General features: G+C 39.2%; 1 protein-coding gene across 1 annotated transcript; it reads left to right on the top strand.

The window, feature by feature from the left end:
• The first annotated feature begins 37,158 nt into the window (after window positions 1–37,158).
• SLC36A4 (solute carrier family 36 member 4) lies at window positions 37,159–124,807 on the top strand. Its single transcript, XM_009102748.4, is given in 12 exon segments — window positions 37,159–37,180; window positions 37,183–37,266; window positions 45,587–45,710; window positions 46,226–46,316; window positions 47,148–47,236; window positions 48,494–48,589; window positions 49,784–49,868; window positions 58,366–58,593; window positions 59,271–59,369; window positions 73,354–73,523; window positions 79,144–79,313; window positions 121,832–124,807. Coding segments are annotated over 12 exon segments (1,566 nt in total). The 3' UTR covers window positions 122,140–124,807.
• The last annotated feature ends 19,372 nt before the right edge of the window (window positions 124,808–144,179 follow it).

Here is a 144,179-nt window from a genome sequence, read left to right as displayed (position 1 = left end):
CACAAGGTGAAGAGTGACTCCTCTGATCAGGCTGTGGCACAGGGTCATAAAATCTCCTCTGATCTTCCAGGGAAGCAGATGATTGCTGCAGCCAGGGAGAGACATGCAGTGCTTTCCATAAAACCAAAGCTTAAGCACCAAGAGAGGATTCCCAAACAGCCCCCTCTCTGCCTGTCACCCTTCCCATCCATCTGACTTTTGGAAAAACATTCATTCTCCCTAAGTCTCCCTAAGTCCCTAAGAGGCACTAATATTTTCTTCCCTGGCTCATGGAAGATCTTTCAAAACTTTATGGCTCAGGAATTGTTCCACTCAAAGATGCCTTTGTCTCCTTCTGTATCTTGTGGTAGGACTAGACCAGAGGTCACAGTCTGAAGTCACTGTTGCTGTTTATGTCCTGGCAGTGTTGGGAGAGCTATGGGATTTATGGGAAATCCATAGTCTTGAATGAAGAATTTGGTAAAACTAAAAGAACCAGGGACTAGTTGTATTCTCACTTTTATCACGTGCTGGTGGCAGCACAGCTGTGATTCTGTGCATGTATCCCAAGTTCACAGCTTCCAAGCAGGTTACACAGAGGGCAGCAACAAGTCAGAGTCTTTGGTATATGATTGCAAACTCTTTTAAGATGTGCAAGTAGGCAGTTAGAGAAGAAGAACATTGTCCTTTTAATACTTGAGGAAACAAAGCAGATCATGGTGTGAATGATAAGCAGTTGGCTTTGCACAGGTGTCATCTGGTATTCATAGATTCATGGAATTTCAGGCCAGAAAGAAGTCTTAAATCATTTTTATTGACTCACTACCTTTTAGAGGTTAATACATTTCACCCAGTGAAGTGAGCAATTTATTTTTTCAGGCTGCAATGAATGCCATTGAAATTCCTCTGCCCACTGTAGTTTCAGGTGCTGCTGTAGCTATTTTTCTTGCTTAAGTTTCTCAAAGATCCTTCTGTTTATAATTCCTGCAGGAAGCTACAAACAATGGTGAAATATGTTTGACCTTTTGATCCTTCAGCCAGCTGGGCTTTTTTTCAGCTCTCACAAGTGTTCCATCTTCTCTTGTTAGAACAATGTTTTGCACTAACGCAGTGTTCATTACATTTCTGTAATTGTTTTGAATTAGACCACAGAAATATGTTACTGGCTCTTCACATACCATGGGATTCTGTGTAACATTTGAATCTCAGTGGCATCCCATTAGCCATCAACATTTTGGCTCAGCTTAATTGTGGTCAGCTTCAGAGACAGAATATAAAAGCGATCGTCAGATATTCTTCTGCCTTCAGTCAAGCTGAGTAATGCGGCACTCCTTTGCTGTCCATTCATTTTACAGTTACTGCTGACCCCAAATGGCTCTTTCACTGTTGCACAGCAATGCACAAAGTGCCTGACTTTGGAAAGAGTCCAGTTTCCCTGAAATAATGACAAGCAGCAGAGAATTAGCATTCAGTGCCTTTTTCCTAAGGCATCTTCTTTTTTTCAACCTCTCTACTAATGACTGTTGTCTTCTTGTGTTCCTGCACCATGTGAACCTGGAGTTTTGTCTGTCTTGCAGCATTTTCACAATCATTGCATTAATAAGACTTCTTAGTGTTATTGTAAGGATGTTTATTAGGATGCAACTTCCTTTGTCTCCCCGGAGAACACAAATTCCTTTATACACCTTATCAACGTTTGTACCACCAGGGGTTGTGGACAGGAAAATGGACAAAAAAAACATTATTCAAGTTAGGGCACTGTGAGCTGCAGGGGGGTAAAACAAAATCAGAAAACCTGGTGGCATGATTGGGCTTAAAGGGTCACTTTTAATGGGTCACACTCTACCTTGGAGGCCTTTAACAGCTGGGATACTGCATGGGTCTGTCCTGGGACCTGTCCCATTTAGCATCTTTACCAACAGTCCGGCGAATCTGCCCTCTTGACAGATTTGCAAAGGCCACCAAACCAGGAGGAAATGGCAAACACTGGAAAACATTTTTGAAGAAAAATACAGTGCAGGAGAACAAAACTGAAGTTGTTTTGACACTCAGACAAAGGGAAAGTCAAAATGAGAGAGGTAGGGGTGTGCATGTGTGTGTCTATTTGTAGATGTATGACTGCATATCAGAAAAGTTTATATGGATTCATCAACCCTACCATTGTGCTTGTGAGCAAACTCATGCACAAAGCTCCAATGAAGCAAATAGTAATTTCAGCTCCTTATGTGCTTTCCAAGATTCTAATCTCTGAAGTATTTGATAGCACCTTAGAAAAAAGATACTTTAAAAAAAGTGCATTTTACTACATGCAAAGACCTACTGCATATTTTAGAGCAATAAAGGAGTGAATGCTCTATCATTTGGTGGTCTGAGATATCTCTGATGTGATGTGTTACCCAGTCAGGAGTAAATGAATGTTATTAAAATTGCAAGATTAGAACTGCACAATTCTATGTCAGACTTCTTGTCCAGCTGCATTATTGCATGGTTTTTAATTATCACATGCATTATCAGATACTTTTTCTTTATCTGCAGGCTGTCTTTTATCATCAACTTTTCCCTCATTCAGTGAATGGCCAATATTCTTTATTGCTTTAAAACTTAAAAGCCTACTCTGAAAACAAAAAGATATTAATTTCCTTTTGCAACTTTCCATGTGTTTTTTTTTTTTTTTTTTTTTTTTTTTTATAACCAGGATATCCAGGCATGTATTTACTGTCACAAAATCCTTCAGGTTGGAGGGGAGATAATCTCATTTTACAGAATGAGAATTGAGAATCAGAAATGATTTCCCTGCTGAAAGAAAGAGCCCAGGTGGGACTTCCTGAACATCCACCTAGCAGCCACAGCTGCATCAGTACAACACCCCACACTTCAGAGAAGATCCTCAGGATCAGCTTCCCAGTTGAAATTTCAACAGCTAACTTAGTTTACAACTCTTCTTTAGGCTGAGATCAAATCCTGGCCTCACTAAGGGATGTCCAGTTTGAGTGGCTGGCACGGCATTGGGAGCACTGTGGTAGAGGCAAGTGTAGACTACTGCAGTGCAGGGCAGGGGTGGGCTTCCTTCATCCTGAGCCCACCATTTCTCTTGGCACCTTCCCTAATAACAGTGGCCTCCCCTCTTCTTTCCCTACACCTACCTGCCTCTCACTGTTCCTCTTCCAGCAGCATCTTTCTGTGGTACAAATGTTTATGGCTGTACTGTTTTTCTCCAACCTCATTTTTCTTCCTCATTTTCTCTCCCTTCGTACAATAGCATGCACAACTTGAAGAGCTGTGCCCAAGTACTTCAGCAGTGTGTTTTGTGTCTCACTGGGCTCATTTCCAACTGTTTGTAGCTGTAACTGGGGCCACAAATTGAAGTGAGCTCTCAATGTGACACTTCAGGCCCTGACTAATATTTAATTAACATAGTCCTTAAGCAGTGAGTCATTGCATAATGTTTCTTTTGCAACCTTACCCTGATTTTTGGTGTGTGATTCATGTAGCCCTTTGTGACATTTGTCACCCCTTTCACCATCATGGATAATAAACTCCCAGCTTCAGAATTACACTATTCCAGTAATGGAATCAGGAGCTGTTGACAGACAAAATACTATTTTGACAATACTGAGCATTTGCATTTTTTAATGCAGCTGTGAATCAGAAGGTACCAACTGAATTTTTAAAATGTGTACAAACTTATGACGTGATCCATGAAACAAGGCTTTGAGAACTTATTTAACTTTTAAACATAGTGGGGCATTGCCATCTTTTTCTTTCAGAAGACACTTCCTATGTCTCTAAAAGTGGCAAAAACAATTATTCTTTTGAGTTGTAATTAATGGAAAAGCTATTACAGGTGTTACAAAACCAGGAATTTCCTCTCTGTAGCCTGACTCTTCTTGCAGTGATCCACACACTGGCTCTTCAACTCCACTGACAGTGATTCCAGCATGCTGTTTATGAATCACAGAGCAGATTTTCAAGTAGTTTTTCAAGGCTACACATTCAAGTGAGACCAACAGCTGTCACCGTGATGCTTAAGAACCCAGCTAAAGGACTGAGGCTTCAAAAATAACTTCATCAGTTTAATTTTCTCTCTGCTCATTTCAGAAGAGAAAACAGAGTTATGCTGCCAGTGCTTTCTTTAAAGAATGCAATGAAATCAACATTGAGTGGAGAGAGCTGGGTGTGAGGAGCTGCTTCCCCCCCACCCCCCGTGCTGTGCTAAATGTTTATGCAAAGTGAAGGGAACTATAAAGTATTGGTGTTTGATGGGCTTAAAGCTATTGAGTAAGTGTCTAAATTAAATTATGTTGGTTTCCCCGCTCTCCTTTTCTTGGCAGAAGACATTAGCAGATGCCTTCTGCTCATTTATTGACACTGCTGTTTTCAATATATCTGAATCTCTTCGTAAGACAAAAAGAAATAAAGTAGACTGGTATGGCACAGTACACAGTTTGATAGGTCAAGCTCTCATAAGCTTACCAATAGGGAAATAAAACTGATAATATCCGGGTTGTTAAAGCTTCCCAGATGGGCAGCTGCTCACTTTTCAGTAGGAACTCAGAAGAGCATTGCAGACATCAAATGTGACATTTTTAATAAGGTTTGTACTGTTGAAACACAGCTGTGCTCAACGGGCAGAGCGGCCGAGCTTGGTTCTTTCATTAATTCCGTTCCTTTGCGTTATTTGCACGAACGCACTTCAGCCCAGATGAGAGGGTCAGATCAAGGGTTTGTCTAGCTCAGTATCCTTCCTCAGAAAATGTCCAGAGGGACATCCACAGGGAACAGAGGAGGTGTGCAACAATAATTTGCCAAAATGTTATTCCAGCCTTCAACATTTTTGCAGCTTGGCGTCTTTTGGAGCCACAGGTGATGTCTGTGTTTTCGGCCATCCTCTTATGCTTTCTTTTCCATAAATTCATCTCTCTCCACCACGTAAACTTCTTGGTCTTCATAATATTTTGTATAAAGAAACTCTGTGGTAAAAATACTTTTTTTTTTCTTAAACCTGCCATCTGCCACTACATTTGGTATTTCTTAGCTTTTCTATTTGGAGAAGCGGATAATAACTGAAACCTGTTCACCCTCTACATTTCACCTGTCATTTTGCTGATATGGCTGCAAACCACCTTTTTTGACAGGACGAAGAGTAAGATGAGGCAGATCCAGTAGGTAGATAGGGACCATTTTCTGTTCTGAGCATCAATAACTTTGCAAAAAATTGACATTTTAGTTAAGCAAACTGTGGGGTCATACAAAATCTGATAAATAGTTAAGACTTCAGAAGAGGAGGATAAATTAGGGAAATGTCAAAACATTTCATTTTAACATTTTCAGAATGAAATATTTGGTATTGCTAAATTGTTTTTTTTGACATTATCTACCTGAAGCCTACAGAGTTCTTTTCTAAAAAAGAAAGTGGAATGCAAGGCCTGCAAAAAGACCAAATAATTAAAAAGACGAATAAATGAAACACTTAATTTAGGACTGAATAAGAGACTTCCATGTAAACCAAAACTATTTGTCTCAGTTTTCTTTGTAGAACATTTGAATATAAATGCTTTTATATTTCCATTCAGACCAAATCCCTGGTGTGGTTTTTCAGAATGGCTGTAGAACAGAGACATCTACCACATTCCCACCTCTGTTTACAAGGTTTTGAGTCGCTTCCCCCATTTCTCTTCTATTTTTGGTTCTTACTTTCAATTGCCATTCTTTTACTCTGTCATACACATTTGTGCAAGGGAAGGCAAGTACAAGCCTATTTGATATTACTAATGCAGAAAAATCTGGCAAGACTTCAGCTTGTTTATCCTTCCAAACCAAACTTAGCAAGTAATACAGCTGCTCCTTATAAATGCATCAAGATTGACAAGTCAGGGAAAGGAGAAAATATTCACTGAGTGAAGACAATTTAAAATGCAACATTGGTGAAAACGCTCAAACCACCCCATGAAAGAATTGATTTAGGAAAACTTATAACTCACTGGAAAACAAACTTAAGGAGACTAAAGAGAATAGAAGAGTATGTTTAGGATGGAACCTGATTGGTTTATAAAAAGTATAAGAAGTATATAGAAGTTCTCTCATTAGCTACAAATCCAGCATTAAATGTGTCAAGGGATCACAGTACTACTGCCCCATACACCACATAAATACTGATATGGATGAATATTTTGCTAAAATAGATCTGTATGATTAACTGAATTCTTGAATTTTTGAATCCTGGGCAAATGTGAACCAGAAAAACTAAACTGAAAACGAACTACCTCTCAGTGGGCAACATTCATTCTAAACATTTGGAATTATAGTTTGGTCTGCAGATGAGGTTAAATTGGCTTAGGGAAAGCGTCTTTGGCTCCCAGGTGAAACCTGTTGTATCCTCAGAAATTATCATTATGAGAGATAACAGCTGAACATTGATTTAACATTTTAGGGTGCTTGGATGGCTGCTGTGGCTGGAGATGAGATTTGTGCTGGAGAGTTGGCCAACCTTGTGCCTGGTGCTGGAAGGGAAATGGTGCTGCTCCTGTGTGAAGAGTTAAATGCTTGCTGTTTGCTGCTCTCCTTGCACTCTTCACTCACTGATTGATACCTAGAAAGGATTTCTGCATTTGCAGTATGCACTAGCACAAAACATACAAGGCAGAAATTATTTTGCTATTTTCTTTCTTAGCATATTTTCTTACATCTCTGGGTTAAATATGACTCTAAATTATGTTGTAGCACATAGAAGCCAGCCATGTCAGTCTGTCAGTGCTACAGACAGAGAAGTCACTCTCTTCTCACCAAGAAGGTGATTGTGAGACATATGTATACCCAGAGGGAGGGGAAGCAAAGGGGATCGTGGTGCTGGTCTAAATGCTTATGCTGCAAAGCAGCTCAGCTTCAGCAGCAGTGATGGGAAGGCATCACTGGGACCAGCCCATACTTGTGCTGTTTGCTCAGACTTGACAGACTGAGACCTGCCTGTCACCAGTGACTGGGCTGGCCATCCCTGGGCTACAGCTGACACCAGCCCCTGTCCCTTTACCTGCTGTGCTTTTCTGACTGGGTGCTGGGAGACATGAGAAGTTGTGGCTGTCCCATCCCTGGAAGTCTTCAAGGCCAGGCTGGGCACCCTGGTCTAGTGGAAGGCATCCCTGTCCTCAGCAGGGTTTTGGAATGAGGTGATCTTTAAGGTCCATTCCAACCCAAACCATTCTGTGATTCTATGATTCTGTGGACAGGAATGGCACTTCCCTTGCCCTCACTCTCACTCTGAGACCCCATCTCTCCTGCCCTTGCTGCACCCCTGCCTGACACTCTGAGGGACATCTCAGTCTATGCAAGACTTTGGGTATTAGAAATTGCCCTGCTGACTCGAACACTTCAGTGAGGATGAGCAGGTGCTCCTTTGTCACAGAGCAGACTTGCATGACTACTCACTGGTTGCCCTATGGCACAGTCTCCAGCAGAATATTTTGGAGGAGCCAAATTTGCTATCAGCCACGCTCTGTTGTGGGTCATCCATCCATCCATCCATCCATCCATCCATCCATCCATCCATCCATCCATCCATCCATCCATCCATCCATCCATCCATCCATCCATCCATCCATCCATCCATCCATCCATCCATCCATCCATCCATCCATCCATCCATCCATCCATCCATCCATCCATCCATCCATCCATCCATCCATCCCTGCAGCCTCAGGGTGACTCCTGAGGCATTAATACACCAGCCCTCCCCGGTTTTTAAGGGGAGGTCCTTAGAGTTCATGCTGGTTTCCACTTGATGGCAGCAGAGGCCACAGCAACTGCAGCGGGCAGGTCTGAGAGCAGGTCTGGTTATTACTGATGCCGAATGGCAGACACTGAGCCCTCACAGCAAAAAGGTGGCTCCTGAAAAGAATATTCAGCATATTTGGATAATATGGATTTGGACTATTTGGATATATAGATAATAATATGGATTGTGAATGTAGAGTGCCAGTGAGACCAGCTCTGACAAGAACTGGTGTCCTCCTGCCTGTTTCCCAAGCTGGGAGGCACAAACACAGGGTCTTTTGCAAGAGGTGAAATCTCCCCCACTGTAACTATGTAACTAGGAGACCAGGTGTCATCAAAATTTCATAGAAAATTCAGTGAAAATATTTCGTATTTCAGGTTAGTTTTGTCTACTTTCAGTATAAAAGGTTTGTTCTGAATTTTGGTGTGCTGTGCAATTAGAAGGCAGCCAGAAGTTTATAATTTATGAGGCTGAGCCATTTTCTGGCATCTACTTTACACTTCTTTTCAGGAAAGTGTCCACAGAAGAAGTGAAATGAGAAGAATTTCAGAGAATAAACAGAGAAGTGCAACAAGGACACAGATTTACAGAAAGAGCATTTTTTGCAAGGTAGTCAGCTGCTCTGTAGGCAAGTCAGGGTTTTAATTAGGTCTACATTTGCAGGTGTTTCCTAAGAGCCTAATCATCTTTGGAGGAAAACATCATTTGGAGTAAACTAGAGGAGCTTGAACTTTTCTGAGCCCTATCTCTCACATGTCACCTGACAGCTGCATAATTTACTGTGTTTTTAAACTCTTTTGGCATACTGCAGGGTCTGAAACAGAGGCTGCTTTTTTCATCCTTGTCTTTGTTCCAAGGTTACATTAACAGAAACAGTATATGTATTTTTCAAATCACATCAGACACCAGTATAAAAATGAATTAAATATTATTCTCATCATCTTGGAAATGTTTGCCATTGCTATTTAATGGCTCTCCATTTTCCTGCAAGGATAAATAATAGTTTTTAAAAGACTTAGTTTCTTGTTGTAATATATACTCTGTAAACTGAAGGAAAGAGCCAAAATGTCAACTCCATTGGACATCTCTTTTCTTGGATTCTGGTGGAAATGAAAGTGCCATGTTATTTCTGCTGCTTGGAAAGCAGGGCAGAAAAACTTAATGGAGGAAATCAAAAGTTCCCAGAAAGCCCATCCACAGCTTTCCCTGACAAGTCCATTCCTGACAACGTTTGCTCTTTTTGAAACTAAATACAATATACCACCCCACCACCTTGTGTCCCTTCAAAAGAACATAAACCCTAAAAAACCAGAGCCATGATAAAAAGCACTTTGTTACAAAAATCGAAGAGATGAACATGTGGGTTTATAATCCCTCATCTCATTTTACATCTGATTATCTTTCAGCTGGAATTCTGGTGTTTCTGCAGGGGCCATAGAAGGAGTCAGGAGGAATAGCAGTGATATTCAAGACTGAGTTACTTTCAAGTTCTTCCTCTGTTTATCATGAGGAAGGCTCAGGGAAATGAAGTAAGACCTCATAGAGCAGACAGCTTCTGCTTTCATTTTTTTTTCCATGCTTCAAGTACCCCACAGGACTAATTTTACAGAAACTGTAAGATATTATGGCATGTGAGGTGGGATGATGATCAAGGGAGGTGCCAGAGACAACAGAGGCGCAGAGAATGATGTTCACTTTCGTTTTCTGAACTTTTAAAAATTACTGCTTCCAAATGTGTTTCTCTATTTTATTATTTTTAATGTATAAAGCATGTGTTTGTGGTTTAGTAACTTCTGTACACTACAGGTATCTGTCACACTAGTAAATGTGAACTCTGATTTGCTGGTTCACTACTTTGAGACAGGACTGTGTGAGAAAATGTGCTCATCATCTACATTGATATGCACTGGTTTTTGACCAAAATTAATCTGTGGCTGCAGTACATAACACATTTTTAAAATTCCAAGAATCAAAATTTATTATCATCTTTGGGGAATGTGGGAAAAATGGTACAAGCCTCTGACACAATCATCACTGCCAGGAATGTCAAAATTTTAAACTGGTTTATGTCTTTAGATTCTGTTCCTCAAAGGTTTATCAAAGAATTAATACATTATTAACCATTACAAATATACTACAGTTGTAAATCAAGTACCAGCATATCAAAAGAGTTTTTAACCTGTAGTCATGGATAAGCATTCACCTACTGGAGTCACAAAAGAATGCTACATTTCTTGAAATAATAAATTTTTGGGACATTTATTACACATGCAGTAATGTTTGCAGCCCTCTCTTGCAGGCAATTTTGATTTAGATTTATTTTCCTGAAACATTTTAATGTTCTTACTGATAATTTCTGTGAAATTTCCCCTGAAGCAATCTCCAGTGTTAGCACCAGACCCCAGGACGGAGTGGTCCCAACAGCTGCACTGCTTCTACAGCAGCTGAGCTTTTGAGCAAACACTCCACACTATTGCCAGTGAGACAGGGTCAGATCAAAGGGAAAGCTGGTGACAGATTCCAAACAGTAACAACCAGAAAAGACTTTTTTTTCTCCTTTGCTCTATTGACAGATTAATTTGTTACCTATAAATAATTGCTTAATGTTTCTGGCTATATCTGGCTATATTCCCACCTGAATAGTTACTGCTTCTTGGTGAATATCCAGCTATTGTTGTGCATTTAACTATTCATTAATGCATTCAGCATTTTCATAGGTACCATTTGATTCTCATTTAAATCAAAAGAATGATATAATAAAAATTTCCTTTTCCATGTAGTATAATTTAAACATAATTATTGGTCCTTTTATAACATTGTAATAGTTAATTTAATTAGACCTACATGTTCATTGATGCATCTATTTGATCTTTGATATTATTTAGAAGGTAACAATTAGTGGTATGAACAGATTTAAATTACTCTTAGTAACAAAGTTTTGAAATTGTGACATGAATTGGAAAGTGATTTGCAAAGGCATTTAGGTTAAATGTCACTTTTTAAATAGATATGGAAATCTAATAAAAAAAACCCAAAACAAACAGCTTCTTTTCCACAAATGTTCAGGTCTTTTGAACCCTTTATGTATTTGTGAAAATTTGTCAAGAGATTTGGAGAGTTTTTTTTTAAATTCAGCACTGAAATAGAGGTTTGGGTACTGTGAAAAGCTTTGCTGGATCAGTGGGTCCAGGTTCTCATGGTACAGAAAGCCATCGTGCATCATCCTCATTTTTAAAAAAATGAAAAGTAGTTTGAATTCAGGCAGAGTTCAAAGACATTCCTCCAATTTGAAGATTAAAATTTATTCATAACCTGTTATAGCTACATATTTTTTGCTTTACCTTACATATATTTTCTGCTCACTGTTTATCTTCTCAGCCAGCTATGTCTCGGCTCTTGTTTTGTTAGACTAAACAAGCCAATCTCTGAGCTTTCCCCTCAGATTTTCTCCTCCTCTGGCTGAAATGATCACCTTTCAGAGCACCAGTTTCTGCTGAATTTATCCTTCTTGGCCTGCAGTACACAGTGCTTTAGGTGACAGTTCACTGTGATTTCTGCTGTGCCATTGCCACCTTTCTTTCCTTGCTGCCTGGTTCACCTAATACTCAAGCTGAATGATACTGGGAGAAAAAAAGCTGCCACGCTGCATTTGCCTGTGACAATCAAAGGCAAGCAATCTTGACAGGAGCTTCTTAATGAATCCACGTGAGATGGATTTGGGTGCCTCCACTGGAGAGAGGACTAATTCTGCTCACAGAGACGTTTCCTATTGCTAAGTCATCTTTCGGAGATAGATTTTTTTTGCTTCAGATTTGGTTTCTGAAGCAAATTTTGCTCAATGCCATGATTGAGACATTTTACTTGGGAAATGAGTGTCAGATACTACTGGGCAGCTTATTTTGAGGTGTGCTATGGAGACCGGGCCACCTGCATTTTGCTTTAACTCTGTTTTGGTAGGAGGTGTCCCAGGTACTCCTCAGAGAATAACACAGCCTTGCCTGTGGAGAAGTGTGAGGCTGAGTGGAAGTGGGAAATAACAGTACTTTGACACAACTTCTCATCATCATCTCCTGTCTCCTTGTGCCACATGCAGAAATTAAGACTTTCTGGCTACTTGTTGGTAAGTAAGCAGAGCTGCTCTTACAACTCTGTGCTACCACTCCCACAAACCATGGTGTACTCTGATGTTTATTGCTCCACACACTACCTAACATCTGTATGAACAGAATAAAAATGTGTAATCTTAGGCTTGGTGTGGTTTGGCCACTTAATTACAAAGGGTTTGAAGGTGCTGTGCATGGGCAGTTAGAAGTACTTAATAGTGGATGAAAAGGTGCAGTCTTTGACTATCAGTCAGATGTGGGCTCTGAGCTCTGCTGCTGGAACAGCTCTTGAATAAAATGCCGGTGGACTTTCTACCTCCTTGGCTGCTCAGTGTGGCCTGGTAAAGATAAAGACAGTAATAGAAACACCACTGCTTAATGCATAATGGTGTCCAGACTCTGGATCCCTGGTATCTCGGGGTGACTGCTGCGATAGAACAAGGCAAATTGAGGGTTATTCCGAATAATGACAACTGCTAGTTCTTACCCAGGGCTTTGTTAGGCCATTTGCTCAGAGATGGGCAGGATCTGGGTCTTGCTGTATAACAAAATCACATATTTCAAACCTTTCAAAAACATTGCACATGACAATCAGCCATTCAGATTGACCCAGAAAGGCAAGCCCTATATTTGAAAGCTTTTCTTTGCCAAGTATGTAATTTTCCTGTCAGACTAGAGTCTTCCTCTTACACATGCATGCACACAAACACCCAGAGAAATCTCTCCTTGTAATTTTTTTTTTCTGGAAAAAATTACTTTTATTTTCTCTTTAGGAATAGCCTTAATAGCCTAAGCATTTGTTTTGTCACTTACTTACTTACTTACTCCTATGTGGGAGGTATTAATTATCTACTGATTCCAGTTTTTAGGGGTGAAATGTTTTTGAAGTTGCTGTATAGTGACAGAGATATGAGAAACACCTAAGTTACAGCTAGAAAGTTTTGGAGACTAAATTTCTTTATTCAGCCATTATTGGACTTTTCTGTCCAACACTTTCAATCATTTCTGTGTAGATTAGGTAAGAAAATTTCAATTAAACAAAACGGAGACTACCTTATGCTCATGCAAAGTCCTGAATAGAGCAACAGGAGGAATGGAAATTATAGAAGTTATTCTGGCCAGACTGAAAAAAATACTGCAAAGGATCTCTGTATCAGCCTAATTTCCTATGGATTCAGCTGGATTTCTCCAACTGCAGGTGGGTTATCTCTCCTCATTTAGACATCTATTGATCTCAAAAGTTAAACAAAAAATGCTTGTTCTTTCAATTTTTAGAAATAAAATGTGTTAGAAGTTTTCATAGTTTTGATAATATTTTCTTTCTCCTCTTTTCCTCTTCTGACATTAAATGCAATAGAATGAACAATCCTAACAGTTTTCAGGGGGTTTTTTTGCATTTTTTAAATCGGAAGATAACAAAGCAGCTTGGCAAGAGGGAAATGAAACTCTTCTGAGTACAGAGAAGATAAAGTTAGAGAAGACAAAAAGAAAAAAGGTAGAAAAATGATAAAAACTTTCTGTGAAACTTTATTCCACTGAAGACTTTAGTCAACAAACCAAAAAAATCTTCTCTTTTCTCCCATTCCCACAGAGAACTTCGCTAGATGTAAAAGCTGCAAGTCTCAATGTGCATCTCTCAGTCTCCTTTCTACCTGCTCTAACTTCTCCTTGTTTTTCATGCAGGAGTGATGTAAAGTGCCTCCAATCAATGTGCAACAAACATAACTGAGAAGGAACCTTTTTTACTTTTAGTTGGAGAACAAGAATCCCTCTGCTGGTCTCTTCTACTTTCAAGGCTGGAATATTTGTCTGACCTTCAGCTGTACTTGGGAAGAGCAAGACAGCCATAGGATAAGATCATTTACCATCAGAATAATAGACCTACACATGTCTAAACATGCTCTGACAAAATTGTTCTCATGTAATTCCAATCATCTGTATTTTTAGACCATTATTAGCTTTTAAGTCTTAATTGATGCCAGATGTGTCCATCATGTTACCTGTTATATCATCTGGCTGACAATCTAAAAGTAATATAATGGGACATAAAAGTTTAAAATTAAAGACTGCTTAATGGTACTTAATGTATAGATCTAAAAATAATAAATCCCAAGGAAAAATTAAAACCAGTTGGTCTAACTCATAAAAGACCTATACCATCAACCATGGATATGTCTAAAGAATTTATGTACTTTTACAAAGAGACCAAAGCAGCAGCTGGTGTAAGTCAGTACAGGTCTGGTTACTTCAGCAGAATGAATATAGCATTGGTGCAGAAATTATCCTTTAAACAAGGTGTCAGGGTGCTACTAGAAGCGGCTTATATTATATGTAGTTCTACTTCTGGGCTTACAGCCTGTTAGTGTACTTGTTTTCCAAACAACTAAAACAATTCTCTTTGCTTCACCATCTAAATGAGGAATAAATTTGAAAATAAAAGTAGTTAAACAGTACAAAACTCCAAAGCTGAAGATGCAACCTTAGCAGTTTTGTCACGCTTTCTGATTCAACTGCTGGGGATCTCCTGCAGGTGGTCTACAAGTTTTGGTACTAACTTGAAAGTACACTTAAATGTGTCCTCAGGCCATGAAGAGGGCTGCATTTCTGAGAGCTACAGCTCATTGGCATCCAGACTGTATGCTGAGGGCACATGCACACAATTCAATGAGTGTGGCTCTTGGCACCCTTGGCCAAGTCCACCCAGCAGAAGGCAAGTTTCCATCAGCATCCACACTGCCTTAGACTGGGACATGGATCTCCTCTGGATGGTGTTTGGTTCCCCTGTAGCCCTGCAATGAGGTTACTCATCTGCATATTCCCATTTTGGGGTGTCTGTAATGGTGAAAGATCTGATTCTGAGCCAACTGGTGTGGTGTCTTCAGCACTTGAATCTGCAGATACATGGACACAAGACTTGAGGGCAGATACATGGACACAAGACTTGAGGGCACTTGAGCTGTCAGCTTTTCTCCCCCGAAGGAATGAGGCAAAAACCAGTGTAGTCTCAACCACTCTGTGTTTTGGGAGCTGTGCTGGCGGATCTTTCTCAGATCCACTGGAGCATTGCCTGGCAGAGAGCTAGCTGGGATTTTTCCAAATATCTTTGGCAGGCCAGAATCAGCACCATAATCAGAACCACACTCTTGCACACTTTAGGCTTCAGGAAAGCTGTGGAAATCAGGCTTCAGAACCACCTCAGTACTTGAAATCGACCTGACTATGTATTTTTTGAGCCTAAATGCAAGCTAAGCTATTTTGGAAGTCTGGTCTTAGGTGAGATGACATGCAAGTACAAATCTTCAAGAACACCTGTTCTTGAGTGAAAGCACCCAGTGTCACCACTGTGACAGCCTTACACATGCTTTATGGGAATTTCAAACCTCCAGTCCTCAAATCACATCTCTTGATTTCCTTTACATTTTTTTATCCCAGACAAAAGTTACTGAAAAACAAAAGTCACTGATCCAGTGAGTTTCAGGTCCCACCATATTTTAAAGGAAAAATTTAAAATTGGCATTAATTATGTTAACTTCCTTTAAGACTGAAATTGATATTTCTAATTCTATTGATTCCAGACTTAAAATGAAGTTCTTTCAACACTTTTGTTAGAACAATAAATGAGGAAAAGAGAACTGTGATAATTAAAAAAGACACAATCACTGTATATCAGATGTCTCACCAAGCCAAGCACTAACTTGATAAGATGTTTTCATCTGGAAATATTGCAGCTATCTTTGCTGCATTTATCTTCTACTAATTACTTAGGCCAGTGAGTTTAGTCTGGTTCAGGCAAATTTGCACAGAAAAACATTACTTCATCTGTTTCCTTTCACATTGCCAGTTCCACAGTTAATCAGATGGGCAATGCCTTTTCCCCACGTGTGGACAGTTCTGTTTCAGAACTAGAATCAGAAGATTTTTAACAGAAATGGAAAAATAAATCCTAGACTATTTGCCAGGGTAATTAGGAGAATAAACAGGCTCAACAATTTTAAAGTAAAAAGATCTAAAGAATAAAATCTTTCTCCAGTACTGAAGCTCTTCCCATTTTAAAACTTGGATGGATAGTGTCAGCTTAACTTGCAAATACTCTCTGTTGTTTGTCTTATGCAAACACTGAAAGACTTCAAAATAAGCTGTCAAAATCCAGTGGCTGAGTGAGAAATGTCCTCTCATTAGGCACTGTCAAATCGTTCCTGTCAGCTTCTGCCTCTCCACTCCTGGGTGATCTGATGCTGAAGCAGCAGCAGAAGATTCAACTAGCCAAGTCGAAGTCAAAAAATAAATGATATCAAAATTTCTTTCACTTTTTATGCCAAGCAGAGCTTCCCAGTTCCAGGTTCAAACAGGCTCCACTTGTTACGAAGCTCAAATCTCAACCCATATTTTAAAGGGTTCTTACAGGCCTGAAAAGATAAATAACTATTTGGATCTTCATTTGCTCTTAGATGCCTCATATCTTTTTATTGCCATTATAATTTCAAACAGCAAGGTAAGATACATAGATAAAAGGTACACAGTACATATTATGTCCTATATAGCATATATTATATATAATATAGCTGAAGTCCAGTCATGGCTACCAAGAGATTAAAATGTGAGTTGACTAATATCCGGGGTGCAGAATCTGGCCAGCCCAGAAACTCCTTCAGGGAGTGGCTACTGCAAAATTGAAAATCTCTACATAGAAAAAATGCCTGCAAATAGTGTGAACCCTTCCTCCAGAAGGGGAATTGTCACACAGGACCATCCTCTGTTGTCAGTTAGGATAGGAATGGATAGGATTATGCACTGTTAGGGGTGATGGGTTTTATGTGTGCTGTGGTGGTGATGCAGCAGCACAGGCCAGCTGCGTGTGTGAACATTATACAGCTTTTACAGTTTTCTTAAAGGCCACTTTTACAGTCCTTTTCTGTGACTAGTTTGTAATTCCCTTTTAGTGGCCATATTACTCTTTCAGAAAGGGCATTTTTACCCCCGAAGCTCCCCCCACAGTAGCACACTAGTACATGTGCATAAATGAAACTCTGGACAAACAATTTAGCTTGTGCATGAAGACACTTTGTGGGCAGCTTACAAAGGATGCTGATTGCTGGCCAGGCTTCTCCAGCCTTTTTACCTTTTCCTTTGCACACTGCTGTCCCATCTCAGTCTGTTCCGTTTTTTTCAACTGCTGCAGGCTCAAATAGGGCTGTTAAGCAATTTTTGGTGCCTCAGCTCCCTTGTTCAGAACTGGCTCAGGTACCTCTCATGCCACTTAATTATGTTTTTGAGACCAAACCAGTGAACTCCATGGGATGGGTTTGAGCAATTTTACCTGGCCCTATTACTTCATTCTAGTACCTCCTCTCTAGAGAAAGGCTGCCCTGTTACATCTGTCTCATACTCTCTAAAATGAGGACAAAGAAAGTGACAAAAGAACATGTAAGGGTAAAAAAGGTATCTCTGGAAGGCAGGGAGCAAGCAGCTCTTCTTTTTGCTATCCAAAAGCACTTCTCAGTCCTCACTGGACTCCTCCTGAAAAGCTCTTCAAATTAAGATCTGACCACCAGCAATCTTCAGAAGGGAACAGTATAACCTGCTACACACTTCTCTGTATCACAGAGTTATCAGTTCACGCATCTTTTGCTAGCAATCAAATTCTTGACTTGGGTGGGTTACTTGAACTGTAGTTAGGGGTTGGATAACAAAGCAGTAGGAAGGATGAGAACAGATGATTCTCATGTGCATTGCATACCTGATGTAGAGTGAAGCAGGCTGGAGCCCTTCCCTTGTTCCCTGTGGAACACAAAAGACCCATTCACCAATATTCCCTGCCTGGCTCTTTTCACTTTGATTCTAACTCGAGGTATTACTCCACAAGGCTGTGGGCTGTGTGGTATGTTCTGGCAAGGAGCACATGCTAACCCTAAAGATTAACTCCTGGAGGCCTACAGCAGCCCTGCTCTCACACGTGCAGAATTCATCACTGGCACTTGGGCTCTCTTTCTGGCTTTGGCTCTACCAGCTCCTGCCATATGAAACCAGCTGTGCCTTCTGGGCATCTGACTTTTCAGCGGTGTTAATTAAACCCTACAGGCTAACCTATGTCAATATAATTTCATTCTGTCCCATTTTAAATATGGTCAATAAATAGTGGGCAGGAAAGGATTTTTTTTTTTTTTCTGAAAGGGGTCAATGAAAAAAAAATTTGAGCATTGCCCCCAAGAACAGCTGAGAAGGAAATGACATTGCCATTATTGGCAGATTTACACCATTCATCCATATTAGCCATGTGTTGGCTTTTGTCAATAAGATTTTATTTTTGTCCAGTTCTTCCTTATAGATATTGGAATTCTTTACAGCCTGCTAGGCTACTGTGAGACATATTTAGAAACACAATTAGTGATCCTAAGGCCCCATTCCTCTGTCCCCAAGGGAACTTCATTGAAAATGTTTCAGGTTTAGGACTGTGCAGCAAAATAACATGGCTTATCACATGGGGAGAAACATTTTGTGCAAATAAACAGAAATTAAAAAGTAGTCAGTGAAAACTGCATTGTCCCCAGGCACAAAGAGACAAATGATTCTGTGGCCAGTGTTGTAAGAAATGTGCTTCCAGAAAGGAAGCTAGAACCAAACAGAAATAAAACGCAAAAGCTGTTTAAGAACTTAGTTTCCATTCCGTGTTAGCCTGGAAGACTGAATTTTGAAAATTATTTCTGTCCAAATAGCTTCTCACCTAATTCTTAATGAATAGTTGGACTATATCTAACTTACAAGGAGTTTTAGAACACAATATAGAGGACTGAATAGCATGGTCACAGCTATGACTCCTGTCATCAGTGCTCTGCAGCTTGTCCCCTGTGTGCCCTTCAGCTCCAATCTAAGTCACAATACAGGAGCAAGAGCCTAGGCTGTTGTGACCTATCTACTGCAGACCTTCTGTTGGTGAAAGACCAGTTCTCTAAGCATTAAATAACATAATCTGTTGTAAGTCCAGGATTTATTTGGCCCACTTAATTTTTTAATGACAGTTCTCACTGTTTAGAGTAGAACTGGACATTTTGTCATTCATCTCTAGGAAGGGTGTGGTAGATATACCACGGAAATATTTCTCCAGATGTTTCAAACTGCATGCTAAACACACTGTCTTTGCATTTGTAGAGGAGCTATTTTAATTTAAAAGTAGATTCCTCAATCTTCTTTTGTTGTTTATAACCCCCCACTTTTTCTTAATGAAAAACAAGGCATTTTTTTCAGCATGCTTGATTGCGAAATTGAAGCGGTGCTGTTCTGTTACTGTGGATAACAACACTTTGTCTATTTCCACTGGTTTTATTGATTTAAGGGATCAGTTCCTTTCATTGATTAAGAGATTATATTTTTTAAAAGATTACTTAAGAGATCATATCCTTGGAAAAAGGGGGGGATCCTCTTCAATTCCTGAAGGAGCTGAAGATGCTTTCATTGTTGTACAATGTTCCCATGCCCTCCCATGGAGTGAGAGTATCTTGGTTGATGAAGTTTTTTGAAGCACTTTTTTTTAAAAATAAGAAGCATATGTGAATGGCCTGGGGCTGTTGCTGAGTGTTACCTACCTGCCTGTTTTCTCCTGAGTTCTGAGTTTCAGGAGTGGCCTGAACTGACTTGCCTGCACTCTGCATTCAGGAAAATGCTGACCAAAGAAGTACAGACTTGCATGTAGATTTGACTCTTCCCACTCAGCAGACTGGGACAATCCTCCAGGAGGAGGCAGCAGGGGAAGAATTCTCACTGGATTATGACTCAGCTCAATAAGTTTGCAAATGGCATTAAATGACAAATCCATTTCATGACTGCAGGTAGCCCAAATGGCTGGCTGATCCCCTGTCCTTGTAAAAAAAAAAAAAAAAAAAGAAAGAATCAGGGGGAGAAAAAAACCCAACGTTGCTTATTGATTTGGGAACAGTTTTGTTCACCTGCACCACATTGGTACTTTGGGATAAACTTCCCTTGATGCTTATGATCCCATTGTAATCACATCAGATCACTGATGACAGAATACAGCCCTCACTGCTGTCACCAAATGGCACACAGAGCAATATTGTTACTAGCTGTTTTCTTCCACATTTGACATTTACCATTTTGGTGTAATTTTCAGAGTTTAATTGCTATAACAGGAGCCATGCCAGTCTTTCATTAGGGCTGATCCTTAACCAGGAACTCCTCAAGGAATACAACCTTAATAAGCAGCCATAGCAGCTAAGAGTGAACAGTCTCATTTATTGTTTAGTTATGTCTTCATCCTGTAGGGATTAAACCTGTTGAAACATTATCAAAGAAAATGGCCTAGCCATGGCTGAACACAAATACAAGCAATTAAAAACAAAAAAACCCCACCCACTCTTTAAATAAAGGCAAACGTTTTTCAAAGCAAGCATCACTTACACAAATGCCATTGGAACCTCAGACTAGTTTTCTTCCAAAAAATTAATCAAATACCTGCTTTGGAACTTCTATTGGCTTACATTAAAACATGTTCTGTTACCATTCTGTCCTGCTGTATTTAAAAAGCATTTAGACATGTGCTGTCTATCTAGGAATATTTAGGCTTTTTTCTCCCCGCTTAGAAATTGTCCCCTCTTATGAGACCAACTGGAATAGATAAAGACACTTGTGTTGATTATGAAATGATAAACCAACCAAGTCCTACAAGTCCAAGAATGGATACAACTACCGGCATATTTATTATTGACAACTCATTGCTGAATGGAAACTACTTTCAAAATCACGCCAGGCCTGAAAGTTTTGTTTTTCAGGATTGCTTAAAATTATTAGGATGGTTATGTGTGGATGTTGCAAAGGAATCTTTATGATGGTGCAGAATGCTTAGTAGCATTCTAAGCATTCATTAATGCTGTTACTTGCCTACCCATTTCTCCTGCTCCAACTGTCCTGAGTTTGAAAAGGAGCAGCTCAAGACTTAGAGATGCATAGTTCCTGTGCAGAGACATTCTTTGCAGAATCTGTGCATACCTGAAGTAATTATTAACTTTTTCAACCAGAAGAAAGGCAATGGGAAGGGCATGTACACAGCTCTTCACACACTCCTCATCAACCCTGTGCTGGCCACAACACTACTGTGAGCAGCACAGAAGAGAACTGTGTTTTGATACAAACAAATAACAGCCCACCTCTAACATCTGCTTCTCAAACCACCCTCCGTGGGCCTATGAGCATCTTGCTGTTTGCACCAGAAAAATAACATGGTCTCCTGGGTCAACACCACCAGTGATTCCCATGAGTGTGATGTGAATTAAGTGTGTAACCAAGACAAAGACTAAGGTCATAGTATCTTCATAGTGATAAAATGAGCTAAAAAGACTTTGGTGCTAATTGTTTAGAGGCAGCTATAAAGGTTATTAGAGTGTAATATAGTGATGTATTTTATCCTGTGTGGAATTAGCATTGCTTATCTATATTTGCACTACTGTACACAGTAACACAAAATCATGATCACCACTAGAAAGTTGTGTACCATTTAGACAGGCCTCAAACTGTAGCAAGTTATTTGCTTTGGATGTTATCAAGCTATTTTGCACATGTCGAGCCCACTCAGTGGGCTTGACATGTGCAAAATAGCTTGATAACTGTCTGCTATCTTTGTGCAGACATTACACCAAAGACCTTCATTGGCTGAAGTCAGCAAGTATCTCTTATTTTGCAATTGATCTCAACAGAAAACTACTACCTGAGACAGACACAGGTGAGACTTTGTTGCCAGGGAGATTTCAAACTCTGTCTCAGGCACAGCACCAGTCACACCACAGCCATTACTGTAGTATGATGTCTAGAGGAATGCTGTTTCTAGAAAAACAGCTTATTTCAGTGGAAAAAGGAAAGTATATGATGATGATTTTTAGCATACTTTTATTTTTTTTTTTAACAACATCTTCTGTCACCTAACTGTGGCTGTTGCCTACTACAGACTTGCACATCCATAGTTCAGTAGTGGAAAAAGGGTTCAAGAATCTTTGGGTTTTAAGGATATTTTGCTTGGGGACTCTGCCTGAAGCATCATTTATTAAACAAATATGGTTAGCATTTCTGATCAGAGTGTCTTATTTTCCTAATATTGCTTGATTACACTTCTGCCTTGGATCAGCTATGATAATATTTATTCCAATGGGATCTCATTAGTTTCAATGCAGGAAATCATTGCTAAATTAACTGGCTCAAAGTATTATTTCTGCATGTATTTATAAAAATGGTTGTGTTTAAATAAGTATAGGATTCTTTAATTGATACATCCATCCATATTAGTACTTCAGGCTTTGAGATCTGTCACTGTTTAGGGCCTCACACTAAAATTATTTAAGTTATGGGAAGGTTACTGTTATCTTTGTCAGACTTTGGATAAGACTGCCTGTGGTGAAGCTCCTTTAAATCATATTGGATGTAGAAGAGAATAAGGGCTGTAAAAGAGACTGAGAATCAGTCCAATCCATTTGTAAAGCTGCTATTTAACTTGTAAAGCAGAAATAGCTCGAGTGAGATTCGAAAAGCGAAAAAAGGGCTGATTTTTGGAGTTAAATTTAATTAGGGTATTCCTTGGGGAGTTTTAGAAATTTCAGCACATCATTTTCAGGCAGTACTTTTGTTTCTTTCAGATTCCTTGTACTTCAGATAGTACTTTTAAAATCAGGATACCTGGTGCATTTAAGGGCCAATAATTAGAGAACTCTGCGAATTTCCAACCTTTTGTGCATTCACTCATAATCACTCAATATTAATTATTTACATACCAATGGCACACTGGTAACTCCTGTAATTCTCTAGATAAAACACATTTTTTTTCTTTCTGCATGGTCTTCATGATGTATACAGTCTAATTAGGACTGGTTAAAAATGCTGGACACATTCTTAGAGTTATTAGTTAGAGCTCTTTGGAACTGAAATTAACTAAATTGAGCTTATTAGTTAATATTTGTTAAGTTAATATTTGTTTAAAAATTGTGAAGATTAGTTAATTAACTACTTAACAATTTGATCTAATTAATGCCCAGGCTGGATTGGGCTCTGAGCAACCTGGTCTGTTGGAAGGTGATCCTGACCAGGAGAGGGGGATTGGAACTGGGTGATCTTAAAGGTCCCTTTCAACCCAAACCATTCTGTGATTCTATAATTTGTTGACTTTATCAAGGAAATGCTTCCCTATACCACTATTCCATAAAGATCCAGAGCACAATTCTTTACTCAAGAATAGACACCATCAGGGAATTTTTGTCTTTTATTTAAAGAACAGCAAGACAAGTAGGAAATTAATTATACATTTAAATTTCAGTATTTTCTTGCATTCCTATGAGAGTGGAGGATTTTTATGAAAAACTGTTCCAAATACTGGTAGGTCTTTCAAACTCTGTGAGCTTCTTCAAAGAAGAGAGAAAGAAAGAAAAAAAAGAAAGAAGAAGAAAGAAAGAAAGAAGAAAGAAAGAAAGAAAGAAAGAAGAAGAAAGAAAGAAAGAAAGAAAAGAAAGAAAGAAAGAAAAAAAGAAGAAAGAAAGAAAGAAAGAAGAAAGAAAGAAAGAAAGAAAGAAAGAAAGAAAGAAAGAAAGAAAATCATCATGCAGACCATTATGAGGGGAAGCTGTTTATAGAAGCTCCTGAAACTCTAGCTCCTGTAAACTCTTACATATTTAGGGGAGCATTATTTAAACTTTTAGTCTGCTGCTTGTATTTCCCAGCAGCATGGATATAGCCAAAGGCAATGCCTCTAGTACCATATTAAATGACTTCTTTTGCACAGGGGCCAACTTTCAAGCCCTTTTCCCCTTCAAAACAGGGAGACAATTTAATTGAGAATGATGCATGGCATATGCCAAATCCTAAATTATGCCTGGGAGTTGTTTAGGAAACTTTGAGCATAAAAATACCCCAGGCTCTAGCCTAACAATTAAACAGTTTAAACAATCACTTGCTGTGCCTAAAGACTGTGCCCAGCCTTTGTTTAATTTACTGTTCTTGCTAGTAGAAGTACATGCTGGTAATATTAAGTATCTCAGGCTTTATCAATTCTGCGCTGTGCTTAGATGCTGGATACAATCCAGAAACAGATTCTGTTCGGTTCTATATTGAAATAAACTCAAAAGAAATTTCCCACTAAAGTACTCCAAATACCTATTGACTAGCAATACATCCCAGCATAATCTCACTCCATATCTCATGCCAGGATAACTCCCTGCTTTGTATTCTGTCTGCTATATTCACCAACAAGATGGATGATTATTATTTATAGATGTCCTATAAAAGTAATAACTCATCCAAATGGATGAGTTCATTATTTGCTGTCAGCTGCACCAAGGCTGGTCCTGCCCCCTAGCAACATCTCTGCTTTGCCCTCCCTTCCCCTCATACAGCACTCTGTACACTACAGATGCTGAGTGGCATTTTTAGCTGCTGCCTTCCTTGAAGACACATTTGCTTTTTGGGAGCAGTGAGGAGCCAGGCTCAGCTGTTTGGCATCTTCCCTGCCACTTCCTTGCTGCAGCTCTGTTTGTGTGAGCCACACTCAGGTGTGACTTCAGCTGGTGCTGCCCTTTGTTCAGGTGATGTAGCTACAGACTCTGCGTCCTCTGGAGATGGCTTGTGCAAAACAGGAGGGGTTTGGCTCATGGTTGGAGGAGGGAATTCCTTGTTCACCAGAAGTTTTCAAGACATGACTGGACAGGGTCCTAATCTCATGGAGACTCAATGTTCCATGAAAGGCTGGACCACATGATCTTTGGAGGACCCTTCCAGGTTCTGTGGCTGTTGCAGGATGTAAAATCAAGAGTCTGTGCTCACTTTTAGGATTTTATTTTTCTTCTTTCAGTCCCCTAGTTTTTTCCTTACAGGCTACTGTTCTGTAGTTTTCCACACAAGATTTTAACCTTGCTGTTGCAGATGAGAAGTAAGCTTTCTGTTTTAACATCGTCAGTGAAAGGTTTGTGAACACAGCTACCTTACAGGGCTCAAACGCACAGAGGTAATAGAAGAATTCCAAGTTCAGATTTATTTTTTCAATCTCAGCTCTGAAGATCCTGTAGTGACTTTTGAAGGAACCAAAAATATTTGAGTAACTTTGAGTAAATTTGAGTTTACTGATGTTACTCTGAAAAGTTATGCAAAGTTACTTAGAAAATTCTGAGAATGCGGGTTAATTTCTTACATTATTCTACTGTAGACAAGGTTCTTACTTGTTTAGTACCTTAATAAAAAAATAAAAAAATCTGAATAAACTATTTGGTGCATGTATGCAGCCACTAGATGGGAGGCAAGAGCTGGTTAAGAACTGGGAGCATGAGTGGGGGCTGCACTTCGGGAACTCCTATCAGCTGCCACTGCGGCTGTGACATGCCACCCTGGAGCTGCACACTAACACAGCTGGGACCACTTTGACCAGTGCACACAGGGAGGTTATTCACTGAACTGCAATTTTTTTTTATTAATTGATAGTGGTGGTGATGAACTGTTGAAGGAGTGGGATATTTTAAAAATAACTCTGTTAATTCTTTGCCTCTTAATGGCTTTGCCATAGGAAATTCTCCTCTTTCATCTGCAATGCTGATGGAAACAAACACTGTTCACATTAACTGTTCACATTAACTGATGAGGTCTTTTACAAATAAAACTGCCAAAGGCTTTTATGGGGCAGGAGTGGTATTAGCCTATGTGTTAGGAGGATGGAATTCAAGTCCTTCCAATGTTGCAGAACTTCTGTGTAGCTTTAGGCAAGCTGATTTTAATTCTCTGTATTTCAGTTCTTCCTCGGCTTCTCTTTTTTGTCCCTACTGAAATGGCATATAATGGAGTTTCATGTCTTTCCCAGTGGAGATTAATACTATGTTAATAATAAGACTGTGTCATCATAATACTACACAATACAGAAGTGTCTTCGAGCAATTTGTGGATACATTTTTTAATAAGAAAAAGTCTCAATTTTTCAAAGCTTTGTTTGTCTTCTTATATTTAACTTTAGCCAGGATAACAGGAATCTGATCCAGCCAGCTACCTAAAACTTTGTGGAAGCTAAAATATTTTGACAAAGTAAAATATTAAGAAATGGAATCATTTGAAACAAGACATACTAATATTAGCCAAAAAGGGTGTGGTTTGAGTAACCAAAGGACTAAGATGGTTACGTAAGAAACTAAGAGCATCAGATGAAGAAAGTAGGAAAAAACTCAGTTTAACCCTAGGCCCTTTGGTGAAGCTTTTAATATAATGACACAATCAGTATAATTTGGACCTGTGACAAATGACTTCTGTAACATACAGGCAGGACCTGGAAGTGCAATCCAGTATGAGTGTGCTGGCACGTCCCATCTTGGGAGTTAGAGTAACTTTCCTGAGACAGAGAGAGGGAACCAAAAGATCCCTCATCTCCACCTGAACCAGCTTTGGCAACCTCTTAGTATTAGATCTGGAGCTTCTTTTGCCTTTTTCCATGGCTTGTACCTTTTTTGTGTCTTTTATTCTTATCTTACTTCTTTTACTCCTTTACCCAAGAAAGTGTGTTTAAGAATGCTGCTGACAGAGCTGGCCTGAGCACAGAGCAGCTGACTGAATCATACCAGCATTCTTCAAAAAAAGAACAAATAAGAACACCAAGAGAAGAACTATGCACCAAGTCCTTGTTGGAGTCTGGCTGCCTGTGTTCAAGGGCAGCTCTGACGTGGCCTCATCACGCTCAGGGCCTTGCCCTTGGTTTTTTGTGGATCCTGCGCTGCTGACTTGCTGGCCCTGCTCAGCTCTTCTAGCTGGGTGCTGTGAGATGGGGCCATGTCAGGGAGGCACTATCCTGTCCCTTACTGTCACCTGTACCTGATGTCTCACCTGCTCCTGCTGCTCCCTGACACTGTATTTTCCATCCTTGCTGCTTCCCTTGCTACTTTTTTTTTTCTTTTGAAAATTTGTCTTGCTTTATCCTGAAGAAAACAGGTCAGCAACACTAAAACTTCAGACCATCTCCCAGTGAATTGTCTTTCATCTTCTCCCTACAAAGGGTGATCTAAATGATGGCCAAATGTGGAAAGTTTCCATTAAAAAACCCTTTATTTTATAAAAGGGAAAGACATTAGCTCATGTTGTTAAAATTAAAACTTTGTCAATATTGTCACTATTCCTCCTTTGAGAAGTTTTAATAATGTTTACCATGAGATGAAGCAGGCCCAAATCTCAAATCTTGACTCAGATCTTCCAACCATTTAATATTCTAATGTTATCCTCTGGCTGAGTCTTACCAATGTTTTTAACTTCTGTACCCATTTGGTCCACCAAAAATATCATAAAACTGATTATTTATCAAAAAGCCCCAAGTACTAAGCACTTTTCCCTGTCTGAGAAGGTACTTTAACTTTTTCACACTGAAAAGATTGACCTTAGTAATAGGTAGTAGACCTATTACCTAAAAGGTAATAGACCTTGCATATCTATTGCTTAAATTGTGCTTTAAACATGCTACATGGAGAAGGTGGATTTTTCTTTGGAGAAGTAGGAGCTTGTTCTGGCAGACATAAATTTGAGCTTCCAAAGTTTAATCCCCTGACATGTACAGTCTAGTCCTCCACTCCAGATATTTTAACAATTTCCCAGGTGCAGTCCAGTGTTAAGAGTGTTAAGGGTTGGCATCCCTGAGATCACCCCTGCAACCCTGCTGTTCAGTGCCATTCATTATTTGCTGCTGCCCAAATTCAGACAAGTGTGTCTGCACCCCCAAAAGGAGTAAGTGCCTTGTCTGACCCTGGAGCTCCAAACTCAAATAATGCTGTAGAGGTTAGAGCCTGATTAAGGATATATGGAGATGTCCCAAAGGAGCTGCTGTCCCCTGTTGTACCTGTGATATTTAGGAAGGATGAGGCAGACACTTCTGTTACATGACCCACTGTGCTGCTAACACAGGAGCATTAGCCTGTGTTAAAGAACCTCCTGTGTCCTCAGCACAGAGTTTTTAAATCTTCATGGAGGACTAAATAGCATTTAAAGCCCACGTACTCTTTGACTAGGCATTCAGATATCCTTTCCCTCTCCTCCCAGATTCTTAAACCAGCTTTATTATACAGTGAAAGGAGGATTTGTCCAGGCTAGTTTCCTATCCCAGCAATATTTGGTCTCCTCCTCTGCTTCTGCCTCCTCTTTCCTACATTAACAGCCTTTCATTAGCAAAATGTTAGAATCATAGAGGGGTTTGGGCTGAAAGAGACTTTAAAGGACATCTAGTTTCAATCCTACTTCTGGCTAAAATTTGACAAACTACCACATACCTAGAATACAGATACATAAATAGACATTGCTCATTTGCTTCTCTCCCCTCTGCTCTGCAAGAAGTGATAGTCTTTCTCCATGGAGTCTCTGGATGTTCCTTGGCCTGGATTATCCCTTAAGAGCAGAAGTGTTGTGCTGAATAGAAGAACAATTTACACAATTGTGAATGTAATTTGTGAAATGCAATTGAACTGCTACTAATTAGAGTGCTGTAGTGTAGAGGGGAAGTTGACTCAGACTGAGTGAACTGAGCAGAAAACACATCCTTACTTTCCTTCAAGCATCCCACTGCAGTGCCACCAGAACCAGCTGGTAAATGTCAGCACTTAATATTTCTGTTTTCATACTGTCTTAATTTGTCTGAATAAGCCAAGGAAAAAATAACTGTGTCCCACTTTCATCACTGGGTCTGGTGCTGTGGAGCAAGCTGTGACTGAAAAAGGACATTGCAGGCATTTTTACCCAGAGTGGTGGGGAGAACTGGACTCAGAAGATTCTGGCATTCATTTCTGTGCCCATTGGCTACACCAGACATGGCTGATTCACAATATTGCTTTACACAGGAAAGAAGCACCTTGCACAGCAAACACCTGCTTTCTCTCTCCCCCTTGCCCATGTTCTGCTCTTGTTCCAGCTACAGACAAGGGAGATTCTGCAACTCCTTGACTCCATCGGGAGCCACATGCTTGTTGAGCCCCTCTTCAATGCATCTATACCAGAGAACAAATTCTGTACTTGTAACCAAAACAAGGCATAATCCCTTTTTTTGAGCATGAGGTAGGATCCCATATACTTAAGGTTTACCACCCTCCAAAATGAGATTGCCACATCCAATCTTGTTGGGAATAGTATGTGTGCCAGTTGTGTCTGGAAAAGTTTAGGCTCAGCTCTGAATCATGTCAGGTTTTGGATTATAATTTAATATAGAACACTGATTTTATTCATCATCTAACAGAACACTGATTTTATTCAACATCTTACTGGTATAGTCAACAAGCTTACTGGTATAGTCAGTCTATATGCCTATTTTTTGGGATATGCAGCTTACCCACAAACCAGGACTGGCACACATGCACCAGGATATCACCTTTTGGATTTTGAAGTCATGATTGCCCTTTACTAATCAATAGCAGTCTCCACTAAAATTTTCCTATTTAGAATATAATTTGGTGATGCGAATTGGTGGATTTCCAAATACATATATATATACATACATACACGCACAAACACACATATACACATATATTAATTATTTCCAGACTGTATGTAATCCTTTGATGCAGAGTGCAGTGTCTTTACATTCTTACCAGAAGCAGAGATCTCACTATGAGCAGCCATGGCTTCCATGAAGCAGCTCTTTGTCACCTCAGTCCCTCTTTGTAGTCGCACCTTTATTTAAACTGTTAAAGGCTTTGCTATTTTTGCTGCTGACATCATGCTTATCGCAGACTTTTCAGCTGAGAAAGGACTAGGAAGGAATAATGAAAAGGGTTAGCAAATAGGAAAAAAGGGATAAAGTTAATGGTGTCATTTCTTTTTATGCAAAATACAGAACAGTAGCTGTAAATGGGTACCAGTAACCCCTCTATTGTTAGAAGTCCACAGCCAAGTATAATACTCAACATTAAATGGATATGAATTATTATTTACCTCAGTCTAAATGTGCAGCACTTGTAAAAGATGGATACGCTCATTATGTTGAAAATGTCTTTGTGAAATAAAGAGCAGAATGAATTTCTGTATAGCAGGGGAGGTGTTCACTGTATTGATAAATACCATTCGAAGTCAGTACTCCAGAAAAAGACAACATTGTCAGTGAATCCTTTTGTTCTGGTAAATGCTTTATTTATGGGGTTTGGGATGGAGTTTTATGCAACTGACAATTCAAAAGCAAACATGGCATTCAACAAAGAGTTAGATCTTTAAGGAGAAAAATGGTTTTTGTGAGGTTGTACTAAGATTGGCTTCTAATTACAGTGTAGCAGATCTTTCCATGAATGGAAGACACCATTCATTGTGTTTAAACAGAAAGATGAAACAATGGCTGATAATTTGTGACACTGACACTCCATGAATGGAAGTAAGTGAATTTTTTACTCCTCTCCTTTACCCTCGTCCTGGGAGTTGAGTGCAAGAAAGAAAGGAAGGCTGGGAGAAAGGTGGTTTTAGATTTTTTTTTCTTATTTCTCATTAACCTGCTCTGTTTCATTGACAATAAATTAAGTTAATTTCCCCAAGTTGAGTCTGTTTTACATGTGATGGTAAAAGCTGAGTGATCTCTTCCTGTCCTTATCTCAACTCACAGACCTCTTATCATATCAGGAGGGTAGTGATAAAGTAGCTTTGGTGGGCATCTAGTTGACAGCAAAGGTCAACCCACCACAGTGGGTTGAGCATTACCTCCAACATGTGAAACAGAGCAGCTCAGAAGAGGGGCGGAACCTGAAACCATGCTTATGCAGCTCCAGTGGGCAGTAGGCTGCATGCAGGAGGGGAAATGGTGGCTGTTCTCAAGCACAGCAGCCAAAGTGCAGCTGTCCAGACAGATGATTGCTGGCTTGCACATTGAATATGTTATGCAGACAGAAACAGGCCATCAATTATTTTCTAAACTACTCACATTGGGTCTAGGTAAGAAGACAGTGTGTGTCATTGATTTTATGCTGCTCTACAGGGTGGCTCCTGTGGATGAAAGGACACCTTCTAAATGTTTCCTGAATATGAGTGGCTGACCTGAGTTTCTAAGATAAATGCTAAATGCCAATATACTTTCATTTTCACAGACATAAAACAAAGCTCAGAGCAGATGAGAAAGAGCTTGATTACCATGTTAACTGAATAAATCATTACCAATGTAGGCACTTGTATATATACAGCAGTTGCAAATTTCAGAATAAGAAACTGACCCTAGGAAAATCCTACAGATGTCCTTACTCCAGTGCTCAACTGTCTGGATTGTCATAGATTTTCTATCATCTCATGCTTTCTAACCCTTTCCAGGAGGCTTCTTTTTTTTTTCATTGGATGTGATTCATCCTCTGAAGTAAATTGAAATTATCTATACAGCTATTTTTAAATTACTATAATTAATTTTATCTGCAGCTTTAAAAAGTATTTGCGGTATCATCTTTTAATCACTAACTGACTATGGTTTTACGGTGTTCTACAAATACTTTTACCTCAGGAAGCTCAAGCAGGCAGACGATCATCCTCCTCTTCACTCTCCTCTTTGAACACTGCTTCACAGGAATAGAAGGGCTGTACAAGCCTTGCAGCTGGTGGAGGGAGAATCCTCCCAAGACACATGAAAGAAGTCCCTGCAGATCATGCTGCAATGTGGATTTTCAGTTGCTCAGAGCTGTAGTTCTCTGGAGTTTTCTCCTGAATTAGAGCAGACTTGGGAGTAATGCTTTGTGCCACGGGCTGTACTAGTTTCCAAAGCTGATGTAAATCATAGGAGTGGGAGGGTGGTTGACAGCTACCTTAGGGCTCTGCTGGTGGGCCATGATTTTTTGTGATATTGCAGCTATGGGCACCAAGAGACCTACGCCAATGGATTATATCCAGCTGTGAAAAACTATGAACGGTAGAATTTTTAAAACAAGAATGGTTTGTCTTATACCATCAAAGTTATTCTCCCCTCTCCTGTCACGTGTTTTCACTTCTTGTAGGTATACTAAATGCCCTAGAAATGTTACATGAGGACACGTGAGCTGTTTGAAGGTGTAAAGCCTGCTGGAACTCTATGGAGGAACTGTGGAAATGGAGGAAGACAGATTTCATACCTTCTTGTCCACAGTGCTTTTTGGGAGCTGATTGAAGAGGCCTGTTCCCTGACAGTCCTGGGACACAGTCTTGGATAAATCTGGTTAGAAGTCCAGAACAGGGCCATGACTAAGACCTCCCTGATCCTTTCATTACTCAATACTCCAGGACATAACACAGCTGACCATAAGTTGGAGGCAGATGTCAAGATTTGACAGTGTCTCTTGTCATGAGCAGAACTACAGACATCTACCTAATATCACAAACATCAAGGTAGGTCTGTGCAGTTGCTTATAAGTATATGGAGAGTTGTGTTTCTTGGACACCCTCAGAATTCAAGCACTTTTTTCAGATTGTAGGAATCATGAAGTCAGGAGGATAATATGGAAAACTGTTGTGAATCTGAGGCACTGCCCAAAATTATCATATAATCTCCTTTAGTGCAACTTGGTATGTTTACCATGCAGTACATCTGATTTTTATTTGAAGATAAATAAGAGCTGACAAAGATTCACAAGTATCTGAACATTTCTGACATTTTCCCAAGTGACCTACTTATTGAAGGGATGCTGTACTTTGACTTTGAAGTGTACTGAAAGAAAGTTGACACTGGCAGCCCACCAAATTAAACAACAAAAGCAAACCTTGATGTTGGCAATGCCTGAATGATAAGTCCCAGCACATGCACATCTATATGCAAATAAAGATATTTTATTTTCATTAAGTGACAGATAAAATATTTTACTTTACTGACATGATAATGATTCATATTGGGAAAAATCCTGGCGGCTTTCTCAAATGTTTCTGGTATTTTAAATGTGCTGATAATTTCTATTTGAAGTATGAACTACCACCAGCACTTTTGACAGCTGCAGTATCTTCTAAAATCATATTTATTTTTCATCAAAGCGTAGGGAAAGTCAACACACCCCAAGCTTTCAACATTTTGTTACTAAACAGCTATGTTTTATGGATTCCAGTGGGGGCCATCCAACATTTCTGTGTTACAGCTGTAGCAATCAAACTTCTGAGCAGCAGTTTTGGAGTTTAAAACATATTTGTTGAACACAATGGGCCTTTTATGATCTGTGCTCTTAACTGGTGACATTGACAACATGCCTGCCACCTTCAGCCACACACCTCATGAACAACTACAGGCACCAGTGGATGCTGGGGGCCACCCAGCTGGAAAGCAGCTTGGCAAGAGAGGAGTGGGGACCAGGCTGAATGGGAGCCAGCAGGGAATTCTCGATGCAAAGGTGGCCAGTGGCATCCTGGGCTGTACTGGGCAAAGTACTGGCACCATGGCAAGGGGCATGACCAGTCTTTCCCCTCTGCCCAGCACCAGTGTGGCCTCATGCAGTGCTGTGTTCAGTGCTGGGCTCCTCAGAGCAAGAGAGAAGTTCACAGACTGGAGGGAGTCCAACCAAGGGCCACAAGAATGAAGGGAGTGGAGCATCTCCTCCATGAGAAAAGACTGAAAGAGCTGGGAGTGTTCAGCTGGGAGAAGAGAAGGTTCAGAAAGATCCCATCAGTGTCTACAAACAACTGAAGGAAAGTTGCAAAGAGGATGGAGCCAGGCTCTCTTAAGTAGCATTCAGTGCCAGAACCAGAGGCAATGGGCACAAACTGAAACACAGATTTTCTCTGAATATCAGGAAACACTTTTCTAATGTGAGGGTCACCAGGCACTGGCACAGGCTCTCCAGAAGCACTGCGGAGTCTCCCTTTGTGAAAATATTTAAAAGCTGCCAGGATAGATACACGTGGCCATGCTTTGCCAGGATGGTGGGACCCTTCTAATCTCAGACATTCTATGATTCTAGGAAATACAACAGAAATCAACATCTGGATCTCCTTCCAAAATTTTTTCATGTCAAAGAAAGGCGAGCATCGCATGAAACTTCATACCAAGATATTATAAAACAGTTCCCCATTTGATATACATCAAACCAAGTCCTTCTGAAAGCTTAAGAGTCTCCTTCTATCAACTGCAATTCTTTAAAGCAGTATTATGACACTGAGTTTTAACCACAGTTTAAGAAGTTCAGTGCTCAAATTTTGCACCAAGGGAAAGAATGAAAATAAGAACCCTTGGAAATGGGCTGTTACATACCAGCATATGGATCATAAGGAACCGCTGTGAAAGGAACCTCACACTTGTAACTAAGGAAATGAAAAGAGACAAATACATGTTTTCAGATTGCATAATCATAGACTCATAGAATGGTTTGGGTTGGAAAGGACCTCAAAGTTCCAACCTGGCATGATGCTGAGGCAGGGGAGGTTTAGGTTGGGTATTAGGAAAAGGTTCTTCATCCAGAGGGTGGTTGGGTACTGAAACACGTTCCCCAGGGAAGTGGTCACCGCACCAGCTGGACAGAGTTCGAGGAGCATTTTGACAATGCTCTCAGGACTCTTGGGATGTCCTGTGCAGAGCCAGGAGCTGAACTTGATGATCCTGACCAGCACATAATATTCTATGATTCTGTGAACATCCCTGCCATGTGCAGGAAGTCATTTATTGGACCAGATTGCTCAAAAACCCCATCCCAACTCTCCCTGAACACTTCCAAGGATGGGGCATCCATAGTTTCTCTGGGCAGTCTGTTCCAGTGCCTTATCACCCTGCCAGTAAAGAATTCTTCTGTATACCTAGCCTAAACATCCCTCTTTCAGTTTGATCCCATGATGTTCAGTGTAAATTAACAGGAGGTATTGCTTTTTGATACACAGGTGAGCAGTTTCCTCTCCAGGATCTCATGAAATGTAGATGCCATATTGATATTCAAGGTGATTTTGAAATGTGCTCTTAGATATAAAGCAGTGATGTAAATCTTAGAGGAATGTCAATCATTTGCCAATCAGATAGAATTATAGTCTACAGGCAGTTGGCTGGCAACATAATTGAGGCCTACCAATGGCTCATTAAAACATCATGAAAAGTAATCACCTTGCAAGGTAGTACCTGAGTGAAAGTTAAAATACAAATTATTACAAAAAAGCAGGAGAGAAAACCCCTCAGATGTAGGCAGGAGGGTTTTAGTGGCTTTGTATGGCTGCAGTTCTGGCATCCTCAACTGCAGCTGAACATGGGAGATCCAGAACTCATAGAAGAAGGGAACAGAAATTAAGGAGAGATGGAATGGCATCTCTATGAAGGGAGATTTAAATAAATTAGGACTCTTCAGCCTGGAAAAGAGACAGGAGAGAGAGTATGGCAGTGATCTGTCAAGAATGACTTAGACAAGGTAAATACAATGATTATTTTTATGCAGCAAGACTAGAGATTATCATGTAGCAGGCTCAAAAGGCACTTTTTTTTATACCATGCATGAGCAAATTATGAGACTCACTGCCAAAGGAGGGTCTGGAAGCCAAATATATAGCATCACAAAAAGAAGATTCCATGAAGAAATGGAAATCCCTCAAGACTTGAGTGGCCCCAAAGCCAAAGCCAGCCGGCATCTGTGTAGATGGATTGTATGTGGAAACAGTATTTCTGTATATTTAATTGGTTCTTGTATTTTTTTCCCTAAAAAAGTGTGGAATGTTATCCAGACTATAATTTGTGTTCAGATAGACTGAGCAGAGCATCTATTCTAACAAGGGGGATTTAAGCAGACCAAAAAAAAAAAAAAACAATGAAAAAGGCTCTTAAAAATTTCAGGGATAGCTTCTTATTAAAAAAATTAAAAATAGAAGAAGCTGGGTATTGTACTCCATCTGGCCTTGCTCTGAACCAACAGAAAAAATGTGAGTTGAATTCATTATTTCTAAGAGAGATGCGGTAAATGCTATTCAGAAAATGAAGCCTATGGTAAACAAGTGTTTGGTGTCTGCAATACTCTCATCATAAAGTAATTTTGTTTGATGGATGGATGTCTAGAATTTAACCAGATGCAAGCATTAAAGCAAATCCTTCTATTTTTACCAAAGAGAAACAAAATGCAATTACAAAATCACTAATTTCTATCACATTATAGTATCTCCCATGTGTTTTTGAATATTTATTGCTCGCCACTGGTTACTCACATGCTAGATATAACTTTTGGAGCATATTAGAAAAATCTCTCTCAGCACATAGCAAACCTGCTCCCAGAAGAAAGAATTTTGATGCAAGTAGCAGCAAGTAGTAGAAACAAAGTTTTTCATTGGGTAGGATGTGAAATAAAGATGTACCATGTACCATCTCTTCAATGTCTACAGGATTTAGTGAGTCTAGTCCTGAGATGCAATGACAAGGTATGAGGGATGAACACTCAACTCAATACAACTTTAAAGATCTGTTAATTTTATATTTTCTTCAACAAAGTTTGGCACTGTTAGAAACAAAGTAGAATATTGCATAAATGCTTGACACAAATATTGTAATTAGTGAGTCAGTTCCTTAAATCAATAACCTGCAGTCATGGATAGCCTACTGGGAACCTTTTTATAAAATTTGATGATAATAGCTCATGCACATGGCTCAGTTTTTTAATGAAAGTTTGGAGGAGTATTTGGAATGCACATAAATTTGACAATTGAAAATGGATGCTTTCCTCACTGGAAATTCTTCATTGTAGATAAATTAATTAATGATGTATGTCTAAAGATGACTGCAGTTTATGAGAAGCCTCAGAAGACTGCATTTTTCTTGTGTAGGGAAAAAAAAAATCAAATTACTTTATCCTATATTCTCCATGAAAAAAAAGTTTCTGTAGGAAAGCAGCAGCTGGAAACTTTATTAAGTCAAATCAGCCATAAATATAGGGAGGTCTGCTGAAGCAATACTGGCAGGAAAGAAGAAATACTGGAAAGGAACTAGCATAACAAGTTAAGGTGGGGAGGTTAGTGGTTAATCTCCAAGAGTTCCAGCGGTCCAGCTCTGCTGAACTCTTCACACTCATCTCTGCCGTCTTAGCCGATTAATTTTGGCTCAAAGCTTGCAGTGCCCCATCCAAAAACGGCCTCCCCAGCGCTGCCGAGAGGCACCGTTTTGTGGGGCCATCACAGCTGGGGCCGCAGCAAAGCCAAGGAGCATCCCTAAGGATGGCAATGATGTCACGGCTAGGGAGTGTCTGGACAGCGCTCTTAGTCACACGGTTTGACTTTAGGTGCTCCTACATGGAGCAGGGCGTTGAAGATCCTTATGGGTCCCTTCCAAGTAGAGATACTCCAGGACTCTTCCGGTCCTGCTGCCGGGGCAGGAGGCCGAGGAAGACGGCGGCCCCGCACCGGGAGCGGCACCGCCTCCCTCAGCCCGCGCAGGGCCCGCCTGCCTGCCCGCCGCCCTCGATGGTTCGCTCCCGCCGGGCGCATGCGCCGCGCCGGCCGGCTCCACATCGGCGGAAGGGCGAGCGGAGCCCGGTGGGGCGATGGCCGGCGCGGGCAGGGAGGAGCTGGGTGAGGCGACGCGAGCCGTGCTGCCCGGCGGCGGCGGGATGGCGGCTGGCTGCGGGGCGGGGAGGAGGGGGCTTGAGCGTCGGGACCGGCCGGCCGGCCCCTGCCCCCCCTCCGCTTCAGGAGAGATGGTTCGGCCCACCGGGGATGCGCTGCGGCGCTCGGCGCACCGAGGCGGGCGGGATGAACCATCCCACCTGGAGTGGGGGTGGGCGCTGCGCTGCGGTGTCTCCGCCTCGCCGGGGCCGCGGAGGCGGCGGCGGGGGCTGAGTTGCCGGGGCGGGATCGGCGGCACCGGGGCCAGGCGGGCTGAGGGCAGCGCAGCCGGGGCTCTGCGGGGCGGCGGGGGCCGCTCCCCCGGGGCGTCAGTCGCACCTGACTGGCGCTCGGCTTCTTGGTGAAGTCACGGCCTCCGTGGAAGTTCATGGAAATACGTTCTCTTTGCATCGGTGGTGCATTTATCTGCCCTGGAAATCTGGGTTGGCTTTTCCCGGAACATGTGTGTGTTTACATGTTAGCGGTATTGTATTTATGGCATTTACAGTATATTAGTCGTATCACCTTTAAATCTAATTGATGGAGGACACCTAGATGTTCATCTCTTAGTTTTTCTGCCCATGGGTCGACAAATTAGCACGTAGTAGTTTTAGTTATATAGTTGTGGCTGGGCTGGAGACATGGAAAATCTCATCTCAGAGCTGTGTTTTCAGAATCACAGATCGGGTCAGGTTGGAAGGGACCACAGTGGGTTCATGTGGTCCAACCTCCCTGCTCAAGCAGGGCCATTCTAGAGCTCATGGCCCAGGATTGCCTCCAAACGGTTTTTGAGTATCTCCGGAGAGGAACAATTCACAGCCTCTCTGGGTTACCTGTTCCAGTGCACGGTCACCCATGCTATAAAGAAGTTATTCCTCCTGTTCAGGAGCATCTTCCTGTGCATCAGTTTCTGCCCATTGCCTCGTGCCCTAGTGGTTGGCACCACTGAGTAGAGCCTGGCTCCATCCTCCTGGCACCCCTCTTTAAATACTTCTATATATTGATGAGGTCTCCTCTAAGCTGCTGCTTCTTGAGGCTGAACAAGCCCAGCTCTCTCAGCCTTTCTTCATAAGAGACATGCTTCAGTCCCCCAGTCATCCTAGTTCCCTTTGCTGGGAATCTGAGGATTACAATTCCACTGTAATTTGCAGATCTTGTCCTATGCAGTGGCAATGGTAGGACTTGGAAGACATGCTTCAAATTTTGTTGTCCCCAGTGCTGATCCATCCTGCATCGAGAGATTGTCACTTTGGAGGAAAGGTTGCTGAAAGAAATTTTAGAGCTTTTTTCTTTTTTTCCCCCAGAAGTACACACACTGGACAGTTTTTCCTGTCAGAACCCCTAGAAACTGGATTTTCTATGTTATTAACTATTTAAAAATGTAGTTCCATACCTGATAAGAGTTCCAAAGTCTTTTGCTTGGTTCCATGCTATTGAATACTTAATAAAACTGAAGTCTTGCCAATGCATTGTCATTTAAGAGTGTGTTAATTGTAGATATGTGTGGTTTGGTCTAGACAGGATAGTGGATTATTTAACACTAGTGTCTGTCCAAATAAATGATCCATTGTGGGTTGGGGTAAAACTGCTCCTCTCTAAGTGTGCAATAGCTATGCAGACCTGTGTGCACTTTGGTTTAATAACTGCAAGTGTGCCCATTTTATGAGCCTTCTGGATCCGACAGTTACAATGCAAAAGCAAACACTTCCTCCTGCTTATTGTGAGGTGTTATTGACTTTCAACATTTGCTTAGAAATAACCATTCTCAACATTAATGCAGTCTACCACAAAGCTGAATAAATCTACTTTCAGTTACAGTCTGTAATGGAGAGAAATAAATGAGGAGATTTATTTTCCAAAGAGAAATAAAAAGGGATGCAAATAACGGCATGAAACATAGCTTGTAGTTCTTGACAAACAAGCACAACAAAAGCTGATGCTCACTTTTACTATCTTGGAAAATGTAATTATTAGTATTTAATAGTAATTTTAAACCAGAGGAGATTTTCCTTTTCAATTTTCAAACTGAATAATGTATTTTATTTTGAGCATTTTGCTTGTTTGTTTTTATGTCTCTTATATTCAACAGGAGTAGCTGTAGTAGAAAATAAAGAGGGAGCTGGCTTTTCTATGGTTTAATGGGATTATCTGTTACTTCCCCCTTGAGCTAGGAAAATTTACCAAGGTTTATCCATCTGGGCCAGCATGCCTCTGGCAGTACTATTCACAGTCACTTTGTCTTGCTCTGTAATTTCTTTGGAGGTGGTGGAAATATGACAGCCGATCATGTGTGCTTTGTGGACAAAGCTGTATTGTACAGTGAGATGTCTTCTGGAGAAGTGCTGGGAGGGTTATTTGTAGGCTAAAGTACCTAAGTAGCTAAACAGCTATTTCCTCCTGTGGTTGAGGGAGTAACTGAGCATTACTTTGAAAATAATTAGTCACAATGTTTTCTTTGTAATTAAATTTATCTTGAGAGCCCTGGTTCTGAATGCTGAACTGAAATGCCTCTCCGCAGGACAGAGGTAATACACAGATCATCTGGCAAGTGAATGCAGTTGCTGGGAACACTGAGCCTCTCCTGTTGTCACAGGTGTGACTGCTGCCAGATATAAATGTTTCTTTTGTGTTAACACTGCAGTGAAGACTCCTTGAATGTGTCTGCTTGTTCATAATTCAGTCACTAACTTTGACCCATAAAAGCAGCCAGCCCTGGTGGCAGAAGCTCTAGGTATGCCCTCAGGATCATGAATATGACTTTTCATAGCCTGTGGGAACGTGCATTTTAGGCTAGTATAAAAAGATGTGGTGCTGATTTTCTCTTTTATGGAGCATGCTGGCCCAGTCAAAACAGCTGCTTGCTAAGTTGAATCTTTATCCCAATTACAGAGGCACTGGGTCACCCTCTGTTTAATAAACACAGTTCTCAGTTTGTGAATCTTGGGCAGTGTTTCTGGCCCTGTGGGCATGTTCTTGTGTAGAAGCTGACTGAACAGTGAAGTGTGTGCAAGACCTCCTCTGCCTACTGCTCTTTGCTGAGCACTTAATAGATGTGTGAAGTGTTGCTCCAACAAGACCTGTGTGTTCCCTCTCCCATGAGCGAGTAAAACCAGCTGATGCAAACAATGTTATGCTATATCCTGTCCCCCAAATCTTTATATGCTTGTCTGTCAAATCCAGTTCATTCAGTTTGCTGACACTGACTTCAAAAACCTGAAGGGACAAAAACCCCAAGCAAATGAAAACCAGACCATATTGTTAAATTGGATTTGGAAAAAGGGTTTTAGACATGAATGTGTCTGGGGTGCGACCTTGTCCAAAGGAACATTAGAGGATCGTACTTGGCTTTTATTTTTAATATATCCTTTAGCTTGCTATGCCTGCCTGGCAAACTGCTTCATTCTTTTGTCACGGTTTCTTCCATGAAATGAAAATGATGGAGATCACTTTTATCTCCTGTGGTGCTGAGTGGTTCAGTTAAATTTGGAAGGGTTAGTTGCTTGAGCAATATAGGAAAATTAACTGAAGTTCTTGGTGAAAATTAATTTCTTTGGTGAACTTTTGAGCTAGAGGATTTCTTCAGTGTGCTTGAAAAGCTTGTGAATTAAGTAAATTTAGTAACAGTTCAAAGGTTTCTTTGGCAGTATGTCCATAAGTGTTGGCAAGATGCTGGCAAATTCTAGGGGATAGAAAAGTACACGTGAAGACACAAAATTGGGAATAATACTTGTAACAATATTAACACTGTGGACTTAATCTCTCTGTGTTACTGGAGGCTGATTAATGATTGAAATTTGGGTCTTTGAGGACACAGTGTTGACATTTATGCATGATTATACTGTGATGTGTAGCTGTAATGAATATATCTCTCCAGTGGCTTAAGGAATTAGTTTCAACATTGCAGTGGTGATGCTGGGAGAAGATGAAATGCACTTTGTGTTTCCTTGCTTGATAGTAGCAGTACGTGCAGAGCTTTTTGGCACCCTGCTTGCATGGGTGATCACAGAATAAAGCAGAAATAATGTCAGTTTAATTAACTGTTAAAGACAATCAAAAGATAGCATTTGATCTGAAAAGATTTTCGTGGTGGAACAAGGGAAAAAGAAATTCATATTGGGTGATGGAAGGGCTGAAAATTGGCTGGTACTTTGTCTAAGTGAAAAAAAAGGGTGTGCAGAAATGAATTTCCTTATTTTTAGTTGAATTATGAATTATGATAATGCAAAATTTTCAGTGAGTTTCATGGCTGAGCACTGGGTGGGATTATTCATAGTGTGTTTGGGTGCAGCCAAGTTTGGTGGAGTATGGATCTAATAATGTTGGCTGAAGTGTCCTCTGTACCATGTGCTTTGTGAGAGCAGCAAGACAACTTCATCTCTGATTCAGGTATGACATGCATATGCTGTTCTTGTGCTGCAGTTTGAGATTGTGTTTAAATTGCACATATTGGACCTTTGTAGGAAAGAATCAAAATAAATGTGGGAGTATTCAGTGCCAGTTTTCTGACAGTGACTGTGGATGTTGCAGAATAATGAATTTCAAGCTAGATCCAAATATGCTCAAGCTTTTTTGTCTCATGTGCTTTAGAATACAAGTTTGGACCCATTAAATGTGGATGTTACACAAACCTGGATGTCACTGTGGGTATGGATGGTGGGACACAGCCACACTATTCCAACAGTAGAGATCTATTATCAAATAAAAACCTGTGCTTAGATAGCCACGTGATCCAAACCTCCTATTTATGTCTCAGTACCATTACTGTTTATGGGTTCACATTTTTAGGCCAAAACTCTACAGCAGTCATGGGATGAAGGAGGAATGATGAGGAAAAGAAGCTACTCAAGAACATTTTTATGGCTAGGATAGAGACCAGATAGCATTCTTGGAATGTTTTATATAATGCAGTATTTCAGAGAAACCCGTAGTAAGTCATAACCTGTATAGTTATGGCAGTGTGAGTTGATGATGTTGCTGTAGCCTGTGTTTTAAAACTTCTAATGGAATTTATTCTCAAATGTATTGTTACATTAGATTAGGAACAGGAAACTCCCAGCCTTAGTGTGCATATTGGAAATGGATGTTCTTGAGTCTAATTTAAGCCATTTCTGAGAAAGTGGGTGAATGGGGCAGTGGGACAGTGATAACAATAACCCTGAGATGACTAGATGGCTTTAAGCATGGGGGCATGACTTTTCAGAAGAAAAATAGCTTGTGTTAGGGAAAATTTAATTACTTGAAAGATGAGGGCAATGCTTGAGTATATCTAAATCTATTCTTAAAAGACTACCTTTGTGATCAGAAGATAGGTCAGGAAGTTGGGAGAGAAAGTAAAATGGGATGTTTGAATAAAGTTCAGAGTCTTCTGTGTGTCATCTGGCTGCATGGTAAACAGTGTAGATGTATGTATATGCCAAATGTTCCAGTCTCAGGTTGCAATGAAAGAAGAAAATTTTACTTTTGTCCCTTGACTGAGCAGTTGCTGATACTCACCAAAGCTGTTGGTCCTGTGGGTCATGCTAGTCCTCTGCTAGCACTAAATAAGAGCCTTACTTACTGTGTGTTGTCATTATTGTTTAGCATTATGACAGTATCCTACAAAATGTGATGAAGACAAAACTGGAAAATAAATTTAAGTATTATTTCTTTTATATGTTGTCGTATTTCATGTGATCACAGACTTGCATGCTTGTAGTTTGGCTTGTTCCTTCAGATTGTTAGTTAAGAATCAATACCTTAAAGAATTTAAATCAGCCTAATTAATTGCTCACTGGGTGAAACTTCCTGCTCCCTCTGATCCCTGAGGAGGCAAACTTTTACTCCAGAACTAAAGTATGCAGGTCTTTGTGAGCATCAAATGAGCCCAGCAGGGACTCAGAGCTGAGGGGGAGGGTGGTTGTGGCATCATCAAGAACTAGCCAGCACAGTGCTGTGGGAGCAGTGGGAGGGAACTCTGGTGATCCTTCTTTTGATCAATTCACAGACTATGTGCCATGTACAGAAATGTGGTGAAGTCCACCCTGACTTATATAATTAGAATATCACTGAGAATAAATTTGCTTTGCAGTGTTTTTTCTGGTTGAGTCTCTGACCTCTGATTTTTGCTCTTGTCTGGGCATCTTTGCTTCTGTCAAGTGCTTTCATTATGAGCTTTCAGCTTTTCAGACATGAAATTTTGACAACTCTTTGGTGTTTTCAGGAGAGATTGAGCTATATGATTTAATGTTAAGGGCTTGGATTAGCTGCTTTCTGCTTTGTGGGATTTTTACAGTTGTTCTACAGTTTTTCTTTAGAAGTTTTTTAGCATTGGCTTCAGCGCTCTGCTGGTGGGTTAAACATCTCCAAGACTTCATAAAAACCTTAATGATTTGTTTAATGGCTGTGGTGGGTTGACTCTGGCTGGATTCTGAGTGTCCACAAAAGCTACTACTCTATGACTCCTCTCCTTAGCTGGAGAAAATATAACAAAATGCTTATGGTATGGGTTAAGAAAAGGACAGGGAGAGATCACTCGCCAATTACAGTCATGGGCAAAACAGACTCGACTTGGGTAAATTAGTTGGATTTCTTATCAGTCAAATAAGAGCAGGGTAATGAGAAATAAGAATAAATCTTAAAAAACCTTCTACCCATCTCTCCATTCTTCCCAGGTTCAACTTCACTCACAATTTCTGTAATTCCTCCCCTCCAGTTGTGCAGGGTGATGGGGCATGGGGACTGTGGTCAGTTCACCATGTTGTTTCTTCTGCTTCTTTCTCCTCAGTGGGAGAATTCCTCACACTCTTTCCATGTTCAGTGTGGAACATGTTTCCATGTTCCCCTCCCATGGGAGAAAGTCTTCTGGAAACTGCTCCAGTGTGGGTTTCTATGGGGTCGCAAACCTGCTCCAAACTTAGACTCTTCTCTCCATGGGGCCACTGGTCCTCTGCCTGGAAGTCTGCTCCAGTGTGAGCTTCCTTTGAGGTCACAGCCTTCTTTGGACATCCAGCTGCTCAACTGTGGGGTCCTCCAGGAGCTGCAGGTGGATCTCTGCTCCACCACGGCTGCACCATGGGCTGCAGGGGCACAGCTGCTCACCATGGGCTGCCCCATGGGCTGCAGGGGGATCTCAGCTCTGGTGCCTGGAGCCCCTCCTGCCCCTCCTTCTGCACTGACCTTGGTGTCTGCAGGGCTGCTCCTCTCACATATTCTCAGTTCACTCTCCAGCTGTAGCTGCTTGGCAGTTTTTTTCCCCTTCTTAACTATGTTATTGCAGAGGTGCTGCCACCATTGCTGATGGGCTTCGACTTGTCCCACAGCAGATCTGTCCAGGAAGCAGCTGACATTGGCTCTATTAACTTGGGAGATGCTTCCTGCAGCTTCCCACTGAAGCCACTCCTGGTAGCCCTATTATGACCAAAACCCTGACACTAAATAGCTGCTTAGTAATGTAAATGTAAATGTAGTGAATTGGTTTGTTTCTTTGTTTGCTTGTTTTAATACAGAATGCTGACATTACAGGGATTTTCTTTTTTTTTTTTGGTGAAAGTTATGAAACTTGAGACTTACTCAACATATTTTATGAATGGATACTGTGGTAGGCAAGTGTAGGTTAAATAATCTTTTTGCTCTTGGCAGGATTTGCTTTGCTTAACTGTAGTAATTTAAAATGGTTATAATTTCCTCAACATTAAACTGGCATAAGATGATCGTTTTGCCTAAAAGGCAATTTTGTTCACTACTGACTGCTTGCTGTTACTTGGTGCTGTTACTTAGCTGGAATTTTATGCCAGTTTAAAAGGTTCAGGAAATTGCAGCTTTCAAAGCATGCAACCTGATTCCTGTATTTTGGTTCTTTCTTCAATGAATGGAGATACTTTCAGTATGTCTTGCCTCTCTGAATGCAGACTTAGTGTGTAATTCTGAAGTAACTATCAGTTTTAAGGTGAATCTCGCCCTTTTGTAATGATGCATGACTTTTCTGTTATGCTTTATGTTGCATTAGCTTGAAAAGTGGTTTAAACCAGTGACATTTTCATGATAGAAATTTGCTTTTCTTAATGAAAAACTGTAGTGTTTGGCCATAAAAATTATAATAAGTATGATAATAATAATAATAGTGATGATAAGATGGTGTGCCACTTTAAAGAGAGAGACTGTACAAACTTGTGCTCTATAAATCTGCTTAAATCATCTTTGTATTTAGGAACATGTTAAAACCTCATTGTATGGGAAGTTCGAATCATGTCTTACTTCTGAACTGTAAACTTGTTTCTAATGCTAATGTAGTGTTGCCTCTGTTGTACAGGCATGGAAGTAATGAAGCCTTTAATTGATGAAGAAGACTCAGATGGCATCTCAGATGAAGACCATGAAAATACTTTCCTGCCAGTTAAGGCACACTACCAGCTTGATAATGAAGAAGGCATTACGTATGTGTTAATCTTAATCATCAGCTTGTTCAGATTTTTGCCTCTGTCTTGTTTCTTATGAGCAGTATTCTGAACTTTGAAAGGGTCTTCTTGGACCTGCAGAACAGCTTTGTGGTTATACATAAGGACTTTGCATAATTCTCCCCAAAAGCATCCCATTTTGAGTAGGTTCTCACTTCTTTTGAAGCTAACAATGTCCTGGCTGTAAAATATTTCAAGGTTCCTATTTATAAAGTGATTAGAACTATGAAAAGAACTGGCTGAGAAATTAACATCTCACAAGCTGGAGTAAAGAACTGAAGATCAGACTTGTGTGTTCTATTTGAGGGTGCTCACATGTAAGGATGAATAAAAACATTATTTGAATGTGTTGCACTTCCTTTAAAATAGCTGGACCACTGTAAATCTCAAGTTGAAACTTGAAATTTATCATTTTATTATAGAGAAAGGGTGAGGTTCTGTTTTTGTCCTCTACCCCATCCATGTGTACTTCTAATGTGACATTTTATCCTCAGGTTTATACAAACACTGACTCACCTCCTCAAGGGAAACATCGGAACTGGCCTTCTTGGTCTTCCACTTGCAATAAAAAACGCTGGCATTGTGGTAAGAATTCTTTTTTCATAGACTAGAAGAATCATGTAGAAAGATTTACAGATACATGTCCTGAAAAACTAAAATCTCAATGCTTATTTGTCAGAAAAAAAAAGAAATGTTTTGATTTACTCAGACTCCTGTGATGTCTCATGGGAATTGTTTCTATGGGGTTGTTTAATCTTTGTACAGACTTCTCTAGAGACTGATTGCATGTTTTAGGATGAAGCATCAGCTTGTTAAATCAATCAAGTGTTTTTGCAGAAATAGGGTATAGCCCAGGTTGTTTATGCCTGGTAACAAACAATGCATTTCCAAGGGCAGGGTAAATTTAATCAAATGAAATTTTCACCTTATGACTAAATAATCATGTAATTCCATAGTACAAGTTGTTCAGTTTGAGATCGAAAGTTACATGTGTGTAAGGCAAGTTCTTTCTGTGAAGACTTGTAGTCAAGCATCTATTGTGAAGCAAATTATTTAATTTTGGAATTGTCTGGAGCTTGTAACTTCCACTGTCATTGCCATTCAAGTGGTTCAAACTGCTGAATTGTGCAGTCTATGCAGTCTTCTTTCTTGAAAAACTTTTTTGGCAAGTGAAACAGAGGAGTGAAGTACTCATTTGGTTCTTATGGCTTGATCACCCCTGAACAGCCTTCTCTTATGTAGTGAACTGAAATAAGGGATGACATGAAACAGCAGCAGCAGCCTGATGAGGGTGAAAAAATTTTAATTATTACTTTGTTTGCTACAATGTTAAATTTCATGTAAAGATTTCTCCCCAGCATACTTCCATGAAAACTTCTGTGTTTCGTGTGTCATCCCTTTTTTTTTCCATACCAGGTTGGACCAATCAGCCTTGTGTTCATAGGAGTTATATCTGTTCACTGTATGCACATCTTGGTACGTTGCAGCCACTCTCTATGTCAGAGGTAAATGTGGAAATACTCATTCAGTTGCTGAGTTGAAAGTAATTTTAAATTCCTCTTTTCTATTTGTGATTTTTGGTCTACGAAATACTCTGGTGCTCTAGCAGTTTCTCCTGTCAGTTTAGAATCTTCTTCTCAAGTTCTTAGTGTGCACCTAGTAATGATAGCTATGCTTTGTGCAACACATTGAAAAAATGTATTTGTTCTCTGCACATACACAAAATGAGATTGGTTTAACTTGTTTTTCCCAGTACCTTCTTCCCTGCTGGCAAATAATCAGGTCTTTCTCTTGGCAGTTTTAATTGCCCAAGTCCTTCTTTATATTCATAGAGCTTCTGAGTCTTCATTGCTTTAAAAAATGTAAATAATCTATGAATACCCAGTTTATAAGTACTTTATAGGAGTAAAAGATAAACTAAGAAATACTGTTAGTGTCTTTCATGATTATATGTGAGCTCTGTCTCTGAATTGTGGCAACTTGATTCTTTGAATTTGTAGTGCTGAAGGAATGTGTTAAAATGGTGCTATTGAGCAGATAAATATTCCTCCAAGTGACACGTGCAGTACTGTGGGCAAGCAGTTCCTCAGGTTTGACTGACAGAGAATTTTGATTAACAGTGATTTTCATTAAACATTTTTATTGTACTGTCAGATGTTAAAGAGAAGCAGTGGGAGGGTCTCATGTTGCAATGAACTTTTGAACTGAGTAGAATCACAAAGCTATTAATGTCCCTGTAGCTGGAAAATCTATTTTACCAGATTAATATGATCTTGTACTGTGAACGGTCCCTGTCATTCCTGAATTTTTCCTGTGTAGTTTTGAATGGTCTTTAAAGTTCATGACTGAAATAAGATCATTGAATCAATTGTGATTAACTGCTTGTGCATCAAGAGTTGGATTCTGTTTAAGTTCTTTGTGACTTTTAGATTTGAGATTAATTTCTTAAGGTCACATAATAAGAATATGATTTTGGAGTAGTTTATCAAAAAACTACTCCAAAACCTCCGTGTTTTGTAAGAAACTCATTTAATACTGATGAAAAGGGGGGAAGCAACACTGTGTTTCACGTGCTTGCCCAGTGCTAAATAGCCCTTCCTGGGGTAAAGAAGCCCAAACCATACCTCTTAAATTCAGCAGCAGAGTGTTGCCACAGGTGACAGGATGGTATAATCATGGAAGACCAACAGTATTTTCAAAGTAGGGTTCTGAGTCATCATAGTTTCTGGTAACTCTGGTTTTTTTTCACTTTTTGATTTCAGGATGAAGAAGTCCTCCCTGGGATATAGTGATACAGTCAGCTGTGCCATGGAAGTGGGGCCCCTGACTGCTCTTCAGAAACGAGCTTCTTGGGGCCGGTAAGTTTGAACTAGAATTTAATGAAAAAGTTAATGGCTGCACTTGGAATGATTAGGAGATTTCTATTTTACTAAGATTTTACCTTCCTTAAAAATGCTCTTATGCAGTGTTTGTTATTTCCTCCTGCCAGCTGGTAATGGTGAGATGGGAGGATGTCTGACTTCATTAGGTATATCAATTTTCAGTTCTACAAGAGCTCTGAAGAAAATGAATTCTGTTTAGTAATATAAGAAGAGATGTGTTATAACCAGAAATGCATTCTGTGTTGTCTAATGCAGTAAAGTAGTTTAAGTTTTCATTCTCTTTTCCCAACATTTCTCTGCATTGCAGGTTGACACTGCAAGTGTTAATTATTTTATGTATTCTGAGAGGTAGCAAAACAATTATTTGGTTCCTGTTTAAATACAACATACAAATAACGGAGAAATATTTACTGTTTTTGCAATAATGACATGAAGATATAAATCGCTTGTTGTGTCTGTTAAATATTTTATCCCTCTTTTACGAAAAAACACGTTATTTTTTCTTTGCCATCTGTTGCTGTTTGTAGAGTTTATGGTAGGACTGCACGGCAGTGCAGTTGTGAATCTGAAACAGACACGTTGCTCAGCATTAATTTAAAATGGTTTTTACCTCACTTGTGGAAGAACTTTTAATATTCCTGTTACTTTCAAGGATGCAGCATCTTGCTAGTGAGCTAGTGTTTTAAGATATGTTGTGATGACTTCATAGGCATGAAGTAGACCTCAACTGGAAAATTGGTTTGTTCTGATCTATAATGATATATAATTCTGATAGATTTTTTAATACTCTGATATATAATTTTCTATTACACCAAAGAGTTACAAGTCTCAAATGGGCACTGGGGTCTCTAGAGACCTGTGCTGCAGCAAATCAATTCTCTGGGAAAGATGTCTGCTCTGTGCTTGACTCTAGCAGAGTTTCATTGCAGTCTGTCTTCAGGTCACCATTGTGTGTCACTTTTTTCAAAAACAGTCTGAGCCACAGTGTTCTTTCAATAACCACCTCCTTGTTTTGACAGAGGAGGAACCTGCACTGCACTGCTTGTGAGATTAATGTGGCATTTGAGTCTAGCATTTTGACTACTCTAAAAAGGAGCAGTAATTGCATATTAGGTAGCAATGGGATAATATACTGTTAAGTATAATGTGTGTTTGTTTTTTCTTCCTCAGGTATATTGTGGACTTTTTCCTGGTGATAACACAGCTGGGATTTTGTGGCGTTTATGTTGTGTTCTTGGCAGAAAATGTGAAACAAGTGAGTAATGCTGCCTTATGAAAGCAGTTATGGGTTTAGATTCATTTTCCCTCACTTTTATTTCCTATAAAGCTCTTGGTTAAAAGGGGCAGTGGGCAAGGTGAACTAAATTCAGCTCTTGTGAAAGGGTATATTTCCTTCTGACTTGTTTGTTGAGTTTAAAAATTAATTGTGAAAATGATGGAAAATAAGGCCTAAAATGGTGTAGGAGCCAGTTGTCCCAGCTTTTTTTTTTTTTTTTGCTAGGCTTTCTGCTGACATCCTTTTTTCTCTCCAAACTCCTGGGCATATTTTCTCCTTTTCACATAACTAGAATTTTTTTTTTTTTTGGGTTCTTGTTTAGTCCCTTCTATTCACAGAATCCACTGTATCTAAATGAATCCTGATTTTTGTTCCCAAAAATGCCTGACATTGACATTTCTACAGCTTCCTCAGTAGTCAGTTCCAATGCTTTCTTTATCTGTTAGACAGCTGCTTCTTTACAGAAGCTTCAGATTTCTTACTGATATTGTAAGTTCTTTTTTTCATGTTCTAGCTATAAGTAATTTATTCTTTTCTATTTGTGGACACCTTTTATATTTTTGAATATTTTTATCCTGTCTCCCTTCTATCTAATAAAGGGGAGACATGATATAATCTTAAAATTATTTTTGCTCTTCTGTGAATGCATTGCATTTGGTCACATCTTTTTCTTTCAAATTTTATGCTTGAAGTTGCTGAAGTCAGCTAAACATTGCAAATGGATCCCCACCACCGCAAACACCTTTATACACTGCAAGCAACCCCAAACCTTTCAATAAAACCTAACTACTCCTTTTCTTCCCTACTGCATCCATCACTGACAAAAGCAAATAAAACCATGCCTGGCTCTTTTGTGACACTGCCTCTGCTTTCTTACCTTCTTTGTCTCTTGCTCTCCAGTCCTTCCAAGCTCTTTCTCATAGGGGATTCTCTTGATGGGATCCTGGTGGGTGTTGGTCCTTCCTCGGGGCACGCTTGGCAGTTGCAGTCAGCAGTTTGTGTGGCTGAGCACGTGGTCCATGGAGGGTCAGCCAGCACAGGATGGATGCTCAAACACAGGCATGTTGAGCTTGTGGTGCTCTCTCATCTTTTTACAGTTCCAGGACACTCCCAGTGTGCTCTGCTGTGTTTTCTGCTCAGGGGACTGTGGTTAGTCAGTTATATGAAGCCTAATGCGTCTGAATCTCATTGAGCCTCTATCCATACAAGCACTTGTGAGGCAGCACCTCGAGTTCTGTGTCCAGGTCTGGGCCCCTCACTTCAAGAAAGACATTGAGATGCTGGAGTGAGTCCAGGCAAGGGCAGCAAAGCTGGGGGAGAGACTAGAGAGTAAGTCATGAGGAGTGACTGAGGGAACTGGGGGTGTTAAACATGGAGAGAAGAAGGCTCAGGAATGACCTCATCACTCACTGCAACTGCCTGACAGGAGGCTGTAGCCAGGTGGGGGTTGTTGTTTTCTCTCAGGCGGACAGTGACAGGATGAAAGGACATAGTCTGAAGTTGTGCCAGGGAAGGTTCAGGCTGGACATCAGGTAGAATTTCTTCATGGGAAGGTTTGTTAAGCATTGGAACAGACTGTGTGGGGAGGTGGTGAAATCCTGGAGGTGTTGAAGAAGCAACTGGATGAGTCACACGGTGCCATGGTGTCATTGACAAGGTCATGATTAAAGTTCGACTCAGTGATCTTGGGGGTCTTTTCCAACCCAAAATTTTCTGTGTCTCTCTGATTCTGTGTGTGCTCCTGTGAGTAATGAAGTGGGGAACAAGGTGTGGTAGGTTGCTGAGCATTAATTGTCCATATGGATTCTTACTCTACCTATAAGGAGGCAACAGGTGTCTTGGCATAGCTTGCCTTAATTTAGTTGGGAAGAAGGGTGTCCCCATTGGCAGTTAGCACATGGAAGATAGTTTGGGTTTTTCATCCCCTTGTGGATGAGTATTTATATAGTGTTTAAGAAGTGTTTCAAGTTCTGTGGATGAAGATCTCTCAGAATTAGGAAAATTTATGTATTTGGAAGCTGGGTACTCTGTAATTTGTGTGTTGTGAGGGGAAAAAAAATACCAGCCTTTAAAACTACACTCTTACCTTCAGAATCTGTCTCTAAAGCTAAAAATACTATCTGATGTCATTTTGCTGGCCTTCTGAAATGAGATCTTTATTGCATGCCTTGTAATGCAAGTTTAAATTAAAGCCCTTCTTAACAAGTACTTACCTAATCAGCTGGTTATGTATATGCTGTGGCCTTAGGCAAAAGAGAGACTGAACACTTACTGACCTTGGCTTTTGTAGACTGGGGAAAAAAAAACCCTAAAATGTTTTTCAGGAAAGTTTTTGTTTTCTTGAGGAAACATTGAAAGCTCTTACAGGAAGGTACAAGCAGTAGCTGCAGAGACCTGCAACGTGGACCTTATGGATGGGTGGATTAAAGTCATTGGCAATTCAGAAGTGCCACTTCCAAATGTACTTGTTTTGGACTGCCCTGTGCTTGCTCTTCTGTGAGGGAGAACTCTGGTTTGTTTCTTCCTGGCAACTTTTTGTTGCAGAAATCAGTCCCGTAGAGGGCACCAAAGAACAAAAATTGGTACAGCCTGACTCTAATGATTTGGGGTAGTGAAAGGATGGGAAAGGGGGGCAGGAAGGAGATAACTGAGATTAAGGAAAAAGATAGTAAAAATATTACTGATAGCACACCTTGACCAATACATCTTCATTATAATCTGTACTTTGCTGATCATATTTGCACGTTGCTGTGTGCAAATGAAGCCCATTGAAACTGGTGGAAACTTACACTGACATTTTTGTGCATTGCATTAGCATTTCCCAGACACTGTGATGCAAGATCCTATTTTCAGTTATATTGAATAGCAAATCAAGCTTTTCCTAAGGAAAAATATTTTCCAGGAGTACCAAAGAAGAGTACCAAGAACCTTAGAGTGGTGACAAAAGTTCTGGTTAACTCTGTCAGGATGTAATAAGAGGCTGATGAGTGAAAGTGTTTCAGACTGGAGAAGAACAGTGAAGCTGGAACAAAAATCTTGAGGGCTGACTGCAGCAAGGCTAGGGAAGGAACACACAGGGATAGAAAAAAAGAACCTATGCTCAAAAAAACACGGTCTCCTTTCATGCCATAGATGTTTTGCATTTCCTGCTTGGACAGCAGAAGACGCTGTGTCAAGAGTCCTGACATTTCAAAGAGTCATGGAATTGTGAAGGTTGATTTTGCAAAGATTTTTATTAAGATCAACCAATACTGCCATGTTCATCAATAAACTGTGTTCCCAACTGCCACATCCACACATTTCTTAAACACTTAAAAGGGTGGTGATTCCAAGACTTTCCTGAACAACTTTCAATGCCTGACCACCTTTTTTAGTGAGGGAGAATTTATCAGTTTTCTCATGAATATTTGCTGAGTTCTCTGCAAAAGTGTCCTCTTTCATTGTTTGCTGATAAAGCTGAGAAGTTCAGCTTTTTGTGAGCATTTTTTTAGATCTTAAGCACCCTGAAGATGACCCATCAGTAGCATATTATGTAATGGAATTCTGATTTTTTTTTTTTTCAATTTTTTAGGGAAAAGCCTCACAAAACTTTGGGAATTGTGCTTAGTCATAAAACTGGATGTGTTCAAAATGCTGCAAAGTACAGTATTAAGTTTCAGGGAAGTGCCAGAAGTAAATGAGCTGTGAAACATTTATTTGGCCTGTTCAAGCAAAATTACAGGGTTATAATATAATCTTTATTTCTCTGATAATATACTGATTTTGTTCCAGATCTGGCCTTGTGTGTTGAACTGGCTGTTGCTCTGAGCTAAGTAAGGAAGAAATTGGGAGGACCCAGTGAGTTCAAGGACTGCTGTTTTGAGTTCACTAGGTGTTGAAAAGTCCATAAAATTGCATGACAGAAAGAGTGTGGATACAGGCAAGGAAACAGTGGTCTCAGTTGAAGAGACTAAGGACATGGAATTATTTCTTGCTTCTCAGATAGTTTCTGTAAGAAGGAAGTGTTTCATTGGTTGAACTGAATTTTTTGCAGCCTCTAATTGGGCATTAGTTTTCTGAGTGGAGAAGAAACTTGATATCTAGATTTGCACAATGTTTGATCTTCTTGTATTCAGCTGAATGCTATGCTTGGGTTGTGAAAATGAGTGAAAAAAACTTTTCAGACATTACACCAGTGTGGTAAATTAATGCTTGAGTAACTGAAGTAACTCCTGATGAAATCTTTTTTGTGGGGGCATCACTTTTCTTAGTGACTTCAGTGTTTATGTGCTTCCTTTCTAAAACCATAATGATATTTCCTCATGTGTTTTGGGAAAATGTTTGGCACCAGATCACGTTGCTTTGATCAGGACAAAGACAATTACATGGAGTGGTGGTTCTTGGCTCAGCATGGCTGCCATATGCAGCAGTGCACTAGCAGAGAGCAGCAGAGGATTGAAAGTGATTATTGTCCAGAATAGGAATCTGAGGTGATATTAATCCTAATGTTTAGGAGACTGGGTTAGATAGTGCATCATAGTCCATCTTAACACAATCATCAGTAGATTTGCATGGAACTAAACAGCATATGAAAAAGTTTAAAAATCCATAATTCTTCCTGCTGTTTTGTATTTTGGTACTTTTGGAACAGTTTTAAGTGTTGTCTTATCAATTTTTCAAAGAAAAATTTAGGAAAACATTTTCAAAGTTGTGATGATGCCTGTAAAAGTCAGTATAATCTCATCTTCATTACAGTTTTATTTTACTACTCTGCTGTCAGATCTCCCACAGCTATTGTTTCATTTGAATAGAGAGGGTAGTGATCCTTACTTTCTACAACTTTTGCATTTTACTTTCCAAACAGCTTCTTTCTGCCTGTCAGTAATTTGTGCCTGTTTGTTTAGTTCTCCCACAGGATTAAACCTTGCTGGATCTTATCTGGTGTGCCTCTTCTGAGTTAATGTATAGGATCCCATTTTTGCCACATCTCAAAATCCACCTTTGCAGGATATTTTCTCTGGTCTTGCCTAAGCCTGGAAGTGGTACTGCTCTGACTGGTGGTGCTAAAGCTGCTCTCTTGATACAAAGTTTATTTAAAGGTATATATGGCCACAAAAGGGAATAAACTGTGTCCTCCTGTGCATTTTTGTCAGTATAACTGTGTCCATGAGTCTGAATTTGTACATGATGAGAAAGCGCTAGATGCCACTTTGAATTTAGCAAGTTTTTCCATGGTGTCTCTGACAATATCCTTGTATCCAAGAAAAGTTGTTATGGGATGGACGGATGGATGAATGGACAACTAGCTGCAGGGGGGAAATAAAGCTGTTTGTGTCATCAGATTCAGAGTAGTGGTCATGATCAAGAGCCTGCAATGTCCGCTGAAAGCAGCAGCATCCTGGGTTGTATGAACAGAAGAATTGCTGGTAGATGGAGAGAAGTAGTTGTCATCCTTTACTACCCATTTGTTAGACCATACCTGCTGAGTTTTGATATCCTCAGTACTGGAATGCCATTGGCAGACTGAAGTGAATTTAGGAGACCCTGCTGAAATGATTGGGGCTGAGGTGCTTGTCCTGTGAGGGCTGCAGAAACTCGGCTTTCTCAACTTGGAGAAGCGGCTTTTGGAGGACTTAGGAGCAGCCAGGACTGCAAAGGGTTTGTCTAGAAAATAAAGTCAAGTTCTGTACTTGGTGAGGTCACATGGGATGACAAGAGAAAATTTTAAAAAACCATACAAGTAGGTGCCGTTCGTATCTCAGGCTAAAGACAGCTGTGACTGCAAATCTAGTTAATGCAGAATAGTAATCTGTACTGAGCAGGTTAAGAATTTCATGATTTCATCATTATATTTTTTTTTCCTCTTCCAGCTAAAATGTCTTTGGTGTCCTGACTTCTTTCTTTAAACTGATTTCAAGGAATGGGACGTGCTACAGGCTCCTGCAAATCATGAAGTTTTTGAGGTTCTGTTTGGCCTCCAATTCCTTCTCCAGAGAATTCTGGAGCAGAGAACAATGTAGGGAGAAGGCTTACCATGCTTCCTGTATTGTAAAGCAGGTTGTAGTGTTGTGATTTATTGCAGGAATATAACTCCTTCTGAAAGATGCAAATGGGAGGTGGGAAAGTAGGGCCAGGGAGGCACCGTCTGAGAATTTTAGTCAGCTGTGTTTTGCTGATTGTGCATCTGTATCCATTCACCTGATGAAGGTTGTGGAGAGTTTGTGTGTAGCTCTAGTATGTTCTTTCTCTGTGCTTCCCTCTGTACTCTTGTGAAAGTAAAAGGCAGATAATTACAAAGGCTATTATGTATGACCACACCTAACACAGTGTGGAGATGTGATTTTACCACACCCATCATCAGGGCAGCTGATCACAGTAGGCCAAAATTTGAATATAATTTTATAGAGTATTGAATACTGCATTTTTCAGCTGTATTAGCCAGTAAACTCCAGTTGAATGTAATTTGTGGTGGTAATAGGAAAAAAAATATTTCTGACTTCAGGCACTTTCTAATGGGGTTTATGTGTACTAAGGGAATGCCTCTGTCTTGAAGAGAAGACTGAAGTGTTTGAATGCTTGAAATTATTGAAATTTGAGTAGAAGCTGGTTTATACTGTGGTATTATAAAAATGTATTTTAGAACCTGAACTGTATCTTCCCTGCTAGTTTTTTGTTTGGTTTGGTTTTTTAAGGAATTAATGTTTTATTTATTTTTTCTAATAGCTCATCAGGCTACAGATATTTGTATAAATTGAAGACATGCTGGGCTAAATATTTATTGTAGCAGAGAGTTTATGTGCTCAAATCACTTTGTGATTCTTAGAAGCTCTTTTACCTGTCCTTGTGTGCAGAGCTGCTTTGGCTACCTGCAAGTGCATGCAGGCAGGTAAACACCCAAGACCTGTTAAAGTGAAAGGCCTAAAGTGCTTGTTTGGCATTTCTGTTTTAAGTTTGGTGGGAAAGCAGGAAGCTTCCACAGAGAGCTTTGCTTCATGTGGCATTAGGGAAGTAATTTGGTTAAGTGTTTGACTTACTGCTTGGCAAAGTCAAGTTATTGTAGCTGTGTGAATTCAATTCTAAATGTAATCAGAACTTCTTTGTAGCTTTCTAAAAATGCTATCTTAATGAAAACTACCAGATGTTAAATGTCTTGCAAGTGACACTTCAGATTCTTGCAAGGTAGAAACTATTAGTGTTTCCATAATGACAGGTGATGTTTTCATATAAAGTGAGATTTCTGGCAAACATGCAGTTGCAGAATTGTATTATTTAGCTTTTCCTTTTTCATTCTGGAGAAAAAAAAGTACAGTGCTTTTGGTTACAGAAAGAATAGTTTTAAGTTAATTCTCTCTTTCTGAATTTGTGGATTGTTTGAAACAATGGAAATCAAGCAAGTTATTTCAGTTATATTTTAGTTTAGCATTTTTGTTTGTCTCTGTGCTATAAGGATTTTTTTTCCCACTGTCTGGGTATGTTTTTCTAGCCATCAAGCCAAAGACTTTATGCAGTATGAGCAGATTAAGTACAGTCACTGGCTAATTTGTAAGATGGTGAATACAATGGTAGAGAAGGAAAGGATACCTAAGGGAAACGGCATGATGAGATCTAAAACAAATTGAACTGTTCTTGTTTTGCAGCAAGCAGAATAACCAGCAGCTCTGGATGTTTTGATTGTTGTGTGCACAGCACAGATGGCTGTGTAAATTTCCACAAAACAAATTTTTGGCAGTAGCAGCCACACTGACTTTTTCCCAAAAGAAGCAGTGAGAGTGATAAATAGTTCCAAACTCAATCTTCTGGTTTGCACTACATGCAGCTATTGTGATGTTATGTGCAAAAAACCCTAATGCACTTTCACATTGTGTGCTACTTTTGATTTATAGGCATTAATTTGTATCAGTTTATTAGATACAAGACTCTCAATTCTGTCATGGTTTTTAAAGTTGAGTTAATGTTCATTAATAAAAAAGTGAAGAGTGAAAAAATTCATTTGATTTAAAGGAAAGACAGGCATGTTCATATTCTAACATTATTTTGTATGTATGCTGCTATGATGTGCATGGTGAAGGCATAAGGTTGTTAGGCACTGAACTCAGATGCAATAGCATATTATTATCTAACTCACTAACTCTCCCTAGGAAAATTCAAACTCCTTAGATTTAGGCCCAGGTCTGTCTGGCTTGCTTCCAGTTTACCAAAGTCTCCATTTCTGAAAGGACTCTGATCTAAACAGCATGTGTGAATTTCCTCTTCAGTCAGTGTGGGATAATGATGCTTTCAAGCCCTCATTTCATCACTTGCCTTAAGTATGAAACACTTGCTGGAAGTGCCTTGTCTTCTCCTCTGCACTGAGTACATGTACAGGGATCTCAAAGTTCCTGTCACTCACCAGGTGTAGCAGAGAGACAAATTTCCCTGTAGGAAAACAGCAGTGTGACTATATACTCACTGATACCACTGGTTAACATGTTGGTTTTGTTTGTTTGTTTTAATAAAGGTCCATGAAGGATTCTTGGAAAGTAAGATTGCTCCCATGAACGTTAGTGCCACCAGCAGCTCCTCTGAGAAAAGGAATACTGATTTACGAATATACATGCTGTGCTTCCTGCCATTCCTGGTCCTCCTGGTCTTCATTCGTGACCTTAAGAGCCTGTCCTTGCTTTCATTGCTTGCCAATCTGTCTATGGCTGTCAGCCTGGTGATTATTTACCAGTATATTGTTAGAGTGAGTATGAAAAAGTTTATTATCTGTTTTTTTTGGTGTGGCAGGTTATGTTTGTTGAATGTGGCAGTTGGTTTCTGATAAATAAATACTGACTGAAAGTTTCTGAAAGGCAGCCTTATCTCATATTTGAGGCATCTTAATTTAAGATAATGAAAACATGTATTTTGTTGAGTGGGAAGTGGAGCATGGAGAGAAAGGCAATGAGAGGTATAGACTGGGCGAGGAGGCAGGAGAAATTATGAAAAAAAATGGGTAAGAGTAATTTATCGTTCTGCAGAACTTTGGCTTGTATTAAAGAGATGTTCTTTTAGTGTTCCTTTTGGTTATGGAGAATATCTGTGCAGTATGAAAGCAGATTTTGCAGAAGATAAGACTTGAGATGTGCACTTTCCCTTCTGTTTTAATTGATGCTCCCTTATAAACACCAATGTGATACTTCAAATGTGAACATTTCTAGTGACAGTGATAGAACCTAGAATAAATATATCTTCAAGTTTCTGTGTGGGAAGGTGGCTATAAATGTGTCTAGAGGACTAGGTTTGGGAGGAAAACCAGGGATTCTAGATAGCAACATATACACCACTGTCAACATGTACTGAGTTTTCTTTTGTATACCATAATGCACCAATCAAAACTGTAGAAAGAGCTAATGCACTGTTTTGCTTTGTTTTCTTCAGGATCTAGCAGATCCTCGCAAACTGCCGCCTGTGGTTGGCTGGAAGAAATACCCACTGTTTTTTGGGACTGCAGTATTTGCTTTCGAAGGAATCGGTGTGGTAAGCGCTTTTCACTGACTCTTCAAAATCACTGCTTTTGTGCTGGGGATATAGGCAGTTTTTCTCCTGTTGTTATTTTTTTGGTTTTGTGAAGCACTAATCTCCTGTGTTGGTATGAAAAGGATTAATTTGTCTGGTCAAATAAGGTGAAAGTTGTGGGCACATCCCCATGGCTTGATTGCTTAACCCTGCCTCAAATTGCAAAAATGCCTTTAGTCCCAAATAGTGTCAGGAAAATCCACAAACACCTGAGGTTTATGTCCAAAAAGGAGACAGAGGAGTCCGGCATCTTTATTTAAATAAAGGGAGAGAGTCCTCTGGGGCACACACCTGCAAGGTTTTCTCTCTTGAGGTTTCAGAGGGTGCAGCCTCCTTTTATCCTAAACTCCCTGCTGCATGTTGCCCTCTTCCTTTCCTTTTTGCTGAGGTGCTTGGAAGGTACAGCCATCCTGAAGTGCCTACCACATATTCCCCCCTTGAACCTACTATTTTACCCCAAAGTTCAGAAGTTCAGGCTTGTGCAGGCCCACTTGGTTGTTTCAGGAGCCAAGCTGTCAGAGCTCTGTAATGAACCTGCTGCCCAAAGCCAGTAGAGACATTAAGACCCATTTCAAGGATGTTAACACCCATACTTTCATCCATCAAATTATTTGCAAAGACATTAGCTTTCCTTTCGCTAGTTAACCACTTTGGTTCCACATGATATATTTTAAAAGGTAGCTAAAGTGGCTTCTGGGAATGGTAGATCATAAATTATTGGGGAAATTTCTGTATATACTTTATTTGTTATATATATACATACTTAAGCAAGTGTTATGCCTAAAGTGTATGCTTAAAATGAAAAAAAACAACCAACCTCTCCTTCTGTCCCCACCCCATCCCCCAAAAACCCTGAACAAACCCAAACTAAAACAACTCCAAAGCAGCATGCAGTTAATCTGAAATGATTGTCTGTCACTTATACAACATAGAAGATTTTCAAGTCTGTTTTCTTTTTTGGATTTGTCAACTCTGACTTAAACCAGATGATTTTACCTTGCTGCTGTTTTATCAGTGGCAGAAGAGCTGAGTAGGAAATCCTTTTACCTTTTGTTACAAAAGTATGTTTTCAATCTATTTTCCACTGTTTCTCGCTTGTAAACTGATTTATTCAGAGGTTTAGCTACCATATATCTGAGTGTATCTGAACTTCTTTCGCTTTGTCATCTGGAATTTTCATTATGAGAAATCAGCTGTTTGTCTGAGATTATTTGATGCCTGCAGGTCTTGGGCAAAAAAGCCTTCCCAGGCTCAGAGAATCAGACTGGGCTACACTAAGCTTGTAACTTTTTGGTTATATAGTCTGCCTGGGACAGGCTACACTTGCTGTGTGTGTCATGCACAGTAGATCTGGTGCACGTCCCAGTTTTATCAGGTTTGCTCATGTACTGCATAGCACACAGGTATTTGTAGCCAGGGAATCCCAAATGAGAGCTCTGTAAGCCTCGGGAAGGTGGTGAAGGCTTATCATTTGGTAGCAGTAGTTTATTGAATTATAGGTAGGGAATTGCTTTATTGTAATTATTTTCTGGCACATTAGAACCCAAATTAGACAGCTCCTTAAATTTACATCAGTAGTAGCAGCATGGACTTCTGATGTAAACCTCTTAAAGAACTGCCCAGAGCATTTGCTTGTTTGACTCCCTGGTTGTTACTAAGGACATCTTTAAGAACTCCAAATTTTTTTCTTTTATTCAAGAGCCTAATGATGTAGGCTTTATTCTATTTGTATCTTTAAAATGTAAAAATACTACTTTATATTATTAGATATTAGTGCTATGTATGTATTGCATGTATTTCTGCATAGGTTGTCTCTTTTTTTTACTTGGTCATAATTTACTCCCTCTTCAAAGTAGATGGAAAGCATGGTTGAGTTTTCACCTTGTTATTAGTATTTACAAACTAATTAAATGTTTATGTTTATTACAGTTTAGTACACTTTGTGTGTGTGCTTGCATTACACAAACCATTAATATAACATGGCTACCTTTACAAACTGAAGTGAAAGTGAAAATCTATAGCTTAATGTCTGTTCCTTATATGCCTAATGATATTAAGATGTCCCTGCCTCTCAGGGATATTTTGGGCACGCAGAATGTTTGCTGTGCATGCTTATGCTGCATTTGCATGCACTATAGAGAAGAATCTAAAGAAAAAATTATTTCATATATTTAAGAAAGTTGTTGAAGCATGAAATAAAAAAAAGGTAAGTGAAGTAAAGCAAGACAAGACATTTCCTCTTTACATAATTAGTATTTAATGTAATTCTTGGTGAATGATTTAGTTGATAACTAGTTATTACAGCTGATTCAGTTACCATCATAAATCTGTTCTGTAGCTGGTGTGTGTTAACTTTGTTACCTCCTGTCTTACTGTCATTCCTATATCCGTGTGTTTGAGTTGTTTTGGTAAGGAAAAAAAAAACTCCATTTAATTAGATTGGCTCCTTAGTCTACTCTGTCTGACTGCAGGCACTTAAAATGGATTTGAGTAATCTTGGTCTTGTTTTTAGAGACTTGATTTTAGGTTCTGTTCTGGAATGTCTTGCAAATATCTAATATTACTGTGAAGCTGTCTGAATATTATTATAAACAGAAGCCTTAAGGTCTTAATTCTCAGAAAAGTTGATTTTGATTGCTTAATTTTATACAATAAGTTGGCATAACAGTTATGAGGTCTCATTTTTCCTTTTCCTTGAATGTGTGTTATGCCATTTCTCATCTTGAGATCTGCCAGATTACTGGGTGTTATGAAAAGAGACAATGAAATTCTGAGGTTTTGGGCTGGTGCAGTCATCTTAACCAGAACCTGACAAGACAGGAAAACTGCCCTCAGTGTATTTGTTTGGGGTTTTTTCATCCCATTGTTCCGAAATACATTTATCTTACTGTTTTTTTTTCCTTTGGTTTAGCACTTGTCATTACTTAAAACATGACTATAGTTCACTAGTAACTAATAGAAATTAGTGACCCTAGTAAAACAGAGGACCTGTTAACTAAATGGAACATGTTTCAGAGAGCTGCAATGATTCAGCAGATTCCTACTAGAATTTTCCTCTTGATCTTGAGAGACCACGTTTGCCTCACAGATGATAAGTGTGTGAACATGGGTTTTGGTTAAAATCTATCATTAGCTTGGGACTGATTAGCTGTCATAGTGTTGTAAGAAAATTAGCAGTATGGATTTTGGAATATTGTTGCTTTGGCTATAGTCGATCCCTAAATAAAGATACTTGAAGAACCTCAGTTTTACTGCCTTGAGTCTGTAAAAACTTAAACACAGACTATTTATAATTGAAATATGGGATCTCAAAGAAACCAAGGTAGTGTCTAGAAAGTAACACTTGAGTGGTACTAAGAGCTAGTTTAAACTAGCCAGTATTATAAAACTATTTTGAGATATATTTCATTAAAATCAAAACAATTAATATGATGAATTGATTATATTAATGTGATGAATTGAGCTGTTCATATCTGCCTGTGAGATCCATCTCGGCTCTTACTTGATGGCAGGTTTGAGCAATTTTGGCAATTTGCTAAAGTCTAGGCAAGTTGGGTTTTTGTTGCTACAATTGCTGTAGCAGGAATAAGGTTAGTGCTGTTGAAGAGCTGATTAATGTTAATTCATGCTACGCTCTGAGTGATGCTTGTAACAGGATTAAGAAGTGCTGCAGTCAGTTGCTTGTGCTGTTCATTTAGTTGCTGCCACTTAGAGATGTCTGTAAAAATGGGGTTACTCCAGACTGGTCTAAGGTTGCTGCTGCAAATGGTGGCTGTCCTGACAGCTGGGTAGGGATCATTACTGTGTGGGAGCAGGAGAAGTTGGCAGCAAGGGTTCCCAGTGACCCCGAGGTAGCAAACAGCAGCTGAGAGCTCAGTACTGAGCTCCGGGTTACCATTCATAGTATTGAGAGTTGCTTTGGGATTTCATCACTTGTAAATTTAGACTTTAACATAGTCAGGGTGACTTTGTGAAAATCCCACTGGCTGGTGACATCAGTTCAGTTTGAGGAACAGCAGTGGCAACAGAAATGCAGTTCTCCTAAGTGGATGCAACTAAATACCATATAAGATATTTGCTTTTGTTTAAGCCTTCAAGTGAAGATTTTGCCTCAGGGACAGAATGTTGATTTCAAAGTGGAGAAAATGTATCTTTAGCCCTCAGTGAACCTTTTTGAATACAGGGCTGTGTACTGGCTGGGAGATTTGGCAGCTGCTGCTTTCCTTCTGTAGTTTGGTTCTCTCTGGCTGTGGGTTCCCTGTGCCCAATGATGCTGCCTGGCAAATCAGGGGGCTGGTGTTCAGGCCACAGAACAGAAGAGATTACCTGTGCTACTCCTTGAATACAGGAGCTGTGGGTGATGTAGTAGAGTGAAGTTGTCTTTCACAGAATGTGTAACATTATTTTGTAAGAACCATGTTAGAGTGCCTCTTTCATATTCCAGAGGTGAGTAGACCCGATTTTAAAATTACTGTGAGATTTTGTTACTGAATTAAAAGTAACTTCAGACTAAGTTTGTCCAAAATGAAATTAAGAGTCTTGAATGCCCTTTTTAGAAGGGTGTAAGCCAACACCTTCAGGCTTGGCTCTGTCTGCAGCATTGCCATGTGCAGGTAACAGCTTTGCATAATGTTGTGTTTATGTAATAGCGGTTACACTTAATGAATATTTCGCGTCAAAAGTCTGTTTGGGTTTCTTGTTCTAGATATAAAAAAACAAATCCAAATGTGAAAGTGATATTTTATAATAAGCTTCAGGAGGGAGAAGGATGCAATAGAATCATAATATTTAAACAAGAAATATAATTTTCCTATTCTATTACATACAAATATGCTAAATTAACTGCAGTTTTTACAATTGAGTATGATTTTTTTCCCTCCTGTTGAGTGCTGCAGACAGATTAGCTTAGTGAAGAGAAAAACATTACTTTCCAACATTAATTTCAGGTTTGGAAAATAAGACTACTTATATTTTGGCCTATTACTTGAAGATGTCTATTCAAACTGCTTTTGAACCTGGATATCACAGCTTTGCAGCCGAAGATAGGGTGGTATTTGTATTCCAGAAGACAGGCTCTGGAATCACATTAGGCAGCAGCTAACCAATTCCAGGAGATTTAAAAAGAGAAAACTAAGTGGATTATCATTTTAAAATGTCATTATTTGGATTTGGAAAGTAATGCAGATGAGCTTGTTAGGCCTGTGGCTTTGAGATAAAAGCCTCTCATTGTCAAAAACTCTTTTGACAGATTAGTATTATCCTTAAAAAAAAAAAAAAAAGAAAGAAAAAAAGAAAAAAGAAACCCAGGGGCATGCTTCCCTTGTCCTTAACACCAGACTGTATTTATCAGAAGCAGACATTAAACAGGTAACCTGACATCATCTAAATCTACTTGCAGCATCAGCTCTTTGGACCAAGGTATATCAATTCCATTGGTGTTCTTTTTGATGATGCAAAGGCTTGTATCCTCAAAATGTGAAAGGTGAGAATTCTCTGAGGATGTTTTTGTATTTGGACTGGGTTTGATGACTGTGGACATGACCTACTACTAAATGTACATGGTAAATGTGCATTTCAGATGTTTTGTCAGCGAGTGTGTTGTAGCTACTGTGGCAAATCAGGAAACAGGGATGAGCACATAATGTGTTGGAAACAGAGAGTGTTGTTAGATACAGCAGATACAACATCTTTCTATCAGAAACTGTTAAAAATACACATCTGCTCAATTCAGATAAATGTTGATAAAGTATCAGACAACTTGATATTATCTCTTTAGCAAGTTAAATATTCCTTACCAGTAATCTGCACTTCCTAAGAATGGAGAAACTTGCTTTCACCCTGGAGAACCGTTTTTTTTTTTTTACATATTGTACTTTTATTACTTCTTATTTTAACAGCAATTCTTAATAACACAAACAGAAGGCCCCCAGGATAACATTCTTTCAGGCAGCATCCCACACACATGCTTGCAGCATTCAAATGTTTCTTTTTCTACAGAAAACCTAAGATACACATCATTTACATAATTGCAGAAAAAAGGCATTTTAAGTTGACTGCTTACTTGCCTGAAACTTTTCCTAATCATTGTGTGGTTGGTGATTTTGAAGAAGGGGGCAAAGAGCAAGTGTCAGAGTGCCAAGTTGTCGTGCTCTGCCTTGCCAGCTTATGGCAGGTGTGTTTTGGGATCTGAGAAATAGTTTCAGTGAGGTACAGAAGCTAATTTTCCTTTTAGATGTAACCCTGTCTTAGATGGAAGATGTGTCTACCTTAATTATACATGCAGCAGAGGCAGAGGGATGCCCATACTACTTATGCTGATGTTATGTATAATTAAGAAGCATAGTTAAATAATTTCAGGCAGGAATACTTATCCAAATTATTTTGCTTTTTTGGAGCCAGATTTTTTGTTCCCCTGGCCCACCATTCTGTAAGTCCTCTAAACTGCAGCTTTTTTAAACTTAGTTGTGACAGTTGGATAAGATTTCCTTTCTGTTATGTTCTGAGTGAGCACTTACCTGCAGTGTATGGAATTCTCCAAGTAGTATTTAAATGTAAGTCTCCGTTATGTGAGAAAAATAACCCTGAAGATGCAGAAGTGTTGGTAACATTTCCTGGAGAGAGCACCTAGCTAGAGTAAGTACTTACATCCTTGGTTTTAGACTTTCATGTCTGTCATTCAATCAGCAGCATCCTAACTTTACCATCTATAATAGGCTCTGTGCAGGCTTTTCATTGATGAAAGTAGCATTGCAGTGTATGCACATGCTTGTGTCTATATGTAACAATAAATAAAGTTTAAGTTCTAGTTTGCCTCTTAAATATTTTGCCAAAATGTTTATTTTTTTTAAGTTAAATCTGTTGTAAATCATGAATTTACATTTATTGAATAAAGGATGATGGAGACAGCAGCTGGAAAAAAATGTTATTATATGGCTGCAAATACTAGGTATTAATAAACCTATCATTTTGTCAAAGGATTTTTTAACTCAGTAATGTTCTTGAATGTTCACTGAAGAATACCTTTCCTAAACCTAAAATTTTTTATTAATACATGTTCTCCCAGAGTTGAGAGCCCTAATAATGTACTGCTGAACACTCCTGCAGGCATCAGTAATGGCTCCCTAATAAACATTGTGGTTGAAAAATTATACTGATTTCTCAGGAGCAGCAGAAGAAAGCATCCTAAAAGAAATGAGAGAGGTGGAAAGGGAAAATGTTACAATGGTGAAGGTATTTGGAGTGAGAAGATTATAGCAGGAAGTGATGTGGTGTGTGTTCCTCAGCTTAACTTGGTGTATTCTTTGCCTTGTGTTGTTCTTGAGCTGTGTGAGTGTGTAATGGGAAAGGTGATGAGTAGTGCAGCTGCCAAGGTGGGCTGCTCTCAGGGCAAGCTGAATTGTATGGAACTGTTCTAAGGAAAGTAAAATCGTCAGTGTCTTCCTTCTGTTTGGATTGATTGCGGTTTCTTTTCAGAATTGGATGGTTATTTCTTTCAATGATGGCCTTGTAAAATGTAGGATGTGACATGCAAAACACTTTGTGTTTTGGGGTCCTGTTGTTTTTTAGCTGTTGATCCAGGAGTGTATATGTCTGTATTTTCAAGGCTCCTTATCCCAGGGCAGAGAAATTTCTGTATTTAGAGTTATAAAATTTTGTAGGTCCTTAATCCCATTTTTTTTCCTGTCATACTCATTAATCCTCAGTGGAAACCAGTGTAATTTATTTTTTCACTTCTGCAGTAATAAAATTTGCACAGCCCCATGCAGGACCTTGCAATATGTGTATACTTTGTTCTGTGTTCCCTTAGAAACTAAAGCAACGTGTGGTTGGAGGAGCATTTCAGGTAAAAGATAAAAGACCTTTTGGGAAGACATTTTATTTTAAACCATTTGCATTGCAACAGACTGAAGTTTGTAAATTTTTTGTCTCTTGTCTACAAAGAAGCAGGTAGGCATAGGTGAGAACTTAGAAATCATTATAACTTATTTTGAGGGGACTTAAATTCAATGTGGGTTTGATCATTGGCTAGCATAAAAATTTAAGTGCCATTGCAGCTCTGGGAAATTTTGTTTTTACCTTCTGAGCCAGAAAGAGTCCAGAAACACACAATCATATACTACATCTTTCTGTATTATTGCAGTAGATTGAAAATACCCTACAGCAACACTTGCATTTCTAAGAAGTTTTTTTCTTTTATCACTTACCTTGTGGAAATTTTGATAGTAGCATAACTTTTATAGAACATGTTAGACCATAGTACTGTATAGTCTGTAGGCTGCAGTCCAAGTGGCTGGGGGCTGGAACTGTCTGATAAATTAGCAACGTAATTTTCTATTAGCATTTATCTTTTGCTGGATAAAACTACATACTATTGTAAAGGCCAGCAAAGCATATAACACTTCAGTGATTTTGACAGGACAGTTATTTAAAAATATTTTAAAATATTGGTGATTGAACAAAAATGCTGCTTTATCATTTTCAGTTTTCATTGGAGAGAAATTTTTTGGATTTGGTTCACAAAGTCACATAGGGCATGATAATGCACAAACTTGCAGAACTTCTGTTAAATTTCAGAGCGAGGTAAAGATTAAATAAATGTAATAATCAAGAGATAAATAAACTCTTGAACATAATAAAAGAAAAAGCCCTGGAAAGTGCAAAGTTTGGACAGCAAGCTAGGTAAGATTTACACAATTCCTTCAAGCACTGTTAAATCAAGGCCGTCAGAATAGGGCGGTAGATTGGGTTTGGTTTTTTTATGTAGGCAAGTAATTCTTTTTCCTGGTGAAACAAGTGGAAAGGGGCTTTACTGGAGTCTGAGGAGATTGGTTTTTGGAGTGATTGGAATTGCTCAGCAGATTTCAGAAGGTAGTGAGAACTTGTCTTCTGGATTTATTTATTTCATATAAAACTTTTACTATAAAAATTGATGTGCAGTCACCATTTGGCTTGCATTTTTCCTTGGGTAATAGTAGCTGCCCTTTTGTTTGCAGTCATGAGGTATCTGTTAAGGAAAATTGGATTGTTTATTGTACATGTTCTAAATAGTGATGTTCTGTAGCTTAGTAAAGAGAGTGAGCTTTAAAAATGTATCTAAAAGAGATGGAATAGAAGCCTGTTGCTCAAAATATTGCATGGCCTTTTTCTGTGCAGTACAAGAGGAGATGCACTAGGACAGGCAACCAAACATGGTAATATAATAATGATGTATGTTGTTATTATTATTATTTTACTTGAGGTAGCTGTACTTTTTCTGCAGACTGTTCCCCCATAGGCTGTGTGGTTGTAAATCCACCTTTCAGTGAGCAGATGAATTCATTGGTACCTTCTGCAGACAAGAAGGAATGGGCCAGGCTTGCACTGCATTTGTCTGCTGAGGATTTAATATTTTGTCTTTGGAGGTTAGGTAGTTTAATTTAGATTTACATATCTTGAATACCTTTGATATCAGCTTTTTTGCTTTGATTGAAAAGGGCTTTATTTTGCCGCTGTAAAGCATGATTAGAGATATTTTTTTCCCCTGAGTAAATTGATAAATATATTGCTTTTAATTTTCCAAAATTCTCGAGTTGTCTCTAGCTTTAGCCAGTCAAAACTTCTATATAGCTGTCTACCTGATATACTTACTTTAAAAGTGGAGGGGATAAAGGATGGCCATTTTAGTGGGATTTCCTGAGAAATGGAAAGGTGACTGTATGTATTTAAACATTAAGCACGTCTGCTCTTAAGCTATCCATTACAAGATTAGCTTTCAGTGGCTATGAAAATTAAATAAAAGTTTATCTGATTGTCTGCAGGTCGAATTCTCTTGTGGGTTTTTTTTTTTGGTGCAGTTATATGACAAGTACTGTAGAGATTTCTGATTAAAATTAGGCAGTCCCCTGCAGCTTATTTGCAGGAAGACTGTGAGTGTAGCAGGATATTCAAGGCAAGGGATGAGGAAGCAATGGTATTACTGGGAATATTTATACCTACTTCAAGCAGCTTGAAATGAAGGGGAAAGCACTTTGCATAATGGTGATATCAGATTAGCCAGGTTATTTCAAACATTCAGTTATGATTCTTTGCCAATTAATTATGGGTAGTTTTGAACTTATTTGGTGGATGAAAGCAAGATGTACTATGCTTGTTTTGCAATTTTAAGAAGCCAAAGGTTGATTGTAACTAAAACAATCTAATATTAAGTTTCAAGGAGTATAACAGTAGGGATATGTGCAAATGTCTCAAAAATTGTAGGAAGAACTCTGTGAAGCAGCTGACAGAGAAAAATGATAGAGCATTTACTCAGTGAGGAGGAAAAAAAAGGATGGAAATTGAGAAATTATGAAAAGAATAAGTTTAGTCTAAAATATCTGATTTCATAGGTGTTTAGGGTTATGACAGGGACTAGTGTGAAGTGAAGGGGAAAGAGCTTGAAGGAAGCAGAGCATGGAAATCAGAAGCACAGAAGAGAGTCATTAAATAAAAAGGTTAAAAAATGTATATTTGAAACTGAATCTGAACTCATCTCACTTCCTGGTTCCAGAAAGGCAGCAGTAAAAACCGAACTAAAAAGCATTTGTGAAAAGAACCTTGTCTCTTGCATTCAGATGAAAAGTTAGATTTCCTGAAGTCATTGCAAGAGGAGCTGTGCAGGGACTGGAAATAAATTTTACAATGAAGATCTATGCAGTAGCTGCCCACAGTGACTCAGCGTCAGAACAAGCACTGGCTTACATCATATCTCCTGGCAGCCTCTGTCTCCTTGTGGACACTCCACTGATCTTTTAGATCCTGATAGGCTCCAACAGTTTAGGGAGCTGGGTGATTTTGGTAATATACATGTAATTGGTTGTTACTCAGTGTCATGCTAATCCCATGAGTTACAGAAATTTTTAGCTTTCCTGGAGTAGGTTATACTGGATACTCTATCAAACCTGGCTCAAGTTATTTGCATGATTTCTTTGGGGATCAGTTTTTTACTGAGGGAAGCATCTCCTGCTGTGACGACTGTCTTGAGATTGCTGCTGCTGCTCAGAGAGGGTGCTTGAACCTAGGAAGTGCTGAGCAGGGCAGGGACACTCTCACCTGGACTGAGTGATGCATGAAAGGCTGCATTAGCATTCTCATCTGTTCAGCCTGGAGACACATGTAGTCCTGATACTAACTGAAGGATAAGCTGGGAGGAATTAGCATTTTTAAATATAATTTCAAGGTCTACATATGTTAATGTGTCTCTCACCACCAGTCTTATTATCCTGTATTTCTTTTAGTGTCTAATTTCCTTACACTCAGCAAAAATGAGGGGATGATGATATGAGACTATGAGTTTAAATAGATATGTTTTATTCTGATTTACTCATAATTGTACAGGAAATAATTTCATTGCATTTAATGAGTAAACTTAGTTTTGTAGGTAGTTAAAAAGCAGAGTGTGTATGCTTAAGAGCATTAACCTGTAATGGTTTTTAGTTGCTTTTAATTTTTTAAAGTTTTTGTTTCCTTGCAGAAACACGGGTCTTCTGGTTTAAATACTAAACTGGTTGGGTTTAAATGCTAAAGATAAAAAAAATTTCTGTATAGTTAGAAATTTAAAAAGAAAATTTCACTGTTTCCTTTGGACTCAGAAACATTGAGCATAGCGTGTGTTGCTAGTCCTTTACTTCATTTATGAACTGATTTTCAGGTAGACAATTCTATGATATTCTAGTCTGCCTGTGAAAACAACTTTGTTAAAATATAAAAAGATTTTAAAGGGAGATATCCTGGTCAGAGTCTGTTACAGACCACGTCTCTTTTGTATTCTTCCTGCTGCTCAGCACTCATTTGAAAATTGATTTAATTTTTGAAACTCTTCTTTGTTTAAATTTTGCATTCTTCACCAGATCAAGTTACAGTTCAAGTTCAGGTCTTTCCTGGAGGAACATCAGTAGTGGAGGCTCTGATATATATAAAGAAGTTAACATGTATAATGCACTTTAATTGAATAGGAATGAAAATTGCCGCTAAATGTGCACCTTTTCAGGGACCTCTCAGTTCCCAAGTGTGAAATTACTTTTTTGGGATTTGAAATATAGGAGAAATGGAGCTGTGTTATATAGACTGGCAGTGGTATGCTACTACAAGTCAGGAAGTAAATGTCAGTGGGTGACTAGGAGGAAAGGAGTAATTACCATCTAGAAAATAATATGCCAGAAATTCAGATATATCAAGTTGTTAGTTAATTAGTGGATGAAATCTGATTTTTTCATACCTCATATTGCTTAAATAGTAAATATTCAGTCAATTAAAAAGCAATTTTGTATGATGAGCACTAGCTTTTACAGGGCAACCTTATTGCACTGGGACTGTTTGTCTGTATTAGATATGACATAAGTGCTAACCAGGGATGACAAGCTTCTTTAATTAACTGTGCCATCATCAAATATAACCTGCATGTCTACTGAAAGATAAGCTGAACTGTGAACTTTATTCCACTGTCTGTATTGCCAAGATCTTCATTAGCTAATTTCATCATAGTGATGCCTTTTTGGGACTACCTGAAAACAAAGGCCAGAAAAAATTAAGTGAATAAAAAGTGGTTATATTTATTAAAGGGCCTTCAGGTACATTTAGGGCAGATGAAGGCCCCCCACAGGGGCTACATCCAAAAATGAATGACAGGTCACGGGTTTCCATACTTTTATAAGTTTGGTCCATTTGCATATTGGGGATTAATCTTCCAGTTACAGCTTCAGGTAATGAAGACATTTTACCCCAAGTTTGCTGCCCCCCAAATCACTTTTGTTTACATCTCTTGGGACTGAGACAGTAAGGTGTCCTTGATTCTCAGGTCTAGAGAGGAATTGCTTTGTCTGACCAAAATGGAAAAACAGTAGTAACACTCTGTATGGAGTTTAGCGTTATACACTAAAGAATTGCAGGATTACAAATATATGAAAAATAGAAAAGCTGAAATCCTAAGGCATCAGTAGAAGCTTGGATTTTTCACTTAGATGTAGACATACAGTATTATATGTCTTAATCTTGGACTGTATCCCATATTTAGTATTTGAGATGACTGTACAGTTCTCCTGAAAGAGGTGGGGAAAGTGTGCTTGTCTAGGGGTATCCCTGTACCTTCAGCTGATGTTTTAATGATCTGTTTCGCTGGTGAAATTGAAACTGGGAAGAGCAATATGTGAGCTTGTCACTTGGTTTTACTATCTTGCCTGGAAATTTTGGGTGGGTGTCTAAAAACTTAAATTGGAACTTACTAGGAGTATTTTTCTGAATGCTGTAGAGTAAAAGTAAAAGGCAATTCCCAGCAAACTTCATGCAGTAACGGTTGCAACGCCTGTGTCTTCACTTTGAAGTGACAGGCCTGGTGAGATGGTTTGACTATGTGAGACTCAAAGCACTATGTTTAGGAAAAGCAGGGCTTGGTGTGCCTGGCCATATTTCTGTCAGAGAGATGAAAAAGAGCGTGGGACTGCATTCTGGTAGTCATGGACTCCAGATTCCTTGCTGGGAGGGCTGAGGCTGTGTGCTGAGGCTGAACTTGTGTGTTGGTAGGTTTGTCTATGATGGAGGCTGACAGTGCAGGCATACCTGACAGGAACAGGAGAAATATCCTTGGATTCTGAAAAATTTTGTTGCCACAAAAAAAATCATGTTACTCTCATTGCTTATATATTTTCATCTCGACACCATAAGTTTCTCTTGGCAGTTTTTCTAACCCATAAATATTGCTATGTGATTCCACACTGATGCCTTTTTCCAACCAAAAGAGGTTCTTTTCAATAAGCATAGTTTTTCTGTTGGGTACAGGAAGCATTGTGACCATCCAGGCGGTAAAACATTATTGTAGAATAATCTTACTTATTTATGACATAACCTGAATTTTGGAAGTTGGCATTGAAAGAGGGGAGACAAGTAGTTTTACTCTGAGAACATAAAATGTGATTGATTCTCCCTGTATTTCCAGGTACTGCCATTGGAAAACAGAATGAAGGACAGCACACGTTTCCCCCAGGCACTGAACATTGGGATGGCAATAGTCATGGCACTGTACATCTCGCTGGCCACCCTAGGGTATATGCGCTTTGGGGATGAAGTCAAAGGCAGCATAACTTTAAACCTGCCACAGGATAAGTGGTAAGTGCCTCTGTCATTGAAAAGCAGTAATCTAGAAGGCAGGAATGTTGGAAAGGTTGGCCCATGCCTCAGTGCCATCAGGGTGCTAAGACTTTTAGTGTATCCTCAACAGAGCTGTGGTCCTAGCTAGTAATTTCTTCCATATTAAAAGGACTTGCATAGGGAGAGTGATCAATGATATTATAAGTGCTGATCAATGATATTATAAATCATTCCATCTTTAGAAGGACCTAGTTCCAGGACTGTTGAAGGAGGGAATATGCAGCTTGCAAGAAACTGTCACAGTTCTGACATGAGCAACTTTTACCTTGGATATCCTGGTAATATAGTGCCCTTTTTTAGTGTAATCACTGAGTTTTGCAGGTGGCCAAATGGAATAGAAGACATCAAAGATGAATAGGTTTGTAGTTCAAGTGCAAGTCCATGGATAGTGCATATGATGAGTTCCTATCAGGAGAATGAAGCTTATGTTTGCCAGTGTCTTGAGGATACTACAATTTTTTATTTAGCTATTTTTTTTCTTATGTTATGAGGGCTGCACATGTTTCATGCTGAAGATGCACTGAAAATTATTTCAACTGCTGTATAGTTAGTTCTGTATCTGTCTGTGGATGGATATACTCTAGCTATGCTCTAATATAATTTATTTTTTAATACTTTTGTCTAATAGGCCTAAAATTAGGTATATCAGCAGTGCAAAAGTGCTAAAATTTCTATTAAAAATATTTATTAAAATATTTTATTAAAACTATTAAAATATTTTTATATTTTTACTTTTATTAAAACTATTAAAATATTTTAATATTTTCATTCTGATCAGATAATGTTTTACAGATTATATACTTGCATCTAATTCTTCAATGTCTGTTGTAGTAGTTTATTAAAGTAGTGAAATCTCAAATTACTGGCAAAAAAACCCCTGCTTAGATGAAATGAATGTTGACTTTTTTATTTTTTGAAAAAGAGGAGAGCACATGTAAAGAATGTTCTCAGTTTTTAAGTGTTATTTTTTCACTTTACTTTCTTCCTTTTCATTCCTTGGAGTCAATGTGAACTATGCATTTTTAATATTCTTAAGAAGTTTTGTTTAATTGCCAGACTGATTCCAATGTTTAATATATGAGAGTATAAAAAATGTGTCTTGAAGGATGAATGATTTTTCATTGCTAGAACTTTCATCTATTTCTGCCTGTTTGCTTGCTTTGTTTTTATATTGCTGTTGTAAAAACTGAGATTTGGGCCCCTTCCCTCCCTCCCTCCCTCCCTCCCTCCCTCCCTCCCTCCCTCCCTCCCTTCCGCCACTTCCTCCCTTCCGCCACTTCCTTCCTTCCTCTTCCCTCCCTCCAAGATGGAATTGCCCTTAAGTTAAAGAAGGCAAATTTGAATTAGAAATTAGTAAAAAATTCTGTAGTGTGAGGGTGGTGAGGCACTGGGACAGGTTGTCCAGAGAGATTGTGGACTCCCCATCCCTGGAATGTTAAAGACCAAGCTGAATGGGGTTCTGAGTAACCTGATCTAGGTTAAGGTACTACCCATGGCAGGAGAGTTGGAACTGGATGATCTTTGAGGTTCCTTTAAACCCAAACCATTCTTTGATTCTCTGACGTGAAAAAAACCCAAAAAACCAGAAATCTGCAATGTTCACTGTATCAATTCTGTGTGATGCAGCTGAAAGGAAAAATACTTCCATTTCTAATATAACGTGGCAGTCCTTGTTTATAAGATTAGTGAAAAGCTTGTTATGAATGGTAGTTTTGGGTTTATTTGTGCCGTGAAGAGAGGTGTTATTAAAAAACAGGGAGTGAGAGGAATTTGGAATAAGCTAAGGTTGCTACTCACTGTTGTTTTTTATTGTGCTCATGCAGGCAACAGAATGAACTTTATTCTGCATCCCTGCTGTCTACCAGAGCTGTTCACATAGGAGTTTTCAAATAGCTCTTGGCTACAGTGCAGATGTGATGATGATGATATTTGTGCTGATGGCTTTGCAGGCCTAATGCAAGGAAACAGATAATAAAAGAGATGGAAACTGGTGCTCTGTAGGGTTGGAAATTGGCATTATAAGCGTAATAACCTCAAAGCTACTCAGGGCACATATCCACAGTTAACAAAGTCATCTGTTTTTGTCTTACCCTGGAGAGTACCCCAGAGCACCAAACAAAATTAGGAGAAGCAGCTCAGTGGGTGCGTTCAGGGATTGTGATGTACGATGCTGTTGCTGTGCAGGACTGTGGGTTACCTGATACAGTACTGAGGGACAAATGGCTGCAATTAACTGGGCTAGCAAAACAAATTTCCAGTGAACCGCAGGACAGTATTTTGCTGTTTGGTCCTCATATAAAAAGCCAGTAAGTTGCCAGTTTGAACCAGAGAAATTGCAAGGAGCAGAGGAATCTTTTCAATAAGAAGACAGACAGGCGAAAGACCTGGAATGTATCTAAGCAGTGAGACTTGGCTTATGTGGTTAATTCCAGCTGGACAACCCCTGTCTTAAAAATAAGCTTTTCCTGATAAAGAAAATTAAATTAAAATTCTGCTGCTTTCTGAGCTTTATTTCACACAGATATTCTCACAGATGAATTGACACAGGCCCTAGACTAGTTAAGTTCTTAAGTTTAATTTAAATAGAGGACTACTTGTATTAAAAAAAATCTTGCTAGATTGGTGCTTTTGGATAAATGACTTGGTGCTGTTCTATTTTAGATGGTGTTTGGGAGTACAAATTGTCACTCAGCATAATATATTACTTAGAATATGTTGAAAATTGACTTAAAGAGTAGTTTTCAGTATTTGCAGATGTAAATTGTAGAAAATTCTGCTTTAATACTTGTTAGTATCCTTGGTTAGGGTCTCATAGTTTCATAAAATGGTTTCAGTTGGAGAGGAACTTTAAAGATCATCTTTTCTGATCCCTCTGCCATGAGCAGAGAAATCTTTCTTAAGACCAGGTTGCTCCAAGCTCCATCCAGCCTGGCCGTGAGCACTTCCAGGGATGAGACATTCACAGCTTCCCTATCCTCACTGTCGAAAATTTCTTCTTTGTTCTCCTTTGGGTTCTTGTCTTCCTGAGTCTGAATATGAAGGTTCTTTCCACCACCTGTTCTTTGTTAAGATATAAGTGAGTCTTGGTGCAACAGTTCCCTTACTGTGAACCCCAAAGGTTATTGACTGTAGAAACATTGGTGTGTTGAAGTTCAACAAGACTTCACATGGGACTAGTTCAAGTGAAAGCTTCCCATAATTATTGCTCTGTTTGGTCTAGCTGTGTTGTTCTGCAAGTTTTGTTGCACTGCTTGCCAATGTTTCTACCCTTAAAATGGGAATAATGAAATCGAAAATGAAGAATTGAAAAGAGGTTTAGCACATATGAATGATTTAGATTTTTATTAAAAGGTAGCCTAAGGAGTCATCTTTTTCTGATTGGAATATAATATTAAATTACTAGTAAAATCATCTCAGTAATATAAAAATTATTTTTTTAATTTGGAAAGTTTTAATCCTCATAGAGCTTTAGAAAAATAGTGTAATGGAGATGCTTACTAATCCTGTTTTTCAATATATTTTAGAAATTACTTTTGTAAATGCTTGGGGTAGTCGAAAGCCTGAGGAGTAGAGGTGAATTCTGGGTATCTGGTCAGCTGAAATTTAACCAGCTAAAATCTATCTAAACTTCTGGAATAAGGACAGTCTTGCAGAACTCTTGTTCTCTCTAAATTTCTAAAAGCTGCTCAGCAGTCAAAAATATTTGTGTCACAAAAGCAGCAGCTTCTAAACTAGCTAGACCATTATGTCAGCATGCAAATTGGTGCAATAGCTTTTCTGTCCATTCAATTGTGCCTTTGGAGATTCCCTGAGTTGTGTACAGTGATGGCCACACTTTTGATACAGATAATTTAAGACCTATTAGTCAAAATATATTTTTTTAGTTGAAGCTTATTTTTCTTTTCTTCCTCATATCATAGAATCATAGAAAGTATGGTGGAAAAGAGCTGAGATGTACAGGTAAAAAGTTTTGCCATGCCATGCCATTTGGTCATAGGATAAGGGGCCAAAAGCAGTCCTGGCTGGATTTTATTTACTAGTGCAGATACAGACTGTGATACTCAAAGAGAGAATGCTTTAGGTGACCCCTGCCAGGCTTTGAGAGATACAGAGATTAAGGTCCTATTTGTTCTTTCCCTACTCTTGCTGGTGTTTTTTATTTTCTTACTTAGCATTCACAGAATCACTAGGTTGGAAGAGACCTTCAAGATCATTGAGTCCAATCCATGCCCTAAGACCTCAACTAAACCATGGCACTGAGTGCCACATCCAGTCTTTTCCTAAACACATCTAGAGATGGTGACTCTACCACCTCCCCAGGCCGACTATTCCAGAACTTTATCATCTTTTCAGTAAAAATTTTTTCCTAATATCCAGCCTATATTTCCCTTGACGCAGCTTGAGGCTGAGTCCTCTGGTTCTGTCAGTTGCTGCCTGGAGGAAGAGTCCAATTCCCACCTGGCTACAGCCACCTTTCAGGGAGTTGTAGAGAGTGATAAGGTCACCCCTGAGTCTCCTTTTCTCCAGGCTAAACACCCCCAGCTCCCTCAGCCGTTCCTCACAGGGCTTGTGTTCCAAGCCCCTCTCCAGCCTCACTGCCTCCTCTGGATGTGCTCGAGTGTCTCAATGTCCTTCCCAAACTGAGGGGCCAGATCTGGACACAGCACTCCAGGTGTGGCCTCACCAGTGCCAGGTACAGGGGAAGGATGACCTTCCTGCTCCTGCTGGCCACACTGTTCCTGAGAAGGGCCAGGATGCCCTTGGCCTTCTTGGCCACCAGGGCACACTGCTGGCTCATGTTCAGCTGGCTGTCAGCTCCCCCAGGTCCCTTTCTGCCTGGGCATTGTCCAGCCACACCATCCCCAGCCTGTAATGTTACAGGGGTTTATTGTGGCCAAAATGCAGGACTGGGCACTTGGATTTATTAAACTTCATCCTACTGGGCTCTGCCCATCCATCCAACCATTCCAGGTCTCTCTGCAGAGCCCTCCTACCTTCCAACAGATCAACATACACTCCCAGCTTAGTGTTGTCTGCAAATTTACTAATGAAAGACTCAATCCCCTCATCCATGTCATCAATAAAGACGTTGGCTTTGCATCAGTTGAATGTCTTTTTAAGGACTGAAGTAATGAACCAAACCCTCACCCAAGATTTTATAATGTCCATAGAAAGTAAATCATACAAAGAGACTCAATTTCTGTCAGTTTGCTGCAAGTAATGACAAATGCTTGTAATAATGTGGCACGAATTAAAAATATATCTAAATTTAAACCTTTTGAAGGCATGGATAGGTCTTTGTCATTTGTTTACTCAGCCACAAGTAACAGTGGTAAGAATGTGTGCCCTTTATTGGAAGATTTAGTCTAGTTGGCTTGGCTTCTGCAATTTCTTAGGCAGTTAAAATATATTCATGTTTTCTGGAGGAAAAAAAAGTCATATATATGTGTGTGTATATATATGTGTGTGTGTGTGTGTGTGTGCGCATGTGTGTATCTCCCTAGGGCCATTATCAAGTGAATTTTTTATGAAGAATTTGCAACTTACATACTTACATGACTGTAAATGTTTTCAACAGGTTGTATCAGTCTGTGAAAATTCTGTACTCCTTTGGGATTTTTGTTACATACTCGATTCAGTTCTACGTCCCTGCAGAGATTCTTATTCCAGTTGTCACTTCCAGAGTGAGGCAGAAGTGGAAGTTATTCAGTGAGCTTGTGGTGAGAGCACTGTTAGTCTGCTCAACCTGTAAGTATGTGCAGAACATCCATTAAAAAACTTGCTATTACATTTTGTTGGGACCTGTTTATTTAAATATATATCTTGTTGTTTATTTTTTTGGAGGCTAGCAATACTTCACTACTGTTTCAATACTTCACTACATTTTGACTTTTTTGAACAAATGAAACTAATGTTCTATTTGTATTTTAACCACATTTGTTTAGTAGGTGTGACCAATTATTTGACAACAATATATTTTGCTGGTAATACCCTAAAGCTGCCAACTGGAAAATAAACCTTTCTCAAATAATTATTTTAAGTGAGATACACATTGCTGAGATTTGTCAGCATTTATCTATGTGATTTTCAGTACATGCTTGTCGTGGGGAAATTGTTTCTGTTTGTTGATCTGAGGATTAAGCCTAAAGGTGTGCTGGGTCTGTATCCATAAAGCAGCATTGGCAAACATGGATGCCTGGTCACGGAGTTCCTGAAGTGCCACTTATTTTAGGATAATGCTCCAAAGTGGTTTTGCATCTCTACCTTCACTGCCTGTTACTCCTGTTGTTTTTCTTGCTTGTCCCCTAATCTTCCCTCCTGCTGTGTCCCTGCTTTCTCACAGCTGCTTGGGATGTGCTAGTAGGAGTCAGCAGAGCTGACATTGAATGGTGAGTGTGGTCTCATCCAGGAATCAATACTCCTGAAGATAATGAAATGTGGGGGAAGTTCAGCTTTGCTTTTACAGCTCCCAGCCAAAGTGCTCAATAACATAGCAACCTTTTCTCAGAGACAGTATTTAAAAAATTGTTTCTAGTACAAAGCTGGCCTCTTGACTTGACCATTTGTATTGAAATAAACTGCTAATATCTTAAAAACAATCAAAACTGATAAATAAGAAAAAAAATGCTAAGCCTTGTGTTTTAGGGGAAAATATTGATGAAAGAGAAGATAGTTAGTTTATTGTCTCCATTCCCTTGATGAATGCAGTAGCTAATGTACTGGATGACATCTAAGAATTGTTGTAAAAGAAAACTTTTAACATCCATGAGACCTTTTTAAGGTCAAGCTTTTAGAGAAAAACAGTTTAATGTCAGTGCAATTTAATTACTACAGTAAGCAAAGAGAAATACCATCAATCTAATAACTTGCAGCTCTGAAAATACATCTGCTTTGTGAAACTAACAAAATAAAAAGAAAACCCAAATTTTTCTTGAATGATGAAGTACATATCTCCTGAAGCATCATATAGCCTATTTCGTCCATTTCAGGTGATGAAGGTGTTAAGATTTTAGGATTGAGGATAGATGAGTAGCTCTTGTAATACTTGGGAGACATCTAGATCAAAAAGCTTCAAGGTTCAAAGCTTGAAGCTTTTGGAAGCTTGACTTCTTAGAGTCACCAGTAAGATCTCATGTCCTAACCACACCTTGCTGTCATGAGACCCTTGACTTCTACTCAATCTCTGTTGCCCTTTATGTGTCCATTACCACCTGCCCTGGTAATGATATCACAATAGATTTGAAAAGCTAAAAATGTTGTATATCCAAACTGTGGCTTACACTCAAAGGCTTCAAGGATTTATAGGTGAAAGATAGTTCCATGTATGTGTCTGATGAGAAGAGCCAGTGGTGAACAGGCTTAAAGGCACATTTCCCTGATTGACTTGGGAAAATTATAAATGACTTCATAATATAAATTACTTCATAATAGGTTTTTTCCTTAATTTTATCATTAACCTTTGTAGTTTCTGGGTAGTCAGAAAAGAAAAAACTGGGAAACAATGTCCAAAAAAAGAAAGTAGAAAAAGAAAGGAAATTAGCTATATATATGTCAAGATACATATATACAAAAGATAGAGCTGTATATATAAAGATGTAGCATTAGAATGCTCTGCCTTTATGTCTTTGAAAAAAATATGTGTAGTAAAATTGTACCTAGTGTATGCCATTGCAACTTACCTGTGATATGAATCTCTGAAATGGAGCTGCTGAAGTGTTATGGGTGTTACTGGGATATTTGAGGATATTATATTGTTTGCTGCAAGGCACAAAAAAGTAACATTAAAAGTTTGCTCTTAAAGGTTTGATATTTGCCAAGCTGTTGTGTGATGTGTTGTGTTAACCTAATGGCATTTCAGGTTTTTCCCAAATGGTTTCTGCAACTTGTATGCATGCAGTAGCTGTAATACTTTTTCGCCAACAATTGTGTAAGCTCCCATGCTTACATTCATCTTCATTTTTCATTGAAGCACTGGTTTTAAACAGAATTAATTTAAATCACTTTTCACTTAGCTGCACTTTGTCTAACTGCAGAACATGGTTCCTAAAATGATTCAGAAAGTGTTTCTTTAATAGAAAGTAAAAATCCAAAACCTTTTAAATTGAATTTTAGAAATTAAATGGTTTTGATATCAGTGACGGAGTGTGTTGTAATGTCTGGACCATTCAGAGGTCATACACTGATTAAAGGGAATCTGCTTGCTTGAAAACAGTTATTTGAGAAGAGGAACTTCAGCTGTGGTCCTAGTAGCACATTAGCTTTTTAAGAGAAGACATGAAAAATCACTTATTACTAATTCTTGGGGCTTTTGCATTACTCAAAAATTATGTCATTCTTTTATTGTTGGAGTGTATGACAAACATTTTTTGGAAGAGGCAGACCAGGAGTCTTTTTTTTTGTCATTTTTTTCTGGTCTGCTAAGGTTTGTTTTAAGTAAGGATTTGGCGACTGACGGGATGTAACACACACCCAAGAGCCATCTGTGTTGCGTAGGGTTTTTCATTACTTGCTCACTTTTGAACACTTAGCATTGCAGGAGAATGATCATAAGAATCTTCTGCATTTTTAGATTTCCCTGTTCTTCTTCAGCTTTTTTCTATTTTGTTTGCAAGAGACAAACGTCTCTTCATCTTTGTTTGGATTTCACTGTACATGGTGTAGCAAGTTGGAAGATCCCACCATACTTCATAAATCCTGACATAAACCATTGTTTTACAAACTAGGTGAGCACCTGGTGCACTCAGTGGAGGGGTGAGCTAAGCTTGTGCTAAAAGTCCAGCCTAGAGCTGGACCCTGGGTTTGGTGGATGCTGAAAGCAGGTGGGACCTCGATGTCTAGCTAGCTAGGCAGAAATAGGATGGAAAGTTGGACTAGGCATCACTGTGGTAGGCTAAGTTAGAAATTAGGAACACAAGAAAATAGAAGGAATAGGACAAGAGTCCCCGTGGGATTTGGAAAATGCTCGAAGAGATATGCAGGTGCAATTTTGTGTGGGTACTGCCTTGGTATTTGTGGTATTTGAATGTCAGATAACGTCAGTGCTTTGAAATATTTGTCAGGGGGAAATTTTTATAATGTTGAAAGTATTTACCCAGATTTTACATATTTAAAACACATGTTACAAATATAGTTAGGATCTGTGTTTGTGGCATGTGCTTGGGTGAAGGCTGGGCATCATGCCCAAGGTTCAGCTCTTAGCCAGACCTGTTACATGATGGAATTGTATGTCCAGCACATTGGGATTAACTGTTAAAGTGTGAAGCTTTCTTACTCTGCTTCTGAAGGAACTGGTCCATCCTGGATGAATTTTTAAAAGATCATTTAATATTTTTATGTAGAAAGCTGTAAGTTTTATCTTTCCAGAGGTCAGCTTGTCTCGGAGAGCAAGAAAAACACCCTTTTAATGCAAATCAGTTCTGTTATGCCCATTGCTTGAAATAAACTGCTGTTTCATCATGAGTGTTCTTTACTCTCTCTTGCTCACTTGTACTGAGATCATGGTGATTCTGGGAGGGGAAAATTTGGAGAGGTTTTGTTCAGCTTAAGCAATTAATTCCTCCTGTATTAAAAGCTTCAAAATATGCTGAGAACTTGGAGACTGAGAGATGATCTGCTAAGCTGTAGTTAGTGTTGATGCTAAATGGCATCAGACATATTCACTTCTGATGCCTCACAGTAGAAATTGTGGTAAAAAATTTAGGATGGGGCAAGACTATAAGTTTCCTTTAGAATGAAAATTTAAATATCTCACTGTCTAGGAAAGGCCTTCTCATGTCTTCTGACTGAAGGACACTGAAATTAAATCTGCTTGCTGGATCTGTTGGAAGAAGTATGGGAAGGAAAAAAGTAGTATTGAGAAAATATTTCATCTGAAAAGGTGGCAGCAAAGCCATGAAGTAAGGGAATAAAATAGAAGGGAACAATTCTGGCATTACTTTCATTTTTAAAGAATAAGTTGTGTTTGATTTATTAAAGATAGTAGGGAAAGAATTTTTTTGGTGTGAATTGGTAAAAGCTGCTGAAGAATATCAGCAAGTATAATGGAGAAAACTGGAGCTGAGGATTAATAGTATCTTTCATCCACACAAGAAGTTTAGACTAATATTCTTTTAATAGCTTAATTTAGGGCTGTGTTCCTTCAGCCACGGTTTTCTTGTTAAAAGGTAAATTAAGAAATACTGCATTTGCATGTGGATGTGGAGATATCACTTGAATTGTCAGCTGTTTTGATTATTACCTTGAAATGAAAGAAATTTAATTGAAGGGCTGATCCAGCTGAGCATGAACAGAGCTGTTACTGAGTTGCTTGCCATTAAGTCTGAGCTTAGTGTGTAATTTTACCAAGAGAATAAATGAATTACTCAGTTGAGCTTATCAGTTTCTTTTTCTAAATATTTCCCTGTTTGAACTGTACCTGGTTTTAGAAGAGAACAGTTCTTCATGCTGAACAATTAGAAGATAAAATTATGTTTACCAGATGTCTTACACTGTTTATTAACATTGTGCCAAAAAAATACTTGCTTAGAGTAGCTGCAGGAAAGGTAACATGAAGGAGTTTTAAGGTCTAATAATGCATACTCTTAGAATAAACTAATAATCATTTATGTAGAAGAGGCTTAAGTATCAGTTATTAGACACAGATTTTTTTTTTTAATAAGAGTTTGTTAATTTCAGAGAGTAATATTAATGACAGAAAAGTGGAATAGTTAAATTAGTGATTTAGGAAAATTCCAGATGAGATATAAAATATTTGTTTGGACTGCTAACAGGTCCATCAACACAAAATAATTTTATGAATTGTCAAAGGAATAAAATAAAATTTTTGATTAATTCAGTTAATTTTTCCCCACTGTGTATTAGGGTTTTATCTGGGGCTTTTTTGGATGTGGGGAGCTGTGAGCATAATTCTTGCTTCCAAGTAGGAGATCCTGTATTGTGGTTTTAAAGTTGAGAGATGATCATTGGGTGTTTTTTTGCCGTATGCTTGGGCACGAGAAATAGATATGTGAAATCAGATTTTTTTCAACCTTTGCAAGAAGAATTAAGCTCCTAATTTCAGGGTTAATATATCCTGATTATGAGTCCTTTCTATTTATGTGCTGTTTTCAGTTGTCTCATGAGTTGCTATTGGGGTAGGCATTAATTTATGGACATATGGTAACTTATGTTCTTTTTAACAGGGCAAACATTATTTTTTTTTTTACCCAACTTTAATATATGGATACCAGATATCTGTGGTTTATGATTAATGCTTAAATGTTATGGTTTATTTGAATAAACCACAGAAGTGTCTCTTACTGCTCATTGTTCTAGAGACATTAATGTGTGAATACATTTTCCAAATAAAGCTGTAAGGACTAGCAGAATGGTCTAATGCTAGTATTCATCATTGCAAAATTTTATATTTTAAATGCTGTATATAGAAAGTTTAGGTTGTAAAGTAAATTCCTGAAAAGCTAAAACAAGTCCTGCTTTATCTGTTTGGGAGGGGGGGTTTAATTACTTTGGTGTATGTTGGATTTCTTCTGTTCAGGTGTTAGTTAGGTTTCTGAATGAATTTTGATTTTGTACTTCAGATTTTGGAGTACAGTTCTTTAAAAAAAAAATTATGGGAAAGAAAGAAAAGTGGACACAATCCTGTGCCATGTGCTCTGGGATGGCCCTACTTGAGCAGGGAGATCGGACCAGATGACCCAATGTGGTCCTTTCCAGCCTTACTCATGTGACTCTGTGATTCTGTGATTTGATATTGAGGTGAAAAATGGACTTCAAAATTTTGAAAGATTTGTAATAAGAAAATGAAAAAGTAATTTAGGGCTTGTAATAAAATTTGATTGATTTTTTTTTCTGCAACATTTGTTCCATAATTTACAAAACAAATGAAGAACAAATAGTTTAGCAGTTCATTCAGGTACTCTGAAGCAGTTGATCATATTCTGGAGCAATAATTATTTTAATTATTAAATTATTTGCATTAACTTTTTAATTATTAATATTTTTTAAAAAAATATGATTTCTTTTTGAAGACTCCTTTGTAAATTGTACTCACTTATGGTGAAGTGCAAGTAGAAGATTGCTAATACTATTTACAGTGTAAACCAACCTGTGAGTCGCTGCTCTGGAGATTTGAGGTCACACCTGGCATAAATTGCAAAGTGCTCCCCGTGTAAAGACTTGTCTAATTTAGCATGGAGAACTCAGTTGTCTGCACCTCTACAGCTGCAGTGCTTATCCAGGCTAGACTCCTTGGAAGCAAGAGAGAGGAGCAAGTGCTTGGAAGGGCACAAATTGTCCAATCTGGTTCACATATTTGCTTCTGGACAAGTTGAACCGGACCACAGAAGTGCTTATTCCCTTCTTTGGCATGTTTGAAGGAATATAGGTGAGAAATATAAAATAAATCCAGCATTTGATATGATGAATTCTTCTCAGGAGAGTGAGAAGTGGTGCTGAATATCATGCTCAGTTGCCTGCAGTTAAATCCCATTTTCCCTTTCTAACAATAATTTTAAAACTAATCAAGTCGGCTTTTATTTTTTAGTTCCACTCTCTGTTTTCTGTCTGTGTGCTTACAAATATACTGAAGTAGTGATGTGAAAATTCTTTGTCCAAATAACAGCAACAAAAAATATATATGTGTATTCTCTAGCTCATAGAAAGTGAACTTTATTTGTAATATTTCAATAATTCATGAATTTGTGTTTCTCTATTATTTTAGCCCATTATATTTCTATGCATGAACTGACTTAGAAGAGAAGGTCATTTATCAGGTTTCTTCTTAAATGTCATACACGAGCCAGTGATTTTCTGTCATGCTTAGTGAGTGGAGCAGCTATTTTTGTATGTACCCCTTATGCATTTTATATCTATTCACTGCCTCATAGGCTTGAAATTTCCTTTAAGATCCAGAGTTTCCTAAGGGGAAAGTAAAGAATTCAGCAGATGGAAAAACGTCAGTTTTTACGTGCACAGTTAAGAGGAAATAGATAACAGTGCTTGGCATTTTAAAAATCTCCCCTTTTTTTTTCCAGGACATTGGCATATGTCTTCCTTCCAACACAGAATCGAAAAGTATTTTGAGTTCATGGACATACCAAAAGTAATAGGTGGTTAATCTGAGTTGAATAGTGTTGAATATTAATCTGTATGTTTTCACTTGATAAGGTCCCTCAGTGTAGATGTTGTGATTATGAGCAATATTTACTGCTGCAGAAAGTCTAAGGAACCTGTAGCACAAATGGCATCCCTTTCACTTTTTATTCCTTTTGTTTTCAGCATCATGTTCAAAGATTCAGTAGTTTGTTCCTTCATGTTATATCCTGCAAACATTATTCTGTCTAGGTTTTTTTTTAAACCTGAAAGTTTTCCTAGAGCTGACTTGCAATGTCAGGCACAAACAGAAAAGCTGTTTCCTAGAGTTTAGGGGATGGGGAGAGAAAGAGGAATACTTTTACAATATACTTATATGATATGTGAGTCAAATTAACATCTTACTGCTTACAAATGTAGAATATCTTCTCTCTTGTCTTTGGTTTTCTTTATCCCACCACAGCACATAATTCCATATTCTTCATCATGCTAGATCTAGCATCCAGTCAGAAAAGAGCAGATTGGCTTCACTGATCAGCACAACCCCCCTCTTCTCTGTTTAACTATTTTGTGTATTTTTTCCTTCAGCAGTAAATGAAACATGCTGTGTTTTGACTTGCAGTAATACTCACTGATAAAACTCTTCTGTTGTCACAATAATGTTGTTTTGATGTCAAAATTTCTATGTCTTGTTCTTGAGGTTAAATGATGTTCTTATTGAACATGTAGTGTTGTAGTAAGGTTATCTCAGCTAAAGTTGTTCCTTCAGTAAAAGATACCTTGAATCATTTTGCTGTCCTACTAAACTGGTGTGAAGCCTCTTACTGAAGACTCCTTTGTTCAAAGTCAGATCTCCGAAGGAATTATGTATATAAAATTATTCCATCATCATTTCCCCCCACAAGTGGCTATGTCTTTGCTGGAATAAGATCAGATGCCATATTTTTGTTCTTATTGCTTTTTTATTCCCCTCACTGGTACCTCACCATGATCTTGCTGGTTGCATCTTCTGTGACTTTTCAGATTTCAACCTCTCATTTCTGTTCTTTTTGTAAAGCCTCTCACTCTTGTGTTCTGTGTTTATCCACTACTTATTTAGTAACCATAAACTTTATATTTTGTAACTTTGCTGCATTTGTTTTTCCATTTTTATTTCTATGCCTTTCCCTTTATTTTATGTTTTACTTGTTGGACATAATTCATCTGTGATATCAGACAAGAAGCCAGAGGATTATTAGTATAAATGCATCAAATGAGCCATTACTATTATGTGATAAGTAATCAATTTGACACGACGTATTCCAGATCTAAAGTCTAAGTGATGAAGGAAGCATTTATGTGGTTTATGCAATAATGTGGTTTATGTTTACTTTAAGTATCCCTATTTCATAGCTACACACTACATTTCTTGCTGGAAGGCAAAATTATTGCAAATGCTTGCTGCAAAGTGCACCACTGAGAATATGGCAGGAGTTTAATTTTAAGACCTGGTACTTAAGCATATAGGCTAGGCTAGAATAATTTACTGTTGAGTTAAATGTACATTCTAAGTGTATGTGGAGTGTGATTTAGCATTTTTATCCTGTTTCAAGGTGGCCATATAGAAGTTACTTACTTTGTGGAAGTGTCCAGTAGAATTAGGATGCAGCTCAGAGACATGAATAACTGTTGATTACAGAAGCACAGATTCTAGATTTATTACTTTTAGAAAAAAGAGATAGTAATTTTGGACTTCACAGCGTTAATTAAAGTCCTGTCTGTTCAGTTAGCTAATTTTAAACAAATTCAAGTCAAAATAATGAGCTAGAAAGAAATTGCAAGGCAGCTAGCTGGGGTTAAGGAAAGGTTAAAGTATCATGAATGGAAACTAAAATTATTCATTTTTGTGGCTCTGATGAGCTGGATATCTAAGATATAATTCTTACTCATCTTTGTGCCAAATAAACTGTGGAGTAGTAATAAATTAACCTGCCTTTCAAGGATATGAGAGTCTGCTGTGGAATTAGGAGAAACTATGGATTATTTGGCAGTGTTAACATTTATTCAGTAGGAGAAAAGTAACCAGAATCCTTTATGTTTTGGGTTATCCCAGGTACATTTCCATGAGTCACTGTTTTAGAAACAACTTTTTATCTTTTTTTAATTGCTAAAAGGAACTACTGTCCCATGTAGCTCTGGTGTCTACTTCAAGGCAGAGAAGAGTACCTGAAGTGTTGGGCATATCCATCTTGATTGTAAAGATGAATCCAGTAAGTTACTATCATTGCTCTTTTATCTGTATGTTTAAAATTTGCTATTTTCTGTGTTGCATTTTTCAAGCTGGAGCTTTTAGGTGCCATTCTTTTGTCTGCTAGTTTTAAGGATCCTTTCCTACACATATTTTATTCCACCTGTTAGTACAAGGAGGCCATAATAAACTTGCAGTTGGTGTACTCTTTCATAAACTAGAAAGACTGATGTTAGGAGGCATTTTCCAATACTTCATGTTTAAGGTAATTTTTTTATACCTGGTATAAAAGAATGTTAGCTTTTATACAATCTCTTTCACATCTGTTTAGTTTGGAATGGACCTTATGAATAATTCAGTTCCAACCTCCCTGCAGTGAGCAGGGATACCTTACACTGGACCAAGTTTCTCAAAGCCATGTCCTGCCTGACCTTGAGCACTTCCAGAGATGGGGCATTCACAACTTCTCTGGGCAACTTCTTTAGTACTTCACTACACTCTTGAAGAATTTCTTCCTAATGTCTAATCTAAATCTACCTTGTTTTAGTTAAAAATCATTACCACTTGTAACTTCAGACACTTGAGCAAAGTCCCTGTCCATCTTTCTTGTAAGCCCCTTTTAGTTACTGGAAGATGCTATGTCTCTCTTCTCTTATCCATCAAGGGGAAAGTAGTGGAAATTGTGCTTACAGTAGTGCTGGGCTTAGAAGTACACATGAAAATTTGGGAAGGTATCTTGGAGTCATTGTCCAGAGATTTCTGAAGCCATGAACTCAGTATTCACTGGCAACCAAAAGGACAAGGAAATTGTCAGAAAGCAAGACAAAGAGCATCGTTTTGCTGCCATGTAAATCTTGGCTTTCTATGGTTTAAGTGTCAGTGCAGTTCTGGATTCTATTTTGACAAGGACGTACTGGGGTGAGAGAGAGTATGTGCAGAAAAAGAAGTGTTCTTTGACTTCAGCCCACATTCAGCTCTGGGGGAGTCAGTTGCTTATTAACACATGCTGGTAAATATATATGTCTTTTAAAGCCATTCCTTGCCAAAAGAAAAAAAAAATTACATCTGATAGTTCAATGCAAAAATAAATAATACAGTAGCTATTTACTAAGAGTAGCTGTTACTCTTACAATTTTCATTGGCAATTATCAGAGGAGTAAGAAGGTAACTTATTTTCATTTACTTTTTCATTCTGTGCATAGTTGTTGTGTTTTGTTTTTTCATCAGTAGTTGGTTGAACCCCAAGGAAAAGAACAGCTTAGTTACTAAATGGTGCATATGCATAACGTAGAGTGCTCTGCTCTTGCCGTGAGGGATTGGAATGACAGTAATCACAATAAAAATAAACACACATATTATTGTGAGCAATTGTTTTAGCTCAAATAACTGTCATTCTATATAACATAAAATTACAGGGGATAAGCACAATAGAAATAATGGCTATGATTAAATACAAAAAAGGTGCTTGACAGCAAAATATAAGGCAAGAATACAGTATTACTGATTCGGTTACCAAAGTGCAGGGTAACATTTTAAATTCACCAGAGATAATCAGTCTTCAACTAGTTTGCAACAAAGGACTGTGTATAATAAAAACCATGAGAAGTTTTCTCAAAAGGATCTTGGGCCTGGGGTTCTTGATTTTCCAACTTATATCCAAAAGCCACGAATGTAGAGCAAGTTCATGGAGCAAGTTCAAAATCAATTCTCAGTGCTGAATATTGCCCCTCTCACTTGCCAGCACATGGGACATAATAACAAGTCCTTAGGCAGTCAAGGTTTCATTTCTACTTGTTATTGAAGGTTCTTTCTTAGACAAAAGGCAACAAAGAGAAGTTATGTCTTAACTTTTTTTGTAACTGATTAATTCAGCTCTGTCATTGGAAGAGCTACACTTTGCAAATGAAGATCCTAGGAAGACTGGTATGGTTACTTTCAGAATAGTTCATTTAAAGCTGGTTTTCTGTGTGCTGTGTTTGTAAACACTAGACATGCTGAACCTTCTTTGAAGCTTGAGAGAAGACTGGAGAAGGAGTTTTAATGTAGTATGTCATTAATATTTGCTGTTCTGTGTTTTGGAAAGGCTTAGCATTTCCATAAAGCTGCCTGCTGGTTTATGTACAGCTATGAAGTTATCCCACAAGTTGAGAATCAAAATAATTTTCTCTAATAATATCACAGAAAAAACATTGCAAAATACATTATGCAACAAAATGGACTATTCTGTGTATTCAGTTATATGCCTGTGGTTTTCTTATGCAGACCATAAAACATTACAGAGAAAATTTATGAGGCAGCCCCTGACTATTGTGGTAGAAAGTCAGGTTCATTGAGTCTCTCACAGCAGTAGAGAGTAGGTCAGCATTCCTTATACTATGGGCTATATGTGTGGAGTAAGACTAGAAATGACCAAAATAATAGCTGGGATCAGAAAATATGCATAATAGCTAATATCCTAGTTAGCCTTTTTCCCTAGGTGGTGATGAGTCGGCACAGCAGCTTTTCAGGCACGAAAGCACCAAGGCATTTTCTGCATTTCTCTTCCAGTAAATGTATTTCTCCTACCTGCAGGCCACTTTCCTATGACATGTTTAAAATATCTGTTGTATTTATATCAATAAATTTCAAGAAAACCACTTGCTAGATGCCTCTAACAATATTTTTATCTGACACTGGAGAATTTGGATGGTGCATGTACTAATATTATGTATGTATAAAAGAGAAAAAAATTGAAGTTAGATAATAGGGAGTAAAGACATCAAACATACTTGAAATCATGAACAAAACCCCATGTAGTTTCAGTTTCATCACTGTCATTTGAAGGAGTGACCCATGGCTTTTCTTTTTTTCAACCAAAGGCAGTTTAGCATACCTCTCTCCTACAAATTTCTTGTACTTGAAAATGGCATGGCATGAATGGATATTGGGCTATTGGGCAGTGGATACTGGACTGGATAGCATAAGTTAAAGAAAAAATTGTAAATAGTAAAATACTGGCACAAATAAGTTAATATTGTATTTTACTAACTGAGGAGTTTATAGCTTAGTCAGTTCATTGAGAAATTCCTAGCTATTGGGCATGTAGATGATGCAGGAAATATTTTGGGGGAAATCGGCTGAGAAATTTAAGTTCTGCTTTTTTAGTCTTCACAATCCAGAGTGCAGCTCTGCTGCAAGCCAGTGGCTGGTGACAGAGCTTCTGCAAAGGTGGTATATAAAGTCAAATTCTAAAATTTACTTTAAAAAATCTGCAGGTAACAGGGTCCTGATACTTATGCTTGTGGAGAGAATCCATAAAATATATCCCTTGCTGGTGTCAGTTCTTGGCTGAATCAGGAAAGTCATGATACTGTCATGATACTGTGTTTCTCACTGATGCACTTCAGGTAACTATGAAATTAGAGGACCTTGAAGAGACTTTTTAGAAGCCAGTGGTTGGCAGTATTACCAAAGAGGGATATGCATATTTTGGAGAGTTGGATAATGCACACAGTGTCAGTAATTGCTTCAAGAATCATGTCACTCTTCTTTGTTTGTGAAAGCATAAATCCTGCATGGGATACTGAACATTAGGAAAGTATTACCTGGGTTTTGATGCAATTCACTGGACTACAGGAAATGAAAAGATAAGAATTATCTATTGCTGTTCTTCTGCATGAAAACACCTGCTCTTAAAAAAAAAAACTTTTATACTTCTGTTGTCCTCTGTTTGGAGCTCATGCTGTGATCTTCAGAGTTGCCTGGGCTGTTTAAAATTTCAACTGGCTACTTGTTAGTGTTGAGAGGGCCTGAGAGAGATTGTGCTTGTATGTCCTTTCAAGGTCCCTTTTTATTACTAATTTTCCAGTTTCTTTTGCCATTTTCTCACCACAAAGTTCATTTGTTTGGAATCGCTACACTGTGCAGCAGTATTAATTATTTAATTTCTTTCATGTGCATAGAACCATGGAAAATTGGAGTTTCACAGAAATGAAAGTTTCCTAAGGTAAAATTTTAGTTTCCTAATATAAAAAAAATCAATGTTTTTGAAAGTGCTCTGTCATAAATACTGTTAAAATAAAGCATTGGAAAAAGTAATTTTGAAGGAGAAAGTCTTTTAATATTTATAAGGATTTCACTTGCAGAAATATTAACCGAATTATTGGTAATAATAATGCATTTTGAGAGCATAAGAATTTATAAAACCGGACATAATTTTCAGCTTTTATATCTGAACAGTTCTTCCAATCTTAGTACCAGTAGGTTTACAAAACAAAACTTAGCTATTTTTTGCTTTTCTCCATTTTGATAGGAGTTCTTCTGTGCTGATTTACTCCTGAATTGGAGTACTTTTGAGCATGGTGTACTGTTTAAATTTGGAGCAAAGGGATTGATTAGAGTGTTTAAGCTTTTATTTATAGTTAAACATTAAATTTTTGAAGTTGATAATTTCATTATCTAGTTAGTTACTTTTTGAACCCCAAAGTTGCACTAGAATCTTGAGACTTGTTCAAAGACCAGGGAGTTATTTAAAATGTAATTTAGTTTGACCTTAAATTGATCTAGTATGTACAATTAAGTAATTTACTATGGCTCATGATTTAGAATTGAGTTTCTTAAACGGCAGCTTTTTAAAATAATGGTATTGGGTAATTGAGTATATAATTCTAGTTCCCTTAATTTCATAATTCCATAGCCTTTTCAGAAGGTTGCAATTTGGTTTTCATCACTGCTTTTTTAATCAGTGTGGAACTGTAATGGTGCAAACTATGATGCAATGGAGTGAGATATTATTTGCTCTCCAGTGCTGGGTGCTGGTATTGGCTGCAGCACCACTGCAGAGAGCTGCTGAGTAGGTGATGTGTCTGCCTGACCTCTAACTCAGGGAGGAGGGATGATGGCAAAGCTTAAAACAATCCAGTGAGCATATGGGAGGTCCTGGACCTCATGCAGGAAAGGCATGTTTTGCAGGGTAAGGTTACAAAAAGTAGGGCCAAACAGCTGAATGGCAGGAGAAAGATGATACCATCATTTTTTCCTGGAGACCCATTGCCTCCAGGAATGAGAGAGTGCTGATGGTGCTGGAAATGTTTCTTTCTGATCCCAAGGAAGTTTCAATCAACAACATTCACACAGATGAAGAGACTAGAGCAGTTTGATATAGCTGTTAGTGGTTTATGTGCTAAGCTGGTCAATGCATGCACTGATTATCTCAGATGGATTTAGTTTCTTTCTTTCCAGATTCAGATCTTTTGTTGTTCTGAACAAAAATTGATTTTTGTGTGTGCTTCTACATTCCAAATTTTAATTGCATTGTCTCCGATGTTTATTTGGAAATTAAGAGACAAATTGCAAAATCTTTTTCAATGTTGTGCTTATGCTTTTGGGAACAAATGAATTCGGACCTTTAATTTTCAGCTGTATATCTCATTTAGAAGTGTAGTGGTCAGGATCTGAGATTTCCATAAGTAGGAAACAAGTATTCCACAGCAGTGTAAATGGTGGGTAAACTTCTGTGATCTTTTCCAATAACTTGTTTTACAGATACAGGCAATAGCTTCTCATCTTTCTAAGAGGCAGCAGAGAATTCAAAATCAAGCAAAACTTATCCCTTTAAGAGGCATTTGAATTGATATTTCAATTGTTCATGTTGGGAATGTGATTGGATTTCCTTTCCAAAGCATTTAAAGCAGAGGCTTACTGCTGTCAGAGCCACCAAGTCCCATCCATTCCAGGATTTTAATGGGGTATGTATGGTGGTTTTCAACCTGGATTTTGAAATGTCAAGCACTGTTGTAGTGCTGTACTAAAGACACTCCATGTACTTCTAGGTAATGACTCCCAACCATTATGGTCCTCCATAGTATTGTTTGCATCTCCATCTTTCTAGTGGGGGATTTGCTCTCTCCTGAAGTTTGTCTGTGAGTGGTGGGGTACTCCTCCAATCTAGGACATGGGAGAATATTTTTTTAAATGATAAGGAAATATTTTTTTTTAAAAAAAAGTATATTTCATTACAAAATGCAGAGTCCTGTTAAAAACAGTGCTTTCACAGGACAGAAAGAAGACAGAGACCCTATTTAAGACAAGGCTAACACTGCACATTTCTGGGAGTGGCAAACATGCTGCAGCATCTTAATTAAGTCTAGTTTAATTACCCTGCTATATTAATCAGGTAGTAATTATGTCTTATGGATCAAATTGCAATTATTTATCCATTTCCATTTTGTTCCCATGACCTTCATGTGAGAAAGCTGAAAACTACAATGTAGGGATTTTTCTCTTCTATCAATGCTGATGCTTATCAATAATATATAGTAAAAAAAAACCCTTAAAAAACTGAAATTTTTAATTAGATGTAAAAAAAAAAGAATAATCTTCCTAGCCATTGACCCAATCCTAAGCCCTTGAACTGAGTGAAGTGTTTGGGACTGAGCCTTCAAATGTTTGATTTTTATAGATCCTGAAGGATAAGATGTATGAACAAATCTGGGATCTGAAGTTTCCTGAAAATGAATGGGAAAAGATGAATCCTTGTTTTAGAGAAGTGTAAGACATTCATGGTTATGAAGGGAGAAGAGACATAGTGTATGTGAGATGGTATGTGAGGAAGAAAAATGTTTAACAGCTACAAGAAAGGGTGTGGAAGTGGATTAGTACAAATGACAAAATGCTGTGGATGAGTATCAAATAATCTGATGGCTTCTTCAGCAATGGGCAGAATTGTAACCTTGTTAAAGAAAGAGTGTATTAAGTATAAACAGTGTATTAAGACTAAAGTTCTATGATCAACATCTTCTTTATTGTGATACAAGAACAGAGCACATGAGAATACATATGTTTGGCTAAAATTTCAAGTACAACTTTTTCCTAAGTTTGTTGTTTGGGGTTCTTTTTACACAGAATTTTGCTATGGACTAAGATAGAAAATATTACACAGATGCAAGGTTTTATTAATAAAGCCTAATATTATATGAGTATAATTCAAGTACAATGCAGTTGTTAGTAGTCCAGTTACAATGACACTAACACTCAGAGCCCAAGTTAATTATGAGAAAAGCTATATGTAGTGTGAATTTGCTGTATAAAATAGAAGGTTGCTCAGTGGGTACATGAACTTAATAGATTGTTAAGATGTACCTTAATCTCAGAACTAATCTAGGCAAAAGTCAGTTTGACTGTTTGATGGCTAAAGAGTTGTTCTCACAGTTAAAAGTAGCTAAAATCAGCTCAGGCTAATACAGGTCCAGACAAATCCAGAGACTCTGCTCTCTGGGAGTGTATAAAGCCTGTGGACTTTTTCTGATTGCAGCAAAATAATATTTAATGGCTTACATGTTTAATTAAGTTGCATTTTAAAGTATTGCTATGGATGCTGACAAATTGCTTGCAAAACTGTTGGAAAAATTTACTTGAAGTATATCAGATATTTTAAAGACTACATACTCCATTTAAAACACAATTCTGTACCAACTTTTTGTAGCAACAGAATCTTCCCTTTGCTTGGATAAGAAACCTTCATTCTGTCAGTTCCCAACTTGTAAATTATGTTCTCCCATGTCCTCATATTACCATATGTTCTTGGGATATGATGTATTCATAGAAGAACTGACTATTACATTCTGTTAGAAACCAGATGTTAAATTTGAGGCTTCATCAACATTAAATGTCATTTTCTTTCTTTTTTTTTTCTTTTCACTGTGGACAAAGAGTTATTTCTGTTTTCCTTGATCTACATCAACATCATCTTTTCTGTCTGAAATAGCAGTGCTAGTGTGTATGTTTTTGTCTTGTGGAGCAGTAAAACATGGTACTTACACTGTCTGCATTGTGCCTTATCTTCTCTGTAGAGGATGGCCACTGAGCTTGTGATGCATATACATACTAGGATAATTAGATGCTCCTCTGTTACCCTCTTATATTCTTGCCACCTACTTGCTTGTCCAAGTGCTCTCAAGAGATGTCCTAATCATTAGGTACTTTGGAGTTCTGGAGAATTGGTGCCATTTAGCACATATGTGACTCATTGCAAATACTTTGGTTTTGTGTGGGGTTCTCACAATGCAGTTAATGACCTTTGAAGGTTCAGGCTCTAGAGAAAAAGAAACACTCTTTGGTCATTTACAAAGAATCTCAGATAATTAGACACAGGGTATCTAGGACAGTATAAAATACAGACTTCTGTGTTTTTAAAAATGCTGTTAAAGGCACAGGTATTCACAGTGCCTGTCTTTGGAAATTGCATATAATTTACAATCATACAATCTTGGAAAGTCTTCTAGTTCTTCTTGTGTGGTGTAAAATCTATTACATTAATGGATTAAATTGTTTCACTCTGTTTATTTTATAAGTATACAAAAATCAGATTAGTGAAAATATGCAGTCCCTTAAACCTTTATTAGCTATAATGTCACACTGAAAAAGGTAAATGCTTTTATTACCAAGTTCATGCAAGTACTTAGTCAGTTTAGACTTTATGAAGTCAACCTTTATTCTGACTTACTTTGTGCTGAGTATTGCCATTTAAATTAGCCATGTTCTTCTAATCTGTCCATGCAACTCTATGTCCTTTATGTGGTCAAATTTTATTTATTTATGCAGTTTATCAGCTTCAAATAAAAACACATTTATGTTTTTATTTGAAACTGATACGGGTTTCTTTTACTTTTGAAAAATACTGAACTTTTAAATTGTTCATATATCTATTTGTGTATACAGTATGTGTGTTCCTTTATTCACCTTTCCAGGCATTACTTCCAATAACAACAACAACAACAACAACAACAAAAAACCCTGAAAAATTTAGATAAATAGCACCTGTATATAAACAGTTCCATTATTCAAAGAAACAACAAAACAGTCTTTTCATGAAGACATGAAAGCAAATCTAGAGTCATAGGACAGTGGAGGTAGGAAGGAAGGCACCCCAGAGGAGCTTGTGAGCCCTGTTGTCCTGCTCAGGTGGTTTTTGTGTACCTCCAAGGATGGAGACTACACAGCCCCTCTGGGTGACTAGCTCTGGTGTTGACCACTCTCACAGTGCTGTCGTTTCTCATGTTCAGGAAGAAATTCTTGTATTTCAGTTTGTGCTTGCTGCCTCTTGTCCTCTGACTGGGCAGCACTGTGAAGATTCTGACTCTGTATTCTTTGCTTGCTCCTATGAGGTAAGTGTACACAATGACAAGGTCTTCCTGGGACATCTCTTCTCCAGGCTGAACAGTCCCTGCTCTCGCAGCTCTCTCATAAATAATACTCAATGCTTGAGTCGTCTTTGTGGCTCTTAGTCAAACATGCACCAACAATTATGTTCGTGAAGCTATGCAGGTGTGCATCCTTTGAGTCTAAAAACACAATTTTAAAATGCATTTAAACATTTCTAGCAAACTTTCTTTATATCTTAGTTCTCCTTGTTCTTAAAGCTAATGCAATACTTTGAAAATTCAGCCTAACTCTTGGAGACATTTGAAATAAGAAGAAGATATTTTCAGAAGAGAAATATGAGATTTAGTTGAAAAAGCAGTACATTTTAAAATCCCAGTATTTCCTGTATAAGATTATACAGGAATTATTATTATTATTGTGATTATTATGAATCACAACTCAGTGGGACATTTGATGTATAGAGCAACATAGAAGCCCTTAAGACATCTTTATTAGTGAAAGAGGTGTAGGACAAAAGATAGCCAGTTCCTTAAAACTCCTCATATAAGCATAAAAGGTTTTTATATTTATGGCCAGTCAAATAGTAAGGTATATATGGTAGAATGTGACTAAATTATAAATTCTCCGTATTTATTGCCCAGGTCTGTAAGATGACAGCATTTTAAGGAATGAAAGCCTGCAATTAATATAGCCTAGATCTTGACATTTATCTCATTTTCTGAAGTGCTGAGCCACACAACAAATGTAACTGAAGAAGAGTGGTGATTGCGTGGTGATTGACATTTCTGACATCCAGTAGATGTTTGAATATTGTTTTCACAGTTTAGTTCCTGATACCTGTCAGTGAGGAACATTACTAATGTGAGGTTATCCAGCAAATTTGAAGCATCCACCCATAGCTAACAAGATAGATTTGATCCCTCAGCTTTGCAGTAATTTGGAAATGTTTTCAAAATCAATACATGCACTGAACAGCAGAGATAATAAAAGGATTTAGCTCTCACAGAGTGCTTGCAGGTGTTGGACTCATGTCTATCATGCTTTACAAGTGCTTGTAGTTTCGGAGTGGTTCCTGCTAGTGAAGAGTGGGTACACACAGTTTGTGTGTTCCTGTGCCATTAGATCTGGAGCTCCATAGCTCTAGGCTGCTCTGTCTCTTTCTCCCAGCCTCTTAAAGAGGGTAATGCTTTCCCCTTTCTGTAGCATATTTTTCCTTTGACTATTGGTTCCTGTTGCCTTGAGACCTCCATAGGCAAAAATGAGTTCTGGAGCTGAATCCATTAGTTCCTGTTTATGTAGGCAGTAGAGGTGCTGTTGCAAGAGTGAACTAGGAATATTTTGCTACCAGAAAATGTTACAGCTTCCTGATGAGTTGCTTGTTATCTCTCTGAAACGACTCAAAATTGCATACATAAAAACTTAAAATTTGCTGTTTCGGTATATGTTAGAACTCCATAGCATTTTAGCCTAATTTTTTCTGAGTCACACAGATCTACCCTATCTAGCTTAAATCACAAGACCAGACTCATTCAGTTCAACCTTATATACTTCCCTGTTATGCTAAAATTAGGAGCATCTCTGCCATCAGCATCCTTTGGAAGGGACAAATGCAATTTCAAATCTGCTTTGAGGGATGTGACCTCTCACACAGGCAAAGCAGTGGTTACAGCAGAAAGTTGGAGAAACAAGATAAGTACCAAAGTGAAATACATGAATGCAGATAGAAAAATACACAAACATTTCATTTTAAAAATACATTCTAAAGCATTCTCAAGGTTGTTTTGTTTACATAAGCATATTTAATGAAATATCTGATGATGACGCAAATGGTATGTAGAGGTGCTTCTTGTGAGTGAATCAGTCTTCCACATTCAGCCCACTTAAACTTGGTGCAAGAATGTACTCTCAGGCAAATGAAAACTCCTTTCATTTTCTAGTGATGTAACTGGATCTTAATGTGGTCTGCTTTTCATTGCATGAGGAGTCAATACTGCTATTTTTGCTTTTCTGGTAAAGTGTCTGGATTTTAATTCTTTTGACAGTTACTGGGTTTTGTCAGATGGCCATGACAAACAACAGGAGGATAGTTGGTCTTCTTAAAATGGTGAGGGTTGGAGTGCCTCAGTCACAGGTTACTGAGTTCTCTCCCCTTTTGCAATACTGTGATGAAATTACATTACAATTGCAATTTTTCAAAGGCAATTCCAGTGTGGAGAATTGATGCTGATGCTTTACATGCATCATGATTGTAGAGCACCTTGCAAACACGAGTTAGGTAAACATCACTTTTATAATAGATAAAATATTTGTAAAATACTGTTGGGTTTGCAAATTAGCCTGCTCTCAGAAAATAGCAGCAACAAATTTCTTTAACCCAAAATAATTTACAGTACATTGTTTAGTAGTTAGGAGAACAAAACTTGATGTAAAAATCTAAGTATGGTGATGATTTACATCTGATTGCTCAATTTGTAGGAACACAAAGAGGAGAAGAAACCACAGAAGTGAGGAGTCCCATAGTGTGCTGAAGCAGGGCTGTATTGTGGGTTTTAGGAGCAGAATGAATTATCAATAGAAGTTCTCTGGGGAGAGATTTTCAGCAATTCTGTAAAACTGTTCATTTCAAACCCTTGTTCTCCAAATGGTTTTGCAGTATTTCATACTGTGATTTTTTTTTTTTTTAATGTTGTGAAACTCTTCACTGGCATCACTTACACCATACACAAGTTAGAAAGGACATTTATTAGAGATTAGTGTGAGATCTTTAATTGCACTCAAGATAGGAATTACTATGCTGCAAGAAACATATTATGTACTGACATCTATAGTGTCATTGCTGAATATTTTAATTCAGGCTTCTTAAACCAATAAATGAAACTAGAAATCTTCCCAGGCATTTCTTACTCATAATCAATCATGATTTCTAAGCATATCTACTTTAGCTGATAAAAGATACCTTGGACATTGAAATTATCATGGACAGATCTTTCCTGCACAAAAAGAAATAAAATATAATCAAAACAATAATTTTCCTACATTATCCTATTCCAGAGGAGCTAAAAAACTGATTCTGTGAAGTTCTGTGTCTTGGTAGATGAAATGAGCAAATAAAAGGATGAGAGAGAAACAGGTGATACATATCTACCCCTGTCCTTACTAACTATAAAGCTTCTAAAAGCAGAGACATTTCTTGAATTTATTTGTAAAAAAAATCATAAACAGAAATAGACTTATTATGGTTTGTATGCATCACATTCCTGTTGAGAGAAAGCCCCAGAACTGTGGCATCTTGAGGGAACAGGTGTGTATCATTTGCATATTAATTATCACTGCATTGATTTAAATTGGAATATGTGGTGGAAACTTCATTCTTCTTATACTCAGATGAGAAGGAAATCTGTGATTGCCCTTAGCACTGGCTTTTCAAGGTACCTATGGAAGGCAGAACTTAGTGTAAATACCTGTGAAGGACTAAACTTTCTAAGGTTGATAAGGAAGTTATTTAAAGCCAGTGTGAGTAGTGTGATGATGGGAGCTGTCAGTATAGATGCTTACTCAAGCTGGAAATGGGGCATGGGATTTTAGGGTTTTTTTAATAGAAGAAAAGGGGAAGGAAAATTATAAATATGCTACACTTCAGTGTTTCACACTTTAATCAAATCCTGCAGCTAGAAAAGGAGCATTTACCAAATCACTCTCAAATAAAGCTTAGGAATCTTGATTTTTCTTAGTGTTTCTTCCAGCCTTTTTTTCCTGTTTGATTAAATACATTTTTTTAAATATGCTAGTGTGAATGCTGAAAAATTGCATGGATTTTGACCTGGAAAATTTGGTATAATTTGAAAACAGTCAAGCACATTCAAAATGCAGCATGCAGTTTTGTGTTGAAGTCTGGTCTCAAATTGTGTTATTTTGTATTCTGTAGTTTTGCTTTGAAGCTTTGACATTATGAAATCATGAAATCAGGATTGTCTGTACAGTCTTGATCCTTCCTGTTATCAAAAGAGTAAATTATATTCTATATATACAAATATATACATTGCCTACATACTCTTCTGGTTGTCAAAGATTTGTGAAAAGCACTTACATTAAGGATTGAACCTAAGAGTTCCCACTCTCACAAACAGACCACTAAGGCAGTGAATGGCATGACTTTGTCCATATTATGATTTCATGACCAGGCCCTTTAACATTCATCTATACAATAAGGATGCAGAATGCATTCCTTGCTTTATTTTGAACTTCTGCAGTTTGGAGTCCTTTCATCTGTCCCTGGTACAGCTAACATAGGAAGGGGTGTTTGTCTTCCTATAAAAGTATTGCACATTTATTGAAATACCTTTCATGGAATGGGACTAATACCTTAACACCAGTCAAAATCACAAAAGTCTATCGGAATAGGAAGAAATATTCTTTCATTTTAAGCAAATGCTTATGAGCCAAAATAAATAGGCTTATCAAGCTTTATTTTTCATTTCCTGCCCAATTCTTTCTGGATTTTAGTCATTGAATTTTTGAAACATCATCCTCCAGAAAATCTAACTGTATTTCTCCATTTTCTTTTCTCCCAGTGCAGACTTTTCATAATGTTCTCATCACCTGTCTGATCTGCATGTTAATTAACTCCGTTGTTTAAATGTTCACTATCTCTACTTCAGCATTTCAAGTTTTGACTTCATTACTGCTGAATGAAGTGTTCCAGTTCCTTCATTCAGCTCTCTAGAATGGGGAAAATATACCTTTGAATTTGATCTCCGTAAGTAGGCCAAGTATAAAATTTTCAAATATTAAACATACAATTGAGAAAGTTTAGATGTGTATGAGACAGGTTTTTTTCCTAGTGCTTTTTTCTTGCTATCCTTGGATATTGTAGATCTTGAAGGATTTATTTTTGTTCTTCAAGTCATGCGGCTCTGTGTCTGACACTTATGTTAAATGCTGTCATTCAGACACTTGTCGTGAATTAGCCTTGAATTTCAGTTTATCCATAGGAATCAATTTAGGGCTTGATGAGGTGACTAAGGAGTATTTAGCTTTGACTGTTGAAAACATAGGGATGTTCAAATTTGCACAGCCTGATCCTTTGGTGCAGCATGTCAGCGAGGTTTATCTCATTAGTTTGTTCTATACAACTCCAGGTGGTCAGGCTGTGAGGAAAGAATTCAGATTATTTAGATGCTATAACAACAGATACAATACTGGGGAGGTTTAATAGTGACTGTTTTTGAAGACATGTGTTGGAAAAGTTTGGCCACAGCAAATCGTTTGAATAAAATTGTGTTGCACTGATTTCAGTCTTTTTGCAGTTGAGTATACACCTGGGCCAACTGTGAAGTAGCTTTAATCCAATTTCTTTGAAAGTTCCTAGTATTTCAAACTTTTTTATTTAAATGATCCATTTTAACGATTGTCAGTGCAAACTGCTGTATTCTAAGGTCAGACTATAATGCTTTTGATTTTGTCCCAGACTTTGGGGTTTTTTGTTAGCAAAACTCAGTGAGGTCAACCATAAATAGTGCAATCTGCATGATAATGTGGTAAAATGAAACTAAGTAAAGTTTAGCCTATTTATTTTCCAGTACCATAAAGTATTTGGTTAATTACAGAACATCAAGAGAGCATAATGAATATACATGATTATGAAGGGCCACGGCCTCTAAGTTTGTTTGAATTATTTTTATTTGTTTATTTGAAATAGGTCAAAGTTTTTGATAAAAACAGCTGCAAAGCTTTTATAACTTTTGAATACGAACCTTTTGAGAAAACAAACAAATTGTGTCTCTTAATATGCGAAAAGATTTCTCTGTTGGATGTGTGTGAGAGCGTTAGGGGTATTGGCAGTTGTGCTTAGGCAGACTTGTTTTAAGGTACAAACTAGATAGTTACTTGAGTTGAAATTTAGTGTGATCTATGAAGGAACAGAAAAAGCAGGATCAGTCTCATCCCTAAAGTAATTCTCAAGCTGATAACTAAATATTGAATTGGATTTTGGAAGAAAATTAAACAAGCTCATTGAGCTTTACCCTTTTTTCTGTCTTTAACACAGTAAAAGCTTGGAAGATGACCAGAACTTCCAAGTTCGATTCCACTAGTTTTACAGAGAGTTACTGTGTCAGCACTTAGGGTGTAAGAAGTGTGTTTGTTTGGAGAGTGTTTGACTGTGAGCATTCTGCAGCTGCTACATCACACATTGCGCAGTCAAGCCTCAACTAAGCAGTGCTACAAAGTTGGTTGCAGCTTGCCAAGCATTGCAGGCTGCTCCTCTGTACTTATTGAAGTGTATTTTCTAAAAGTATGGGTTTCCAGCAACACCACTAGATTTCAGAAGTTTCTATTTTATACAATTTTAAACTGTATTATTATACAGGAAAAGCTTTTCTTTAAATTGAATTTTATTTTCTTGAATGGAGAAGTGAAATAATTTTGGATCCTTTTCAATATCATTTCTGAAAGGCTTCATTTTTAGTGTACAATTTTACAGGCAGTTGAACAGTAATGTAGAGTAGGCTGTCTTTTTATTTCTGACACTATATTTTGTTAGACTTGTACTATAAAAACAGTTCATGTTGAAGTAGGCAGACATTTTTCTCCTGATTTGCAACTACTGCATCTTATATGTAGCTTCTTGTTTGATTATAAATTTTGCATCGCAGAGACTTTTAGATATAAAGGAACCTGTGCAAAATAACACAATTCTGCATCAATTTTCTTATATGGTAGAATTAAAAATAAAATAATGTCCTCCTCACAGTATTTCCATGTTTCTCTGTTGATACCTATTTACAACAAAATTGTCTGAAGTCAAAAATGAGGGTTTTTTTCACTGAAGACATGAGAAACTTTATGTAAGGAAATAGACCTGTGTGAAATAAAATTGAAAGTATTTTTTTTGCATTTATCACAGTGAACTCTTTCCACAGCTATATTATAGATGTCCAAGTATTTACCATCACAGTATCTTACCTTATTATATTTATCATGACTCTGGCATTTTCTTTCCTTGAGAATCATTACTTTTCCTTTTGTTTTACCTCTTTCCATCTCCATTTCTTTTAGTGTAGCTAATTCAGAGTTTTCAGAAGAGCATTTATATGGCAACAACCGAATCAGCTGATGTGCTGTTTTCAACTACTCATCCTGATGCAGCTTTGTAACTGTTTGACACTCATTGAATTGAAAGTGACAAGCCTGCCAGTAATAAAAGTGTCTGTTGAGATCAAAAAGTGAGCTATGTTTCTCTCAGGAAGCCATTTAAACTGCAGTAGGACTACATGATCCAGTGCTCTTGATGGCCTCCATCTGGGTACACACACTTGAATGGTTTGGGTTGGAAGGGACCTTAAAGACCATCTAGTTCCAAGCCCCTGCCGTGGGCAGGGACACTTTCCACTAGAGCAGGTTGCTCAGAGCTCCATCCAGCTTGGCCTTGAAAGCTTCCAGTGATGGAATCTGTGCCAGTCTCACCACCCTCACATTAAATAATTTATTCTTAGTATCTAATGTAAGCCCACCCTCATTCCATTTAAAACCATTACTCCTTGTTCTTGTCCTTGTTCACTACATGCCATTGTGAAAAGTCCCTCTCCAGCTCTTTTGTAAGCCTCTTTTAGGTACTGAAGGTGCTAGAAGGTCTCCTCAGAGCCTTCTATTCTCCAGGCTGAACCCCAGCTCTCTCATCAGTGTCTTGGTTTTTCCTTGTAGGAGAGGTGTTCCTTCCTTCTGATCATCTCTGTGGCCTTTTCTTGGACTCACTCAAGCAGGCCCACATCCTTCTTGTGTTGGGGACCCCAGAGCTGGATGCAGCACTGCAGGTGGGGTCTCTCCAGAGCAGAGCAGAGGGGCAGAATCCCCTCCCTGGCCCTGCTGCCCACGCTGCTTTGGATGCAGCCCAGGACACGTGTGGCTTTCTGGGCTGTGAGTCCCCATGGCTGGGTCATGTCCAGCTTCACACCCACCAACATCCCCAAGTCCTTCTGGGCAGGGCTGCTCTGGTCTGTTCACCCTCAGCCTGTGTTGGTACCAGAGATTGCAGCATCCTTAACAAGACCTCCTGAGGTTTCTATGGACCCATTTCTTGAGCTTTTCCAAGCCTCTCTAGGTGGCACCCCATCCTTCAGGAGTGTCAGCTGTACCACTCAGCTTGGTGTCATCTGGAGACTTCCTAAGCATGTGTTCCATCCCTTTGTCAATGTTGTCATCAATTAAAGAAAACATCTTAAATGTAGCAAAGATGAAAGCTATTCTGGGACAAAAACTTTTCTGTGGTGTTTAGCAGAGCTAAAGCACATAGCTCAGGAATAAGTTGTACTGAACTGATTTTGATATGGAAGTTAAAGATGAAAAAACTTCAGTTTTCTGATGGGGAGGGTTTGATGTAAATTAAACTAACATGTTTGAACTAGAATTTAAGTATAAAGTGACCAAAACAGCAGAGGTAAAACCAATAAAAGCAAAAAAGAATTCTTATCTAAAGATAAAGCTATCATAGTTGCAGTATAATTTGCATAGTGGTCTTTTACTGGTCTCTTAGTGGAGCAACCAGCTGAAATTATTTATTATGGCCAAAGCCCTCCTGTAGGTTGGGTTTGGGTTTGCATTGTTACTGAGTCTCAGTGTATCGGTATTCCTTTGTCCTTTTAGTGGTAGGCTGCAGCTTGCACTTCAGAAATTCTTTAAAAATCATTTACTCTTCCTGATCTCTTGCTTTTCTAGCTTAATCCTAGCCTACACAGCCCCGGATAAACTCTAATCAGCAGGGAATTAGTAACATAAAAATGAAACTGAACTACTTTCAGGGCAGGGGTGAGTCAGCAAAGAGAAAACAAACTTCTGAAAGTGTTGTGCAGACAGTGTCTGATGGCCTAGGGAAATGAAATCTCCCTAACATTTGAAAACCAGATTAGATGGCTTCTGTGGAGAAAAGGAAGTTGGGACTCAGTGATCCATATGGATCCTTTCCAACTTGACATATTTTGTGATTCTGTAACTCAAAACAGATTTTCACAGAATGTGCCTGTCTTTGTGGAAGCCACTTTACAGCAAAGAACAAATGGGTCCATTACCCAGGAGATGACTTCTCTGGTTTGCAGCACTGAATAAATAAGCTTGCTTATGTGAGCCATCTCATTAAAGAAAACATATATTTCTGAAGTCTATATTTATTTCTTTATATTTCTCTGCATAGAAGAAAATGAAGTCTGAAGAATTTACTCAATAAAATCTTGGGAGTTTTAGGCATTAGAACTCTGTCACAAGCTGTTGTATCTTGTAATCTTTACTCTGTCCCATGCTTGTGTTCCTGAATTGGCCTTTATTTCTTACAAGTATGGGTTAAGGAAAGGCATTATATATAGGCAAATTTTCATACAACTGCCTAATTTTATTGTTTAGCACAAATTGTTTTCCCTTTCTTATAAAGTTCTATCTGTATCTTCAGTGGCATCAATCAGCCCAGAGTCTTCCCTGTGGCTGTGGCTTAAAAGAAGAGGGGGATAGTCAGTTAATCCCTTAATCGATTTTGCTCTTTGCAGACAGGATATTTATGTTGCCAGTAAAGATAAGCAGGCTAATTAGTAAGTTGGGAGATGCTGAACACTGTCCTCTCCAGAGGAGCCAACTCAAAAAATATTTTAGTTAGGGAGTGGTGCAGCTTTGAGGAAAAATAGATACGAAAACGTTGAGCAAAACGAGCTAGGTACTATTTGCTCAATGATATTCCTCTGACTGATTGACACTGAAGTTTGAGTACTTAATGGGGAGACTTAAAATCTTACTTAGAATACTTTTGAAAGTATTTAGATACAATTCCAAGCCATTTTCAGATACATGCTATAATTAATGTCTGACCTATCAGACATTCTGCTGAGCAAGGGAGTGAATATGACTGGGGAGCTAGGTAATTCTATGAGAAAAGGAAGATGAAAGTTATTGTCAAATTCCCTTCAGGAACATATGTAAAATATGGAGCAAAATGCTAAGAGATGTTGTTACCAGTCTTTGCAACATAGACACAGAAGCCATTTCTCCCTTGGAGTATGACTTCCTAACTCAAACTAGGAAACAAGACAAAAAGAGAACCCTGGCTCAGCCGTGGCCTGTGGGATTTCATTTCTCTTTGGAAATGCTGTGCTCGCAATAAGCTGGTAGAAGAAAATGGTCTAACTAGTTTGGCTAACTGATTAGGGACCTGTTTAAAGCAATGATGTGCACACTTTGATGTTCTAGCCACAAATGCAGCACACAAAGATTTGACTGCTGAGCAGGAAGGAAATAATTCAGCTAATCATCTCCAGGTACGTTTTACATTTACACATTGCAGACATTTTGTTTTGATTTTCTTGTGGTAACTATTTTTAATGCCTCTAAGCAGACCAGCAAGATACTGGCTCTAGTGACAAACTGTTGTCCAGGGAATTCCTTGTTAAGGACTCTGTACATGTGGAGAATTCAGTGGATAACATACTTCTGTGTGCTATGTTTGTGGCACTCTGGAGATTACTCAGCTGACAGAGGGCATTTAGGAAGGATTTTATGTGAATTTAGGAGTGACAGGAAGTCTGATTATGTTTCTGTAGCAGCACTACTTGTTGAAGAGCAACCTCTGCTTTCTCAGGAGAAGTGCAGTCAGCATCACACGAAAGGTATGAGCTCGTGTAAAAAATGAGAAAACTTATCTTACCCATTTGCATTTCTAGGTTAGGATGAGAGAGCATTTAAAATTTGAATAGCTAAATACCATATTTAATGTTCACTGAGTGAAAAAGAAAATCAAAAATTGATTCTAAGTCTCTTAAAATGAGATCCAGCAGAACACTGCTGCAAAGTTGGGTTGCAACTTATTTTCAAAATACTTTCCTAATTTATTGATGAGGAAATGCATTTTTCCTCAAGCATCAATAGATTGCTATGCAGAGAGCCAAATGTACAGAGTTTTTCAAGCAGGTTGCAAGTAAGCATTTGGAAAATTGCAAAGTAGCAAAAGTATTCCTTGAAAATGTTTGAGAGGTTTTCACTGCGTATTGAAAACAGAAATAAATCAAATACTCAGGGCCATCAAAGTATAACTTTTGTGCTGGTTTGTATACTTGCATCTAGTGCCTCTTTTCAATAAGGGTGAGACATTGCTTTGCTTTCAATTGTCTCTTAAAAATTACTTCATAGCTGTAATTAGTCACTCCAGGCATTTTCTTTGCTAGTGCTTCAAATAAGCATAAAAGCTAGAATATTAATGATGCCTGAGTGTTACTCGTGATTTGTGGCTTGATAAGCTGATCTCACAAAGGTTTTCAAATTTCTGCCTTGTTTTTAAAGGATGGGAGAGAGGTTTCTGAGTGGTAGCAGCTTGTTGTGCTTTCTGAACTGCATTCGGTCAAAATTAGCAATTTTTTAATCTTTGTTTTGTTTCACCTACCCTTACCATGTGTAATAAGTAGCAAACTCTTTGTCTTGAGAAACCAGTGGAACTATATGAGTATTTAGTCCTCTGTGGATTGATTATAATGACTGCACCAGACTGCAGAGCTAGTACTTCAAAGATTGCTTGTCATAATAAAGGCAGCTTTAAAGTGTTAGAGCAAAAATAAGGAAAAATTTATAGCATATTTAAATTAATTAAATCCTTGTAGTGTTATGGTTTTGGCATTATTGCTTTATTTTGGTTTTTTATGTGTTTTTCCTTTTCCTGGCTTACTGAAATACTGCAACTCACTCCAAAGAGGAGGATGCTTAGAAATGGCTGTAGGACCTGCTTGTGTGGATATACTTGTAAACTCATGCCATGAGAGGAGGGATGGATAAAACCTTGTTATTTTCTCTTTCTTCTTGTTGAAGGACTTTCTTTTTTACACTGTAAAAAAAATTATTGAGTGATTTGTGTCACCAAAAAGAATCCCTTTTCTTGACAGTGTATGAAATACCTTGTGATAACAAAAGCAAGGGATAAAATCAGAATGTTCTATAGCACAAAAACTATTCTTTCATTTGTAATAGATCCTTCAAGGTCTTTAGAAAGAGATCTCATAAACCTGTTCCTAATCTGTCAACATTTGGTGCTGTTAAATACAGAATTTCTTCCTTTACCTTTTGGTTTTTGATACAGTTATCTGAAGTGTTATTTTTATAATGAACTGTAATCAATATTATATCATGCGTGCAAATTACTTAGCCACATTTTATAAAATTAAATTATTAAAAATTATTTTGCTGATTAAGTATAATTACCCAGTAAACATACTGAGGATTTCCATCCATGGGGTAAAACACTAAACTTGCATTAAAACAAATATAAAACATTACCACCAAGGTATGGGTATTTGTTCATGACACTGAGAGCAAAATTTTGACCTCCTGTGTTGTCTGACCGTATTAACACACAGTTCTCTAAATTCTCCATGGTGTTCAGCTGTGCCTAACCTCTAAAATTGGGTTTCTTTCTGTGACTTATGTTTACATTCAAGATGACCCAGCCATCAGTTTTTGTTTATGCCCAGAAACCAACAGTCAATACTGATCTACCTTATCATAAGCCCTCTTTTACTTAAATGCAGATCTACTATAGTTTTTTGTCCTTTTATTTATGTTGGAAATCCTCCCAGTCCATTCTGATACCATTTGATGATTCCGTTCTCTTGTGAGTATTTTCATTGTTCCCTTTTCTTGTTTCTTTCGTCACTTTTTTTTTTCCAGAGGGGAACTAATTAAATTCTTGCTCATCTGATTTATAAACAGCAGTATTATCTCTTCTAATTGAAAAAACTTGTGGCAATTTTGTGTTTCACTTGTTTTCTAAATTGATTCTTACACTGAAAATGGGTAGATCAATATTCTAACTCCATGGTTATAATCACATCCTTAAATCAATATTTACAAAGCTCTTAGCAAGGAATAAAGTGGTTTAGGTTGAGAGTAAAATATTGCTCCAACAATCAGATCAGTGTTTCAGGAACAGCAAACTAGTGTAAGATCTTGCCTATACTTACCCCTCAAGGTGAATTTTATTTTATAAAATTACTCTAGATTTGAATATTACATTATAAATAACAGTGTGGTCCAGAGCTAACAATGAAATCATTACAGGAATTTTCTGGACAGTAAAAAGTTAGGGGTTTGATGAATTTCAAACATACTGGAATTTACCTTTTTTCTTTGCTAGTTTACAAGTAATTTTTTTAACTGGTTTACAACTGCAATTCTTTTTTTAGTAATATGAGGACTACAGACAGCAAATATACATAATAATTTCCACAAGAATGTTCAAATAAATTTTAATTAAGGCCAGTATTGTATCAAAGTATGGAGGTAGTATTACATACTGTGATTTTTTTCGGTTGGCTTTATTAGTTGATATGGTGGCTGTAATGTCTGCTAGTTTAAAACTTACATTATTACAAAGTAATATCTTATGCTCAATATTTAGTATTGCCTTTTATTCTGCAGGAGTTGATACTGCTTTATAAAGTATATTTACATATAATCATTTCACTGTCCACTTAAAAGCATTACCAAAGATAGAGTTGGTATGGAAAAAAAAATCCCACCCCTAAAACAGAATGCAAAGCATTTGAGGATAGCCAGAAAAAAAGTTTCTGCTCACACAACAGAAGCGTAGTTCCTTATTTAGAAAAAAAAAAATTGAATGGTAATTTTGTCAGTGAAAACCTAATATTTGGGACTTAAACCTCAGTCCTTCAAGGAGCATGTCCAGCCTGAGTTCCCCTATTCCTCTGTAACTGCTGTAAGAACTAGGTCATTTTTTCTCATTTCCCATCAAGGTGAAAAGATGATGGTGAGCTCTTTGAAAATTACAGATAAAAGATAATATGTGTTGGTATAGGCTTCTGATATGCAATCACGTATTTTTGTTGGGTATTGATTTACTTGGGTCACAGAAACTAAGAAAGAATGCCTAGGAGGGTGGTCCTTCCCCTTGGTCCTTCCCCTTGGGCGTACCTAGCATGCAGTGAGTGTTCCCAGACATGTGGCTTGGCTGATGGGATGCTGGGAGAGGACAGGAGCTGTGCCTCAGTTTCCCTGTGCTGAGCTGGAGGCGAGTTCACCCATGTGATGAAGCAAGCTGCTCTCTTTGAACTTCATTTTGTGAGGTGAAATACCAACAAATTAAGACTAAAAGCATCTGCAGATGACTGTATTTTTTGATGGATTTGGACTGCAGGCCATAATTCAGTACTGTCAACACAGGGAGCTGAACCTCGACCACATGATCCTCCCCAGGAAGCCAAGGCTCTTGGCAGCTTATTGTTTCTATATCATCAATCACCACAGCAGGCTTTAACTAGCCTGTGCCTCTCACACCAGCTGTTGCAAAGCATTGTTTTGGAAATGCACTGGTTATCCCACTGTAGTCTGGTTGTTAGTGATTGTTTTCTTTTTAAGGGCATTATTTCTTAATTTACTTTTGATATGTTGCAGCAAGCTGGCAAGTTATTTATTACTATGTCAGTAATAATAGAGTACATGCCATGTGTTATAGCTGCTAATCATACCCAATACCTCTGCTTTTCACAGCCCAAAATAAGTAGGCCAATTCAGATACTTGAAAACAACGTGAGAATCCATGTATTTGCTTTTTATGAAAAACTTTTAGCATTGTGTGCAAATCAGAATGTGGCTTCCCAATTGAAAATGGCTAAAATTTCTCTATGGAATAAAGCATTTTGTCTTGTAAAGTACTGCTGTTATTTAAATAACATGATGTGTAATCTGAAGTTATCAATAAGCAGGAATTAATATACTTTTAGGCCATTTTGCATAAAGTTACTGTGAAGTATCACTGTTAAAATATCAAATTTAATCCAGTTTTGAATCAGGATTAAAAATTAATGATGTAAATTAATTTTTACTTAAATGTGATGTCAGCTGACTTTCAACACTGGTACTTTGTGATAGAGGGACATAATGTAATATAAAAATTACCTTATTACAAAGTAATATCTTATGCTCCAGTATTTAGTATTGCCTTTTATTCTGCAGGAGTTGATACTGCTTTATAAAATATATTTACATATAATTATTTCACTGTCCACTTAAAAGCATTACTGAAGATAGAATTGGTATGGGAAAAAAAACCACTCCTAAAACAGAATGCAAAGCATTAGATATTAGTGTTGTGGTCAATGCATTATCATTTTCTAGGTTTAAAGAACATAATTCATGTAATCTGAAGTGATTATTTAGTGTTTTTATCAGTTACAAGAAGCTTTTTCTTTCCCCACTAGCTGTAGGATTTTTACCAGCCTCCAGGTAGAGCACAACCCATTAACAACTATTGTTTGGTCCATTGAGGTTTTTTATTTATCTGTTTTCCCTCCATTCAGACACAAGAATATTGTGGCAGACAGTGTCAAAGACCTTCCTAAAATGAGATCTACTGCTCTCCTCTCATCCATAAATCCAGACATTGTATCACAGAAGGCTATCAGGATGGTCAGACATGATTTCTCCTACATAAATCCATTAATTTTCTGTTCCCAGATTTTCTGTTCCTTTTCTCCTTCACGTGCCCTGAAATATGCTCCAAGATGACTTTGCTCCCTGATTTTTCCAAGGACCAAAGTAAATATGACTTGCCTGTATTTCCCTCTATTATTCTTTTGGCCTTTCTTGACAACATTTAATTTCCCTTGTCACCAGGGATTTCCCCCAAATTCCAGGACTTGTAAAAGACAATACAGAGTGGTGTTAGAAGGACATTGGTCAGTTCTCTTCAACACTCTTGAATGCAACCCTTCATGTTCTGTATATCCTTATGGTTTGAGTTGTATCAAATAATCCCTGATTCAATCTTCATCTCCTAAAGGAAATTCTTACTGAGGTCTTTGACACTAGGGACTGGGAGGCTGACTGAGGCCAAGGCAGCACTGGATACGTCAGCCTTTGCTGGGTGTGCTGTCCCTAAATCCCACAATCCATCCAGGAGCAGGCTCACTTTCCTCCTTCCAGCCTTTTCTCATCAGTGTGGTTGTAAAAGCTTTTCTTATTGCCTGTAGCATCCCTTAAATGTGTCTGTTTAGTAGAATTTCCTGAACACCCAGACTTCTCCATGTGATGTTTCTAAATTTCTCTTTTATGGTATGTCCTTGCTTAAATCTCTTCTTTGTGGTTTTTCTTAGTACAGAGCTTTGTGATGAATTCTCTGATTAAGCAAACTGGTCTGGTACACTTCCTTGTTTGGAAATTCTGCAAATTAATGTGTTCCTGCTGGTGGAAGCTGTAGCACATAGAAACAATCCCTGCTCCCCAAAAACATGGGTTAGAGACTTAGAAGTTTCTTAAAGGCTATTCAGAGCATAATCTCCTTGTTATGTTGTTTTTTTTAATACTTGGTGAGAGAGGGCCAACTTACTCTATTACTTAATATATTGTTTAGTCTTTAGATGGTGATTAGAGAAGATAATTTACCTGGCATGATTGTTACAATTTATGGCACCATGATGGATTCTGTTACTACAAAAGAATTCCAAAATAACAGATGCTTCTTGTCATCTTAATCATCTGTTTCTTCAATTATCTTTATTAAAGAAATGTAAAATTTTATTATGAAACAGGAAAAGAGGCCTGAAGGATAAAGATAAGTAATTTTTACTGTTCCTAAAGGTGTCTTTGGTGATGTTTCTCCTTCATATTTATGTGTTTATGGAGCAAAGTATATTAGCTTGAGATTAAAGCTAAGTATGTTCAATTTCATCTTCACCGCATTATTTCTTGCTTTATGTAGTAATCAAAAGGGATATAATGAAAATTTTATTTTCAAGGGTAATGGCAAGACAAACTTTTTAATATAAAAATTTTAATACAAAATTATTTGAATTTATTTTTGCTTTTGTTATGAAACAACAAAGTAGCAGCCATGTATCCCTGCTTCCTTTCATGTGGGATAGCTTGGTATATACAGTGCATCCCAGAGAAATGTTGGGGAGTATGGAGTGGTGATGGTGAATATTGGAAAATACCATTCTTTAGCATCATTGGAAGCAGTATGGCTGGCTCTTCAAGCTTAACCACTCCTCCTGGCTCTTTTCTTCACCTCTGCTCTCTGTAGCAAAAACAGTCATGTCCTTGATAAGCAAACATTAATTTTTGCTTGCGTGGTTGGAAACCTTTCAGCTGTCTCAGAGCCACAAATTATTTTGAGAGAGTGAGACAAAGAGGACAAAAGTTCAATTGTGGACTCGTTTCTGGTGAGCCTGTAGAATGAGAAGGAGACTGCCAGTGTGAAGTGTCAGTACTTTTATAGTCTAGGATCATTCATTTGGAGCTCAGTATTACTGAGTTTTGCTGTATGCTTTGCTTTCATTCCTTGAATCCAGAAATGCATGTTAACAGCTGGCTGCATTATTTCACTAAAAGATTTTTTATGATAAAGTATCAGCAGCAGAGCTCAAATAAATTTATTGCAGAGACAAATTAATAAATAAAATGCTTCAGATCTGACAGCCTGAAACAGGTGCCATTTCTGACCACATGGATTATAGTTAACTAAATGGTCAAATGCATTTACTCCTAATCTGGTGTGTGCTGTGCCCAGCATGTCTGCTTGCTGGTTTTGTGAAGATCACTTGGTACTGCAGCTCTGGAGTAGCTGCAGCGTGAGAACGTTCCTTGGCCTCTCACAGCCTGGTTTTCTTGGTGTGTCACCATCCAAAGGGGTTGCTTAGTAAAAATACATTAATTCTGAAGATCTGATGGGGACAGGCAAAGCAGGATGAGGAGGCCAAGCTACCATTAACTACTACTTGGACCTTTGGCTCAGAGAGAGAAGTCAGTCTGGATGGTCCCAAGGAGGAAAGTAGGGGGAACAATTGCATCATAGCTGTGTCACTGCTGCTTCATCCCTGTCCCTGTGAAGCCACACCTGCTCACACAGCCTCCTCCTGCACTGGGTTGTTGTGACACTGGATTTTGCTTTAAATGGGTGCAGGTTGTGGAAGCTGAAATCTGAGCTAACTGCACTGAGTTTTGGGGTTATATATAACAGCTTGAGGGAAGTGATTTTATTAGTGGAGCAAGGGGGGAATGCTGCCTTGAAACAGGTGTCTCATAGCAGTGGTATGTGCCAGTCCTTTGCCCTGGCTGTAGGTATTTTAAGTAGCCTGGTAAGAAGACTGGACTCAATGCTGCTGTTAAATTTCTCTTTGCTCTGTGTCATCCTTCATGTGTCTTTCTACTTAAGGAATAAAAATAATAAAAACCCTTTTGATAACAGTTTTGAAATCTTGGATGCAAGGTGCTGTAAAAACTGAATTTATTTACATGTTTGAGAAAAGAGGGGGGCTCTGGGGAAGGGATGGATCTGTCCATTCCCTGCTGTGTGTCAGGGCAGTGTCCTTTGTCACCTCTCCTTGTGAAGGATTAGGATATTGAAACCATCTTCTCCTGTCTGAGTCTGGTCTTTCCTACTAGCACAGGACAAAGCAATCAAAAATATGGTGGTGTGTGAGGGCAAGTGATGTGAAGTACTTTATGTTTCTGTCTCTCATACTGTGTGTTGCAGGAAGGTAATGATGAAGGAGTTTTTCATTCCAAAGGGAACAAAGCCAAACTAGATGATGTGTGTGGTTGTCCTGTGTGCAAGCTGTCCCTCTTTCTCTCCAATGTGCAAGTACAATTTGTCACCTCATAGTATAACTGCAACCTGTATTCTGCTTTGTTCCTTTTCCCATTTAGTTTTGGTTTTGAGATTAAGCAAATTTAAAAGTATGCTTTTTAGAAAACTAGATTAAGAAAATTACTTTTCATGAAGACAATCTAAGTAGATTTTAAAAAATTATCTCCTATATGTATCTTATAATCTTAATGTCTCAACAACTGAGACAAACACCACCAAACCCTATGTTAATTATCATTTTTAGCAAAAAATAAAGTACAATTATACCAGAATCTTTAACTAAAATCCTTTCTTTAAACTGCAGGTATCAACATGTAAAATATTCCCAGGTGTTCTTTATTATTTGCATTGGTTTATCTGCAGATAGGTAGCAGTTTCTACTTGATCTCGTATTCCTTTGTACATATGTATCAAAACAGTTTGGTGTCCACTGTGGAAGGCATTCTTTTTTATTAATTTATATGAGCAACTTCTCATGGAAACATTAGATTTTGTTAGACTTTGACATTTATTTTGAAAAGGTGAATAGTTTTAATTGTGATGTAGGACTTGAGAAGATGATGTTATCTTGACTTGCCAGTTGTCCAGCCTGCACGTGTATGCTGAGCTGAGCTTCTGGGGCAGTCCATATCAGAGAAATGTTTTTCCATTCTCACAAGAGATAAAGGAAAAAAACCTTGGGCAATGTGGAGGGAAGTGTTGCAGAAAAGGAGGAGGGATTTGGAAGAAAATATGCAGGTGCTGCATTAAGGAAGGGGATCCAGGAAACACTGCAGTAGGGGGAAGGTAAGAAAAGGATGCCAGATTGAGTGGCTGAGCACTGCTGCACTAAAGAAAGATGGACAGAGAGAGCAGCCTGGGATATTAGATTAGGAAAGAACATTCAGGGTGATATTTTGAATTGCTATTTTGCCTACAGGCAGAATTCTTGGCAGTTTTAACTCCTGGAAGGGACCCTTTCCTCACCATATCATAGACATCTGTATGCTAAGAATACAATTTTATTTTGTGCTTTTGGAAGATCATATGCATGTCAGACACCCATCTTTAACACATCAATGTCGTAGTCTGCTCTCTGGTCCTGGAAAAGTGGTACAAATACAAAGTTTGGTGTATGCTGGCTTCCTGCAGGACAGGGGCCTCCTCAGCACTGTCACTTCCCTTTGAAGAGAACTGGTTCTATGTCACTTGAGACAATTTGCTTTTCAGTTGTGTGAAGTTAACCACTCCCTAGTAATATCCAACATTTTTTGAATGTACTTAAGAATGAATATACTTAAGAAGCACCCAGTCTTTTTGACTGTGCCTATTTATAAAACCTGCTGTTAGGACAATTTTTTTGGGCCATACTACTGATAGTACATACATACTAGTGTATGTACTGCTTCTTCTTTTCACATGCAACATTTGAATACCACTGACCTGGTTTTCTTTGTCAGAATTATGTTTGAATACCTAGATAAAATCTAAAATCTGGTATTATCAGAAAAAATAATTTATTTTAATTATTTTAGTGAAGAAATATTAAATAGCTTTATTTTTGAGCAAAAGGAAAATATAGCAGAAATTATTACTATTAGCATTTTAAATTTCAAAATTGGTTTCTGGCTTCCTAAAGATGCTTGTAAATTAATTAAGTCCTACTAGAAATATGGAGAGAAAGGCTTTTTAAGTGAGCTCTGTGATTAAAGTATCCTGATGAAGTCATAATATGCTTTGCTTTTGAGCTATCTATGGATAGGTCCACAGTTATAGTCAATATCTTTACTTAGGTCCATAGATCCTAATTACAGCTGTGCCCATCCTGCTCAAGGATTTAGCATGGCATATGCATTAGTTTCTGATAGAAATAAGCTAGCTCAATATTTGATTACTGGAGGAAGTATTGGGATATGGTAATCACATACTTGACTTCATTAGCAGGTATAATGCGTTTTTCAGTGGAAATAGCAAAACTTTGTTTCTCCCCAGCAATCTCACTGGAATTACCTCCCAACAAGCAAGTCTAGCTAGTAATTTACTGATTCTGTAATTAAGAGAAAAAGTTGTAAAAGAAGCAGCACTACAAAATAAAGAGAATAAAATAAGGAGTATCTTCCCACTGGGGTGTTATGTCCTTTAAGAAAACCTAAACATTGTACTACAGCATTCCTCCCTTCAAAAAGTCTCAGCTGACCCAAATGTGGAACTACACAGCTGAGAGAGACTGGAGAAACCATGAGTTGCAGTTTTTGAGATTAGACTGCAGAGTTTAAGGTAGAAGCAATATGGTTATACCTCTTGTTATCTCTGCAGAATGCTTTGTTCATATGGCCCACACTCTTTTATTCAAGCCTAAAGACAATTTAACTGTTGACCAAAAAATGTGTCTTATTACTAATACAGAACTTACTTCTTCAGCTGAGCTTCCAAACCAGAAGGTTTCATGACTGCTGATAAAGGATCAGAATTTCTTCTTTACATTGTATTTTTGACACCTACAAATGTCTGGGAAAATCAGGCTTCCTGCCTGTAGGAATGCCCCTTATTTGCTTCTGGAAAAAGGAGCCCTTTGTTAACTCTTGAATACATTCTTTGGTAGGTAATAAACATGCATTGTATTTCTCTTGGCTTGTTAGGGAATAAATAAGACACTAATTAAAACCTTGACACACTTTTCCAAACCTCCTCCCACAGCAATATCCAGATTCATACAAATTTGTATGAGTCAGACAAACGTTTGATGAGATTCAAATCAACACACTGCATTTTGTTTTTCTGTAACTTGAAGCAATTACAAACTAGAGTTGGATTTTTTTCCAATCAAAAAATAAGAAACATAGTCTCATTATTTTAATAAGTGTTGGAATCAAAACTATGAACTGTAAATTAATGAGTGCCTTCTAAACTCTGGAACACATGTGGAACTGAAAGAGGTCTGTTACAGAAGTTGAAAATCTATATTTAATGAATACACCCACTACACCTATTGAATTGGCAAGATAATAAGTGTGCAGCCCTCTCTTTTACTTTAGAACAACACATTCAACATAGTCATTAGCTGGGAGTTTTACCAGACACTGCAATACACTTCAGCTACACTTTTCAATTACTTTTGGACTCTGTATGGCTGTGTAAGTATCACACTTAGCAATCTGGTCTGAGTGCTCATCTTATATTGTTTGTACATTAATGGTGCCTACTCTTGTGGCTTGAACTATTATGGCTGCAAAAGTTACAGTGGTGGGTATTTAGTGACTTTTATTAACTTTGGCATAATTCCTTTTGCACTTCATTCAGCTTTGTCCTGGATAATGCATAAACAGGTGACATTTCCAGTCTTCAAATGTCACATCATGTAATGGAAGAAACTGTTTGGCATTGAGTAGGTCCATCCTAACAATGGGATAAAAAAAAAAAGCCTGTCTTACCTATTTTTGAGTGCCAGGGTGTTTCTAAGGTTTCCACTTCTGTCTCTGCCCAGTTTTTCTTTGACTAAACAGTGCCTGTCATATCTCTGTAGAATCCCAAAGTGTTAATAAACTACAGTCATCTCAAGCAGGAACAAGTTAATTGATTTTTTTTTCCTAGCAGATCTGTGCATGATATGTCCTTTTCAAATAGGATGTGCTAGTGAATCCACTCTCCCTCTGCAGGTTTATACCTTTTAGTCTTAACTCCTTTTCATGTGAGAACTCTATAGTTACAAGTTTCATAACAAACAGTTGCCAGGTAGCAGTGGGCAATTTTTGTGTTCTGTAAGTGAATTTTGAGTTTATTTTCCAGTGCAGTTTTCCCAAAGTTATTCTCAATGGAGGACACCAACAGGAACATCATTTGAATAGGCTGCCTTTCATAATCACAGTGTCAGAATTTGATGCAGCTGGTGCCATTCAGCCCACAGCAAAGACACTCTGCAAATAGAAAGCACAACTTTGTGGTTTTGCATTATAAAGCTAATACACACCTTTTCGATTTCGTCCTCACATATTTTGTGGAGATCTCCTTCCTGCTTGTTCCATTTGTTCATTACCATAAACACTGAATAACATATGGTCAGTGAAATTGAACTAAAACCAAACATGCTTTTATTTTGGCTTCAGAGTGAAGGAGGGAGTTAGGGGAAAACCAAAACATATTACATGGTATTTTTTTGTGTGCTGGTAGTATTTACACCTCTTTTCCCCTTCCCCTTTATTTATGATTGCTTCCTTGTCTTGATGAGATGTGGTGGAAAGGTGCAAACAGGCTGATGCTGTGGATGTTTACACTAATGTCTGATACTTAAAAGGCAGTATATTCATGGAAGGGAAAAAAAATATTTCTGCCACATACAGCCGTCATGAGGAGGTTTTTGAAAGCTGTTTTAATCCAGGACTGAAAACATGACACAGCTGGTGTATCTGAGTTAATACTAGGGGACCTTGCCAGCCAAAGCAGTTAAAACCAGAAGTGTTTCTGATCCAACATGACAGATTCTGTTTCTATAACTTGTAGTTTCAGAAGGTGACACTGGCCAAACTTAGAAGGCTTACTGGGCCTTGTGTTCAGACTCTTCTTGGCAGGGCCAAGTTCTCATTTAGTTAACTAGGCAACTATTACAGCAACATTTTACAGACTGAATGCAGTTGTACAAACCAAGATTGTTCAAGTGTGTAGGTAAAAGTCACTTAAATGATTGTGTGACTGCCAAGCCACACAGGTTTGTTCATCAACAGGTTTGTTCATTTTGAATAATTTTATGTGATTTTTAGATTATTAGTTATACAAATTGATAGACAATAATATATTTTTGCCCCATGTCCTGAGCAGTATGCAACAGCCCCTTCTACTCTTCCTTGGCTTTTATTCTTTCATCCTAAAAGTTACTGGCAACCAAAAAAGTAAAACATTTCCTTGCAATTTCATATCATCCATTTCTTTATGATTTGCAGGCTAAATCTCTTTACCCTGTAAGTACAAGAATACTTAAACTTGATGCTCTGCCAGCTCATGCAGAAACTCAGAATTGAAGCTGGGTCTCTCAGATGAGCATGAAGATGTGGGTTACTGACAAATATGTGCATTCATCTGTATAGTGCACACCACATGGAGCTGAATGATGGAGCTTTCTAAAAAGCCTGAACCACTCAGTTGTGTGTTTGTTGCACTTTTGTTTCTCATGAGGACATTGAGTCTGAATCCACCATTTCTCCTGTTGTTCTTTAGGTGCTGTAGCAGTTCTGATCCCTCGCCTAGACCTGGTGATTTCTTTCGTTGGAGCTGTCAGCAGCAGCACTCTGGGACTGATTCTGCCACCTCTGGTTGAAATCCTCACTTTCTACAAGGAAAACCTAAGTTTATGGACAGTATTTAAAGATGTTTTTATAGCTGTTGTTGGATTTGTTGGATTTTTAACAGGGACATATGTGACGGTTGAAGAAATCATTTATCCTGCTTCCACAGTTCTTGCTAATGCAACAGGGACCTTTCCTGCAGATATAAATTCTACAGACTTGGTGGTTGGGTTAAAGTAATTAACCAGGCACTGTGAACTATTTTGTTCCTTAACAAGAAATTCTTGACTCAGGACCTGCTTTCAACTACTGGTACTGTGTAAAGAGGTACAGTTTGTAAGATGTAGGATATACATGTGAAAATACATTATTTTTTTAGAAAGTAATTATATATCTCTTCTGGACTTTGAATGAAAAGTTGCAAGATTTTTTTTTTTTTTGCTTATCAAAGCAATATTACTTTCATGCAAAAACATTCAACATCACACATGATAAGCAGTTTATTTTTGTACATTTTGGTAACTGTTACCCTGACCCATTTTTTACACCATTTCTTTAACCTTGATTTCAACTATACAAAAGTATGAAATGCTGTATTTTTTATTGCCTCTGGCTTGAAGTCTGTAGACTACATATCTATATTTCTATTGGAACATATAATAATTATTTTTGCATTCTTATGTTCTGCCTTAAGTAGAACCTAATATTGTCTTCATGTATTTTTGCTTCTTTTGTCTTTTTTGGAAGAAAAAAATATTAAGTTCATAATTTGGTATCTGAGTAGAAATTAGTTTTGTTTAGCAAGCCTGCATGCTGAGTCCCTATGTACAATCCTGATTTTCAGGGTTCCTATTTGACTTTCTGTCTCACACTTCATAGACGACTTTCACTCCAAATGTTGAAGCACTATTTTTGGTCTTGTTTTCTAAAAACCCTATAGTTTGTGCAATAACATAACTATTTATCATACTCATTCCTGTTTCAAAGAAACAAATTTTTCTACAGAATATTTTTAATCATAACATTCCCCCAAGAAATATGTTATGCCAAAACCTTTCCACTGTAGTCATACAAATTAAGATAGAAATAAATGTAATATTTTGCCTGCCTTCAGTATATTCCTCAGAAATTTGCCATTTGGTAATCTACCATTTGGCATTACAGTGCTAGAGTAATATACTGCTAAATATATCTATATTTATATTTTCTCTTAAGAATATTTCCACTGTCATCTACCATCTGGTGACTGTAATGTGCACTTTTATCTCCATGTGGATGAGGGCATTTCTGTTAGGGGTTTGTTACAGCATGTAGTTTAAACTGCATGTATTTGTTCAAGCAATAGTTCTGAGTAATGCTCTAATTTGGATTTTAGCATGGACAAAGTTTTAAATACTTGGCAGGCACTTGGAAGGGACGAGTCTGTCTGTGTGATACCACAGATCAACCTTTCTTATGGAAGTGCCACAGTGGAGCAAACACGGGTAGTTGGCAGAGAAGAAAAGGGTAACTTCAGCTTTTAATCTTGAAGGTTTTTTAGTCTTTTAGCTGTTTTAAAAGACATTAAATCTCAGTGTTTCCATCTGTTTCACAGTGAATCTGTTACTTACCTAACCCATATGCTACACACCTATAGAATATATTTCTGTGCAGCATATTTTACTTGATGTGAAATACTTCTGCAAAAAACATCTTTAGTAGGACTTAGAGGATTTAAATGCAAGTTACTTTTCCTCTTGGTTTTTCATCTTTCTGCTTGTGTATTGGGAGAATAAAGGGCTTTGAAGTCCATTCATATCTGTTCTGCTTCAGTTGTTTCCTGGTGAGCAGCTCTGAGAAGTTGCTTCTACCAGGGTGCAGAAGGACTGGTCCAGTTCAGAGTTTGGTGGTGATTTTGTCAGGTGCAAGTGAATACTGCCACAGTTCTATCAATGAATATTTGCTGAGCTGGATACCTACAGCCTACAGAGGTGGCCCTGGTACCCAGTGAATGTAACATGTCCTTGTGAAAGTCAGATAACTTGTTCAGAAGCTTGATAGGTTTGAGGGTTCTAATCTTAGCCATCAGACCTTGGAAAGGCTGGCCCTAATACAAAGCCATGCACATCTTCCTGCTCTGACTGCAGTGCAACCTGTCAAGGCAGAGGTTCCCAGAGCAGTGGATGGCCACCAACTGACCAGGTATGAAGTAGTGTTTATATGCAGTTGGCCAGTGTAGCCAAGTCTAACAATGTTGTATCTTTTGAATCTTTAAAATGTTTATTAATGTATTTTGCACAATGACAATTTTCTCCTACAGTGTAGGATTTTTATAATTTTAACACTCATACATTTGCATGGCCTGCTCTTTCAGACGGAAGGAGTCAGGAATCAGAGTGTCCTGCTTTGGATAAGATTAAAATGTCATGTGGTAAAAAAACTAAGTCTGACTAATGAGAGTGTCCTGTAAAGCATTGCCAAAGATTTAAGAGAGAGGAAATTCTGACAGAAACCTCTTCTGAACAAGAGTGTTCATTCAGCTTTTAAAGTGCTGTAATATGAGTTGCAAGTTAAGAGGCGGGGAATGAAACTGAGAGATTTCATAGGTATGGTTTACATTAAGGTATATATTTAAGATGGAAATGTACTTTAGCACAAGCTAAATTAAACTGCAAAATGTGTGATTAGCTTATGTTCCTGACAAGGAGCAGAAAGCCTTTGTATTTATATACTGTATATGAACTTATATTTTACAATATAATATTGTTAACAGTTTTAATGTAATTTAATCATTAGCTGCACTACAGGTAACTGGATAATTTTCTTGTCTGTAACTGTTCATCCTCAAGTATTGGGCAAATAAGAGGATGGGTTTGCCTGATGTTCTGTAAAACTTTAATCTTCTGTATCAATAAAACTACAAACTACCCTGCAAACTCAGTGTTATCCTGCCTGTCTCCACTATTGCATCACTAGAAGAAAGAGCTGTCCTAATGCAGAATTTACCTTTGAAGTTGTCCAAGGAACAGTGGCTGATGTAAGACTCACATGAAAGCTCTGGAGCTGAATTTTCATTGATAACAAATCTCATTTTAAAGTCACATAGACAGTCCTGAAGAATCCCATGTTGCTCCAAGGGTTTTCAAGAGGGCACACTTAAATTTAGGCTTCAGCATCTTTTTAGAGGTGCTGTAGTAAACAAGTTAATTTATAAATGTAAAAAGAGATGCAGGTGTTCCCATTGAAATTCCAGTTCCTATTTAGAAAACCACAAAGAAAAATCCAGATATTTTAAAATTGGACATGTCTATATACATTTGCTGTGGACTTGGCCTTTTCTGTAAGGATGGAGTCCTGTTGAGATGGCTGTCTCAACATACGTTGACAGAGAAGGGAAAGTGTTAACTTGGAAAACTCTTGACTAAAAGTGAGGAATGAGATTAGTTGATGGACAGTCTAAGAGATTCCACTCAGTTTATCTCAGGGAGAGTAAAAGGCAAGAGGGACATAATAGAAAAGTGATTATTTTATTAATTCTATATTAAAATGTTTCCTGATGAAGGGCTAGAGAAGCTGTATACATCACTCACTACCATTCTATAATTGCTGGAATGTATTATGAGCTGTGTCAGACCTCCCATTCTTCTGCTTTAATTTATTTGGTTCTGTATGTATTAATCAGTATTTCTGCTGCTGATTTCTCAATTTAATAATTCTGATTTCTCAAGTGACAAAGTAGAAAATGAGCAGTACAGCTTCAACACCAGTTGAAGTTCATTTTTCACATGCTGTCCATGGGGAAAATGACTGCAAATCTTGGTGGGGTTTCAGGAAGGGAGGAGAACCTTCTCTGTGGTTTTGTGTTATCTACAGATGTTTTGGTCATCCTGGACCTTATTAATGTGACATGAGAAGTCTGAATCTTACCCACAGTTAGCTGAATTATCCTCCAGACTCACATAGTTCTGATTAGTGTAATGTAGGTCTGTGAGCTGACTACATGCCTGGACATACATATTGAGAATGGTCTAAATATTAGTTCGTACTCAGTAGCTCAGTGGTTTCATTTCCATGTTCTAGAATGGATGAGTAGCAGTAGTTTTGTCAGGAATTGCAGTAATTATTTTACTCTTAGTTTTTTTTTTTTTTCTAAAATACTTTTATTAACAATTAAGAATTTATGTCAATTTACAGTTCCATAGATTCACTCCAAGCAGGCAGTAGCTGGGGTGTAGAAAGCAGCATCTAAGTAGACACTCAGTTTGAGTTCAGCAAAAGTTTCTCTGGGTGCAAAAGTGGTGCCTCTCAAATAAGAGATAAAGAATCCGCAAGGTTGTGTGGCCAAGCACTCATCTCCACAGACACAAAGGAGCACAGAGGCTCAACTGTGAGGGCATGAACCCCACTTCAAATAAATTCACCTTCTTTTCTGTTCTTACAGAATAAGGGTTAATTTCAAAGGAGCAACTTTCACAGGTTGCACCAAATGATCAGGAGTCTTGTAGCATGGCAAAGAAGGGGAAGAGGGGCCACTGGTAGTGCAGCTAATGGTGTGGCTAAAGATCAGTCTCTGTCAATGCACAGAAATGGGGGAGCCAAAATATCCTCATCAGGGAAATGGAGCCCTAACCTGGCTTCTTCTAGAGTTTTCACAGCACAGCAATCAGTCCATGGTCCAGGTGAGAAAATCACCAAAGAGGGTTGACTAGGGAGCATCTCTCAGGATAACTCTATAAACTGAGAGCATTACTGATTAAAGGGGCAAGGGAACACCCTGTAGGACATATGGGAAGTGTATTTTGGACATGTACAGGACTTGAAATGGACATGTGGAGTAGCAACCAAAAGTGGGAGAAGTGATGAATCAAAGTGTATTGGGAAAAATGGAATTTTATGATTCTGTGAATGTAGAGATAAAAAGGTCCAGTCAATTCCATGTGAGCAGGGAATGGTCAATACAGGTGTCAGTCTGTCCATGCCCTGTGCCTGACCAGTGCAGTCTCTCTTGCCTTCTCACTAAACTAGGACTGAATCCAGCTGTGCCTGGGCTCCTCTCTCTGAGAAGGAGTTTAGAAAGCAAGGAAGTCCTTTCTGCACCTTGTGACTCGATGGTAGGGCTTCTGGGCTTCTTTAGTAAACTTTTTCTGAAGCTTCTGCTCCCACCCATGACAATGTCCCAATACCTCCCCTGCAGAGGAGTTGCCACACCTGAGCCAGTTGTGTAAGTGAGAACATTGGCATGATAAAAAGCATTATCCCACCTTGCAGGACCCACTTCTTATTGGCCTCTTCCCTTACCTGGCTCAAACCCTGTTTGGGGTGCCTGTACACATGGTCATGTAAGCATGACCATGCTTTATCAGGAGTATGTGCTCAGCCTCACTGTGTGCTGGACATGGGGCTCTGACAACCTCACTTCCTTCCTGCTACCAGCTTTGGCAGCTCCTGACAGACCCTCCCCCCCTCATATTTCCTGAGAAAACTGGTTTCTCTGGGGCTCAGCACCATTGCCTCGTACTGCTGAGCTTTGGGCTGTCATCTTGCAGGTAAGAGGTACATGCTCCCCCCCCCACCCAGCACTCCTTTTCCTTAGGTAATAGTTTCTTTAGTGGGTTTTAAACAGCTCAATTACTTCTTAGAATTTGTGGATGTGGCATTTTGTGAGGTGTTTTTCATGATGTGTCTGGATAATTTATGCTGTACAGTATTTGTCTCGACCTGATGGATTTATTTGATTTTGTATGAGCTCAAACTACTGAAGCCAATGAAGTCCTTTCAGTTTTGTTCTTACATATGCACTCAGAAACAAAGTTTTATTTTGGGAGCATTCTCATTTGTGTCTTAGATACTTAGGGAGAATTGATTGGTCTATATTTTTGTTTTCAGCAACTTTCCAAAATTTAATAACCTTTAATGTATCCAGCCCTCTAAACGTTGACATATAAATGCCATTGGAAGTTTCAGAGTTTATTAATTTTTTTGGACCATCTTCATATCTAATATAATCTCTTTGTAGAACACAACATTTTTTTCCTTGGTTTCAGTTGCCAGCCCAGAGATCCAAGTCCTGGGAAACCAAGCCCAGTGCTCTTTTTTCATACTTTCCCAAGGTTAATAAAATCATTGTGAGGATTTGTTAGTCTTTCAGGATAATTTGTGCTACAGCATCTCCTCTAAAGCCTATGACATTGTTACTGTTAATGGATTCATATTGAATAAAAAATTATTGGAGCAATTCTTGCCCACAAGATAGAGAATCCATTTGTTCCTACTGCTGGGTAGGCTCCAGAGGGTGTCAGCCAAAGGCTCAGCAAACTTATTATTACTAAGTACGACCCAACTATATACAGGAATAAGTCTGTCAATAGGAACTTAACACTTTTACCTGGTCAGCCTTACAAGGTACCCTTCAAAGACTACACAGCTTTTACAACACAGGTACTACTTTACTTTAATCTCCAAAACTTTGCTGGGACTATTTGCATGGATAGTTGGATCACATTCATCTCCTTGCTTTCCCCTCACTTGGCAGCTCTGTTGTTTCAAGTTTCTGTTAGGAACCCATGGTGCGTATGCTGCCTCTGCAGGGTTATTGCAACTGAGTGCTCTCTCTCCTGAGTCTGATCAGTCCATGGATAATTTCTTCCCAACCTGATGTTTCACCCTATCTGTCACTGGGGGACTCCTTACTTTTCTATTTTCAGTGAGTTCTCTGCCATTTAAAGTTCTCTATTTCGATGTTAATTGCTGAACTCATGACAGCTTGGTTGAAAGGATCTTTTTATATATAAAAATAAAGACATTTCATATACATGTTTATTAAAATTACCCATTCTCTTCCTACCTAAGCTATTTTCATGGAAGTCACTGCTATGCCTTGCATCCAGTGATCTTTCCTGGCTCAGAATGCAAGGCTAGCTCTGTCCCTGGCTCTCAATTTTAGATGAAGTCATGCTACTCATCATCATGCTGTGAGCTGTTGTTTATGCTCTGCCTTGTTCATTCAAAACATCTGTATATCGTAAATGCATATCTGAATTATATTTATTGTGAATCTCAAATTTCTCCTTGTTTTATTGAACCCAGGTGTCACAGCTGATTTTAAAATCTGAGAATATGGGGAAGTTCAAGGATTCAGTTGACAATGATTCTAATAAGCAAATGTGCCTGTGTCCAGTGGAGTTATCCAAGAAACAAAATGAGGTGTATTCAATTCAATTAAATTCAACTCCATGAAAGAAGCCTCTCAGGTCTGCCCTTGATAAAATTTTCTTAGAATAGCCATGGTCTTGTGACTGCAGCACAGACCCTCAGGTAAGCTCCAGAGGTTATTCACGAAGGCACTCAGGCTGTATCTTAAATATCTGGAGGTGCCCTCCGGTCTCCAATCATTCAGTTCAAAGACCTGGCCAGGGTGGGCCTTGGCTCTCTTCTGGAAAACACACCATTTGGGCTGGGATGGTGGGATGAGAGCAGGACTGGTGTGGACCATGTCTGAGCAGAAATGCAGCTGAAAAAGCTGAGATGAAGATCCAGGCTGGAAGCTGGGGCACCCTTCTAGGTATAGTCCATGTGCATGGGGACAACCCAGGAAGATCATAGCTAACAAGACCTGATCCACTGTATAGAAAACCACCAGCAGCAAGCCATGGCCTCAGCTCTTTCCTCAGGCCTTTATTGGCTACTTTGGGACTCACCATCAGTCCTGCCTATCTTCTACAGCCTCAGACTACACACTGAAGGTGTGCTTTGTTCACAAAAATCCACACCAGTCCAGCTTTGTTCTTCCAGATATTTCCTTCCCCCTCTATTCAGCAGACGGTTGCTGTTTCCATCAGATTCAGCCAGCTCAGCTGATCATCTCTCCTCTTTGCAATTGCATTTCTGCCATGTTACATTTTATTTCAGTAACATGCCTCGCCTGGCAATATCACATGCAGTGCCAGTTGTTTATCACAATTTCTATGGTTTTGTCCTGTAAATGTTGGCATTTTCTTCTGGAGGCAAGGCTATAGTTCGTAAGAAGCTTGTCAACCATTTTATAACAGAACATTTTCCTTTGTTAAATCATAAGTGCTACATTTCTTAATTAAAATGGAGCAGGGTGACCCTTCCCAATGTTCTAAATTATAATCCTCTCTTTTTCATAGAACAGGGCTATGGATCTTGTGACTGCCAGAGGCCAGGCTGGCATCACAATTCTCCTAAAACAGTCATGTTGTTCAATTCAATGACAAATGATCCCTTACAGACACTGCAATGCCAGCAAAATTTGCTCCAACAGTTATTTTCCCAGTATAGTTTGCTTCTTTTGGAGTTTAGGGGAAGAAATGTGCTGTTTGTCCTCCAGTGAGGTCAGCTACCCTGTGGCAGCAAACAAATCTCTGGCTTGCCTGGAGACCTTACTTTAAACTGTGTGACTTCTGGCTTTGCAGTGATTGTTGACTGCCACTTTTCAGCCCTTACTCTCACATCTCTGTATTTGTGAGAGAAATTAGAGGGTTTAACATTTTTGTTGGGACTGTATGGTTTATCTCTCCCTTTCCATGTTACTTTAGAGTTAGCTGAAGTGATATGGCAAGAGATGTAATGATGTTCAACAAAAAAAGTATGAATCAAAAGGAGAGAAATGCATAAAGCATCACAGTATTCTGAAATCAAACAGAAAATAAAGTTCTTACTAGCACTGAAGACAGGGTGCTGGGCTTGACAAGCAAACATAGCAAATAAATCTATTTCCCTCAAGAATGTACCTGCCATAAATCTGCAGCGTTCTCACTTACAGACAGCTCTAGCTCACTGTGAATTGCCTTGAAGCATCTCTGTAAAATAATCTCCAGGGTGCTGTGCTTTGAGAAAACCAGTCAGATTTGTATCAACATCAGCAAGGGTTTAGCTCACCATAGTAATTAAGCAGGTGAGAATAACTGATACCTGTTTTCCTGTTTGCTTTCTTCTTTCCCTTCTTCTTTGCTACTGAAGGATGACACTTCAAGAACAATAATGCAATGTATTCCTGTCAAAAGATCAAAACTGGAGGGGCAGTTACCCAGAACTGACTGCAATACGAGTTTTTTTTTTGCAATATCTCAAGTCAGGCATGCAGGTTTCAGGCATCAGAGATTCCCATGTCTGATAGCTACTCTGGAGAATCTTGGCTTATATAATTAATACTTAAGAAGGGACCATCCATCAGGGAGTTATAGCAGATGTTCAGTGCTCTGCACAGAGCATAGATATGGTTATGGGTGGCTCACTTTGGGCAATGTTTGCTGAAAGTTACAGGTATTTATTTCTGCTATTACAGATATTTATTAGCTGCTGCCTTATCCATGCAACACATGCTGCCCTATAGAATACTATTTAAGAAGCTATGAGGGTATTGTCATCTCATGTTCAATTACCTACATCAAAGTTTGGCACAAAACAGGATTTTCTTTTTGATTGATCAATGTCATGAGCAAATGTCCTTTCTCTGCATTATTAAACACCTCCCCCTAGCATTTTTTATCTTCCTCTTCAGTTGTTTGGGAGGGTTGTTTGTTTATTTTGGTTCGGATTTTATTTTGGTTGTTGTTTTAGTTTGTTTGTTTGTTTTGATTTGGCTCTTTTAATAGAAAATTACAACATCATAGAAACTTTTGTTAAGACTCTCCTAATTTTTTCCTAAATTCTTTTACTCATATGGGGTGACTCTGCCATTAGGAGTCTGGAGGATTTAAAACTAGCAAAGAACAGTGTGCATCTCAAACCTCTATGTCTTTTTCTATATCATCTACAAGTGTAGCTGAAGCAGCGTGGCAAGAGAGGAGAAGGGTCAGCCTTCTCAAACGTCCCAGCAAGCTGGCCAGCACCGCTTGCAGTTCGGGGGGAACTGTCCCACTCTCGGTGCTTGGGACTGCGCCTAAGGAGTGCACCCTGCGCTGTAGCAGCAATGCCTCCTCATGGAAGGACGTAGATGCGTTAAAGCTTCGCCCAGCAGGGAATAACGAGAGTGCTCTCAGGTTGGGGCAAATCCAGGTTTAATGTAACTTCCAGGGAAGCCAGCAACCGAAAAGAGTAAGAAAGCAGTTACACAAGCTTAAAAAGGGTGAAGGGTACAAGGGAGGAGCCCATCTTTGGGCGAATAGGAACAAGGGGAGGGGAGTGGGGTACACAGAATTGACATAAAAAATGTACCAATAACAACAGCTGGAGGGAGGGGCCCCGGCCCCTTGGCCAATCACTCCTTGCCCTAGGTAGACGTTTTTAGAGCTAAAGGAGGTGGCAGGGAGTGACTGGCAGGGCACTGGGGAGGGGTTTACAAAGAGATACATCTATGGGCGGAGCCATAGACTGCACCAGAGAAAGTATCCACCGAGACCTGGACGAAACTCAATTGGAGACCGGGGAGGAATTAGAGTAACTGACAACAGTAAGGAGGGGAGGGAGAACCAGGGCAGAACCATTACAAAACCGGGGGGAACGGAACAATCCAACACAACACATCATCTCCCCCTTTTTTGTTTAAAAAAGAAAATAAATGAGGAATGGTTTTAAAAGGAATTGAATTGAATTTGATTATTATGTTCCGAGCCAGGATAAAGATCTCCGAACCAAGGGTGGCTAAGTGGGGCGGAGGTCCATTGATCCTCTTCAGCAGCAGGCACATCGTCGGATTGTTCATCGACTGAGCTCACCACTTGGTTACTGCTCGGAGGGCATGTCACTTTGAGCAGTAGACTCTTAACCAAACTCCAACCAATAGAAAAGGCTATTAGAACTACAATTAAGAACTAAAAGCACAATCTTTAAAATTGACCCCATCCAACCCAAAAGGCCCCAACCAGAGAAAATGTCCCCCAGCCAGTGCGATATTTCTTTTTTAATGTCTTGGACCATATCTCGCATTTTCTGGATGGCTGTTCTCGCATCCTCAGCTTTTGATGATAAGTTAAGACAGCAGAGACCCTCGAACACCTCACATTGATGGTTGTGCAGCAGGAGGAGGAATTCGAGGGCAGCCCGACTTTGTAGCATCACCTTCCTTATTATTTCCTCGTCTGTTAGGAGGTCTGATAGAGAGGCTGATGTATGATTGGCTTGTTTAGCCACCCAACATTCTATGTGGGCCAATTCACCTAGAGCCTTAGCTGCAGGTACCCAAGGCAAAAACACGGTAACTGCAACCCCTTTTGGTTTAGACCAATGGATAACTTCAGAGTCACACTCAGGGTCAAGATTTTGAACGTCCCTTTTGGGACGGGCCAAATTCAGCGTGACGCTCTTTGCTTTCCAATTACCGATTTGGGTCAGATTGGGGGAAAACAGCGACAGCCAGCCAATAGCACAAGGACCTCTGATAAGACGAGAGGGGATGCCTGCCCATGCTCGATCTCCGCAAATTAAGAACATTCCACAGGGCAGGGATAGGGGTCGGCCTCCCACAGTGGCAACTGCATTAACTTTAGCGATAACTTTGCACCACTGTCCAGCAGTGTATTCCTTTCTAAATTGTCGCACCACTGGGTACCGCCGGTCAGAGGGGTCTGGGGTCCAGGGGGGATCAAACTGAAAACAGAACCGAGCAAATCAAACTCGAGGGGTTTGGAATCCAAAGGTACCAGCCCTTTGGTCCCATCTCTCCAGGCAACTCTGGGGTCAGAGCCAGGGGAAAAGGCAACATTTTTGGAGACCAAAGGAATAAGGGAAGTATTAAGGGGGAAAGGCAAATCATTAGGGGGGAGAGGGATCCCCACAAGGCAAGACGACATCGGGTCCTCTGCTGATGCGGTGTTGAGGCAAATACGATCTTGGCCGAGGACTTGTGTGAGGGTCCGCCAGACATGGCTTTGGGCTGAGGGACGATCCACTGGTTAGAAGGTAGGAAGAGGGACCAGAGTGCTGCTGCCAGTAGGGCAACCACAGCTGCAGCAGGAGCCATTGGGTTGGGGTCACTATAAAAATAGAGAAACGAGAAACAAGCAAACAAACTTAAAGCTTTGGTTCTGCCCAAGGGGGTTTTCAGAGGAGTCAAGGTCGAGAGTGAAGGGTTTATGCTTCCTCCTCCAACAGGCTTCTTCTACATGTGCCACCTGTCCGACCTTTTCCGCTTTCCTCGGAAGGAAGTACCTGACCCATTTAGATGGTACCCACTTCAAACTGGAGGGAGTGGACACGCAAGCGTATCCCCTCCCCCAGGTGACTAGGTCGAATGGCCCTTCCGTTTTCCAGGTCTCCAGATCCTTTACTAAGACTGGAGGCCTGGCTTTCAGGCACAGCTGTTCATGGTGACCAAAATGCCTAAAAATGGGAGGGTTCTGGTTGTCAAATGAGCAGTTTAGGAAGTTGATGGTGAAAAGTGCTCTGGACAACTGGACATGAGGGGACTCCACCTTCACTGCTGTACGCTGTTGATCTAAAACTCTTTTTAGGCTCTGGTGGGTCCTCTCAAGTACGGCTTGGCCTGTCGGGGAATAGGGGATGCCGATCTTATGTTCTATTCCCCATTGCTGCAGGAAACTCCTGAGCTCCCTGGATTTGTACGCAGGGCCGTTGTCAGTTTTGATGACCTTAGGAATGCCCAGGACAGCAAAAGCTTGCACTAGGTGTTTTTCAATGTCTGCTGCCTTTTCCCCTGTGTGGGCGGAGCCATAGACTGCACCAGAGAAAGTATTCCCCGAGACATGGACGAAACTCAATCGGCCGAAGGACGGAAGGTGAGTCACGTCCATTTGCCACACCTCACAACTGGATAATCCTCTGGGGTTGGCTCCAGAGCTGAGGGACGGAAGCTGAAAAGCTTGGCACTGAAGGCATGTAGTCATGATCACCTTGGCCTGTTCCCGGGAGAGGTTGAATTGCCCAACAAGGCCAGGGGCATTTTGGTGGAAGAGCTGGTGGCTAATTTTTGCTTGGCTGAACACGTCCAGGAGCGAGGCCATTCGGACTGGAGCAGTAAGGGCATCAGCTCTCCAACTGCCCTCTGCAATGAACCCTGGCAGGTCAGTGTGTGACCAAACATGCATCACAAAAATGGTTACTGTCGGCGGGAGACTAGAGTGACCAATCTTGAGAGCAAGTTCAACAGTGGGATGTTAGACACCTCTTGAAGAACCGCATTTTCCACCCTGGACACTACACCTGCTACATAGGAGGAATCTGTAACCAAATTGAATGGTTCAGAGAACCTCTCGAACGCCCTGACGACTGCGTCCAACTCAGCTACTTGAGGTGAGCCTTCCACCTCAGCTACATCAGCCTCCCACTGCTGAGTCTGAGGATCCTTCCAAGTCATTACAGACTTGTGGGATGCTCCAGACGCATCTGTAAACACAGTCAGTGCATTCAAAGGGGTCTGGCTCTGAACCCTTTTTAACGACAAATAGAATTGGACTTCCTGATCAAATAATTTATGGGCTGGCCGATCAACAGCAATTTGACCAGTGTAGCTGTCCAGTGCAAATTGTAGTATCTCATTTTCCTCTAGCAGTTCCTCAAAGGTTTTCTTTTTGAATTGGCCTGATCTCAATTGAATGGGGATGTGAATGCAGTCAAGGTCACAACCTGCAAGCTCCCTGATCAGCGATCTTGCCTTGTGGATCAGTTCTGCCACCAGCTCCTGTGGCTGTGTCATTCTCTTGGACCGATGGTGGCTGAGAAAAACCCACTCTATAATCAAGAGAGGGTCTCTCGAACCCTGGTCCTTGCCTTTGGACGCCTCGTCCCATTGAAAAATCATGCCATGGAGGTGTGGCAATTTTCCCAAAATGATAAACTTAAACGGCAGACCTGGCTGATATCGATGGGCCTGCCTGGCCAAAATGGACTCTTGGATTTTCTCCAGTGCTGTCCGTGCCTCTGGGGCAAGTGACCTGGGAGAACTGAGCTCCTCTCCCCCTTTCAATAAATTGAAAAGGGGGGCTAGGTCGTCGGTTGGAATGCCTAGCCAAGGCCTTACCCAATTCAAAGACCCACACAGCTGGTGGACATCTGCTAAGGTCTTGATGTTAGTTTTAATAGCCAATTTTTGCGGCCCAATGGTCCGCCTAGTAATTTCCAAACCCAAATACTTCCAGGGTGGCATCCATTGAATTTTTTCTTGCTGAAGCTTGAACCCTGCAGCAACCAATGCACCGATTGTCAAGTCAAGCGCGTGGGTAAGCATGTCATCTGTCGGAGCACAAACAAGGAGGTCATCCATATAATGGTAAATAATGGCATCTTCCATGGCTGCACGGACTGGGGACAGCAAGGAAGTACATACCACTGGCAAATAACAGGGCTGTTCTTCATTCCCTGAGGAAGGACACGTCAATGGTAGCGCTTCCTTGGGGCTCTACGGTTGATGGAGGGAACCGTGAAGGCAAAACTTGGGGCGTCATCAGGGTGTAAAGGAATTTGGAAAAAACAATCTTTGATGTCTACTATGGCCAAATTCCAATTTTGGGGGACCATCGTCGGGGACGGCATCCCTGGCTGGAGAGGACCCGTATCTTCAATGATGTTACTGATTTGACGGAGGTCGTGCAAGAGCCGCCACTTATCTTTATTTGGCTTCTTGATGACAAAAACTGGGGAGCTCCACTCAGACATGGTCTCCACCAGATTGCCTTTAAGTAGCTGCTCCTGAACAAGCTCATTGAGCGCCTTCAATTTTTGTTTGTTTAGCAGTCACTGCTCTATCCGTACTGGTTTGTCACATTTCCAATTCAGCTTCCAGGTAGGGCGCCCCTCAGTGACGGCTGCCTGAAAAACCTGAGGAGCCCTTGGTAGGTCAATTTGGGCTCCCCACTGGGCAAGGAGGTCTCTCCCCAACAGGGGTTCCGTATTTTCCAAGACGAATGGGCATACAGATGCCAATTGCCCATCCGGCCCCTCAATTTGTATGATGCTCTTTGATTTTGCCAGTTATATGGCCCCGACACCTTGGATGCAACCAGCCACGTCCTGCAACTCCCAATGTGACAGCCATTCCTGTCCGACACCTTGGATGCAACCAGCCACGTCCTGCAACTCCCAATGTGACAGCCATTCCTGAGAGGGAATGACCGTCACATCTGCCCCTGTGTCCAGAAGACCTTTGAGGATTTGTGGTCCCCTCCCCTCGAGAGCTGACAGGTTAATTGGGGTTCTTCTTCCCCACTACCTGGGCCCAAGCTATTGTATGGTATACAAAGTTTGGTGGTGGCTCTGAACTACAGGTCAGCTCCGAGACCGGGATTGCCTGGGCCACAACCTGGCCCGTAGGTATGAAGAGGGGAGGGCGGATACAGTACAGTCCAATGGAAAATTTTCCCAGGTCTGATGTTACGAGACCCGGGATGATGACAACCTCTAGTGGTGTAAGCTTTGTGTCTCCGAAGAAAACATACTTATGTCCGATCAACTCCCAGCTACCTGGATACTCCAGGCACACGGTCACTAGGTGGAATTCGGAGTTTTTTAGGTGGATCGACTCTGCCAGCCGCAGCCTGAAAGGAGAGGTTTTGGAAAGCGTGGTTAGGATGGGATTAGGTTGGACACCCTCTGGACACGTCAGATCATGTGAAGTAGAGTCAAGTCCGGATAAAGGCACAGGCAGACCTGTTTGTGAACGTTCTCCTTTTTCTCTCCCTGCCAGGTGTTGGAGGGCCTGCCTTATTTTTGTCGTCGTGCAGGGAGGGACTGCGCTTAGAAATTAGTTTTTTGGATGGGAATCTCCCCGGAGCCGCTGCCCTTTCTTAAACTCTAAAAATTGGAGCCTCAAAGGGCAGTCCAGCATCCAATGTCCCAACTTCCCACAGAGGTGGCATGGGGAAGCTTTCTTCTGGGCCAGCCCAGTGGTGTTGAAATGAGGTGGACGAACAGCTGGAGGCAGGACGGGATCTGCTGGCGCGACGTCGGTGGTGATGTCAGCAGCGTCAGTGGCAGCCACGCGTCGAGGCGGCGGTCGGGTCTTCTGGTCGATGCCTTCCGGTGTTAACGAGACCTTATGTGCACATACCTCGAGCATGTGCTGCAGCGTGGGAGGAGGGTCTAAGGGTAGGCTAAGGATGGCAGCTTTGCAGGCTGAGTTGGCATTGGCAGAGGCTACTTCTTTGAGAATTTCTACCCGGGCTCCATCTCTCTGCACCTGCATGTCAATGGCCTTACGAAGGCGCTCAACGAAAGATATAAATGATTCATTTGCCTGCTGGTATATCTGGGAATAGGCGACCCGGGGTGCTGCAGACTGCAACCCTAGAAAAGCTTTCTCAGCCGCTTTAGCACTTTCCCTCAGTACTTCTGGGGGAATGGACCTTGCTTGCGAATGACCATCGGCCCAGTTCCCCATTCCACATAGATGGTCTGTGGAGATGGTCTCCCCGTCCAGATCTACCCTTGTGCAGGGGTTGTCCCATAGCAAGGGAAGAGTCCTCACCACCTCCTTCTTCCATGCCTCCTCCCACATAACAAATTCTGTGGGGTTCAGGAGGCAAGAAAAAAGCCGCCGCAGATCGGAGGGGGTCACCGCCGACTCTGTCAGCGTGGCCCTCAGGATTCCCCGGAAGTACTCGCTCTCCCGAGAGAAATCCTTTTGGGCCTTGCATAACTCTTTGATGAGGTGATGGGGGAAACGGGTCCACTGGGGCTGGGCTCTCCCCTCTCTTTCAGGGATGGTAACCGGCTCCAGGTTCTGGGTTTCCACCCTACCCGCTCCGAGCCCTGAAGCGTGGGAACTAGATAACAAACCGTGGGAACTGGAAGGAGTAGCGTGGGAACCGGAACTGAGAGGGGAGTGGCTGGGGGACTGGGAGGGGATGTTAGATGTTATGGTTCCTGTCCCAGGGGAGGAGTCAGAGGGCAGGGCCTCATAAGAGGGAGGAGAAATGGGAGGGGCTGACAAGGGAGGAGGAGCAGAGGGAAGTAGGGAGGAGTCTGAAGACAGGAAGGGGTTATTCTGGGACCAAAAAGGATTATGGGGAGAAAAAGGGAAAAAGGCAGCAAAAACCATGGGAACCATGTGGCCCCCTCCATCTTGGGCTCCACAGGAGCCATCTTGTGGAGGGAGGCAGAACCAAACAGAGGGTTTTCTAACTGGGGACTTAGGAACTGAGATAGAGGGGGAAGGAAATGGATCCCCAGGAGTCTGGCCAGGACTCCTAGGGCGGGGGGATTGGGAGCCTTGAGGGGAGCCAGGGGAATGGTGGGCACCCTGCGCTTGGGATTGGGAGCCTTGAGGAGAGCGGGCTGCTCTCCTCAAGATCCCAGACTTAGGGCAAAGAGGGGAGGGAAAGGGGCTAGGAGCAGGGGAACAAGGAGAACTGGGGAGAGGTGACTGTTTTCCCAATTTCGAATTTGATTTTACTAGTGCTGTAATCTGTGAAACCCAATAAATATGTTTTGTCAAAGAGGATTCCCCCGACTTGATCGAATTTTGCAATTCGTTGTATACAATTTCCCAAAACCTTGGATCATAAATCTGATTAGGGGAAACCTCGGGAAATTGGGAAAACAGCCATCTCATCAATTTTCTCAACTCTTTCTTACTAACTTCAAAACCCCCCCCAGCAAGGATTCCCGCAACTTGGGTATTAGCTCTCCTTTGAGCTGCCGAAAACCGAGCACCCATAGTTAAGATCTTAAACTGGGCGACACAATCAGCCCACCGCTCTGGAGAAATGTTAAAGGAAAAAGTAAAGAGCCCAACACCGGCCCCTGTCAAGAAAAGAGAAGGCTGTGCAGCAAGGAAAAATCCTCGGGGCACCACCCACGATGCTGAAGGATAAAAAGCTAAAAAAGACAGGGCAGAAAAGAAGAGAAATACTTACGAATCCGGTGAGGGTGAAAAGAAATCTGAAGACAGTGGTCCCTGCTGTGGGAACGACTCCCTGGTGCGAGGAGCTACTGTTCCCGGTCCCCCGGAGCACCACACACCAGAAAGGGGTCTGCTCCCACGGGGGTAGCTCTGCGGCCAATGGGACTTGCAGTCCCGTCTGTGAGGTCTGGAGATGTTCTCAGGCCCCACGCTGGGCACCAAGAACTGAAGCAGCGCAGCAAGAGAGGAGAAGGGTCAGCCTTCTCAAATGTCCTGGCAAGCTGGCCAGCACCGCTTGCAGCTTGGGGGGAACTGTCCCACTCTCGGTGCTTGGGACTGCGCCTAAGGAGTGCACCCTGCGCTGTAGCAGCAATGCCTCCTCGTGGAAGGACGTAGCCGCGTTAAAGCTTCACCCAGCAGGGAATAACGAGAGTGCTCTCAGGTTGGGGCAAATAGGAACAAGGAGGGGAGTGGGGTACACAGAATTGACATAAAAAATGTACCAATAACAACAGCTGGAGGGAGGGGCCCCGGCCCCTTGGCCAATCATTCCTTGCCCTAGGTAGAAGTTTGTAGAGCTAAAGGAGGTGTCAGGGAGTGACTGGCAGGGCACTGGGGAGGGGTTTACAAAGAGATACATCTGATCTCCAGGGAGACCGGGGAGGACTTAGGTGAACTGACAACGGTGAGGAGGAGAGGGAGAACCAGGGCAGAACCATTACAAAACCGGGGGGGGGAACGGAACAACACAACACAACACAACACAACACAACATGTAGCTTTACTCTTTCTGTGATTAATTCATGAATAATCCCTACTCCCTGCAGCCATGTGAGGAGCTCTGGGGCTAACTGATTTGAGATTTTTAAGAACACTTCAACTTGTGCAGCAAAACCAGTGCCATGCAACAAAAAGGGCTCCATGTACAGCCCTCAGCTCTGTTGGACAAACACGTACAGCTCTTGTCCTGTCATTTCCTCTTTGTTCCTTGCCAAAATAACATGGCAGGCACACATTTACACATTAGGAAACCAATCTTACTGCCAGAGCATCTCAAGGAGCCATCACCTCATGCTTGCTTGTCTCAAACATCCCATTCCAATGGCTCTGTTGCTTTTTATAACCCAGCTATGAGTCTCAGAATTTTCATTCTTGTTTTATTGCACTGAATGGACATAATAGAAGAAGGTATCTATTTGTTTCTAGCTATGGGTAGATTAATAAGTAGGTACCAACTTTATATGACACAGGCTTCAAAACATTTTAGTTTAAAGAATTTCTGGTTTTGCACATTGCAGGACACTCCAGACCCTGATGTACTGGCCAAATGCTGAAGCACTTTAAAATGTATACTTAGTAATGTCTCATTTCTTGGTCTTTCTGTTCTGGAGAGACATGGGGAGAAGACTCTGAAAGGTGAGATCTAATGATAGAAAAGATTAAATTTCACAGTCAGTTTTCATGCCCATTCAACACACAAAGGAACAAATTATGACTTCGACCTGACTTTTTTCTGTTTTGTTCCTTCTTTCTCATAAATATTTATGGTCTACTTGGCTATTAATTTTGAGAAAGGTAAATTTATTACCTTGGGGTGAGTTTAATTTTCATTTATTTTGCAATTATGTATGAGTAATACCTGTGTAAATGCACTCACCAGGTTCTCAAAGGTTGGCTTTCTATGCGGTTGCTCCTGGCAAGCCACAAACACCTTTACATTTTCCCTACATCATCAAGTGCCTCCAACAAGATCTGCACAGCTCTGCTCCTGAGATACTGGATCCACAGCCTCCCTGGGCAGCCTGTGCCACCAGAGCCTCACCACCCTCACAGTGAACAGTGCCCTGTTTCTGTTTAAAGCCATCCCCCCTTGTTCTATCACTTGACACCCTGCTAAAAAAAGTTTGTCTCCATCCTCTGAGTCCCCTTTAGGTCCTGGAGATCTCCCTGGATCTGAGTCCTATGAGATCTCCCTGGAGCCTTCTCTTCTCCAGGCTTGGAAGCTGTTACCCAGTCCAATACCTCTTTCTGTCAGCAGATCCTGATTAAGGATGGTTAATTGTTCATTGGGAATATATTTCTCTTTTGAGCTGAACTTTCTTTGCCCCTTCTCATCTTGTGAATCTCCTGCAGTTTCACGGAACACTGCAGTTATCACGTGCCTTTTAAATGGTGTTTTTAATTGGACCCTGATAAAGGTAAATGAGTTCCAACTTGCCTGTAATAACTGCATTGCCTATAGCTCACAAATCTGAGAATTTAATTTTTTTCCTATTAAATCGATTTTTATTGGACCTATAATACATATAGAGACAAAATAAATATCTACAAGAAATCATGCAGTTTGGGATAATGATATGCTGCTGAAAAGCCTCACAGGCAACAGAAGAAGAAACTAGCAGAATATATTTTGCAAAATGCTGTATAAAATACTGTATAAAATACACAAAAAAGTGCTTCTACATTGCTGGTTTCATTTCATACTTCACAGTGCTTAACTGGAATTTAGGAAAAAAAAATGAAAACATCTATAGCCCAGGAGTATAAGTCTGGGACTAAGGCCTTCTTCAGCTTCCTCTCCTCTTCCAGCTCTTGGAAGAGAAATGGATATGTATAAATAAAACATGGACTGATTCTAGTTAGGCTAGGCAAAAGATTTTATATTGCTTCTCAGTTTGGCTAGAAACTGAAACAAAAAAGGGAACAGATGTGGAAGTGCAAAGACAATATTTACACATATTCATAGATCTTACAAATGAAAAAGAGCATCAGGAGATCACCAAACCTGAGTCAAATGCATTACAGACAGTTACTTTGCACCCAGAATCTCAGCCCTGACACAAAAAGTCACCAGGTCATTATGCAACATCAAGAGGCTGAAAATCCAACATTTTCTCTGGTGTTTTGCTCAGGAGTTTAGACTCTCTCACTGCTAGAATTTTGTCTATAGTTTCTAATTTCGATTTCCTTTTTGCTTCTAGACATCTTGTTAAATTTTTTGGTTTTATTCCCCACCAGATTAGAGCCCCAGAGGACACTGTGTTTTCTCCTATAAAAGTATTCCAGCATTTGAATGACATAATTGATTATCTTTGAAAACTAATTTCAACTCAATTCTCTCACTGAAAAATAATCTTTTGTCATCTTTTTCTAGTCTTTCCTGACAGTTCTCTAGTGTGTGCTCACCTCCCAAGATAACCCTTATTTTACTGTTGATAAAATCCCTTGATGCATAAATATTGGATTTCTTTTCCCCAGGAATATGAATTTTTACTTATTTCAATGAAATAGTTTCCTCAACACCAGCCAGTTCTTAATATTGTTCTGTCTCTGGTACTATTTTTCTCTCCGCTCTTTTTTTACATTATCAGGTCTACAAAACTTATCTGCAGTGATTTTATATTTACTCCTAGTTCATTGATGAAAATGTTAAACAATGTCAGGTCTTGCATTTATCTCATTGGTCTCAGCTCCAACAGCTAAAACATGTTCAAGCTGACAAGGCAGTGAGCTCTGAAGGTCCAGGCCAAGGAGATTTTTGGAGTGCATGTGAAGATGCTGGTGGGAGACAGCCTGGGGCAGTGTTACTTGGCAATAGTGCTACCAGAAAAATATCTTTGTAACAGTACTTACTGCTGTTTCAAAGCTTATATAGGGACTTCACCTTCTCAGCACCTCATCTACTCTGATTGCTGCACCAGTTGCTGGTTTTAAGTTGCTCCTTGCTTCTTGAAAACTGAATTTTGTTTCCAGTCTTACAAACCTAGATTTAATCTACAATCTTTGTGCCTTTTTATGGCATTTATCTATTACAGAGGGAATCCTTTTCAGTCACTCCCCAAGGAGGTGTGATACAATTACACCTGAATTATCACTTCATTTTCTCTTTGGTAGAAAAACATGTCAAGTTTCTGTTCTCTCCCTGCAAAGCAGACTGCAGATGGATCTCACTGTTTTCTCCTTGGTGACATTTTGTTCGGGGAAATTTGAGATTTTTAGCCTGATATGCCAAGGCAGTGAATGATGTAGTTGCATATTAGGATCTTTGCCTGTCATATCACCTTTTAATGACTTTGACACATTCAGGGCTATTCGCCAGTCTGGCAGAGGGCATAGATATCACCTTGAAAATGTTGTCAAAGATACTCTCTAAAGTTTTCTCAAAACTGTGACTTGGGGAAATGCATTCAAATGAACCCTGTGGAGCTGTCAGCTCCTCTGATTCTCACACTTACTCATGGAGCTGCTGCTCCAGCAGCAGCACTCACAACCCTTGCAAGCAACCACAGCTTGCACCAGCTTTTAGCCCTTCAGTTCCTGGGAGATGGACGGGGAGTTTTGCTACAGAAGGAAAGGAAACAAGAGGCTGTAAGCATCATTAAGCAGAGATCTGTGTGATTTATTCTCCATGGAGGAACCTGTTTACACAGGGGACACTCTGTATTTTATTTGATTTGAGTTTGGAAGACTTCTTTGTAGTTTTGAAGTCTAAGAGCCATTCACAATTGAGGAGGAGGATTCAGAAGACCTGTGATGGCTGGTT

This window comes from Serinus canaria, chromosome 1 (genome assembly GCF_022539315.1).
Source record: "Serinus canaria isolate serCan28SL12 chromosome 1, serCan2020, whole genome shotgun sequence".
NCBI classification, from domain to species: domain Eukaryota; kingdom Metazoa; phylum Chordata; class Aves; order Passeriformes; family Fringillidae; genus Serinus; species Serinus canaria.
This window is presented reverse-complemented; position numbering and strand designations above follow the sequence as displayed.